The 109,785-nt window shown below is 42.3% G+C and overlaps 2 protein-coding genes across 7 annotated transcripts; one reads left to right on the top strand and one right to left on the bottom strand.

The window, feature by feature from the left end:
* The first annotated feature begins 7,982 nt into the window (after positions 1–7,982).
* LOC139068884 (parapinopsin-like) lies at positions 7,983–11,958 on the top strand. The gene is made up of 4 exons (XM_070549440.1): positions 7,983–8,452; positions 8,570–8,898; positions 9,505–9,747; positions 11,797–11,958. The coding sequence occupies exons 1-4, from the start codon at positions 8,122–8,124 to the stop codon at positions 11,914–11,916; spliced, it is 1,023 nt and encodes a 340-aa protein (XP_070405541.1). The 5' UTR covers positions 7,983–8,121; the 3' UTR covers positions 11,917–11,958.
* Positions 11,959–12,037: 79 nt separating this feature from the next.
* cacna1da (calcium channel, voltage-dependent, L type, alpha 1D subunit, a) lies at positions 12,038–98,031 on the bottom strand. Of its 6 annotated transcripts, XM_070549434.1 has the most exons (48): positions 97,651–98,031; positions 94,835–95,270; positions 93,370–93,475; positions 73,370–73,509; positions 67,955–68,127; positions 64,238–64,390; positions 63,287–63,483; positions 62,499–62,602; positions 61,151–61,320; positions 57,075–57,152; positions 50,402–50,489; positions 50,287–50,313; positions 49,781–49,941; positions 48,595–48,820; positions 48,316–48,523; positions 45,607–45,727; positions 45,391–45,478; positions 45,279–45,312; positions 45,037–45,194; positions 44,827–44,956; positions 42,324–42,383; positions 42,186–42,245; positions 40,328–40,434; positions 39,264–39,351; positions 39,069–39,176; positions 38,928–38,980; positions 38,702–38,848; positions 38,390–38,591; positions 38,010–38,168; positions 36,212–36,322; positions 33,431–33,514; positions 26,361–26,489; positions 26,205–26,270; positions 26,032–26,123; positions 25,793–25,952; positions 25,540–25,667; positions 25,363–25,459; positions 25,166–25,268; positions 24,970–25,071; positions 22,722–22,855; positions 21,865–21,981; positions 21,169–21,560; positions 17,690–17,716; positions 16,416–16,544; positions 16,107–16,246; positions 15,618–15,724; positions 15,154–15,471; positions 12,038–15,067 (listed from the first exon to the last, which is right to left on the bottom strand). In XM_070549434.1, exons 2-48 carry the CDS (start codon positions 95,122–95,124, stop codon positions 14,762–14,764), a joined length of 6,378 nt encoding a protein of 2,125 aa, XP_070405535.1. In that variant the 5' UTR covers positions 95,125–95,270; positions 97,651–98,031; the 3' UTR covers positions 12,038–14,761. The 6 variants fall into 6 exon arrangements, with proteins under 6 accessions (XP_070405535.1, XP_070405536.1, XP_070405539.1 ...); XM_070549435.1 differs by lacking the exon at positions 42,186–42,245; XM_070549438.1 differs by lacking the exon at positions 42,324–42,383.
* Positions 98,032–109,785: the final 11,754 nt, after the last annotated feature.

Raw genomic sequence — 109,785 nt, 5'->3', positions numbered from 1 at the left:
GGCCTCACACCAGCAACTTCCGTGTATTCCCGGGAATGATGCAGCTCATCATGGACCCAGTTTATCCAGTCAGACTGGGGGACGCTGCAAACGCTGTTAGAGAGCTATAATGATGCCAAGGCAGCAGACGGGTTGATGCGGCGAACCCACGCTGGACACCCCCCACCCCCATCCCTAGCCAAGTCGCGCCATCACCTCAACAGGAATCTTGTTTCGACTTGAGGCTTTTATTAGTTTAGTAATTGCATCGTACATCACAGTTGTGAGGGGGCCCGTGGTGCCTGGGCCATGCCGATAAGACACCTGCGAGCTGGATGACGGACAGAGTCATCCCGGCTGTTCTCCGACCGGCGGCCGGCCTGCGCTCACAAACCACTCACACATGATTTAATTAACTAAATAACACTAAATAAACGAAAACACAGCTCTCCATCACTATACTGAAAACAGCCCTCTCTTCTTTCTGGAGCTGCCACAGATAAGGCTGCATCACTAGTCCTGCTGATGTGTCCTTGAGCAAGCCATTGCCTTATGGGGTTTTATGGCCTCAAGCCTGTAATCGACGCACAAAGCTGCAGAGCTTCTTCTTCGATGCGGCAGATATTTAACTACAGGGGAGGTCCAGGAGGCTTAACACTGGACATGAAGCTTGAAATAACTTTTTTTCTGTAGTAAATGGTTTATTTATCCGTTCAACTCTTGTTTCACAACCTGCCAGGTGAGGTCTCTGTCCATGGTGCTGAACCACAATTCACAGGAATAGGTCAAGCTCTGTTTGGATCATGAAAGATGAAGTGGAGGTGGTCAAAGAATACAATTACGTCTGTGTCCACCTGGACATCTGAATGACATGGAGACACAACAGTGAAGCCAACTACAGACACAGTGGACTTCTTGAAGAAACTCAGGGCCTTCAAGGTTCTTGGAACATTGCCTAGTGGGGCAGCAGCATCAGAGCCAGATACCTAAAAAAAAAAAAAACCTCAGCAACCTGATAAAAAAAAGACTGGTTTTGTTATGGGGACCACTGTGGAAACACTGGAGAGGATGGTGCAAAATATAATTCTTAAATTAGGTTATAATTACATTCTGAATCTGTTGCATGAACTCGACCAGTTTGCCCTGTTGGAGTTAGTTATAATCTGAGATGACCTTTGTGTTCAACTGGCACATGTACGTGAGATTAAAAGGACAGTTTGCGACATTTCTGTGAAAGAATAATTAGCTATTTTTCTTTTTAGCTGTTGCTTATAGATCTCTGAACAGCCTCAGTTTGTAGAAACAGAGACCAGTTCTGACCATACAAAGATCAGTCTGACTGCGACCAGTTCAAACTTGTTTTGCTGTCTTAAAACAACTCTCAACAAGTTGAGTTGGCTTTATTTAAAAAAAGTATATATAAACGTCCCATTACATGTTTATTTACAACAAAACATTTTTGGTTGATTTCAATGGAAAATAGCTGCAGCACTAGCTAATGTAGCATTGTGGCTAATCTAGTTAACGTAGCTTATTTCATCATAAATCTGCAAGAATGAAAATGAAATGTGAAATTTAAACTTTATAAAATATAAATTGTTTAGAAATGTTTGAGAATGGAATAGTTCAAAGCAGTCATGGCTAGTGATTTTTTTATTTTTATTTTTTTGTGTGTTGGTTGCATTTATGCAAGCCAGTGTTTCAGATTTGCGAACTACATATCACCACCAGGGATGCCAAATTACCATACGTATGCATCACACAACTTGAACCTGACGAACAGAGTACCAAGGCCACGAGTACTTCCAGCAACGAGTTGTTCCAAAAACATGTTTAATATTCACCATCATATGCACACTGCAACACGTACTTAACAGGAAGAGGCTCATCTAAACAATAGAATCCATGTTTTCTAATTCAACAACACCCAGTTAAAATAAGCTGCTAATGAAAAAGAAAGCAAAGCTAATTTCATGAAGTCAAAAGCAAAAACGCAGTTTTAAATCTGCTTGTTTATGGTCATAATCCATGCTAAGGTAAAAAAAAATGTTTGGTTCATGTAATCCAGGGTCTCAACATCACACTGTTTATGTTTATCTCTGCTTTGCAACGGTAAGTAAACACACGTACAATAATTACTCTATTTGGAGCTTTTTTGATCACATGCAAATTATGTAAAAACAGGAAAGATAAGAAGCATGAAATGAGCTTTAACATCAAGAGGACGTGAACCTCTCTGGTGAGGTTTTCTGGGCACGTCCAACCGGGAGGACACCTTAAGGAAGACCCAGGACACGCTGGAGGGACTACGTCTCTCGGCTGACCAGGGAACACCTAGGGATTCCCCGGAGGAGCTGGCCCAAGTGGCTGGGGGAGGGAAGTCTGGTGCTCCCTGCTTAGGCTTCTGCGCCTGTGACCCGACTTTGGACAAGCAGTAGAAAATGAATGGGTGAATTTTTGAAAAACTTTTGTCCAACATTGTGTAGAAATGTTTGGATCCAAGTTTCACCTGTACATAAAAGTTTAGAATATACCTGTACTCATCATTCCCAGGTATTTGCACAGTGTTTTGATTTACATTTAATTACAAATTAGTTTTTTTTTTATTGTTGTCCAGAAGAGCATTCCTATGAAAGTTCTCATCAAATATCTTCCTGGAAGAAACTACTTTGTTTATCTCTGTTGTGAGTTGCAAACGTCCTAGAAGGAAACGATTACTGCTCCATAAACATCCTGAGGGAAGCAATCCTTCATCATCAGATGGCTGGTTTAATAGTAACAAAATGAGGATAAATGTATTTTACCCTTTTGAAAGACTTCTGATTAGACAGATAATAAATGTATTTTGTAACTAAAGACAAGCTTTCTAATCAGAACCACAGACTTTAATCCTCAGCCTGCTCTCAACCCTTAACACCACTAGAACATTTGTCTTGACTTGATTGAATGTAAACCTCTTAGAAGGTGAAACATTGGACACCTGTCGTCATCCTCTTGAAGACTTTTGCAGACTTAACCTCATCTCATCTCACCTCACTGCCTTGGATCACTTAACTTAGACCTTTTCCAGGATTCAGCCCATGTGGGTTATAATGGACCCACTAAAAATGTGTTTCCATCTGGTCTCAATAATCCTCAGAGCTTAAAAGTGTTATTTTTAGTAGAAGACAGTGTCCCTGAATGTCCGTTGTGTAAGAAGACCTCTGATGAGTAACTCCAGAAATTCCAGCCTGCAGAAGAAGATCTGACAGCAGCCAACAAACAAAACCTTTCAGATGTTTTGTAACAAATGAGAGAGTAACTCCCTCCTAAAACTGATTCTGTAACACAGCTTGTTATGCAATGAGTTACATTTGAATCTGCCTTTTTTCAGTTAATTACTAACACAGTATTATATCTCTGGGCTGACATTGGCTTTTATTGTTATTCTGAAGACTCAAAGGTCTTTCTTCCACTTTATGAGGGTATTTTATTCATTGTTCTTCTGCAAAAACCTGCTGATCGTGGTTTTACCTTTTGACACGTTCTGGGTGACAGTTACATTTATTTGAATCATCTGACAATTGGTTTGTCTATTAAGATGGCAAATGTTAATACACTAGTGTTCAGGTTAAAGCACAGAACAAAGTTGTATCTTTGATCTTGGTGAATCTTCTTAAATTACTCTTGATGTCATTTGGAACTTTATTGATCAAATTATCTGTCAGTTAAATGAGATCAGCTTCTAACACGTGTCTGCCCATGTGTAAAAATTAAAGCCAAATTTTTGTGTCTTCTGATTTTTGTGTCAGAAAAAGATCCGAACACTGATCCAGCAGCAGAATTTAAAGTAAAACATGAAGAAAATACATGAAATTTACATTAAAAAACTGACAATGGAAGCTCAAAAACATCTGTAACCTGACATGATTCTTAAAATATTTTGTCCATCCATCCATCCATCCATTTTCATCCGCTTATCCGGAATTGGGTCACAGGGGCAGTAGCCTAAGTCGAGAGGCCCAGACTTCCCTCTCACCAGCCACTTGGGCCAGCTCCTACGGGAGAATCCCAAGGCCTTCACCTCCTCACGCTTAGACTACTGTAACTCTCTTTTCACGTGTCTGAGCAGAGCCTCCCTGAACCGTCTACAGGTGGTTCAGAATGCCTGTGCTTGACTTCTGACCAAGTCCTCCAAATACACCCACATCACCCCGCTTCTCCTCCAGCTTCACTAGCTGCCAGTCAACTCCAGGATTCATTTCAAGATCCTGGTTCTGGTCTATAGGGCCCTACATGGACAAGCACCCTCTTACATTGGGGATCTTCTTAGTCCCTACACCCCCAGCAGGTCCCTGAGGTCCAGTGATCAAAGCCTACTGGTTGTGCAGCACCAGGCTAAAGACCAAAGGTGACAGATAATTTGCTGCTGTGGCCCCCAGACTCTGGAACTCTCCCCCTGAGCCTGAGATCAGTGGACTCAGTGGTCTCCTTCAAAAAGCAGCTGAAGACTCACTTGTTCAAGCTGGCTTTTGTATGACCTTCTTCACCACTCTCCCTTTATTCTGCTCTCCCCACCTATTCCACCTTCCTCAGGATCCACTGATTTCCCTCTTTCCTATTCACTCTCTCTCTTTCTTAACATTTTTTCTTTTAAATCGCAATAGCTTATTCTTGCTCATTTTAAATATATTTTAAACATTTTCAAAATGCTTTTTTATATTTTTACAATTTATTTTTTATTTTTTGTTTTTGTTTTTGTGAAGCGCCTCGTGATTTTTATCTTGAGAGGTGCTATAGAAATGATATTTTCTTCTTCTTCTTCTTCTTCTTCTTCATTCCCTGGCCAGGTGAGAGACATAGTCCCTCCACCGTGTCCTGGGTCTACCTTTAGGTCTTCTCCCGGTTGGACGTGCCTATAAAACCTCACCAGGGAGGCATCCAGGAGGCATACTGATGCCCGAGCCACCTCAACTGGCTCCTCTCGGATGACCAAGCTTCTCACCCTATCTCTAAGGGAGAGCCCAGCCACTCTTCAGAGAAAACTCATTTCGGCCGCTTGTATCTGCAATCTCGTTCTTTCGGTCACTACCCAAAGCTCATGACCATAGGTGATGGTAGGAACGTAGATTGACCGGTAATTCGAGAGCTTCGCCTTCTGATTCAGCTCTCTCTTCACCACAACAGACCAGTACAATGCCTGCATCACTGCAGATGCAGCACCAATCCACCTATTGATCAGTTTCCCTTACTTGTGAACAAGACCCCGAGATACTTAAACTCCTCCACTTGGGGCAGGACCTCATCTCTGACCCGGAGAAGGCATTCTACCCTTTTCCGAACCAAGACCATGGTCTCAGATTTAGAGGAGCTGATTCTCATCCCAGCTGCTTCACGCTCGGCTGCGAACCGCTCCAGCGAAATCTGAAGATCACGTTCTGATGAAGCCAACAGGACCACATCATCTGCAAAAAGTAGAGACCTGATCCTCAGGCCACCAAAACGGATGGCCTCCACACCTTGGCTGTGCCTAGAAATCCTGTCCATAAAGGTTATGAACAGAATCGGTGACAAAGGACAGCCTTGGCGGAGTCAAACTCTCACTGGGAACGAGCCCGACTTACTGCCGGCAATGCGGACCAAGCTCTGACACCGGTCATACAGGGACCTAACAGCCCGTATCAGAGGGCCTGGTACCCCATACTCCAGGAGTACCCCCCGAGGGATGCAGTCAAACGCTTTCTCCAAGTCCACAAAATACATGTAGACTGGCTGGGCAAATTCCCACGCGCCCTCCAGGAACCCCCTAAGGGTACAGAGCTGGGCCAGTGTTCCACGGCCAGGACGAAAACCACATTGCTCCACCTGAATCTGAGGTTCAACAATCCGACGGACCCTCTTCTCCAGAACCCCTGAATAGACCTTACCAGGAAGGCTCAGGAGTGTGATCCCCCTGTAGTTGGAACACACCCTGCGGTCCCCCTTTTTTAATAAGGGGACCACCACCACCCCGGTCTGCCAGTCCAGTGGGACTGCCCCCGATGTCCACGAGATATTGCAGAGCCGCGTCAGCCAACACAGCCCCACAACACCCAGAGCCTTAAGGAACTCCAGGTGGATCTCTTCCACCCCTGGAGCCTTGCCACAGAGGAGCTTTTAACCACCTCAGTGACCTCAGTACCAGAGATTTGAGAGGCCAACCCAAAGTCCCCAGACTCTGCTTCCTCACTGGAAGACGTGTCGGTGGGATTGAGGAGATCTTCAAAGTATTCTGCCCACCGATCCACAATGTCCTGAGTAGAGGTCAGCAGCACACTGTCCCCACTATAGATTGTGTTGGTAGTGCACGGCATTCCCCCCCCCCCCCCCCTGAGGCGCCGGATGGTGGATCAGAATCTCCTCAAAGCCGTACGGAAGTCTTGCTCCATGGTCTCACCAAACTCCTCCCATGCCCGGGTTTTTGCCTCGATGACCAACCGAGCCGCGTTCCGCTTGGACTGCCGGTACCCGTCAGCTGCCTCTGGAGTCCCACAGGCCAAAAAGACCTGATAGGACTCTTTCTTCAGCTTGACAGCATCTCTAACCGGCGGTGTCCACCAGTGGGTTTGGGGGTTGCCACCACAACAGGCAACGACGATCCTGTGACCACAGCTCCGGTCGGCCGCCTCAACAATGGAGGCATGGAACAGGGTCCATTCAGACTCAATGTCCCCCGCCTCCCCCAGAACATTTTGAAAGTTCTGTCGGAGGTGGGAATTGAAGCTCCTCCTTGAAGCTCAGGAGACTTCCAGATGTTCCCAGCAGACCCTTGCAATACGTTTGGGCCTGCCTGGTCTGATTGGCATCCTCCCCCACCATCTGAGCCAACTCACCACCAGGTAGTGGACAGTTGACAGCTCCGCCCCTCTCTTCACCCGAGTGTCCAAGACATGCGGCTGCAGGTCAGATGAAACAACAACAAAGTTGATCATCGAGCTGCGTCCTAAGGTATCCTGGTGCCAAGAACACATATGGACACCTTTATGTCTGAACATGGTGTTCATTATGGACAATCCATGACTGGCACAGAAGTCCAATAACAAAACACCACTCGAATTCAGATCAGGGGCCGTTCCTCCCACCCACACCTCTCCAGGTTTCATCGTCGGTTCCCATGTGAGCGTTAAAGTCCCCCAGCAGAACGAGGGAGTCACCGGAAGGAGCGCTCTCCAGCACCCCCTCCAAGGTCTCCAAAATGGTGGGCAGTCTGAACTGTAGTTTGGTGCATAAGCACAGACCACAGTCAGAACCCGTCCCCCCACACGTAGGCGGAGGGAGGCTACCCTCTCATTCACTGGGGTAAACCCCAACGTACAGGCACCAAGATGGGGGGCAACTAGTATGCCCACCTCTGCTCAGCGCCTCTCAGTGGGAGCAACTCCAGAGTGGTAGAAAGTCCAACCCCTCTCAAGGAAACTGGTTCCAGAGGCAGAGCCATGTGTTGAGGTGAGTCCGACTACATCTAGTCGGAACCTCTCAACCTCACACACCAACTCAGGCTCCTTCCCCACCAGAGAGGTGACATTCCATGTGCCAAGAGACAGCTTCTGTAGCCGAGGATCAGACAGCCAAAGTCCCCACCCTCGACTACCACCCGTCACACACTGCACCCGGCCCCTTTGGCCCCTCCCACAAGTGGTGAGCCCATGAGAAGTGGTGGAGATGCTGTTCTTGTGAAATATTTTAATATTTTTTATGGGACAGTGATTGATACACACGCAAGTACACACACACACACACATACACACACACATTTTAATTACATGATATGTTTGCCTAAATCTTAGCGATAGCTATGATGCTGGAGCACAGAAAGTTAAAAAATCAGAATTTTTCTACAATTTTACTGAATAGTAACTTAAACAATTTTTCATTTGAGATAAAAATAATTAGAGGAGGTTTGAGGAGTTTTCTGGTCTGATGCCAGCAGAACTCTTGTTTTTTCTTTTATCTGTTTGCAATCAAGCAAATGGATTCTGGATGATCATTTGGAGGAATTACTCTGGTAAATCCAGCTCTTCAGGATTTATACTGAGCATCTAATCTCTGCTCTCTCACTCAGTCTTCGAGATTTTGAATGTGTAGCAGCTCCACCCTGAACTTTTTCTCACCAGCTTTTCCTCTATGCCTTCCTCTGAACTTTTACCAAATGCTTCCTTTTATCTGGCTCCGGGGAAGGAGCCCCCTCTGTCACGTTCCGGTTTCATCCTCCTCTCCATCACCATGGCCCTTTTCACCGCTCCAGCCATCGTGCTCAATGCCACAGTGATCATTGTGTCCCTCATGAACAAGCAGCTGAGACAGCCGCTCAACTACGCTCTGGTGAACATGGCGGTGGCCGATCTGGGCACCGCCATGACTGGGGGGGTGCTGTCTGTGGTCAACAATGCCCTGGGGTACTTCTCCCTGGGCAGAACAGGCTGTGTGATGGAGGGCTTTGCCGTGTCCTTGTGTGGTAAGTGCATCGGTGGAGGTGGATTAGTTCAGTAACAGCTTGTTTTATTGGTTAACTTGTGTAAAAAAGGCACAGCTTTTTTATTTAGCGAAGTGAACACATTACGTTTTTGTGCAGGCATCACCTCTCTGTGCACAGTGGCTCTGATTGCAGTGGAGAGGATGTTTGTGGTATGCAAGCCTCTGGGGCAGATAACGTTCCAAAAGAACCATGCAATTGGAGGAATTGCCTTGTCCTGGCTGTGGTCCTTTACCTGGAACATCCCCCCGCTCTTTGGATGGGGTCGGTATGAGCTGGAGGGCGTTGGGACGTCCTGTGCACCAGACTGGCAGAACAGGGACCCAAACAACGTCTCTTACATCATTGTTTATTTTGCTGTTTGCTTTGCCATTCCTTTCACTCTGATCCTGGTCTCCTATGGCAAACTGATGTGGACGTTACACCAGGTGAGACATTTTCATCACTGATGACTTTAGCTCTGGAACAAAAAAAATGCACTTAATGTTTACACTGCAAAAACTGATTTTCAAGAAAGTAAAACGCTTTGTTTTTAGACATTTTATTTCTTTTTTGTTTTTAAAAAGGAAAACATATACACTGCTGCTAGTAAAAAAGTAGATTTAGTTGGTAATGAATAGATCTACAGCCTTTCTGAAAGCTTTATCTTGCGATTATGGGATGAAAAGTAATGTGTCACTTATTGTTCTTATTTTTAGTTTTTGCTTCTGTTTCAAATTATTTAAAAACACATTTCATCCATTAAATAGGAAAATGAGTAATTGTATTTTACTAAAATAAAGAATCATCAAAACCCTAAAAGTAAAACATGATGAATTTTATTTATTTGGTAATTTAAGCAGAACAATTTCATATATATATATATATATATATATATATATATATATATATATATATATATATATATATATATATATATATGTATGTATATTTAGCTAACAAATTCTAAGACATGTATAAGTTTCATGCCAATAAATCTCCATGGAAACACACTTAGAAGTTCCTTTCACCTTTAATGGTCATTTGTCTCGCAGGTGTCAAAGATGGCCTGTGTGGAAGGAGGAGCCGTGGCTAAAGGGGAAATGAAGGTGGCGTCCATGGTGATTCTGATGGTCCTGGCCTTCCTGGTCAGCTGGCTGCCTTACACTGCCTTGGCCTTGTTTGTGGTGTGCACCCCTGATGTGACGATCCACCCTCTGGTGGGCACAGTACCCGTCTATCTGGCCAAAAGCAGCACCGCCTACAACCCCATCATCTACATCTACCTCAACAAACAGGTGTTGTAACACCACACTCTGATTAATACGTCAGATTTACGTTTTGAGGAGATTAGAAATCTTATCTAATGTCTGGGTTTTGAAGGCATTGAAACAACACCACCTAGTGGTTGTTAAATGTATCAAATGTAACCAGTTTGCTCCAAGTGTTTCTAAGATAGAAAACAAGTGTTTAAACACAAAAATGAAGCCAAAATATCTCAGAGTCAGAATCAACTTTTTTGACAAATATCTATGCTTCAGGACACTGGGCCATTGACATTAAAGCTGATCCTGATTCTGATCTCGTTGTGTCATGTGTTTTATGTGTTTTTTGTTATTTTTATTTAAAACAAGTCCTAAAACCAGCCTTACTTTGTTCTGGCTTTAAGTTGTGGGTTCGGATCAGACATGCTTCTGCTGCTGCTGAGTTTGTTGCACCCACAGGCCGTAGGTTGCCTAACCTGCTAACCGACGTCTGCAGAACCTGAACTTTGCGTCCCTCTTTCATTAACTCTATAGTTACAGCCCATCCTGCACATTGTAGATCGTTTTCCAGATCACCAGCTACTCATTGGTTGAATCACTTAACATTTCCTCAATTTCTACAGAAATAATTTATTAAATTTACATTTTTATTCAGTGATTTGAGATTGATAAACTGGTGGCTGATGTACATTAAAATAAGCTGATTTTCCATCTCGTATCTGCAAAATGAAAATCATCATACAGGGATACTTTTGCAACCTTTTCATACTTTTGAATCATTTTCTTGAGCCAGTATGTGCTAAAATGACCATTTTAAGATTTAATGAAATGCCATTCAGACCCCCACCGCCCTCTGTGGCCAGAATATCACACTTGCAACAGTGTGGCAATGTGTCTGATGGACTTTAGCTGACATGCCTGGCGCTGCAGTCTGCTTCTAGCACGATTCCTGCATGTTTCAGATCATGAACACAGCTGATTTCTTTCATTTAGTGATGAATAACTCCTGTAGAAACTAATGAAGGCTGCAGATACATTTCAGCAGATAGATTATGGTGTTAAAAAGATGAACGCACAGCGAGGAGATACATTTCATTTGGGGTTGAACCACAGAGAAGTTATAATGGACACCAGAGGGTGCTAAAAGCAAGCACTACTGCCAAGCGTGCCTTTAAAGAGCAGGTCCACTGAGAAAGCACTGTTTACTTATTATTTTTGAAAATGATCATTGTCTCTGAGTTTAACATGCAGGCTGACTGTGAAAATGGTCTTCTACCCCTATTTCCTGTATCAACTTCTGATAGAAGATAGATGGGAAAACGTTAGGTTCTGACAGATCTACGTCACACTGTCACTGTCCATGGACTGCTGCATCTTGACTCACGGCAGGGAAGGGTGTCGTTGGATTAGTGTCCAGAAACGTAAGCTAGTAGAAGCTAACAGTTAGCATTAGCAACTCCACCACAGGGCAGAACTCTTTCAGGCTTGGTTTTTTTTTGGGGGGGGGGAGCAAACAGTCAGTGGTAGACTTGTGTTGTTGTTAGCCAGTGACAGGTAAGATATCCAAAAATCAGGAAATGAGACTCCAAATCCTGTCATCTGAAGCTACCTTCTCAGACCTCTACGTCAATCAGGCGCAGCGGGGCTTTTATACCCCAACGACCACTGCAAATGTATTAAAAATATGAGTAGAACTGATCTTTAGTCTCACTGACAGTTGTAGAAACTGGAATTAAGTCTGAAGCCCGTTTCTTGAAAATTGCATTTTGCAAATCTGGCTGAACTTCTTGTTTTGTGAACATTTGGTCTTTGCAGAGGTGCTAAAGCCCTTTGAAACTTTAGTGAGTTGCTAACTTACATGCATCGCTAGAGTTTAAAGACTTGGAACTCTGGACTTTTCATTTTGGATCTGAAATAAAAAGAAATGGGTTAAATCACTTAGAATCAACAGACTCTTATGGTGGTTGGGTCCTCTATGCTGTTAATCCACACTAACATGTTGAAACTCCAAAAATTGTTTGACTGTTTCGCTTTACTGCCTTGATTTCTTCATCATTTTCTGAACATTTCTTTTTCCTACAGTTCCGTAAATACGCCGTGCCCTTCCTGCTGTGTGGCAGACAGCCGTGGGAGGATGAAGACGCTTCGGATGCAACAACCACCGTGGAGTCTATCGCTCCAAACAAAGTGTCACCAAGCTGAAACACTCAAACTTTTCTGTCTGAAACACGAAAACTAAACCTTTGAATTGTCTCTTTTGTGAGTACAAAGTTATCAAAGTATGTAAAAGCCCCAAAACGTGTTTTTAAAAGAACCAAAACAGTTTTTCAGCAAGAGTTCGTTTAATGATGATCGTTAGAAAACAAAATATCAAATTAAGTCAAGGCCAACATAAAAAGAAATACAAAAAAATGATACAAAATCTAAAGGTTTAAATATGTATTAAAGCATTTGCTACTAAGAGAAATGATGTTTGCTGAATAAAAACATCGAGGAGCAAATATCAAGACTTTTCAAGTAGAGAACGCGGGTCTTCCCATATGTTTGTACATATGTTACATTATTGTTTATTTTATTACAGCTTTCTCAACACTTATTGTAATAGTAATAAGAATCAGAACAAGATGAAGAAACAAATAGAAACTTTTGAGTGAGCATGTTTCCCTGTAAACTGGTACTTCATCACTTCATTTTTTACTTGCTAAACAGAAAAAAAGGTGCACCTTTAAAGTTTTTTATAATCTTTTGATCCCAGCATTGAGAGGTGAGGTTTAAATGACAGATATAGATTTCACTAAAACTATACGCACAATCACAAAAAGTACAAAAATCGTCTCACCTTAATACACAAATCTTTAGAAAAAAGAAGAAACCAAAAGCACTAAACATTTACTTGTGCAATGACAAACAGCTATGTGCTAATATTTATTGGTATATTCTTAACCAAATAATTTTCTCTTCTATTATCAGGAATCCCTGACATGAGGTAAGAGTCAATTATTTTTAAATCTTTAGTTTAAAACATTGTTTTTTTTCCAAAGTGTTTACAAAATAATGCATATCTTCAGTTCATCAGTACTGGAATTGCTACAAATAGTATAATGTGCCGTTTTTAAGTGTGTCGGTCCTTTTAAGTGACAGTCATCAACAAAAGGACTGAAACGCATTTAATTATTATTTTAACTCACAAACATTTCAAAGAGCCCTTTCAGTGTGCACACAAAGTGGAAAACCTACGTTTTCACGACAGTATTCAGTGTTTGGAGTCGGAGTACGTTGAATTAAACCTTAAATAATCTCTGTGGTGATACCTGGAAAAGCTCACCTCTGTTCAGTCAGTCCTGTAGCTCTATGCGATGATGCGGGAGTGATGTCAGAGGAGAACAAATGATGGTTTCCTTATTGGTTTCCTTCTTTTGAATCCAACATTGTGTCTCCATCTTTCAAGCTTCAGAGGAAATAAAGAGTCCAGCTTTGAGCCAAACTGTGCGAACACACGTGTCGAGACGATATGTCGTCACAGCTGCCTACAGAGGTATGTTGAACGCAAGAAGCAGGCAGGCTGAGAGAGGAGGAGGGTGAAGGGAGGGTACTACGTATTGCTTTGCCTCTCTCAGGATGTGCATGTGTCTCCAGCTGCCACAAACACTCTCAACCCTCACACACACATGCACACAAACACACTATATGAAGGCTAAAATGTGACTGCAAAGTACAGAGGTTCAACCGACGCCCAAACCAGCAAAGAGAGTGTCATGGAATAATCCCAGCACGAGCCTCAGGAAACTCCGACTCATCCCATTTTTCTACTCTTCAGCAGCAAAGGCATTTCAGTAGGGGCTGGACAAAATCAAGCGAAACGGGTTCCACTCAGACAGCGAAAGCAGCAATGTTGATGCATTTTAAGTACTTTTGCACAACTTACACAAAATATGCCAATTTATTTAGTTATTTACCAGATCTGTGTAATGTTGGAACACTGGAAACATTTTTATTTTCTTGCTAAAATAGTCCCTTTTTTTGTTTTTAGCATTTAACTTCCTTTGCATTTGTTGTGCAGACGTGTCACAAAAGCAGGACCTCTAAAACGTTTTCACAGGCAAAAGGAAAGAGTGCATCCAAGCAATGAATCAGATAACAGGCCTCAGAGTCTGCTTTGAGAGGGAGTAACGCCGGTTCATATTGCTGATCCTTTAACCCTCTGGAGGCAGGCGTTGCAGATGTGCAACAGTTAAAACCTACCTGCCTGATTACTCCACATACGTATTTCACGAGCATTTTTTGAATCATACATAATTACAAAATATAGAAGATCTCTTTACAAAGTTTCTCTGGTTATATGATACAATTTACAGCATATCAATGAGGAAATACTGATCTAAAGTTTGAAAATAACCTGCCTGCTAGTGCATTTACCCCCAACAGCTTGTGTTGCTTCAAAAGTACACATCTCAAGTGATGTTAGAAAGAGGACAGGGATTTCCTGCATAATCTGGTTTGACTACTGGTGCTCCTCGTGTTTTTGCCTAAAACAACCTGTTGTCCTAATAACGAAGACATCCTTTATGCTTTCTAAATACTACTCTGGATGATACTCTCTATGCTTGCATTGAAAACTTGCGTGATATGCCGAACATTAATAAAGTGACAGAGGCAACGACATCAAACATCTGATTGTCATCACCTTTAGAGACCCCCGCCTCTTACAGGATCTCACACCATAGCCAGCTGGTCCGTCTCTTTCACCGGCATCAGTGTTCTGCCCTCTGATTGGCTGGATGGTACCTCCAGGTCGGGACGCTTTGAAGGAGAATCACATCAGAAAGGGTGGTAGCTGGCTCTGTGCTGTGACCTCCTCTGCTGGCAGGTGGAGAGCATTTCAAAGAGCAGCACTACTGTGGTCAGGTCTTTCTTCTAGATTTTTATTTATATGCCTTTCCTTCTTTTTAAAAAAGGCACTTCTTTTGGTCAGAGCCAACAGATGCATTGCTTTTTGTAAATTTTCATGATTGTTTTCTACCATAGCTGCGAATTCCTTCAGCCGCCGCTATAAAGTCGTAATGCATATCATCTCATCTGCCAGGTCCTCCTCGTAACGACCTCTAGGTCCTGTCTCTGGCTCCTCGTCGCTGTAGCCCGCTCCGCTGTCCTGGAGCTCGTAGTCTTTTGGAGTTAAAAATGGAAACACGTTGACCCCGTTGATGCCAGGGGCCATCCCTTCGCTCAGGAGGTGGCTGGCTGCGCTCTCCATCTCATCTATTGTCATCTCACAAGCGTCAGCTATCTCGTGCTTTGTGGCAGCGACAAACTTGGGATCCTTGGCGAATCTCCCAAGACCCTCGGATATCAAAACCTGCAGGACGGCATGCGAGGAGGGAAGAACATGTTACTGTAGGTCTCTAAAAGCTCCCATGTGACAGCAAACCTCCTGAAACTCACCGCTTCTACAAGGCTGGTCGCGCTGCCTCTCTTCTGGTGGTACTGGTTGTGGTACTCAGGTGGAACCTGCAGGTGGATAGGTGAGTACGTCCTCTGGGAGAACTCGGGGTCGTCGGTGTACCAGGAACTCTTGCGCACAGACACTTGGCTCCCAACTACACTGTCCCTGTGAGGGTGCTCCACTCGGATGAGAGGGGTGTAGTATGGAGTCTGGTCTTTACTGGCCGGGGTGGCGGGAGGTGTGGCCCAGGAGCGGGTGGAGCGGGTCGGGGATAGGCAGTGGGCTCTGCTGGAGTCCAGGCCTGCTACAGCCATAACCTGAGAGAACCAGAAACATAAACACAGCTCTAATCCAAAACATAATCATTTCATTTACTGTCCATTCATTTCAACAAAATTGTGTCAGAACAAGTCGTACCAATGTTCTATGAGTCTTAAACGTGTGATTAGAGACGACGACTCACCTGATGCTGCATAAGGTGCAGCGGTAGAGCAGTACGCTGATGTGGAAGCTCATCCTGGCTACTTTGTCGGCGCAAACACTCAAAGTTAAAGGACGGTCGTCTGTGACCTGAACCAGACAAAAGTGGACCGGGCAGAGAAAAGTCATGAAAGTCAAATTAATGTTTAAAAAGTTTCACACCACTTCATCTACTGTAGTTTCTGCTGACTTTATAGCAAGTATTCACAATTTGTTTGGACTAATACTTATTTTAATAACTTTATTTCATTGGTCTCTTCGCAAATTAGGTTGGACATTTGGCGCCACCTGCTGTTCATTGCAGAAAATACAAAATATAAAATTATTGGTTTCTACTGTATATGTTTTAATTGCCACTTTTCTAAAATTTTTGGTTTAATTTCACCTTAAGTTTGGGATGAAAACATTCTCACAGTTCTCCTCTAACACACTGCTATTAGATTAAACTCAGTGATAGATCCAGTTTGCAGACCTTGAGGTGTTGCAGGAAGCAGCCTTCTCTTTGGTGACCTCCGTGGGTCTCGGTAAAGAGGCTGCTCATCGTCGTCATAGTAACTGTCAGGGTGATGGTATCCTTTGGGAGTCTCGTACTCTGTGTCGCTGTTCTGATACCTGCAGTTCAGATCAAATAAAAAAGGTTGGTTAGAAAACTGTAGAAACACAATTTTGTTTCCAACTCTTTTAACTGCTTTCCTTTACAAACAGAAACATGAAGCGTCTGTAAACATTTTATAATCAGAACACAACAACGTAAAAGCGAGACAACAAAACAGAGTACTACCTGTCCCCTGACAGCATACTGTCATCCTCGTAAAACTCCTCTCCACTGTAATATTCCCCGGATAATCTGTCCTCGTCAAACTCCTCCTCTCTGCGGATGGTGGGGTGATGGCCGTCTCCTCTGTGAGACCTGAGGGACAACCAGGGGTCACAGTTCACACCGCTGCGTCTCAGAGGGATCACTGAAGAGCCATGCACTGCCATGCAGACACAAGCCTCCAGGGAGCAGCGACGCAGGCGAGACTAATTTTAAGAGTTTGATGTGGATTAAAACTCAAATAGTTTATGAATTATTAAAGTGTAGAGGACTGCAGTGAAGGGGAACCTGAGGTAATTTTTTAACAAATAACATGGTTCATGTAAATTCAAGCATTGTTGAACCAGCTCGTTGGAACAAGTGCTTCAGTTTGACTCATGCATTAAAGCAGAGCTGCTCTCAGCATCGTGGGTCATCCAACGCCAACATGCCCGTTCTCCCACTTCATAAAACAATTCAATAATCTGCTTAAATCTGTTCTGATTGACTTCTGCTTTAGGTATCCAATAACCAATCATCCCACTGATCAAGTCACACTTTCTACTAAACACTCATTGAATATTTACAAATCCTGAGATTTAATGTTTTATTTTTATTTATTTTTTTACTGATCAGTTGTTGCCATTTAATAAATCAAAATAAAACAACTAAATACAGAGACTGGAAAATTAGTTTGCAGTAATTCTGCCGACAAACGAGATTTATTGGCACGAAGAACTTTAACAAATATTGTAAAAGAGGAATGTGGCTACATTTTGCAGATTATATGCCAGATTTACTTTTGAAGCAGGACAAAGATCCTCTTTTGTTATAAAACACATTCATACCTAGCTGTTGTATTAATTGCTGCAGCAATTGTATTAATCTGTAAGATTAATAAAAAATAAATAAGTTTTGCTTTGAGTGCAAAACAAAAGTTTAGGAGTCAAACGTTAAGGCTCTACCTTCAATTAAGCTCCAATAAATAAATAAATAAAAGGAACCGGGAGAACTGGGTGTCTGAATGGGACAACTCATATGCTGGTCTTTCACATTCATCCATCTTTTTAAATAACCGACACAACTGCAGTGTAACAGAAGCAGACAAGGACCAGACTACAGACTGCTCAGCCTGACGTAGGTTATGTGGATCTCAGGAGGGATGCAGCCATTTGTCAGCCAAACAGTGTTTCTAAATAACAACAAACAAAAGCGGGCCGTCTATTGCTGCTGGAACCAGACCTAGAGAGACAACATACCTAACATACGCCTCATAGTAGCGCCTTCTGTCCAAGAGAGCAGAGGAGTTAATGAGAGAAAGCATTTGGGTTAAGAAGGAGAAACATAAAGAACGTGGAGGAGAAAATATGCACATGTGTGTGTAAGGAAGATTAAAGCATGATGAGATGAGTGCTCAGGCGCTACATCAGTGTATCGTTCAGATTAAAGTCATTATTTAATCTTGAAAAGGCAGACATCCTTTCCCAAACTGATTGAGCATAAAAAAGAAAACTGTTCTAGCAGTGGAGCAGAAAGAGCTGTGCAGATAAGAAGTCACAAAATGAGCATTATCCTGATCACTTATGAAATTAAACGCCAGAATGAAAGCAGGTTTGTGATTCATTATAGAGCAGAGGGCTTAGAAAAGAGCTGATTACATTCTCTCTTTTGGGAAATACGTTGTGCAGCAAATTAAGTCTTTTCATTGCATTTAATGTTTTTGAGCTATAGAACGGTTATGAGGGAATTTGCTTTCCCACCATCAGGGGAATACTGCGATTATTCAAGTTTTTAAACTGGCAGAAAACTCTGCAACAACTCTTTTGCTTGTGATCACCACTGGCAACTGCAATTTAGGGCTAGGTGTGAAAAAGAGCCACAAACGAAAAACAAGAACTGGAAGGGGAAGACTCAGAGGACAGATCGGTCTGCTTTGTGTTGGACACATTTTAAAGAGCAAGTCACCCCCAAATCAACTATTTTTTTTCTGATAAACTATATAAATGTGTGTCTAATCGTGCTGCAGACACGTGTAGTCAGTAGTTTTGCACTTTAGTGCATTTTAGTTAAAAATTGAATTTTCTGCCTAAAACTGTCAGTGTTGTGCCGTTGTCAGGTAAAAACTCTGCATTACATTTGAAGCTAAATCTGCCATTGCTATTGGCTAAGAGGTACCCTAGAACGTTAGCTGGAACCATATGATGTCACAATGTCGTTGTGAGCCTGTGTGTGTGTGTGTGTGTGTGTGTGTGTGTGTGTGTGTGTGTGTGTGTGTGTGTGTGTGTGTGTGTGTGTGTGTGTGTGTGTGTGTGTGTGTGTGTGTGTGTGTGTATTTGTTAGCGGCTCCGCCCTCTCGGTCTGCTAGGCAACAGCATTTGTTGCATTTTTCAAACAGGAAGTGGGAGTAGAGTAATACTCTGGTGGGGGGTGACTTGCTCTTTAAGTAGATCACATCATTGCAGACATCTAAGTAGCTTCTTTTTTTAGTGAAGCAAATGCTGAATAGAGATAGTTTTAGAACCCTTTTTTCACTGTTAGCATTGTTAGCTCAGCGTTAGCCTCTATCCTTCTGTACATACATCTTAGAGTGAAACAAAACTATGCAGAGGCTTCTTAGGGGTACCAGAAATAACTTCTGGGTTGCTTCTTTTACTGGCTTCCATTCTGTCCACAAGGCTGCTGCTCTTCACCAGACAGGGTTGAATTACACATGCAGATGTATAACTAGGCAGCAGGCTCTCAAACAATTGGCTCTAAAACCAGGAAGTATAGAGGTGCCTAAGTCTCTTCCCTTTCCAATCGGCTCATGGGTCCCCGCAAGAACGAAAATCACACTCGACCACACGTGTTGTACTTCAATTTAAATGAAAAGTAATGATATGTATTTCAACCACGCCAGTCACGTACTTTGAACATTTTCAGCTAGAAAAAGTTTTTAATTAGCATAACTACAAATCAGACGTCGCATATATGACATCACCACTTTATCTCCTCTCCCCTAGCATAGCTGCTACTAACCAAATGGCCAGATTTATGGTGGTTCTTTCCTCCTGCAGGAAGGAATTGAAATTTGCTGAACTTACAGCCATTTTTCCTCTGATTTTCTCTGTGTCTGGTTTGATAATGTCACTTTGGTGATGCACAGTTGTAGTCCTAGACTTATTTTCACACAAAACCTAAAATAACATTTCCACCGTTCGAAAATAAGCACGTTCTTGGCTTCAAAATGCGTCTTTAACCTTCACGGATATCATAAGTGAAATCCATGGCACATAACAAATGGAATTAGAAAATAGAGATTTTAGCCCCGTTGACTTGCATTAATTTTTTTCGTTCTTCTGGAGACCCCTGGTCGGAAGTAGATGGGCATGATTTATGCTCCCTATAGAATATGTCTGTTTGCAGCCTTTTAACAAGACAAAAACTGACAACTCCCCAGCCAGCTGAGAAGGAAACCTGTTTTAATGTAACCTTCCTTCCAACATGGTCACGACATTAGACTGTTTTGTGATTATTTGCCCATAAAAGTCTTACTTATTGCACCTTTAATGACTGTGGGCATGAGAGAAGCCTTCAGTTTATTCAGAGGATCAACAAACTCTTATGTCTGGAGCCATCACTTCACAATATGTCAATTGAGAACCCTTACTGAATTAAGAAAGCTCCTACTAAAAACCAGGGGCGCCTCCAGAAAAAATTGATAGGGGTGGCCAGATGAGGCCAAAGAAATATTTGGGGTGGCACACCAAATTGGCACTTGTGGTAACAGTGGGAGAGTTTAGCCAGTGGTGATGTACTGCATTGCTTCATTTTTATTTAAAAAACTGTATACATCCAAAACATTTAACTTAAATTTTACAAACACAAACATTTCAGAAAAATACATTTCAGTTATTTAAAATTTTACTTTTAAATGTATTTTTTTTAGATTAATTTACCTGCTGCTGTGTTCACAAAAAACTAGGAGATAAAAACCTTTTTAAATGGTGTGCAGCAGAAACATACTGTGTGTATATTTTAAATTCTGATTATTTCTTTACACATTAATAGTATTATTTTTTTGTTTTTTTACAATTATGTCTTGAAAAAACAAGATCAATTTATGGTTTGACTGAACATTAATATGATTTATTAACACTGGCTTTTCTTGGGGGTGGGGGGGCAGCAATTTTCTAGGGGCCCCATTGGGGGTGCCATTGTTAAAAACATCCCAATAAATGTCGCTAAAAGGCAGGGGTGGGGAATCTAGGTTCCTCAGGGGCCGCCATCCAACATGATTTATTTGTTTCCTTGCTTCAACACACCTGGTTTAAATCAGCAGGTGACTAACAGGCTTCTGCAGAGCTTCATGAGCTGCTGAACAGGTGAATCAACCACTGAATCTGGAGTGTGGAAACAGGAAAACAACCAAAACATGCCAGATATCACCCCTCAAGGACCAGGGTTCCCCACCCCTGCTAAGGACTGCCAACAGCCAACATACCCCTATTCCAAGTTTGAGTATTTTCAGATTGAACAAATGTATTAGACGTTCTATCCTAGGGCTATCTATTTTGCATATGTACATTTACTTAAGCTGAAATCTACATGGACCTACTGATGAAAAAAAAATCACGATCACCTCATATTCATATTATTTGGCAAACTACATGAATGAGACGTCATGCAACAAAACATACTAAGAGACAGACAATTCAACCATGGTAACATGAGATGTTTATGGAGTGAAGTGGGATACCTTTGACCCTGAGGCGTCCGTGGTTTGTGGTAGTCGTAATAGGAGCTGTGTAAACCTGGGTATCCGTTGGGAGGTGCGTGCTCGTAGTAGCAGTGATGCCCCCCATTGGGCAGACTGGACACATTGGCGTTGTTCAGGTTGATGTTGGTGGATTTGGGCGACTTGCCATAGGAGTTGTTGTGGTGACGGTGATGATGATGATGGTGGTGGTGATGGTGGTTGGCGTGGGACATCGCGTTGGCTCGAGACAGGCGCCCCACCGGCTGCTCCATGTGAGCGTAGTGAGGCGGGGGCTGTACCTGAAGGGGGCGCTGTGTGGTGTTGGTTTGATGCCCGTCGGACCGCCGGTGACCGCCGTTCATGAGGTGGTTCCCAAAGAGTCCGCCGTTCCGCTGGGGAGGAATGTTCACAGTAAAACCTCAAGAGCTTCACTAAACACAACAGCACCCGTTCTACTGATGTTAAGTCTGAGGGCTGTTTTGGAAATTATAAGAGCAAAAATAAGTTCAAAAGCTGGTTTTTATGGTATGGTATGTGAGCAGAATGAGGGAATCGTTCAGTTTGGTAAAACTGAACTGGAAGAAAAAACAAAACCTCAAACACTGTACATGCTGTTCACAAATGTTTCATTTTCTGATGAAAACACCCACTTCTGCCCCACAAACATTTCCCTTCGTGTGAATTCAAATCAGTTACCCTATAAATTTCCTCGTCTTCCACGGGAATAAAGTCTACTAGATCGTCATCTTGCAGATCGCATGATATCGCTCGGCGAATTTCGGGCCCAATATCATGGAGTGTGCGAAGGCCAGCCTGTAACCATGACAACAAGAGGGCTAAAGCGCTGCAGCTAGAACCTTCATCTCAAAGCTCAGTGCACAGTCAAAAACCACCACACACACTAAAACACCCGGCATACACAGAACGGATGGACTGAAGGAGATGAGAAAACAGAGACAAATGTGTGCTCTTCCGTTTACTGGAGCAGAAACCAAAGTTTCACCAGACTTATCCTTTATTTCCAGACAGAATACTTTTGTACTAAAGCATAACTATGCAGAAACTTGCTGGAGTTTACTTTCTCAGATGTACAGTATACTGCATCATATATGAGGACATACTGTAGCCATTTAATGCACATCTTATTGGAACAAAAATGGCCACAAGCTGTGTGAGTGTAATGAGATGTGGGTTGTTGTGGACAGAAAACACACGAGATGATGGCTGGAGACAATGACACATGTGTAACATCATCACCAGAAGACATTTGGAGACACAGTGGAGACAGTAACAGATTCGTACTGAACACTAACATCATGAACGTCCTGCTGAGTTATAAATTATAACATTAACACACCAGATGATATCTGAGTAAGGAGAACAAAGACAGGATTACAACACTCCTCTCTCTCTCTCTCTCACACACACACACACACACACACACACACACACACACACACACACACACACACACACACACACACACACACACACACACACACACACACACACACACACACACACACATTTCTCTCTGATGCTTGTTTACTCACCTGTAAGGCGATGGTCGTGCTGTTCTGGGAAGGGTGCGCCCCCACCAGGCCCTCCTCTTTACGTTTCTTGAATTTCCTAAAGTAGTCCTGTATCAGGAAGGTGGCATAGAACTTCCCCACGGTTACCTCATCATCTGAGTGAACAGACCACACAAATGCTTCCTGGGTCAGCAGCTAGCACACAGCTAACAGGGAGGGAGAAGGAGAGGCCGTTCTCCTCCCACGTCCTCTTCTTTCAAAAATGAAGGAATAAACGATACTCTGTCAACTCAAATGGTATCAATATATAATATATATATATATATTTGGTGTACATACGGAGATTTAGGTCATCTCTGATGAAAAATGAGAGCAAATGCTCATCCATAACAGCAATCAGTATATAAATATGTCTGTATTTGAAAAGCTTTTAGAGGTAAAAGTGTTTATTGGTGAGTGTTATTTTAATAATGACATTTAACGATTATAAAGTTGACTTTTGTGGTTTAATGTTTTTAACATTTTTCAAGAAATGTATATTGACACTTTTCACCTGCAGTACCCATTTCTTACCCCAGGGGGCAGACGAGACGTTCATGATGAAACGCTCTGAGACGTTTAAAGAGGTAGCATTAATAGAAACCTTAGAACAAGAACAAGGTGTATCAGATAAGGATAAACGGTGAGGGCTTCTATCTTCATTAGAAGAGAACATTCAAACTTCTAAAGTCTGCTGCAGCAGAGAATGGCAGCAGACAGCAGGACTTGGAGTTTTATTTCCTGATATTTGGACACCTTGCCTTGGATTGGACAACAGCAATGCAACTCTACCACTGACTCTCCACAAAAAAACACAAGCGTGGATGAGTTTCTGCCGTGTGGTTGAGTTGTTATTTCAAATGGTTAGCTTCTGCTAGCCGAGACATTCTAGGCTGTTTTCTGGTTGCTAAACCAACAACAGCCTTCCCCATCATGATCCAGTATGGGGGAGTCCAAGCAACCGCTTGACGTACATTTGCCAGGCCTTTCAAATCTAAGTGTTTCACCGCTTATTTCCTATCAGAAGATAATGCAGGAGACTATTTTCATGTTCGCCTGCATGAAAAACTCAGAGTGACTGATTCTGATCAGAAATAATTGTTAAAAATGTTTTATCAGTAAACCACACCTATAAATAATGAAGAATAAGATCAAGTTGTCTCTACTTTTGGCACATGCAAACATGCAGATCTACATTTAGAATCGCACATTTTGGTCAACATGTGCAGTAATTCCATACCTGTCAGTTCTTGCTCCACTCTAAAGTGTGCCTCCATTTGTTAATATCTACTGTGTTTGTTTGCAATTGCGAAAGAATCATTCTGAAGCAGGAGCCTGAGTCACTTTGAACAAGGACGCTGGGGACAGAGATCGGACAGAGAGGCAACACTAGTTCCATGCCACCACCCTAAAACAGAACTGCTTCAGAATATTCTGAAGTTCTTCAGAGTTTTTGGACACAGAGACACATGTGAGGAGACTAAGCTGTAAAAGCTCAAGCCATGAGAAGAAACAAGAAAGTTAGACAACAGCATGAGGAAGAGAGACAGCAGCGAGAGGAGATATTAGTGAGAGAAAGGAAGAGAGACAAAGCATGCACTCGCTGTTTCTTACAAGGCCATGCAAGCCCAAAGCCCAGCAGATAAGTCAGTGGTCTCCATCAGCGTCCGGGAGGAAGGAGTGTGGACAAAATACACACAGATAAAAAAGGATGCCCTGTGTGTGTGTGTGTGTGTGTGTGTGTGTGTGTGTGTGTGTGTGTGTGTGTGTGTGTGTGTGTGTGTGTGTGTGTGTGTGTGTGTGTGTGTGTTCTTGTACATATTACATACTGAGGACCATTTTGAACATTTTCCCCACAAAGTGAGGACATTTTTTGGGTCCTCACTTTTTTTTAGAAGCTTACCAGAAGCTTACTATACCAGTTACAGGTATGGTGTAAATTAAGTTTTAGTTAAGGTTAGGGTCAGGAATAGATCAGCATTGGTTATGGTTAGGGTTGGGGTATGGGTTAGGCATGGTGAAATCACATAAATGAATGGAAGTCAATGGAGGGTCCTCACTATGATAGAACGACATACGTGCGTGTGTGTGTGTGTGTGTGTGTGTGTGTGTGTGTGTGTGTGTGTGTGTGTGTGTGTGTGTGTGTGTGTGTGTGTGTGTGTCTCTGCAGGCAACTCGACACTGCTGAATCAGGTCAAAAGTGTGTCAAAGAGAAGGTGGTTCCACTAACCACCAGCAGGAGGCACCACTTGATCTAGAAGTTTCATGCTGGTTCTCTTCCAGATTTTTTTGATGACAGCCCGCAGCTCTTCGTTGGCCTGCTCCAGATTACCTGCAAGCCAGATAAACACACATAAACACGGCTGAAATCTGGTCAGGTTTTTCAAAGAATACAACAAAGATATGTCAGGAGGTTTGCCGTATACCTTCTGTTTTGATCTTCAGAGCAGTGCGCACCAGAGCAAACAGAGTGGCATTAAACATGACAGTCCCATCACTGTTCAGAGGCATGTTCATGGCTACCAGCCTCTGTGAAACAAACACAGTTACAGGGCTTTGACGCGACTTACTATCAGGATTTTTGCACTCAACGTATGAAGTTATCAGAATAAGAGGAGGAAACCTTGCAGGCTACTCTGTGAGGACACAGTTTGCCAAAACCAAGAGGAGGCTGAATGCGACGGAGGAGTGTCACAACATCGAGATGCTTAATTCTGCCTCTAAACAAGAGAAACAACAGGTTAAGTTTTCTGACAGAGTCAAAGAAGCTCAAATAGACAAACGTAAATAAATCACATACTTTGCCTCAGGATCATACTCTGACCAAATTCTCTTGAACTCATCAAGATGATGAGGACCAAGAATGGACCAATCACGTGTCAGATAATCAAAGTTGTCCATAATGACGGCCACAAACAGATTGATGATCTAAAACAGAGTTTGAGTTACTTTGCATGAGTTGTTTTGTCGGCACTTGTAATCAGAAAGCTGCAGAAGCCAAAATCAAGCACAGTTAAATACAAGTAGGATGAAAACAGGTTTTATTCAGATACCAAGAAAGCACAGAGCATGTAGAAGGTGATGAAGTAAATTATTGCGAATCCACTGCCACAGGTCATCTCCTCCCCAGGATTGTAGTCTGACTCTGGGTCACACAGCTTCCCTGGCATACAGGCCAACATTATCTCCTGCCACGCCTCACCTGTGGCACACCTGGACAGCATTTACACCAATCAATCACAGAAAGTTTAAATTTAATGACATTTTCTGGTTCTCTTTGATAGGAACTGACCTAAAGAGAAGAAGTACAGCCTGGGGGAACGTCTGGAAGTTGTTGTTTCTGTTTATCTGGGTACCATCAACCATGGCAATTTTTCCAAACACCTGAAACGGACGCTCAGATCTCAGCCTTCTGAGCAAAACTTAGCAGATAAAAAAACAAGTCTGACACGTTCAGTTACCAACCTGCATGCCAATGACGGCATAGATAAAGAACAGCATGGCTATCAGAAGAGCAACATATGGCAAAGCCTGGGGTCAAAAACAGATACTGACATTATTAATATGCAGTACTTTTATTCACCTTCCAGCCAACAATCATTTCCTTCAACTGCACCTTACCTGGAAGGACTTAATGAAGGTCCAGAGCAAGGTGCGAATTCCCTCTCCTCTGCTGAGGAGCTTGACCAGCCGCATCACTCGAAACAAACGGAAGAAGGTGATGGAGATGCGAGCGCTGTCCTCCGTGTTCTGAGAAGAAATATCCCTGAGTCAGGTCTGTCTGATGAGTAGCAGCACATTGGACATGGAGCACCTGGCTGTGCTTTGTGGGATGAATCACAACCAAAAACAGAAACATATGGGCCAAAAACATCTCTTAAATACTCAGATTACTGTCATATGTAACTTTAAAAGCTTGTTTTCAAATTTGACAACTGAAGTCTGTTTTTCAAATGTTCAAAACAATTTTTTTTGCCAATTTCCAAACTAAATTGTAGTTTCCCGCGCGTGCAGATGTGGCTGATATGTTTCTGCTGGCCGGCGCTCAAAGCACTTCCACATTCCCCGTCTCTGTACAGACCTACAGAGGAGGAAGCAAGGAGGCAAGCATGCTGGAGAAAACCTTTGCCATACTTGACTGGAAACTGGATTCAAGCATGGCACCCTCAATCCAGAGTCACTGCATGCGGAGTCACAGTGGGACCGACCCGATCGGGTCGGCCAGGAGGTTCACAGGTCAGAGCTGGGTGATCTGATCCCAGGGGTCATCCATCAGAAGGGAGGCAGAGACCATGTAGCAGTGTCAACAGTACAAACGTGAGGAACAGCTCAAAAACCGCTCCCACTCAGCAGGATACTAGCGTCACGTTTGAGCGACACAGACTTCCTCCAAAAAACTCCAAATATCAAAGAGAATGAAGAGCAAATATTCTGAGGAAATATGCAAATGAGCAAACTGAGACGTGAGGTATAGAAGATGTAAATGGTTCTGAAATCAGCAACAGATCATAGAAGGTGGAGAAGACAACATAAAGGCAAATCCAAACATGGCATGGCCCTAACAGGGGAGGGGGGGAGGGGGGGGGGGGCAGAGCATCTTACCCCCATCTCATCCACCTGAGGAGTCTCCGTTGGCTTTAAGATCAAAGACCTGGATTAATGACTTGTACAGAGCCAGCAGGTCTCACACAGAATAGATTCAGACACATGTAACGCCAGCAAACGGCATTCAGGACGCAAACAGAACATGATCACTACTTGTCTCACTGATGCCACAAAAAACATCATCCTTAGTATAAAGACAGACATTTATTTACCAGTTTCTATGCAAACAAACATGATTTTAACAACAGATGAAGGAAATACCGACTACCACAAAACAGGTTCACAGCTTAACATTGTTGTACTCTACTTAAGAAGATAGTTCTGACCAGGGTTCTGTGGAAAAATGAATATCTTACCTGTTGTAGAATACTCTTTAAACAGCCTCAGGTTGGAGAAGTAAATATTAGCTTTGATGAGACGGACAAGCTAACGGCTAGTCAGAGTGGATTGCAGCTGCAGTTAAGTAACTCCGGTCTTAAAATGTCCCAATTGTTTATGAGCTTCTAGCAGAAAGGGCTGCTAGCTGCACAGGCAGTGGTCGGCCATATTGGATGTACACACATCACCAGGTTTTGGTGGAACAGAAAATCCTTCCCCACCCATCCTCATTTTGAGGGATACCCAGTTACATGTGTACCGGATCATTAATATTCATGATATGTGATCACCTTTGATTGGCTAAGAGCAGCATAACTCTTCCACCGCCTTTGCTTGCTCTTCTTTCTTGGGTTTAGAATGTAACGTTTATGTGTTATCTCCACAAATAACACAAGTCCGAACTTGTTCCGCCGTGTTGCAGGCTTGCTAATGCTAACGGTTAGCCTTTACTAGCAGAGATGCTGTCTCATAGCCCCTCAATTTAACACCACTTTCTGGAATGGCAATCCAAGCTTGGTGAGTCCATACATGCTAATTTACAGTGTGGCGTAAATCTCCGTGGCTTTTTCTGAATACAACAAAGGAGTGTCACAACACCCCCGTTCATTTTCTATCGGTGGCTAATGCAGGAACTGGGGTAGAAGACTATTTCCATGGTCTGCATGCATGTGTAGCTCAGAGTGACCAATCCTTTTTCAAAAAGGACAACTGTTATATGTTTGTCAGTGAACCTCACATTTACTACGGTCGGTGTGTTGACTGACAACGTCATGTTGATCTAGTTATTTGAGTTATGCAGCACCTCAGGGCAGGGATGACATAATTTTATCAATTAATTTTGGTTTGACTGTGATTGGTCATTACCTTGTTTGTCTCATCAGAACAAAAATACATACTATGCAACTTTTTAGTATTTTTAAATAATTTTCCTGAACCAGTATGTGGTAAAATGACCCCTTGCAGGGTTAATTAAATATCACTAAGATCCCTATTGCCCTCTGTAACCGGAAGACCGCATTTGCAACTTCTGCATGCCGATCCGGTCTGTTGGACCTAAAATTAGAGCGGACATACCTGGCCCTGCAGCCAGCTTCCAGCACATTTCCTGCATGTTTTAGATCATGAAAACAGCTAATTTGTTTGACTGACTGATTAACCGCTCCTGTAGACACTAATGAAGGCTGGGGAGACATTTCACCTGTTGGATTAAGGTGATAAAAAGTTGAACGCATAGCGAGGAGATGCATTTTGCTTTTGGTTTTACTAAACGTAAACAAGGGGGTGCTAAAAGCAAGCCGAAACTGCCTAGTCTCCTTTTAATCTCTAGTTCTCCAACCTCAGGTGAGATTCTCATAACGGGTAGGATGTTAAGTCCTCATAGCCTTTCCACAGAAACCCACCTCAAAAGATCTGAACCATCCCTTTAACAGGACACTAGACAGACAACATTAATATCTTATTTAACAAGACTGACACACAACTTTATCACTCCCCCAGTGTGGTGGCGATTACTAACGAGGATAAATGAACTTCATGGTGAGAATGTTTTTGGTAAACAAAGTTGATGTGTTTTCTCACAGACAAAAGAAGTGTGGAATGATGTGATAAGAGCATAATCTGTCATAAACAGCCTGAACTCCTGCATCCTGAAAGCTTATGTTACTGCTAAAAGGCTTAAAAGCATGATCTTAGTGGACAAGTTAGTTATGTTGCCAACAGAACAGCTGTACCTGTATGATGCTGAAAACCATTTTGGCCCAAAGAGCTTGAGTGTGTCAAACAAACTCATAATATATACAGTTGCTCACGCAGACTCACACCCACTCACAATACTCTTTTGTGATTGATGGGCATTGTTCACAACCAGCAAGTATTTTATCACATAAAAAAATGAATGCTTTAAAAACCAGTCATACTGGTGCGATTAAACTGAAAATGAGTTTCAAATGAAAGAAAAAACTTAAATAGATGCTGAAAAGAGAAATATTGTAAAGCTCAGAGCTGAAAAACACACAAATAAATAAAATTCCCGACAGAAATGGCTTCATTCCGCCCTCTCAGCCTAACAAACCATCAGTATGAGGTGCAAAACAAGCAGAGATGATTTCAAATAAAAAGTACAGTTAGCTTGAGGAGGTTCTTTAGGTAATCCTGGTCACAGCCTCGATGGAGCATGCATTCTGCATCGCCACATTGCTGCAAAAGCACTGCACGCACGCGCAAAACGGGAATGACGTGGAGCCATTGGTGACCTCATAGCACAGCAGCAAACCATGCAAACCAGTAGTGTCCTGCAATATAATCGCTACAGCAGGGCGCTCTCACAGTCTGGTGCAAAGAGAGATATAGATAACACAGAGGGGAAAAAGGGACAGCAGAGTGGAAGAGGAGGAGGTCAGAACATCAAAACAGGACAAGAGGGAGAGATAGAGAGGAATAAAAAGAAGAAGAAAAGTAAATGAAGTTGCTGTCATGCACCTGACTGGAGTCTACACACCTGCACTACACATGTGCTCCACTCTGAGCTTTAAGAGCTCACTACAGGAAGACAAAACAAAACAGACGGTCACTCACAGAGACACAAACACAAGATCATCAAAGAACCTCAGACTCAGCTGAATTTAATTCACCTTCAGTGACTGATCTCATCAAATATACTTTAAATCTTACCTGATTACTGTGACATCTTACAGGTGAAATAATGTTTACTCCTGATATAAAAACATGGCTGAAACTAAATTTAAAGTTACTGTTGCTTGAAAAGATGTAGATTTAGTTGATGGTGACTATATGACCTCATTTGTTTCTAGATTATTTATACTATATTTGCTTTATGCAAAGCGGCAGTGTTCTGCACAACTTTAAACATATATTGTAAAATATGGATGCCTTTGTTCTAGAATTAGCACCGATTTGCTCTGAAAAGCAAGTAAAAACGTAGAATTGTCTGGGCTGTCCTATGTTCTATTTTTCTTGACTTTGTGACTTATAGGAATCAGCATAAACCTTAGCAGTAGCAAAATGTTTTGCTCTGCAGGTCGGTCTAGTCACGCTCCATTGTAGCCTCAGCAGGAATACTATTGGCTCGGCTAAGTTTAGTTAAAGTTAAAGTCCCCTTAGTCATCACACACTGGTGAAATCTCCACATTCGACTCATCACCGTGGGGAGCGGCAAGCTGCAGCCACGGCTGCACTTGGGAACAATTTGGTGGTCGGGCCACACTGCAGACTCTTCCCGGTGGCCTGATGACCCCCCCCCCCCCCCCCCCCCCATTGGAAGCTATGTGCGGAGACAGTTAGAAAGACAACTTTAGATTCCGCCACACAACTGAGCTCTGTCATGGCCAGACTACATACTATACAAAAAGGAAATGGAAACAAATCTTTCAAAGACCAATTTTTTCTTAATTCTGAAAGAGTTTATTTTTTGTGTTGATTCTTGAAATGAAAGTAGAAACAAAAAAAAACGTAAACATCTGAGTCTATTCTTTCCGAAAATGTCCTTTTCTCTCTTGTATTCATAGATTTTTACTTTTTTCTTTTCATGAACTCATAAACTTCTTTGGCATTTTGCAGCTCAACAAGAAAAATGAGGGAAATGAGTATTTTGGATTGAATCCTTAAAGCTGTGCAGAACCTCCAAGCTCAGAGCTCCAGGGCCATTCTGTCTGGAGGAGTAAAATAAGCCAAAAAGCAAAAGGAAAAACTCCACAAGGCTCTATGGAAAACACTAACCGGAGGGGTATAGGCCGGGTGGCCCATTGTCATCTGTGAGAGGCGGACATGGAAAGGATGTTAGGGAATGAGATGACTGCCCAACATTCCAGCATGCATTTAGAGAGTTTAGTGAAACTCATGCCTGGAAGACAGTTACTGACAATGAACAAGCGGACGCATGACGGATCAGCTGTTGTGGTTAAATGAACACAAACAAAATGGTGCTCATGCAACATAAAACAGAACTAAACATCATAAACATTGTTTCTAAAAGACACACACACACACACACACACACACACACCCCTACAAACTAAACTTTACACATGTAAAACACACACATGCATTGAACATTGAATAACCAAAAACACACCACAATTGTAACTCCAAACACAGTTAGTGCTTGTTAACACACTCATGCAGACACAATTTGAGGCACAACACTAAAAATGTTAACAATACTCCAGAAAAACAGCACTGCAGCTCAGACATGAGAGCACACCGAGTTAAGAAAAGAAGGATCCAGGTGAGGAGGTAGTCGCCTCGACAACATGAAAAACAATTCATCTGTTTTATTCCACAGATAATCTATCTCTTAGAATTCCCCATGAACTTTAACTGATCAAACCAGAAAGTTGTAGTAGTTCTAGTGTTTGTTTTCAAGAGCAGCTCTATGGGAAATATTTTACAATCTTAAAAGTTTAACTCTTTTCTCTTGTATTTAAACTTTTGACTTCTGTCCCAATCATCTATCTTCATCCTAATCTATTAATTATTTTGGGGGTAATTACAAGCTCTGAATCATCTGTAGAGGGGTTCCAAAGATAAAGTTGATTTCAACAACAGGTTACACACAAGCAACATTTCTTAGTTCATTTGAATACTTGCCTCTACAAGTTTCTATGGGAACAAAATGAACAAGAGTAAAGAATTAGACAGCATCGTAAAAAGGCTGGTTCTGAACCTAACGCTGGACTCAGATGGCAAAGCAGTGTGAGCCACTCCTGTTTAAGACACCGTGTTGGTCAAAACTAAAACAATCCATAGGTGCATTATACATTATCACAAGGATAAATAAACATGTGCAGAAAGCAATATGCTAACAAGGGTCAGATTAATTCTGTTTTTGCAGCAAAATTTGAATAAAAGAGTCAAACTGAAACTTTAAACGAAAGCCAATGGCGTGTTGCAAATCAATGATACATATGAAGAGTTAATTTGCAAAAACTGCAACTCCTTAAAGGTGTGGATCACTCATTTAATCAACAGATTTATAGTGGTCTCTAGTAGCAATGTCTCTAGTAAGTCATACTCAGGGGGGGAAATGTACTGGTGCACCATTTCCAGTAACTAGCAGTGACCCACTTCACAGCTCAGCTTCAGGCGGCAGGATTTGGAGTCTTATTTCCTGACATTTGAACATCTCACCCCAGGTTGAGTAACAGCAATGCAATTCTACAACTAACTTACAACATGGATGTTTTATCTCCACAAAAAACACAAGCCTGGAGGAGATTTTGCTTTGTGGTGAAGTTGCTAATGCTAACGGTTAGCTTAAACTAGTCGGGACGTTCGCTGCTCATTCTTGAACAGTAAACCCACAACAGCCTTCCCTGTCGTGAGTAAAGGTGGATGAGTCCATGAAGGTTCAGTGACAGTGTGACATAGATCTGTGAGGCTTTTCTAATCCTAGAGTTTAACCGTCTATTTTCTATTAGAAGCTAATGCAGGAGATAGGTGTAGGAGACTATTTTCATGTTCAGCCTTCATGAAAAACTCAGAGTGACCGATTATAATCAGAAATAATCGTTAAAAAATGGGTTTTGAGTGAACCACACCTTTAAAGTTCCTATAATTTTTTTCAGGTTAAAATGAAGTGGAAGCTACCATAACAACGTATTCAAATACAAATGGGTAACCCTCACCCTCGCCATGTGGCTTTCCTGTAGAGGTTCAGTTTAACCAGAGAGACACAGGAAACGTGTACTTACGTTCACTTCAGTGATAGCAATATCCACGACGCTACCAACAACTATTAAGGCATCAAATGTGTTCCAAGCATCAGCAAAATAGTGCTGTTAACATGCAAGGGTCAAAAAGGGGGAGGTGAAATGAGGAAGGAGGTGACGGAGAGTCAGAAAGGTGACCAGAGAGGAGTGGAGAAAGGAGAGAGGAGAGGATAAGGTTAGGATGGCAGGAGCAGGGGAGGAGAAAAAGAAATAGAAGTATTAGGAAAGATCCGGTCAAAGGTCATAAATCAGCACCCTGCCATTAAAAACAGCTGAAAAAAAGTGTCCAGAAGAGGAGGAAGTCAGAGAGCAGTGACGTTGATTCCAAATTACTTACATCAATCTCACTGAGAACAATGTCTACTATGCTGCCAATCACTACCAGGGCATCGAACACATTCCAGGCATCCCCAAAATATCCCTGAGCGAGGTTGATTGGGTTGAGTGTAACATCAGAGAAAAAAACAGTGATTTGCTCTTTACACTGAAACATTAATGCATCCTTCAAAACACACAGGAACCCCTGATGGCACCTCCAGGCTGACTACAGTGATTTACTGGCACAAGTAAACACACTGCCATCAGGAAATTAACAAAACTTGAGAAATCTTTTGTAAACACTGCAAACCACACTTCTTCTCTTACAAGCATCCTGTCTTTCTTTGCAACACAGAGCTGTTGGTCGAGGAGGCAGTAAGAATGAGAGGAAATGGAAAAAAAAGAAACCACTTAACATTCTCTCTCTACTGGTAATAACATTTTACTTTCTTTAATATGGAATTTACTACTAGTTCACCTGTTGAATTATATGAGATAAAGACAATAAAGTTTATTTCTTAGTAAATAGAATATTTACTAAGGCATAATATTTACTAAGAAATCACAATGTAGCAAATTAAATACTACTTGGTATATATTTTGTGTGTGTAGGGGGTGTCTGTGTGTGTGGACACATGAGTGTGTGCGTGTGTGTGTGCTCTGTCTTCTCGATCCCCAGTAAGTCGTGAAGGATGGCTGCTTGTACTGAGTCAGCATCCTCTGAAGGTTTCTTCCTCTTAAAAGGGAGTTTTCCTCTCTACTGTCGCTACATTCTTGCTTAATATGAGGATTGCTGTAAAGACTCTGACACTAATCAGTGACTTGATGCAATTTGCTGGGTGCCTTATTTTGGAAATGTTTAATTGATTGGCATAATGAACTGAACTGTATCGGAGCATTTACTTTATTAAGTATCTTAAAAAGAATCTTGTCATTATTTGATGCAATATAAATAAACTGAATTCAACTAAATTTAATTAAATTTTGCTGTGTTGAACATAATTATGGCCTTCAGTCTTTGAAAAGTGGACATATCCACCATCAGAAGACCAAAAGGTTGTGGCTCTTTTTGTAGTCTGAGACATCGAATAATTATGACTCACTGGTAGCAACTAATTCAGACGTTCATGATGTGCCAGTATAACTATCATCTAGTTTTATTTTTTGATTTAGTTATCTATTCTGCAGTGAGAGCAGCCTGCTTTAAAGCACTAACCAGAGAGCTACAGTCTGGTTGCACCTAAAATAATAGCATTTCTCAAAATGTTAAATCAGTACTTTTAATATTATCCCCATTGTTACAGGTGCTGTCTTTTCATCCTGGAAGCCTGCTTTCTTAAGTTCCAGCACCATGGCTAGTGCCGCTCCACTGCTTCTAACAATCAGCACCATGGATAGCGGCAGGCCTGGTTTGAGCCTCCTACCTTCTTAATTCCTCCTGTAGCAAGCAGACCTTCTCAGTTTAACTTGGTTATTTAAGTAAAATGTGTAACTAGTGGATTTCCACACATCATTCCACATTAATGTATTTCACGTGCAGCTGTGGAGCCACATGTGTCTTCATTTAAACACATTTCAGCTAAATTCCATTAAATGGTACAACTCTGCCACTTGGTGTTTAAATTGGTAACTGTTGCTTTTTTGATTCACTTCTGAAAAAAAAAACTTTTGAATTTCACTCTTCTGTTTTTGAAATAAAAAAGTCATGGCGGAGCGCAGAAACAGCCGGCATATGTATATGCATGAGATCCACAAGGCACTTTGCACTGATGGGCGTGGTGAGGGCAGGATGTGACTAAAAAGCAGCTGAGAACCTTTCTAGATAGTTTCTGATGTCTCATGTATCAAACATTGCGTAGAATCCTTACTAAAACCGTACTTATGCTCAGCAAAAAAAAAATGTACTTACGCCAAGTAGGTTTGTGATCTATCAAACATGGAGTACGCACAGCTGCACGCAATCTCCGCTTCATAAATCAGAAACTATCTAGAAAGGTTCTCAGCTGCTTTTTAGTCACATCCCGCCCTCACCACGCCCACTTACTGCCATAAACAGTCAATGCAAAGTGCCTTGTGGATCTCATGCATATACATAAGCCGGCTGTTGCAGCGCTCCACCGTGACGATGGTGTTGCTCCAGGTGTTTTATGTTTTGTCATGATAGTATTTTACCTTGACAGTTACCTTCAGGACTTATCTTGCAAATCATTTTGTGCAGTGCCACTTCCTGCCTTACAGAACTTCCTTTTGAATAAACACAGTTTATTTATAACATCTACCACACGCCAGTATTCCTGATGTTAACCCCCCCCCCCCCCCCCCCCGTCTTTCCATTGTACTGGGCCGCAATGTGTATGAATAATGTGTTTGTAAGTCTGGTGGGTGCGTTTGAAAGTCTGGTGGGTGCTTTTCTAGTTTGTTTTGTTTATCATTTGTGTGACTCACCCTTGGTTTGAAAGCGATGAGTTTAAGAAACATTTCCACAGTGAAGACAGCAGTAAAGACCATGTTGAGAATGTCCATTACGTAGTTAAAAAGTGCTGATTGGCCGTAATGCTGCAGAGGGAAAAGGGATTAAATGTCTTAAAACTTATAGCTGACCACAGGAAACACCATAGCTGAATTGTGCATAATAATAACAACAACAACAACAACAACAATAATAATAATAATAATATAATAACACATTATTTTGGATGCTCCAATTTTGATCACATTGAAAATCAGGTCTGATCACATGATTTTCAACAAATCGGAATCGGCTGGAAAAGATTGGATTTAACCACCTAAAACAACAAACATTAATTTTTAAATTCATCCCAAGAAGAAGATTTTTAAATGGAAAAACAATGGCTTAGTTTTAAATTCAACAAGCTCCTCTACTGTAGTTCCTCACTATAATGTTGTTCACTCTTCGCGGCTTCACTGTTTCACAGATTTTTTTCAGTCAATAAGTAAAAAGTGACAACGATAATTGTAATTAACTCATTCACTGCCATTGACGACTAAAGTCATCATTTGCATTTTTTTACTGTGTGGCCGTCAAAACAAGCCCCTGCACCATAAGAACAAACATCCCAGCTCAAAAGCGGATCATCATCCATGTACGTCACACGTCACATGATAAGTAAACAGAAAATCCAAGTGTTAGGAGATCTTTTTGGGCCGCTGCTGTAAAAAAAAGTGAGGCACGAACCAGAAATCTTCTGCCGATCACAATTCGACAACGGATTATGAAAGAACAAATAGCGCTCGAAACACGCAGATTCTTCCTGATGTAAAAGGTGAGTCTCCTCTTTTGTTTTGTTAGTTTTGGTGCCGACATCATCAAAGAGCGCAACGTTCTGTAACTCTTAAAAAACAGTAAAAACGCTTAAAAACGCTGGTAGCGAAGAGCTTTTCTGATCAGGAAACGGCTGGCAGTGAATAAGTTAATGAAAATCTAATCAGAAAATAGAAACCAAAAAAAAAAGAACCAATCAGCAAAAGGGGTAGGTGAGACTAGATGAGAAAAGAACCAATCAGAGTCCCGATCCATTTGGTCTGTTTGAACAAGCTAGTGGGAACCACATATGGTGGAAATAGTTGAACACTTTTATGTCTAAAATGAGAAAATGTCAGCAGCTGGGAAGAAAAGCATTAGATGTGTCCATGTGAAAAGTCTAAGCTTGGTGAGTACACATCCAGGGCCTCTCCTGGTTTTAAAAGTTGCAGTGGTAGCAGTGCAGGGGCAGGAGAGGAGTGGAATGTTGGACCCGAACCGAATGCACAGAGTTGTTTTATTGTTTTCGTGTTGCTGCTAAGGCCGTAATATAATCAGCGTTCGGTGTTCCAGAGGTGTTTTTGTCAGGAAAAGCATTCAGGCAGCCTAAAAAAAACATTCAGGCAGCTTATTTTGGTAACTAGTTATGGGAAAACAAATAAAAACACCTGAAAACAGTTCTTACCTTTAGAATTGTGATAGCTTTTTTTTACAGCACAGTGTTAAAGCAAGAGAGGAAAATGTTCATGCCTGTCTGAGAAAAGTGCATAAAGTGTGTAGCGAGGGGTTTTACAGCTTTAAAACATCCAGAGCAATTGTAAGAAGGAAGCTGGCTACTTTGTGGATTTCACCTTTTGTGAGTTATTTTTAGATTGTAACCCCCGCGATGAACGAGAGACCACTGTACATCATTCTTTGTGCCACAGACAAAAACGCTGTACAGTCCCACAATTTAAGGTGGATGATTTCAGGTGATCTTACCTGAACGGCCAGGCAGAGTGTGTTGAGCATGATGAGCACAAACATGATGTACTCAAAGCCAGTGGAGTTGACCACATACCAGAACTTGTACTGGTATGGGTTTTTAGGGATGTACCTCCTCAGTGGACGGGCTTTAAGGGCGTACTCCACACACTGACGCTGAACAGAATCAGACAAGGCAGGTTTGGTTTACATCTGCCGTTAGAAGTGCAATAGCTGTAGTCAGCGTTGAGACTGCAAAATGTGACACTTCTAATGTGCAACGACACAAAATCAAGAAAGTTTTAATGTTGACCATTGTTGCATAGTAGGAGTAAAAGTTAGCATGGTCTAGGTGTTTATAGGGAACAGCTTACTGTACTCTAATAAAAGATTTTCACCTGGTTCTTATCAAGTTCACAGTTTTTGTACTCTTTCTCTCCTTGCTCCTGAAACGTGACAATGACGAAACCTACAAAGATGTTCATCATGAAGAAAGCAATGATGATGATGTAGATGATGAAGAAGATGGAGATCTCCACGCGGTAGTTGTAAATGGGACCCAGATTCTCTCTGTTGGAGTCGATGGCTTTGTACAGTAACCTAAACAAACACATGAACAAGAGCAGGATCTGAGAGCCTCGACCTGGAGAGGCAGAGGTATTCATGAGACATTTAACTTCTTGTTCTCTGAGAGGAAGAATGATTCTTACGCAGGCCAGCCTTCAAATGTGGACACAGTGAACAGAGCCATCATGGCCATGAGGACGTTGTCAAAGTTAAAGTCGCTGTTGTGCCACAACCGTCTGTGGACTGTTGGCTGGTTCACGTCTCCATCCTTATACAGGATGTAGGTACCCCTGCAGGAAGAAGGATGAGTTCAACTCTGGACCATCAACCCCATCAGAATGACAAATGCAAACAAACTTTGACACTAACTTGCACTCTTCTGGGCTGGACTTGGCTTCATCTGTGCAGCGATAAAATTTTCCCTATGAAAGAAACAAGAAATGCATCAAGAATATGATTCTTTCCTAGAAGTTCAGTCTTTATGAGTTTTTGAAGCTCATTCCAGCTGACCTTGAATAGCTGCACACCTATACAAGCAAACATGAACTGGAGCAGCGTGGTGACGATCATGATGTTGCCAATAGTTCTGATTGCCACGAAGACGCACTGAACAACATGCTGTTAGAAAGAAAAGTGAAAGAATTAACATGTTGATTTTTGCTTTCCAATAGCTTACAGACATTAAAATGTTTTTTAAGTTCCTACTTTAAGGCCTTTGGCCCTGTTGATGGCCCTCAGGGGTCGAAGCACTCTGAGGACTCGAAGGATCTTCACCACAGAGATAGCTGAAGACCTGAGCATTGTAAACAAATAAGTGTAGTAAGAAGTACACAAAGGCACTTCGTCAAAAGATTTCACCTCCAAGAAGGCAAATATTATATATATAATGACCAAAAGATCCTGGTAAACTTTTCTCTCTGTTTTCTGATGGTTATTAAAGCAACACCCAAGACTGGAAGCTATTGCTATCTAACAGGCTTCAGTGGATCTGCTGCCATCTGCTGACCAGAAACTGCACTCAACAGTTTTGTGGTTCGGGTAAGTTCACTTGTCTACCTGCTTTACGGTAATTGCTCTTCGCAGTGCCGGTAGCTTACATAAAGGCTAGCAGCTAGCATTTTCAGTCTGTGATGACTTGTCGTGATTTGATGCTTTATAAGATAAAAATTACAAGATAAAATAAATGAATAAATAAAATCACAGACACGGTCATAAAATCACAGGCCAAAGGCCAAATCATAGAAATGTAAATCTCTGTTTTTTTTTTATTTATTTTTTTGACTGAGATTTCAAAGAGGCAAGAGATGGAGCCTGTCTAACCAACAATGGAAGAGCATTTCAAAGTGTGGGGGCATCACACTCCCCCGCTCCCCCCGTGCTTTTTATCTCATCTGGAGCGTGGAGAGCAGTAGAAGATCAGTGGACCTCAGTGCTCACCCAGGGACATAAGGAGCAAGAAGCTTGGAGAGATGCAGCAGTCCCAGGCTGCTGAGAGCTTTAAACGTGAAAATGCAAACCTTAAAACGAACACTAAAAACAACGGGACACCAGTGAAGCTGAATTTTATACAATAGAGCAGAAAAAGAGTAAAAAGCAACAAAATTTCAAAGAAATCTATAAAAAGCCTTAACAATGCTAGTAGAATGAGCCGATTTAATTATTAAACAGTGCTTAGGAAACAACCTGTAAAAAATGAGGAGTAGCTAAAAGCTTTTGCATGCTCAGCCTGTAAAGACTGTATAAACTGAGACAGATTCTTAGGTACTCACTGAATACCAAAGGAGACGAGGGAAACTCCCACCACCAACAGGTCAAGGAGGTTAAAGTAATTCCTGCAGAAAGCTCCTTTGTGGAGAAAAGCTCCATATGTTGTCATCTGATGGGAAGAGCAGAAGGTGTCAATGCTACAAAATATATATTTAGTCAGATATATCTAAACTATGTGTCATTTAAAAAAAAATTATTTAAAGCCAGAATTAAGGACTCTATCTTGATTTCAAACACACGCCCACACATCTTCACACTCTTTTAGATCACTCTGATTTGGGGTGACGGTCTCAAAGCAGTGAAACAGGAAACTAATCAAATCTACTGTCGTCACCCCCACGGCCCTTAGCTACATGAATGCAGTAGTAAGTCATTTTTTTCACAATCCACTATGGGAAGAGGCAATAAAACATGCATTTTGTTGCCTTAAGTTCAGGGATACTTAAGACCTTTTGGAAGCCTAGCTATAGTGATTGGAAACAAGAAATGTCCTTACTGTCACATTCATGTGGACCGTCGTCTTAAAGCACATTCTGTTATGTTCTTTATTAACTCAGAACCAAAGGGAGGAAGCTCCCAATTTAAAGACCAAGTTCACTTGTTTTATTAACACGTTTGCAGTGGTCATTAGTATAAATGAATGCATTTTGATTTGATCTTTAAGAGAAAAAAAGCTCTGGCGCTCCTGTTTCAGGAACTCAATGTCAGGCAGATGGAGTTGAGCATCAGACAGATGGATTTGGAGTCTTACTTCCTGATATTACATCTTGCCTCTGATTGGCTAACATTGCTGCAACTCTACCACTGACTCTGCCTCCACACATAACTCAAGCCTGGAGTTCTGCCATGTGGTGGAGTTCCTAGTGCTAACAGTTAGCTTCTACTAGCCAAGACACACTCTGCCCTCTGCTGGACGCTAAACCAACAACAGCCTTCCCCGGTGAGAGCCAAGATGGGTGAGTCCATGAATGCAAATTTGACATCATGACGTGCAATTGACTTATTTAATCCGAGCGTTTAGCCTGCATGTTAAGCTAAAAAACAGTTTCTCAGTGAACTTGGCCTTAAATACTCAGCAGGAAGAGAAAGAAAAAAACAGCCAAGATAACTTTTCTTTTAACTAATAAAAGCAGAATGCTTGTTTTTCCTAGTGCAAGTAAATGTGAAGCCCTGCAGAGAGACACAAGCAGAAGGTTGCTCAATAGGAGCGCTAATAGCCAACTTCTTAAGGTAATTTTGCAAACAGCTGCAGAGGCGACTCCACATTTACATGCAGTCATTCAGGGAAAGCAGACTGAACCGTGCTCTGTGGGAACATGGTTGGTTTTGCCCCCTCTTTTATGGATAATCTGAAGAGCAGTCAGTACAGGAGGCATGGTGGTTAGCTTTGACTGGAGCTGACTTCAAACTTTAAACACAAACCCTGACCTCAAACTCAACTTCAGCCAATGCCTCAAAAATGTCAAAAAATAAATAAAATAAAATAATAATAATAACAGCTCATTAAATGTTGTTGCATCACACAAAAAAGGGTTGCATCAAGTTTTTTTCCCACATCTCCATCAGCAAATGGTTACTAAAATGATGTTACACCCAAGTGAGTATAATGTTATGTCGATGTGATGTTTCCTTCCCCCACAAGTTTTAATTCTCTATTTACAAATGTAATTCTAGCAAATCTTCAGTTTTTTCGTTTAAAAAAGAGACTTTAAAAGTCCAATAATTATTTTTAAAAGAGGTGCCATGAAGAAAAAAAAGTGAATAAGAGAAAGGAAACAAACAAGCTAGGTTGTACTGATCGGCAGGAGACACACAAGGAGAGAATGCAGCAAGGCTCTCGTTGTCTTTTTAAGGGGTTACCTTCAACACGATCTCAAATGTAAACATACTAGTGAAGACATAATCTGCATAGCCTAGGACCTGGAAGGCAACGAGACGTTTGGAGTGTTACTGGGGTGAGGTTAGTGACAGCACAGACAGGGGGCACAGGCCATTTACCTTCAACACGATCTCAACAGTAAAGATAGCGGTGAAAGCATAGTCAAAGTAACCAAGTATCTGCAAAAAGCAACGTACATGTTTAACAAAGACAGTGCAGCTTTAGACATTAGTTCTAAACAAGAAAGCAAGAAAGAAAGAAAAAGAATAATTTCTAGCACTTTTTAGGAGTGAGGGAGTTAATTCTGAACACAAACATGGTGTATTTAGCGTAGCGTTGCATGAAAAAAGTAAAACACTAGAAATGTTTAATAAAAAAAGACTGCACTGGTTTTTTCGCGAATTTTAGCTCACATTTTCTAACTGCATGCAAAATAAATGAAATAAAGAGAGTTACTCAGCTCAGTTACCTCTTTCTGCAAAAGAACGATTAGTAAAAGCATGCAGATGAAATAAAAACACTTAAAACACTTGATACACATTGGTTTTTCATTTATGAGCAGTATCTTTGGACAAAATTAACTCAAAGAATTTAAAATTCTTACTTTGTTTTACCTTAAAATCTTTCTAGAAAGAGCTGGGAACAGATTTCATCTTCTATAATACAGGGGTTTCTCTGGATAGGATATTTTAATTTTAAGTCAAAAAAGACATAAAAGTATTTGAATGAAAACATAAGTGAAAATAATACGAGTGTGTGATTAAATGTCAGCTGTTAGTTCCTAAAAATGTTAGTTTGAAGAATTTTTCTTTTTGCAATATTACAGTTAATTTCTCCATTCTATCCTTTACATACATGTCAATTATATCTTAACTCAGACTTGCTGTTAGCTCATCAGTCTTGTGTCAAATATAAGCTCAATTTCTCTGAACCGAGGCTGTTCAGGGAGAAATCTACAAATGGTAAGAATAATTACTCTTAATTTTGGTCATAACCACAGTTCTACATGGCTGAAATATTCCTTTATAGTTAAATTCTCATTTTAAATAAAAACAAAACCGTAAAATGATGCTAAATTGATAATCTGTAATGACTGAGCTGATAATGCTGCTTAATTCTAACAATACATTCAATGAAATATTTTTATTATATGCTTTCCTTATTTTTTTTCTGTCATTAATAAATAAAATAAAGTTGTCAAAATTACAAAGTTGGCCTGATGTTACCTCAGCTAAATCCAAATCTTTCTAAACACCCTTTCATTAAAATTTGAAGCAGAAATCTGGTGGTTTTTTATTTATTTATTTTGTTTGTTTGTTTTTATCAGAAGGCAAAAACAGTATGTGTTTTGCACTCATGGACAGAGATGGGGAGGGGGGGGGGGGCCTTGTCCCCTCACTTTTTCCAAAGTCATTTTTCCCCTGCATTTTTTACCATCCAAAAACAATATTATGCTATCTTAACTCATTCACTGCCAGCCGTTTCCCAGTCAGAAAAGTCCCTGACTTCCAGCGTTTTTGAGTGTTTTTACTGTTTTTTGAAGAGCCACAGAAGATTGTGCTCTATGATCGTGTAAACACCAAATCTTTCTAGCGTTATCCGTTCAATCATAATCCATTGTCAAACAGTGAGCTGAAGAAGCTTTTCCGGTTTGTGCCTCGCCTTTTTCACAGCAGCGGCCCAAAACGATCTCATAGTTCATGGATTTTCTGCTTTCTGATCACGTGACGTGTGACATAAGTGGATGAAGATCAGCTTTAGAGATGTGATGTTAATTCTCACGGTGCGGGGGCTTGTTACGTCGCCCGCCCTGTAAAAGTCATCAGTGCCAGTGAATGAGCTACATAGACACTGGCTGAGCACTAGGACCAAGCGGAAAACAACTGCTTGTGTTGAAGACTGTTTTCCATTAGAACCGTCCATAAGCTAGCGTGTGATTGGCAGTTCCTGTCACCTGTGTGCTAGACCGTTCCGCATTGCTGACATGCCTCTAGGCCGAGGTTTTATACATGTTTTTTGTATACTTACTGTAAAGACCCCCTTCCCCCCTCGTCCTCATGCCAGTTGTGTCCCCCCCACTTCTAAAGTCAAAACTATGTCCATGATTGCACCTGTTTTTCGTAAAAAAAAAAAATATATATACATATATATATATATATATATATATATATATATATATATATATATATATGTGTGTGTGTGTGTGTGTGTGTGCGTGTGTGCGTGCGTGTGTGTGTGTGTGTGTGTTTTATACAGTATACATGTGTATCTATTGTAAGGACTTTATTTACCATGAGAAATGTTACCATCATCTGATTGACTTCTGTACATAAGCTGGTGTCTAAGGCTATTGGCGAATGCTGTAGCACTCAATTGATATTGTATTGGGCTCTACGGGACTCGGGCAGGCTAAGCAATAAAGAAAATTTGATGTGTTACCTACACAATATAAGGGTAAAACTATCACTTTTACAGATTTCTAAAAAAGAATTCTCCTAGGTTTTGAAAGGTGGAAAAAACACCAGATTGCTGCTTTAAAGAATCAATTCACCAAATGTTTCTACTCGACCCAGTTCACTTTGCTTCACCTAATTCCATTTTCAATGGAAGTGTTTTACTTACAATGTTGCGGGCGGAGAAGTTTCGGATTGGGTCCTCAGCAGCGAGAGAGACGGAGCTGAGCATGATGAAGACGAGGATGAGGTTGGTGAATATGTGGTGGTTGATGAGTCTGTGACAAAACACTCGCACCCTGGAGGAAGAAGGACATTTAATCTCAGTGTGACACGAGACACAAACTGTCAGTGTTAGCTCAAGTTAAATGTGTCTTACGGGTTTGTGTTACTGAAGACGAAGAAGGCACTTCCCTCTGGGATTGGAATGATCTTTTCCTTCTTTACCAGGTCAGCAATGGCTGGCCGAGGCCCCGATGGAACTTCTGGGTCTTCCTCATCTGCCACGTTGTCGTCAATGTCCTCTTCCTCCTCCTCCTTACAACACAGCAGAGTGTATGAATTCATGTCACACTGTTTAAATAAAGTTTGTTTTTAGGATGGAAATAAATGAAGTGATACCTTGTCATTTTTGTCGTCATCATCTATTTTGTCCCTGTAAGCAGCAGATACAAGTCAGTGAATCACAGATAGATTTAGCTTCACAGTTGGGAGACACAGAAAGACTTGTTACCCTTTTTTGTCTCCATCATCCGTGTTGAGAGACTCTGCGTCTGCCAAGTTGTCCACGGCAATAGCCAAGAAGACATTCAGGAGGATGTCTGAGCAAGTGTTCATTAAAGATCATCAAAATATCACATATTTGAAGATGATTTATCCACTAATTACTCATTTATTAAAAGCAGATGCTATTTAGAGGCTCTAGGTGTGTCAGAATGAGTGAGGATACAGTTACCGCAGATGAAAAGAATGATGAAGTAAAAACAAACAACCATCCCAGAGGAGGAAGGGCCTCCGTACGCCATGATCCCATCATACATCACAGCATTCCAGTCTTCTCCAGTCAGGATCTATAAGGGTCATAACAAAAGACCAGACGATGGTGGATAATGAATCAAAGCACAAGGCAGAAAGAGAAGACGTCTGTAAATGAATGTTTTCAGCAACCCTGCATCCAAATAACATGTCAAAATCACATTGTTCTTTATTTTGTGTTTACTGATTTAAACTGTCATTTTAATTTCATGATATTTTGTTGTTTTGCTTTTATGATGAATTTTATAACTCTGTGATTTGTGATGGTGATTTTTCTTTCTTTGATTAAAGCTAAATGAACTTTACTTTATTACTTTATTTTCTCACAACTTCAAACCGTAGTCTGTAAAGAAGCGTTTCTCTTTCATTTAGCATTTAAATGTGCATGAAGCAAGAGTGACATCTGGTGGTCAGGTTTGGGTACTACAATCCTTGAATCACAACAAAAGAGTCGGCTCTCAGCCACTCCCACTCTGCCATTGCTGGTTGCCAGTTGTGAAACAGTGTCAGAAGACTAGATCAGGGATGTCCAAACTTTTCAAGACAAGGGCCTCAAAAATACATTTTTTAAATAATGCAAACATCATTTTATATTTTTCACTTTTTTCTGCTTAAACTTGATGTATTAAAAATTTTTTTAACATAAAATATTAAAATATATGGATTTATATCCACAGCCTCCTGGAGAGACTTAATTCCACAATTCTGAAAACACTAATGAAGGCAACGCAAAATTACTCTGAGAGCCGCAAACAGCCCCCCAGACCGCATTTTAGACAAACCTACTCTAGATGATGAGTGAAGACGAGCCATACGCAGTAAGTTGAAAAGTACATTAGCATATTTCACTGTGTGGCAGTGCACACAAGTGGAGGGGCCACGGGGATAGATTATAAATCATCCACCGGCTGATTACAAAGGAAAATGCTGCAAGAGACAGAGAGGAGACTGAAAGCAGACAGTGAAGCATCTGAGTCCTGCTGTGACTGAGGAGGATCACGAGTGCTTAGAGTGCTGAAAGCATAATAAAGAGTTGGTATACTCCAAGCTGTGTAATCTGGGTGGTGTGGGTGAACCCCAGCTGGTTATCACTATACTTTTATATAAAGTTAGCGAGGTTTTTTAAGAGCAGACTTTCTTTTTCCTCAACATTAGCATTGTTAGTGCAATGTTAGCTCAACATTAGCCACTAGCCTTCTTTACCCAATATTAGAGTAAAACAAAAGGATCTTGTGGCTTCTTAGAGGTACCAGAAATAACTTCTAGGTCGCTCCTTTTACTTGATAACATTTTTTACACAATGTTGCTTTTCTTTGTTGGCTGGTGTAAAATTACAAATTCCCCTGCAGTGTATGAGTTGAAGACTTGGCAACCCTGTAGGTTCACATGTGACTGGTTCTGGAACCAGGCATATTGGGGGCGGGACTGGTTGTAAACAATTACTTTGTGGCCTTTTAAAGCCCCATTCCTGTACTTTGCGGATTTATGCTTTCTGTCTCCCTCTCCAGGCTTGCTGTGTAACGTCACTGTCAATCAATCAATCAACCAACCAATCAATCAATCAATCAATCAATCAATCAATCAATCAAATCTTCGTGTCACGCATAAGAAGCATGTTTACTGGCTTTTTTCCAACTCGCATGCCCAAACAAACACATTAAGCAGTGTTTCTGCATTGAATAAAGTTTTTATCAGGAGTGTAAACAACTTCATGCCCGACAAAACACAATAACCCCGATGAAATCATTTATTACTTACCTATCCGTTAGCAGCGCAGCTAGGTCAGAGTCTGTATAGTACATGACGTTCTTTCGAGAAGAGCTCTCCAGCGAGGAAAAGCTGGCCCAATGTTAGCTCTGGTCTATTCACTTGCTCTATCGCGTTCGCTATCTTTTCCTAGATTCCTCTCCTGAGGGATTTCTTGCTTTCTTTGGTAGATCTGCCATTGCTCAAGTCTCTAAACTGCGGGTCTACCACAAACATATATACGTAGACACCCCGTGGACTAGCACTGCCATTGTTGCTGGCCGCCATTTTAGATGGGTCTCCATTTGCCCCCAGTGCATTACTTTCCACTAAGGAAGATGCTACCCAACCAAAAAAAAAAAAAAAACACACACACATTTCATCTAAAGTTTTCACAAAATCAGGCACAAGTTGCTCACTATGAATTGATGTTGGACTTTTCAACAGTTTCAGCTTTGGAGAGTGAGACCCATCCGTAAAGCAATACGCAGTCAGTACTTCTGGTGGTGGACCGTGGGTCAAAAACTGTATAGTGCAGTAAACAGTCGTGGGACCCCATAACACTATCACAGCTCCAAAAATGAACATAATAGATGATAGTATGCCACCAGAACATTTAAAAAATACATTATTTAAAGTATAAAAGTTGCAGATTGGGGTTTTAAAAGAAGAAAAATGGACAACCCTACCAGCTGAGCAGGAAATCCGTTTCAGTGTAACTTTCCTTCCAACTCGACTGAGACATTAGACTGTTATGAGATTATTTCACTGTAAAATTCTTACTTATTGGACCTTTAACATGCTGTTCATATCTGTCACTCAGATGGACGTGGCAGAGATGAGCTGGACTTTAAAGGAAGAAGCTAATCGTAAATACCTGAAACACAGTGAGAAGGGCTTGGGGAAAGTTGTCAAAGGTACTCCTCTTTGTCTGAGTTTCATCAAAGTTAAACTTTCCCCCGAACACCTGCATGCCCAGCAGGGAGAAGATGATGATGAAGAGGAAGAGCAGCAGCAGCAGGGAAGCGATGGACTTCATAGAGTTGAGCAGTGATGCCACTAGGTTACTCAGGGACTGCCAGTGCCTAAAAGGATCCAGGAAGATGAGACACACATAAACTACACAAAGTAACACACGGTGGGATGATAAGCTCACCGTGTGACCTTGAAGATCCTCAGCAGCCGGACGCAGCGGAACACAGAAATCCCAAGGGGAGACATAATTTCCAGCTCGACCAGAATAGTTTCCGTGATTCCTCCACACACAACGAAGCAGTCGAAGCGGTTGAAGAGGGAAACAAAATAGGCCTGTAGCCCAAGACTGTACATCTTGACCAGCATTTCAGAGGTGAACATAGCGAGCAGCACCTTGTTAGCCACGTCTGACAGGTCAGGAAAAGAGATTCAAAAAGAAAATGAAATGTGAAATGAAAAAGATTTGACAACAGAAAATAATATCTTTACAAATATATGTGAACATGACTTAAAAAAACACAAAAAAATATTAGAAGAGCGTATGCTGTTAAAAAAATTGAAAGGTTGTTTTTGGACATATTTCAAATAAAATCAAAGCTTTATTTATAAAGCGCCTTCTGCAACCCGTCGGGAAGTCCAAGGCGCTGTTTTCAATACATGTTTAGTGGTCTTTAGCATAAATAAATGTCCTGTGAGTTGATCTTTGTGGGGAAAAAACTTTGTTCTCTCGTTCCAGGAGCTAGAAGTGAGCCACAGCAGAGGTGAGCAGAAGATGGCAGGATTTGGGAGTCTCATTTTCTGATATTCAGATATCTCACCTCTGATTGGCTAACATCAACGCATCTCTATCACTGACTTCTAATGCTTTACAATATTGATGTTTCATCTCCACAAATAACACAAGCCTAAAGGAGTTCTGCTGTGTGGTGGAGTTGCTAATGCTAATGGTTGACTTCTACTAGGTAAAATGTTCTCTGCTGTTTCCTGGACACTAAACCGTTGTGAGTCAAGAAGGGTGAGTCCACCAATGCTAAAATGACATTATAATATTCTAATCTGAGCATTTCCCCTTTATTTTCCATCAGCTGATTATTGTCATGTCATGTTCAGCCTGCATGTTAACTCAGAGTGATAAAATAAAATAAATAAATAAATAAAACACAAGTAAAAATCGAATCCTTAAGCCGACTTTAATATCTAACTTTTGTTCTGCAAAACAGTGAATATTTGATGTCAGAGGATCATAACACAACTGCTGAATTTCATGAAAAATAATCGTCAGATATCCCAACTAAGCTTCAACAAATAAAAGTTCTCACTTTTTCCATCTAACACACTGAGCACACAATCATTCAAATAGGTCGTACCCTGCACTTGTGTTAACCACAAAGGTTGGTTGTAATGCTCTGATGATATGGTGAGTGTGTTGAGGAACACCAGGATGATGACCAGCCAGTAAAACGGCACCGACTTGACTGCCAAACGGCACTTCCTGCGGCAGAATCTGTTCCAGCGGCGCCAGCGCCGACTGCAAGGATGGCAATGTCAGCATGAGTAATCATGGTGGTAGAAAGAGAATAAAAAGTTTTAAATAAACTCCCAATGCTACTGTTAATACTCTCTTCAGCAGAGCCGCATGGATCTACTTTGCAAGTACCAGTGTATATCAAACGAGCTAAAACCACTGCGTAAGGCTTTCTCTAAAAATACTTTATGGTACATGCTGACCTTAAGAAAGTTGTGAATTTATCACCCCAAGGAAAGGCTCCTTATAGATAAAGTAAAGCGAAAGCCAAGCACACAAAAAGCTGTAGTTTTCTCCTGCAGGAGCACAGCTCACAACAAAAAACAGCATTTACACAAAAGTACTCACCTGAACTTTGACTTTGAGATTTTTTGACTGGGAGAAAGAAAGAAGGAGTATACGTGTTTGCAGCTGATCGTAAACTGTAGAAAGTGAATGCTATTAATAACTCTGAGAGCCTCACCACAGAGGTCCACAGCACGGCGTCTTTGCATCCTCCTCGTTCTGATTTTCAGTGTTCACAGATTCCGTTTCACTGGCGGGAACACTCGCTGAGGCAAATAAAGCAAAACGTTTAGAAAAACATAAAAAGCAAGCACTGATGCAGAGCTTTGATTCCAACAAGACTGACGTCCTTCGGTGATGAGAACTGAAATGTAGGAATATTCGTCTCGTCTCGTCTTCCTCCGCTTATCCGGGTCCGGGTCGCGGGGGCAGCATCCCAACTAGGGAGCTCCAGGCCGTCCTCTCCCCGGCCTTGTCCACCAGCTCCTCCGGCAGGACCCCAAGGCGTTCCCGGACCAGATTGGAGATGTAACCTCTCCAACGTGTCCTGGGTCGACCCGGGGGCCTTCTGCCGGCAGGACATGCCCGAAACACCTCCCCGGGGAGGCGTCCAGGAGGCATCCTGACCAGATGCCCAAACCACCTCAACTGGCTCCTTTCGATCCGGAGGAGCAGCGGTTCTACTCCGAGTCCCTCCCGAATGTCCGAGCTCCTCACCCTATCTCTAAGGCTGAGCCCGGCCACCCTACGGAGGAAACTCATTTCGGCCGCTTGTATCCGCGATCTCGTTCTTTCGGTCATTACCCAAAGCTCATGACCATAGGTGAGGATTGGGACGTAGATCGACCGGTAAATCGAGAGCCTGGCTTTCTGGCTCAGCTCCCTCTTCCCCACGACAGATCGGCTCAGCGTCCGCATCACTGCAGACGCCGAACCAATCCGCCTGTCGATCTCCCGATCCCTCCTACCCTCACTCGTGAACAAGACCCCGAGATACTTAAACTCCTCCACTTGAGGTAGGACCTCTCCCCCGACCCGGAGGTGGCAAGCCACCCTTTTCCGGTCGAGAACCATGGTCTCAGATTTGGAGGTGCTGATCCTCATCCCAGCCGCTTCACATTCGGCCGCGAACCTACCCAGCAAGAGCTGAAGGTCAGAGCTGGATGAAGCTAGGAGGACCACATCATCCGCAAAAAGCAGAGACGAGATTCTCCTGCCACCAAACTCGACACACTCCACACCACGGCTGCGTCTAGAAATTCTGTCCATAAAAGTGATGAACAGAACCGGTGACAAAGGGCAGCCCTGGCGGAGTCCAACCCTCACTGGGAACAGGTCCGACTTACTACCGGCTATGCGGACCAAACTCACGCTCCTCTGGTAAAGGGACTGAATGGCCCTTAACAGAAAGCCACCCACCCCATACTCCTGGAGCGTCCCCCACAGGGTGCCCCTGGGGACACGGTCATAAGCCTTCTCCAAATCCACAAAACACATGTGGATTGGTTGGGCAAACTCCCATGCCCCCTCCATCACCCTTGCAAGGGTATAGAGCTGGTCCACAGTTCCACGGCCAGGACGAAAACCACATTGCTCCTCCTCTATCTGAGATTCAACTATCGATCGGACCCTCCTCTCCAGTACCTTGGCGTAGACCTTTCCAGGGAGGCTGAGGAGTGTGATCCCCCTATAGTTGGAACACACCCTCAGGTCACCCTTCTTAAAGATGGGGACCACCACCCCGGTCTGCCACTCCCTAGGAACTGCCCCCGATGACCACGCAATGTTGTAGAGACGTGTCAACCATGACAGCCCTACAACATCCATAGCCTTGAGATACCCAGGACGAACCTCATCCGCCCCCGGGGCTCCGCCGCTGTGTAGTTGTTTGACTACCTCAGCAACTTCTGCCCCCGAGATCGGACAGTCCATCCCCAGGCCTCCCAGCTCTGGTTCCTCCTCGGAATGCGCATTGGTGGGATTGAGGAGCTCCTCAAAGTATTCCTTCCACCGTCCGACTATAGCCTCAGTTGACGTCAGCAGCTCCCCATCCCCACTGTAAACAGTGTGAGCGAGTTGCTGCCTTCCTCTCCTGAGGCGCCGGACAGTTTGCCAGAACCTCTTTGGAGCCGATCGATAGTCTTTCTCCATGGCCTCACCAAACTCCTCCCACGCCCGAGATTTTGCCTCGGCAACTGCCACTGCTGCACCCCGCTTGGCTATCCGGTACCTGTCTGCTGCCTCCGGAGACCCACAGACCAGCCACGCCCTGTAGGCCTCCTTCTTCAGCCTGACGGCTCCCCGAACCTCTGGTGTCCACCAGCGGGTACGGGGGTTGCCACCACGACTGGCACCGGCCACCTTACGGCCACAGCTAGCAACAGCCGCCTCGACAATCGCAGAGTGGAACAAGGCCCACTCGGACTCAATGTCCCCCACTGCTCTCGGGACGTGGTCAAAGCTCTGCCGGAGGTGGGAGTTGAAGACCGTCTTGACAGGTTCTTCTGCCAGGCGTTCCCAGCAGACCCTCACTATGCGTTTGGGTCTGCCAGGTCTACGCGGCATGTTCCCTTGCCATCTGATCCAACTCACCACCAGGTGGTGATCAGTTGACAGCTCCGCCCCTCTCTTCACTCGGGTGTCCAAAACATACGGCCGCAGGTCAGATGATACGACTACAAAATCTATCATCGACCTGTGACCTAGGCTGCCCTGGTACCAAGTGTACCGGTGGGCATCCTTATGTTCGAACATGGTGTTCGTTATGGCCAAACTGCGGCTTGCACAGAAGTCCAATAACAAAACACCGCTCGAGTTCAGATTAGGTGGGCCGTTCCTCCCAATCACACCCCTCCAGGTCAAGCTGTCATTGCCCACGTGAGCATTGAAGTCCCCCAGCAGGACAATGGAGTCCCCTGATGGAGCACTATCTAGCACTCGTCCCAGGGACTCCAAAAAGGGTGGGTACTCTGAACTGATATTTGGCCCATAAGCACAAACAACAGTCAGGACCCGTTCCCCGACCCGAAGGCGCAAGGAAGCTACCCTCTTGTCCCCCGGGGTAAACCCCAACACACAGGCAGAGAGTCTCGGAGCTAACAAAAAGCCAACCCCAGCCCTCCGCCTCTCACCCGGAGCAACTCCAGCAAAGTAGAGTGTCCAACCCCTCTCCAGGTCTCGGGTTCCAGAGCCAATGCAATGTGTCGAGGTGAGTCCGACTATATCTAGCCGGTACCGCTCAACCTCTGCCACAAGCTCCGGCTCCTTCCCCGCAGCGAGGTGACGTTCCATGTCCCAAAAACTAGTTTTCTTGTCCGGGGATTGGACCGCCAAGGCTCCCGCCTTGGTCTGCCACCCGATTCGCATTGCACCGGACCCTTCATGTTCCTCCTGCGGGTGGTGGGTCCACAGTTGGACGAGCCCATGTATCCGGTTCGGGCTGGGCCCGGCCGGGCCCCATGGGCGAAAGCCCGGCCACCAGGCGCTCGCTCACGGGCCCCAACCCCAGGCCTGGCTCCAGGGTGGGACCCCGGTAACCCTCCGGGCCGGGTACTCCGACTCTTCATTTTAACCGCCATGAAAGATCCTTCGAACCGTTCTTTGTCTCACCCTTCACCTAAGACCAATTTGTCATGGGAGACCCTACCAGGGGCACTAAGTGCCCCAGACAACATAGCTCCTAGGATCATTAGGGCACTCAAACTCCTCCACCACGATAAGGTGACGGTTCAAGGAATATTTTCTGTTACTATTTGAAAGCGATCTTTATGATAATCCTTCACTTGTTAATTTTTTGGGGAAAATGATCTGATTGGTTATTCTACAATCTAGACCATCATTTGCCAAAGCAAAATTATTTTTGCTTTGCACGTTGGTCTAGGAATGCTTCATTGGAACCTTAGTCAGGATTGTGGCTGACCAATCAGATGGTGTTTAATCAGAAAAGTTATGAATTGTTTTATGTTTTTCATGTTTTATGAAGTTCTTCCGTGATGTAATGGCGGACTGCTGCAGCGGTCCAATCGCAGCGCTCTATTGGTTTTGTGGCCCAATCACAGCGCTCTATCAGCCAGGTGGACGGGATGTTACTGCAAACCAAGATGGCAAGTCGGCGACTGCTCATCTAAAACAGCTTTGGCTTCAACTTTGGACTATTTTGATTTGGGTCAAGAGAAGACAGAGACACTTAAGTCTATTTAGAAAAAGATTTATTTGCATCTTCTTTGACGGAGTATAATGAAAGGCCTCCTTCACTGACATCTGTAGCGGTGAGTATGCTGCATTTTTTACTATCCGACAGCAGGTGGGGACAGTTTGAAAGACAACAGTAGACCCCATCCCACAACTGACAGCGGTTAATGGATCGTGGCCAGACTATATATTCACAAAGGAAGACTTGCCAGGCTACTGATTGGTAAATGTTTCATATTAAACATCTGAAAACAGCATGTTGCATTCCTGTTTCCCTTACAAAGGGTGGCAGCACAGAGATTTCTTCCCATTTCTGTGCCTGAGCTGAGGTAGGGAAGAAACAGGAAATCAGACAACAGGTAAATAATTTTGACTGAATCAAACATCGATGGAAAAAGTAGAAAAAATGCAAACCTGCAGGATGTGGGATTAATTCTAGTGAGTTTTGATGTTAATTTTAATTTCAAGAGGATAAAAAAATCATGCTTGTGTTTGAAAGGCTGCCCTCAAAGCACTACTTTGGTAGGACTGGCTGTGCAGACACATAGTGATTAGCTGCATGAAACGTCTCAGCTTTTAAATTCATGTGAGTGAGCATCCCTCCGCTTAACTTATGTAGTCGTGTCGGCTTTGACTCCCGAGCTGTCAGGCAGTTCTGAAAATAGTGCTGACTGCTGGAGTAGTGATCTGGGTTTAGCCCTGTTTCCTAGATTCATACTTAGCTGCTGCTTTTAAACTGGGGCACAGGAAGTTAAGCATGTGTGGCTGCCACCAAACACGGCTGTATTTCTAAACAAGGGCTATTTAGCAGGTTTAACATAAAGGTTTCATATTTTTAGAAACGGTCCTTCAGAAGCTGAAAACTATAAACCAATATGAACAAATTAAACACAACATGTAAAAGAAAAGATGACGTAACTCGTTTGGCTAGACAGACACACACACACACACACACACACACACACACACACACACACTGTTACGGTTTTAAATCTGAGCCATGAAAGGCAAGTGAAAAATAAACAATTCTGCTGATCTTTTTCCAGGAGGCTTTTGGAAGCATCTAGAAAGTGTTTAATCAGCACTGCGACTCACGTAGAACATATGAAGTGGTCACCAGGATTTATTAGTTCTGGCTCCAATTGTTGAGAACAACATAAACCACGAGAGATAGGCCAGCTGTGAGTGAATGGAGCTGCACATGTGGCTGCATGAGTGGTCCCAGCTCACTTTATACACACACTTACCTCCTCATCCAGAGAGTCTTAGACATAGACACTGAAAAAGATTATTCTGTATCTAAAGCCTGGTTCATACGGTTGGATAATCATGATGATGTAAAAAATATTTCCAACTGAATGGGGTGTGTTACGAGCACTCTGGTACGCTCGGAATGACATCAGGACTGCTGTGATCATACATTCTTGCTTTCCAACATGTTGGATTTTCTTAGTCTGATTTTTCGGGACAAACAAACGTGGTATCTGTTAAATGTGACGTTTAGCAATTCAGAAAGCAAGATGATGAAAGCGTGCAGCACGCTCCTCCTCTGCCATGCTAGTTTACTTCAAAGTCACGTTTTATCTCACGAGATTTCCTGAGAGGGATGTCCGGTTCGTGAGTACTATCTTTGCAGAGTCACTACACACCACACATTGTAGGAATAAAACTGGTGGATGTGAGTTCTTATCAACACATTTGCAGTCTCTCAAAGTTTGAAAATTAGCTGACTATTTAAAAATCCTGCAGTGTGCGCTGGCTTTAGTGATCGTTTCTGGACTTAATTCCAGTTTTCTACAACTGTCAGTAAGATTGAAGGTCAACTTTACTCATATTTTGAATCCATTTGCAGTGGTCTATAGTAGGAATCAATGCCTTGTAAGTCTTCTCTGGGGAAAACTGTACCTGTTTGAGGACATAGAATTCAGCTGGAGGAAAAAGTGTCAGAAGACGACAGAATTTGGTATCTTATTTCCTGATATTTGGACATGTGAATGGACCTCTGATTGGATAGCATCAATGCGTCCCAACCACTGACTGTTCACTTTGCAATGTTGATGTTTTATCTTCACAAATAACACTAGCCTGGAGGAGTTCTGCTGTGTGATGGAGTTGCTAATGCTAATATTAGCTTCTGCTAGACATGACACACTCTGCTTTGTCCTGGTACTAAGTCAACACTAGCCTTCCCCGCCACGAGCCAAAATGGGTGAGTCCATGAATGTTAATGTTAAATGGTTTCTCAGTGAACTTGCTCTTTAAAGATGAGCTTGTTTTCGAGGGTGTATGAGTGCCAGGAAAAAGAAAAAAAACTTTTTGGGACGTAAAAACCTCATAACTGATCAATTCAGAGTCTAAAGAGAACATAGAAAATGTCCAAGTTTCATGAACAGTTTATTTCTAGTTGAGAAAAATGGATGGTCACATTTTCTACCTTTTATTTTCAACACCAAATGTGTCATTTGCCATTCAGAGCTCAGTATTACAGTTATCTCTGGATATCTGATTTATTTAGTTTTATTTTTTAAAATAAATTCCCTGGTCTTTTCTTTGACTAAATAAAAAAATATTATTTATTCTATCAAGTTGCATCAAAACAACACACACACACAAAGACCAGACCAACTAAAGCTGGAGGGGAAAAAAAACACAGGATTTACCATGAGTGTCGGACGACTGGCTGAACCAACCAAACATTCCCTGCTTCTTCTTCCCAGTGAGGTCAGCCAGAGTCACCCCTTCATGTGCATGCAAGTCCATGCATTCAGACACAACGGCACAGCAGAGGGAACATGGGGGGGGGAGAATGGGCTGCTATCAAAATGGGTCAGAGCAGACAGGCACCACAGGACAACAGTATTCAAAACATCAATATTTAACAACGACAAGAGCAGCAGGAGTCACATAGGCTGCAGACACTGAGGGGGTAGAAGAACGACATGGAGAGCTGTTAATCACAGGAAGCATCTGGAGGTGACGAGGACCTGCACTGACATGTGAACATGTTAGCTTGTGTACTCTCAGCTGACACTAAAATAAGCCATAAATGGATATTTAAGTAGAAACACTATGGGCTTGGTGCTGTTAACATTAAGCTCACATTAAGGTAATAATCTAACACTGCTGATGACGGTTGAAGAAGACAACAAGGAAATGACAGACGGGAGCAGAAACAGCTGACAGACACATAAGATACAGGAAACAGTGAGCAGACAGGGTGAAAGAGAGCCAACATTAAAACTACGATGCAGGTTGTACGGTGTCATGTGTGAAGCTTATATAAAGAGGATGTAGATTAAGAGGTTTTTTTCTACTGCTCATGTCACAAGATTTTTTTTCCTGTGGTGCTTAGAGCATCCTCAGTGAGAGGCTAACACAGAGATGAAGCTGGTTTCAGATTCCAGCATGTGTCACATGTTTACACTGACTGCTGTAAAATTTTAGAGCACACTTCAAAGCATGCCAGTGTGTGCATGAGTGATGACACCGTTGTACACAACTGTACACACATTTAGATAAAAATAAAAGAAATAATACTTTAAGTGTTTCTGGATTCTTAATTTTCACCATAATGCAAAAAGAAAGTTTGAAATATTTTTATTTGAACTTACGTTAAATGCAAGATTCGGTTGTACATATGGGAGGTATCAGACAAAGAGCAACACGTGTTCCCTCGCCCGAACGTGGGTCACCAGGGCCCCCCTCTGGAGCCAGGCCTGGAGGTGGGGCAAGTTGGTGAGTGCCTGGTGGCCGGGCTTTCACCCATGGAGCCAGGCCAGGCACAGCCCGAAGAGGAAACGTGGGTCCCCCTTCCAATGGGCTCCCTACTTATGGGAGGGGCCAAAAGGGTCGGGTGCAGTGTGTGACGGGTGGTAGTCGAGGGCGGGGACCTTGGCGGTCTGATCCTCTGCTACAGAAGCTGGCTTTTGGCACATGGAATGTCACCTCTCTGGTGGGGAAGGAGCCTGAGTTGGTGTGTGAGGTTGAGAGGTTCCGATTAGATATAGTTGGACTCACCTCAACGCATGGCTCTGGCTCTGGCTCTGGAACCAGTTTCCTGGAGAGGGGTTGGACTTTCTACCACTCTGGAGTTGCTCCCACTGAGAGAAGCCAAGCAGGGGTGGGCATACTAGTTGCCCCCCCATCTTGGTGCCTGTACGTTGGGGTTTACCCCAGTGAATGAGAGGGTAGCCTCCCTCTGCCTACGTGTGGGGGGACGGGTTCTGACTGTGGTCTGTGCTTATGCACCAAACTACAGTTCAGACTACCCACCCTTTTTGGAGACCTTGGAGGGGGTGCTGGAAAGCGCTCCTTCCAGTGACTCCCTCGTTCTGCTGGGGGACTTTAATGCTCACATGGGCAACGACAGTGAGACCTGGAGAGGTGTGGTTGGGAGGAACGGCGCCCCGATCTGAATTCGAGTGGTGTTTTGTTATTGGACTTCTGTGCCAGTCATGGATTGTCCATAATGATCACCATGTTCAGACATTAAAGGTGTCCATATGTGCTCTTGGCACCAGTATACCTTAGGCCGCAGCTCGATGATCGACTTTGTTGTTGTTTCATCTGACCTGTGGCCGCATGCCTTGGACACTCGGGTGAAGAGAGGGGCGGAGCTGTCAACTAACCACTACCTGGTGGTGAGTTGGCTCAGATGGTGGGGGAGGATGCCGGTCAGACCAGGCAGGCCCAAACGCATTGTGAGGTTCTGCTGGGAGTCTGGCAGAGTCTCCTGTCAGAAAGAGCTTCAAATCCCACCTCCGACAGAACTTCCAAAATGTTCTGGGGGAGGCGGGGAACATTAAGTCTGAATGGACCCTGTTCCGTGCCTCCATTGTTGAGGCAGCCGACCAGAGCTGTGGTCGCAGGATTGTCGGTGCCTGTCATGGTGGCAACCCCCGAACCCGCTGGTGGACACCGGCGGTTAGGGATGCTGTCAAGCCGAAGAAAGAGTCCTATCAGGTCTTTTTGGCCTGTGGGACTACAGAGGCATCTGACGGGTACCGGCAGTCCAAGCAGAACACGACTCGGGTGGTCGCCAAGGCAAAAACCCGGGTATAGGAGGAGTTCAGTGAGACCATGGAGCAAGACTTCTAAATGGCTTCGAGGAGATTCTGGTCCACCATCCGGCGCCTCGGGGGGGGGGGGGGGGGGGGGGGGCAGTGCACTACCAACACTATCTATAGTGGGGACAGTGTGCTGCTGACCTCTACTCAGGATGTTGTGGATCGGTGGGCAGAATACTTCGAAGATCTCCTCAATTCCACCGACACGTCTTCCAGTGAGGAAGCAGAGTCTGGGGACTTTGGGTTGGCCTCTCAAATCTCTGGTACTGAGGTCACTGAGGTGGTTAAAAAGCTCCTCTGTGGCAAGGCTCCAGGGGTGGATGAGATCCACCCGGAGTTCCTTAAGGCTCTGGATGTTGTAGGGCTGTGTTGGCTGATGCGGCTCTGCAATATCTTGTGGACATTGGGGGCAGTCCCACTGGACTGGCAGACTGGGGTGGTTCCCTTATTTAAAAAGGGGGACCGCAGGGTGTGTTCCAACTACAGGGGGATCACACTCCTGAGCCTTCCTGGTAAGGTCTATTCATGGGTTCTGGAGAGGAGGGTCCGTCGGATTGTTGAACCTCAGATTCAGGAGGAGCAATGTGGTTTTTTTCTTGGCCATGGAACACTGGACCAGCTCTGTACCCTTAGGGGGTTCCTGGAATGTCCGTGCGAATTTGCCCAACCAGCCTACATGTGTTTTGTGGATTTGGAGAAGGTGTTTGACCGCGTCCCTCAGGGGGCACTTGTGGGGGGTACTTAGGGAGTATGGGATACCAGGCCCTCTGATACGGGCTGTTAGGTCCCTGTATGACCGGTGTCAGAGCTTGGTCCGCATTGCCGGCAGTAAGTCGGACTCATTCCCAGTGAGAGTTTGACTCCACCAAGGCTGCCCTTTGTCACCGATTCTATTCATAACCTTTATGGACAGGATTTCTAGGTGCAGCCAAGGTGTGGAGGGCATCCGTTTTGGTGGCCTGAGGATCAGGTCTCTGCTTTTTGCAGATGATGTGGTCCTGTTGGCTTCATCAGAACATGATCTTCAGCTTTCGCTGGAGCGGTTCACAGCCGAGTGTGAAGCAGCTAGGATGAGAATCAGCTCCTCTAAATCTGAGACCATTTTCTTGGTTTGGAAAAGGGTAGAATGCCTTCTCCGGGTAAGGGATGAGGTCCTGCCCCAAGTGGAGGAGTTTAAGTATCTCGGGGTCTTGTTCACGAGTGAGGGAAAACTGGAGCATGAGATCGATAGGTGGATTGGTGCTGCATCTGCAGTGATGCGGGCGTTGTACCGGTCTGTCGTGGTGAAGAGAGAGCTGAGTCAGAAGGTGAAGCTCTCGATTTACCGGTCGATCTACGTTTCTACCCTCACCTATGGTCATGAGCTTTGGGTAGTGACCGAAAGAACGAGGTCACGGATACACGCGGCCAAAATGAGTTTTCTCCGAAGAGTGGCTGGGCTCTCCCTTAGAGATAGGGTGAGAAGCTCAGTCATTTGGGATGGTATTTTTGCAGCTCTTTAACCATCTTTACTTTGACTATTTGTTTTAGTTTAAATGCTCTGGTGCACTGAGCTCTCTTTTTCACCGTCAACATACCAAAAAGCTTTTAAAGCAACAATGAACACTCCTGTAAAACTTCCTCCACAAGAACTTCTTGTGATGGTCATCAAGGCAAGAGAAGGTGCTTACGGTTGCGCTTGCCCCCCTCTTCAGCCTCATCCTCATTGTCGGGATCGATGTCCTCCGCCTGAGTGATCCAGTCCAGGTAGCCCTTCAGGTCTTCCTCCAGCTGCTGCTTCTCACGCAGCTTCTGGAAGTCTCCACGAGCTTTGGCCTTCTCTCTCTCCTTGGAAAACTCTCTGAAGTCAAAGTGGCAATTAGGGACTAAAATGAAAACACACTGTTGGCCACTAACACACACATGTGACGGAATAATCACAGCAAGCGAGATGCACACTTTATCACACAAAAGGAAAACCTGTCAGTGTGTACTTAAATCTTCTCTAATAATGTTTTGCATGTGCATGACCTCCTGTCTCATTTGTTAAAGATGCATATTGGAGTCTTGTGAATTTGTCGTGTGTTTTTCTGAAACCTAACCCCTGGAGGGACATGCACATCTATATGAGACAAGCCCAGCAGTACAGTGCAATTTCCTTCAGGTGAAAGTCCCTTTCTTGCAAAAACAGTAATTTAGGCAGACAGATGGTTTCATGGAGAGTTGCAACATTAGCATGAAATTTTCATTTATAAGTTATATAAGATGAAGGCTGTTTCTAACACTGAACACCACAGCAATGACATTTTTACATATTTTAAGGTAATAAAATAAAGTGTGACACAAAAATAGACACTCTAGTAAAAGTGAAATGAAAAATCTGCACAGAAGCGTCACTAAAACAGAATCTTAACCTAAGAAAATCTACAACTACAACTCTCCTGTTGATCAGTACTGTAATACCTCTGACTCTACGGAGCTGGGAAGTTAACTGTTGGTGAGAGCTTATGAACACAGAGCGAGTGAAGGGCGAGACATAAGATTAATTTTTATCTCCGGCAGTTGGGAGGGTTTGGGACAGGATGGGAAAAGAAACACTCAAGTTGCAGTTGGTGTAAAAAAAGATGTAAGAATTGAACACCAACTGAAGTCAAAATGGGAAAAAACTGAAATTTGTCTACTATTTGTCAGCATCAGTGTGCCACATGGAAAAAATCTGCAGCAAAAGCACATACTGATTTATAGGCTACCACTACATCCCAAACATAGAAACACACTTTTCACACTGCAGATCAAATTCACTGCACAAGTATCCTCTTACCCACTCAGCACACCTAACACAAGGTTTAACACGAAAAAGGAACCCAGTATAATCAGGCTGACAAAGTAAATCCACGGAGTTTCAAATCCGATTGCATCATTGACCTACGGGAGCCAAAAACATCAAATTACCAGACACATAGAAAGTGGAAGGACAGAGAACCTACTGCCTGTGACCAAACAGGAAGTCTCTGTCCTTACAGAGAAGGAGGTTCTTACCCACTCAACACACCCAAAACCAGGTTAAGAACGAAAAAGGAGCCGAAGATCACAAGACTGACAAAGTAGACCCACGGAAGCTCAAAGCCCATAGCGTCATTCATCTGAAGGTGCAAGGATTCGAGGAAAGAGAGAAGAGAAATGAGGGGAAAAAGAGGAAGAAAGAGTGAAACGAGATAAGATAGGAATTTCAGAAAACATAGCATGTGTGACAAAAATGTTCCAGATGCCTGCAACAACTCTGTGACTATTTGAGAGGAAATTTGTCCTGACAATTTAGCAAAAATGTTCTAAAGTCCTGTAACATTAAAGCAAGGTCATACAATTCATGCCAGGACCTGCACAAACATTTAGAAAACTCCCTAACACATTCCATTTATAATTTGTTATCAATGGTGACACCAGTGGTGCTGAAAAGAGAGATGGATCAATAAAACCAGCTGTTACTAAGCTGTGCGGATGAAGCTGGTTGGGGAACTTTTATACTATATCATATTTATATATTGTATATGTATATTGTGTAAAATTTGAAACAAAACTAATTTTTTGAGATGATGAATGGTGCTATGACAGTAGTATTAGATTAATATGAACGAGTCATTAAAGAGGTCAATCATGTCTGAGTGGCAAGGGCTGCCTGAAGAAATGATCAGCAGTTTCATCATCACATTGTCAGCCACATTACTTTTGTGTGTCTGATTTGAGGACACATTGAGGCTGAAGGCATGTGTCAGTCACACGTTTACTGGACTGGGTGGTCAGAGGGGAAGAGCCAACAGGAGACTCACCCAGTATAGCACGTCCGTCCAGCCCTCCATGGTGATGCACTGGAACACTGTCAGCATGGCAAACAGAAAGTTGTCAAAGTTGGTGATGCCCCCATTGGGACCATGCCAGCCTTCTCTGCACTCGGTGCCGTTGATGGGGCACTGGCGCCCGTGTCCTGAGATCGCACATGGAGCTGGTTCTTCTTCTCCTATCAGTTCTATGAAAGAAAAGAGAAACAATCAGCCTGAATATGGAATTAACTCATCTAGTTAATATGAAAGTTGTTTGAAATGGTGAATATAAAAACATTAGTTTAAAACATTAATAAATGCTGTAAATTGAGTCAAAAATTATTATCCTGTGCATTAAGAGTTTTTCTTCAACATAAATGGACCTAAAGCAAAGTGTTGTTAGATAACTGGGTCTGTTTTAATTTCACTTGAGATAAAAATATGGAGGAGTATTGCATCACCAGGTATGTCAGCTCATTTTTTTCAAAGTCCAACAAAGCTCCTGCCACTCTGAAGTTACAAATGTGGCATCCTGGCCACAGAGGGTGGTGGGGGTCTGCGTGACATTTCATAAACCGTGTAAAACAGGGCTATTCTATTCCAAATCCACAGCCAGCCGAAGCACTTAACACATAAACCGTCCTCATTATGTCAAGCACTGGTAATAAATTCTGATTAATGAAATAAATAATTAGAACATCAAATATGTAAGAGTTTTCTTTAAAATAAAGACTTTTTCATTTGAAAGGGTAAAAGTATAATAAGTAATAATAAGTAATAAGTAAAATTCTCCCGTATGTAAAACTTTGTCATGTATAAATAAATGATTACGTTAACTTCACTTGCTGCATTGTTCAGGGAAAAAATATGCAGATTTTCTAATGTTAAAACATCTTCATAAACATAGTGACTAGAAGACCGATTTGCTTTGAGGTGTAAAAGAAAGCTGAGAGCACTTACCTGAGCCCACTGTGTAGCAGGTTGCATGCATTTTACCAATGAAAAGCTCCAGGCCGATAATGGCATAGATGATGATGACAAACAAGACAAGGAGGGCAATGTGCAGCAGAGGAACCATGGCTTTAATGATGGAGTTCAACACCACCTGTAAACCTAAGCAAAATGAAAAATGAACTCACTAAAAGTCTAGTTCGTTGTGGCTGAATGAGAATTAGTAAATAAAAAAGAAAATTAAAAACAGCTCTATTAGCTCCTTCTTCTTGAGTGAACAAAAATATTAACTCAAGACACCAAATAGAAACCGTGTCCCCTTTTTGAGCGAGTAAATGTACTGAACAGAGGTCTCATTTATCAAACATTGCATAGAATCCTTACTAAAACCGTACTTAAAGGGACTTTACGGAGTTTTGAATTTTTATGCTCGCGATTGCCCCCTCAGGCCAAAAGCACAGCGGCAGCTTCAATAGTAGGCTCGTGCACGAGGCACGCATGCTGTATGTGCACACTCCTTAATGAAAATAACAGCTGAGACAGTCCCGTGTGTGTGTGTGTGTGTGTGTGTGTGTGTGTGTGTGGCCCGGGGGACAGAGGACAGTAGAACGCGCAGCTAATTAATTAAATAATTTGGTTCTGTACCTTTCTCTTCAGCACAGCCGACAAAGGTTTAAGATGGGTCAGTCCTCCTGCATGCTCAGATCATTCCCTTCCCTTGCTTGAAAAATTGTTCCAAAATGAGAGTTGAACCCACATCTTTGTTATCTGTTAATTCAATGCCATTCGGCGAGTCTCAAATAAAAATTTGGGCATCTTACTGTAAAAAAATATATACCATGAATGCAAAAAAGAAACTCTAAATCAACTATGTACACATCCAGAATGGAACCCAGGTCTACTGCACAAGAGTCAAACATCTTACTAGGTGAGCTAAAGCGCCAGTGATGTCCGTTGTATCTGTAACATTTATATCCTTGATGACAGCTGAAGCAACGTTCAAAGAACGGTTCGGAGCAAAAATGGCTATTTTGTTGCTAATTTGCAGGAAATATCTAGAAGAAAGTTATACGGAAAGTAGCTAAGGGTCTTCAGAAATGTAGCTAGCTTTGTTACTAGGCGTTAGGAACAGCGACAAAGTGGCATTGCCTCTCTGCTGCTAAAGCTACTGATAACAAATGCTACGGGCTATGCCTGAGCGTGAACGTACATGAAGCAGCCTGCTCGACCCGAGCAGCTCTCTTTTTCTGTGATTTTACAGAAAAACAGGCAATCACAGTAAAAATGCCAGGGCTCATTCTACAGGACCAGGGCATTGCAGGAGAATGTATGAAGAAGAAATGTACATGTTTTAGCTGTCAAGCTTCCATAATGCCCCTTTAAGCTCAGCAAAAAAAATAATGTACTTATGCCAAGCAGGTTTGTGATCTATCAAACATGGAGTACGCACAGCTGCACGCAATCTCCGCTTCATAAATCGGAGAATAACGAGAATGTTTCTCAGCTGCATTTTAGTCACATCCCGCCTCCACCACGCCCACTTACTGCCATAAATAGTCAATGCAAAGTGCCTTGTGGATCTCATGCATATACATAAGCCGGCTGTTGCAGCGCTCCGCCAATGACATGGCGACCGTAGATCAAGGCAGATCAAGGAAGCGCAATTTCACAGACGCAGAAATTGAGGAACCTGTGGGTGAGGTGGAGAAATGAAAGGAAGTGATTTTGCAAAACAAATAAGAGAAAATCCAGGAAAGAGTGGTATATCGTTGCTAAAGCCATCAATGTTGTGAATTCTTCAGAGAGATCTGTGGCAGATATTAAAAAATGGTCCAATCAGGATTCGATCCCTAGACTCTCAGGTGAAAGTCACATGCACTAACCAGTCGCCCAAATGCAGATCTCCCCTGTTCAACTAGCCAGGGCGCATGATCAATCGGGCCACAGTGACAGGACACACACTGTCACAGACGCACTATTCACCATGCAGACATTCTGTCTCAAACTGTCCCCCTGCTGATAATCTGCATTCCGTATTCTGCGCTTCAGGCTGCGTGTGTGTGTGTGTGTGTGTGTGTGTGTGTGTGTGTGTGTGTGTGTGTGTGTGTGTGTGTGTGTGTGTGTGTGTGTGTGTGTGTGTGTGTGTGTGCGCGCATGTGTGTGAGTGCGCGCATGTGTGTGTACGTGTGGGGGGTTTTGTTCTGTGAGAAAACGAAGCAGTACAAGTGAAAATGCTGCAGGATTTCATAATTTATCCTTCTCAGCAGCAGCACTGCAGGTGTTCTCCATGTACAAAATGTGCGTAAGTCAGGTCCTTAGTCAACTTAAAGTTGCACACATTTTTCCGCTAAGTTTTTTTTTTCATAAATCCCAAAGTTTGCGTGGAAAAACGCTTACACTGTTTTCTAACCCCGTTTTGTGCGTAAACAAGCTTGATAAATGAGGCCCCAGACCATTACATTTTGTTTGTGTACTTATAGAACAATGAGGATATGCCACCTTGTGGGGGCTGGAGGACTTGACATCTTCACTCAACAGTAACTTTACAGAAGCAGCAGCAAAATGTATAGCTTTATTTTATAAAAGGCATTAACAATTAGGAGTGTTAAGCACCAGTTTGATCACGATACGATATTATATTGATACAGTTAGATTGTGATTCGATGTTTACCGATAACTCCAAGTTTAGAATCTACAGATAAATAGGAAAGAATTTTATTAGTGATTGAACACAATAATTTCCCAGGCAAGAGACAATTTCTTCACTGATGGTAGAAAACCTTAAAGGGTGAGTCACACCATGGGTGGAGACTTACTTCCCCCACATTTCCTGTTAGGAAACGGTGCCTAAAGGAGGCGTCGCCTAGTGGACCAAGAGAGCAGCACTGGGGCAGTGATTGACAGCCCCCCCCCCCCCCCCCCATGAGTCAGAAGACTCATTTACACATTTTTAAAAGTGACTTAATGCTGCATTATGTAGAAATGAAGTAAACATGATATCCTGTGGTAAAATGTGGGTACTGCAACCACTTCAAACAACTCTGGAGCTTTTTGCCGGCCGTCGTCAAATTACAATTGTCTGGCAACCCCACACTCACGAATGGTAAACAGTAGTTACGTCCCTCCTTTTGCTTTGAAAGGAGAAAAACTGACTATATGTTTCAGTATAATCTTCCTTCCAACATGACTGAAAACATTAGACTCTTGTGGGATTTTCTCACTGTTAAATTCTCACTATATTCTCACACACTGCACCTTTAATTAAAAGATAATTCATGTTTAAATGTTTTGTCCCTTGAGGCACATCCTTCTGTCCTACCTCAGCCTGGATCAACCTTCAATCCTCTTTCTAAAAAAAGCATTCAAACAGCAAGTTTTCCTCGTGTTATTGAGATGAAACTGTAGGAATGAAAGCTGCAGTTGGGATCCAGTGTGGACTGAATGGGTGGCAACAATTGGAAAATGCCAGAATGCTGTGGGGAACGGCTCGCTGCGAGATATTGAAAAAAAAAAGAACTTTGAACTAGTTCCTTTTTGCAACTGGGAACTTCATTTAAATGGTTTTATTATGAACTAAAAAGGTAAACGAATTCATTTTAAAACTAATTTTCCCAACACTTGAGAAAAGAAAGAGTTAATACCACCAAAAAAAATACATTAGTAACAAGTTCTACCCTTCATTCTGTAAGTGCATTTAAGTGAAGGTGAAAAGTTCAGAACACTTACTGGGTACTCCTGAGACTAGCCGCAGGGGTCGCAGCACACGGAAGGCTCGAAGGGCTTTAACGTCAAATCCACCGGGCTTCCCTCCATGGCCATGCGCCGTTGGTTGGTGGGTGGCTTCCTCGCCGTCTCCCTTATCTTCTTTGGTCAGAAATTCTAAGACAACACTGAAGAGCCTATAAGAAAGAAAATAGTTTAGTGTGGTTAGGAAAGCATGTGCACTGGATTTTAACTGAATCCAAATATAAACTGACAACTGATTTTCTTATGTATTATTAATGTCTAAATATAGAATAGAATAGAATAGAATAGAATAGAATAGTCTTTAAAGTCTTCATACCCAGAGGAACAAAAATTATGTTTTTATTAATAATTTCAGAGTTCAGTTCTGCAATGTTCAAGACAAACACAAAGATACACAACCATGCATGTAAACGCTCACACACACAGTCAGAATCCACTGATTGTGCTTTTGGACTGCGGCAGGAAACCAAATAATCAGTAGAAAATTAAGCAAAAGTTTGAAAAAAATAAGTTTGCATAGCTGCAAACCAATCAGGTGACAGTGCATCCAACATTTAATTCAGTTATTCGTACCAAAATATTCAGTCTAGAAACAAAATCAAAGTAAAACATATGTGGTTCAGTCAGATTAAGTATATACATTTTCAAGCTGTGGCTCAGCGCTAACAATGAATCCGACTCATTCAATTACTCCAAAACTATTTATCAGATCTGACTTTAATAATTTATCTATGTTAATTAACATAATTTAAAAATAGGCACCAAAAGACCACAAGTGTGCTGAGTAGAATTTATGTTGCATAATAAATAATATGTGAGTGTTATTAGGTTCAGAATTGTAATAATAGTAATAATAAAACTCAGTTATGCTTTCTGTATGATTCACCTCCTCACAAAAATATCCTGTTCCTTCTTATTACCAGAACTTAATTAGCTAAAGATTCCAGGAATTAGACTGCACCTTACCTAACAGCTCTTGTCTTAACAGAAACAAATGACTTTGTGATTTTTGACTAAATTTCTACATAAAGATTTACCCTAAAATGTGCTTCGTACTCTCAGTGTGTAGGAATCTCTCACCATGAAAAAGGAATCTTCATTACAGTCAGTTAGACATTCCTCACCAAGCCAGGAGGGGAAATCATCTCGACTCATCACATCAAAGCTGTGCTCTAAAAAGAGTGAATGAAGCTGCCAATAGGTGCTGGAAGGAGTTCTGATGGCCTTTCAGCACAGTTTGCTCTGCACTTCTACTCCACTGAGTTACAGCCATAGGACCGCCCATCTGCCACTGGGGTTTCACTACTCATCCAGTCCGACAAATACCCCATATCGACAAGTTTTAACTCAACATTCCTCTGAGGAATCAGGAATTCAGCAGGTCAGTCAGATTGAGCAAACGTCTTTACAGAGTTGCTCTGATTACTATTCAGCTGGGAAAGTCTCCTCCAAGATATTTTTCTTCACATAATTCCAACACCATCAAGCATGCCGATACAAGTAGATAAGGTTTAGTTAAAGTGTGAGTTAGGGTGGAGACCTATTTCAACCAGACTTCCTGTAAGAAAAATACTTGGAAAAAAGGTGTTGCCTGGAGGACCGAGAAAGCGGCACTGAGGTAATGATTGGCAGCACCCGCCTTAACCCACCCACGTGCACTCTTGGAGATTATCAGTTGGAAAAAAGAGTCGTTAAAATGCATACGCGCACTCGTGCGTGCACACAACCACACACATAGAGCAGACTCACCGCTCAGGAAAAGAGCAGACACGGAAACTGACTGCAGGAAGGAGGATTTCCTGTTCACTTCCTTCATTACACAAAAGGGAAGGAGGACGTTTTACTTAAGGAGGCGAGCGGCTCCGAGCGCCAACGCATCATATCAGCAGGAGGGTGGTTGAGCCAGGCGGAGGTGCGGCGAGACTCAGCGGGAGTCCAGTGCTGTGCAGCCACATAGTGCTGCACAGACAACGTCACCCTGCCAGCGCTACGGCAATCAGCTGTGGCGGATTCTAAATCAATGTTTTAACCTGAGGACGCAGATGTAATTACAGTTTGGGGCTGAAATTTTAAAGCAATTTGCACTACACTGCCACACCAATGATTACACATGTCTACAGCACTATTAGACACTCATCTGTACAGGTTATCAGCAAAAATAGTTAATTTGGGTGTTACTCGCTCTTTAAGATTTTAAAAACATAGCTTTTGACGACATAAATAAACAAGATTCATGGCCACTGACCAACTATCTAGCCAGTTACCTTTTAGGCTCTGATCACTTAAAGGTAAAACTGGAAAGATAAGAAAGAGGGTAAAAGTCCATTTATTTCAGTAATTCAACTTAGACTGATAGACCATCTAAAGGCTCAGGAACCCTTTGCAGGTGTTTTGGGTTCATTAACTGATCAGAGTGTGACACTTTGAGTCTAGAGCGTTTTAGAGCCTCTAGAGCCACATTTTGAATGGGGGGGGGGGGGGGGGGGGTTCATTGGCTGTAAGCCATAATAATTGCAATCATAACAAATAAAGGCTTGAAATACCTGGCATTGCATGGATGAGTCTCTCTCATGCATTATTTTCTCTTTTTGATTTGAATTACTGAAACAAAGGAACTTTAATCATATTCCAATTTTTCAAGTTTCACTTGTAATGAATCACGCAATAATTTGGGAAAAATAAACAAGACATTGTGTTTGTACAGGTGCCACCAGTGTGTTTGTATTGAGGTTACTTAGAGGTTGAGTAAACATTTTAGATTTGGACAAATTGTCTTTCAAACTTTTTCAAAGTACTTTTTTTTATTGGATGACATGTTAAAGAGACAATGTGTAGTTTTTACCTGTAATCTCTGGAAATATCCATCAAAATTTTGTTGAAAATGAATAAAATCATGTTCAGTTGTTGAAAAATATTGGCGGCTTCATAACAAATAGCCATAAAAAGTACACAGGGTCAGGGACTATCATCTTTGGGGGACGCCATATGTTTTCTTCTGGCCGACTCGGGATCCTGTGCCTGTTGATGACATCAAACTAGATGACTGGCTGGATGAACGACTTACGGAAGTTGCGTTACCACGTTCAAAAACATTTAGGCAGTAAGAAATATGAATTTAATAACAAAACTGCTAAAGTTTTTCCAAAACCTATGTAGAAGAACAGAATTGAAAAAGAGATGCAATACATTTTGGCTGAGCGGTATTGCCGTAGTATGATGACGTCACTGGCAGGAGCTGAACCCCGGGCAAATCTGGAAAGTACAGCGCCAGAAAACTACAAACGGAATTGCATTCTCTGGATGGACTTCACTGAAGTACCATCAAAGTCTGAGAAGTCATACTGAAGTTGCATGCTTTCTTCTCCACAGGTAACAACATTTACCGTAAATTACGGTCCGTAATGTTTTTTTTTAAACTAGCGACTAACCCTAACCCTGGTGATAAATCAGATCCCTGACTTACCATAACTTTAAAAGGTGGATGTATCGACATACGTATCAGGTTTCACTGAAGCATTTAATGGTGTACAACATCTCACACTCCTACCATTTACAATCAGTCGTAGGATAATAATAAACATTTATGCCATGTACATATGTAGACGCGTGTTTATGAAACAAATTATTGTCCCTCTTCCACATAGGGGAAAAAATGATTTCACAAATCTCCACTTTTGTTTGAGTTTTTGAAAGAATTGTTTTAGGTGTTGTCTGTCTTTACTGTCTTGTGGATGACAGGCCAAACCACAGGAAATTATCTTAACACCCCGCTACATGTGTACAGGGTCTGCTGTACCATATATACACACTATACTTCCACACAGAGCCTTGTCTAAAAGTGGACTGCAGCTCTGCCGTCAGATCTTAGATGCATAATCTCAGTTTTTCATTTCAGTGATTTAACAGTAACAGTCACTCTTCCTAGCAGGGGCGGCAGCCTTCTTTGCATCCGACTGGATGACAGATCAACCCTGCATGCGGCACACAGACGGAGATCTGACCCAGCTACCCATTCAACTGTGTGTACTAAAGGCAAAATACAGGCAGGAAAAGGAGGATTGAAGGAAGAAAGAAGAGGAGAGGGAAAAAAGAAAAGGAGGGATGAAGATGAAGATGATAAGAGGAGAACGTGCAGGAGGAAGGATTGAGGGCAGAGTGAGGTGGGGAGTTACACGGCATGAACCATCCAACACTGAATAAGAGGGAGTAAATTTGGCCATTTTGTCTTTCATGATAGAATTTGTATGTTTTATTTAGATTAGCTAGAATCAAAGCTTCATTTTGAGCTGCTTGCATGAGAACAGAGAGTAAGCTTTTTGTTTGAAGTCCTGATCCAAGGTTACTCTTCTCTGAGCTGCTTTTGTAGATTATTAAAGATGCAGGCAGCAGACATGTCCAATCAGATCATAGACTTACTACCAACACATTTTAATTTGATCTGAATAGTTACAAAAACCTTAGATCTATATTTATAGAGCCAGGACCACTTCAGGTCTCATACTTCAGTGAAAAAGAAGAACTGTGAATAAACCTACTTGTAGAGTGCCAATAAATGTACTTTTAGTCAATTAAAAACGTCTAATGTAAATTTGGTACATTTTAGAATAGTCCAAATTATATAAAGCACAAAAATGTACTCATAACATGTATATATCCAAATATGTAATAAATTAAACTGTAGGACTTTTTGTCTTTTCACTGAGTGTGCTTCTCTCTCTTTAACTAGCTTGGATTACTATGAAGGTAAGTCAGTAACTATTCCACACTCATGTAGAAGTTATGAGAGAAGAAGGCTTTAGCCATTGCCTCCTTATATTGTGAACATAGCTTGTTTTTGAGATTTTTCTTGTGTGTTTAGTCTTCCTAAAAAACATATTTTTGCATTTTGTAAAGAGCCTTGGGGGGTTCTTTAAATAAATGCTGTTTACCTTTTATCGTTGCAGTAGAAATGCTTTTCTGTGTATTTTTTATGATTGTGTATGCTAATCACTTTTAAGTTAAGATATATTTTGCGCCTTACGTGAATTATGGTGACAACAAGGACCGAGCCAACAGGACGACAGAGTGTGAGTGAAGAAGTTTTTAAAAATGGAGGCATGGTGAGTCACTCCAGCGGTGGAAAAGCTCTGATTTATTCTCTCTGTCTTTTCTGGGTCACATACTGTGGGTGTATGAGGGGCGCTATTAGCACTTGGCCACTTGGAGCAGAGGCTTAAGCAACTTTAACATCTCCTCATACTAATACTGCTCAGTGTCACATTGAGAAAAGGGCACAAATCCCAATAGAAAACTAAAAATAGCTAAACCTTTTGACCCCCACATGTGAAAACTTTATTTAATTTAGAGCTTTGTACAGCAGCGCATCTACGACGATGACAGATGGCGAGAACTTACCCGATAACCACGATGACAAAATCCAGCATGTTCCAGCCGTTTCTCACGTATGCGTTCTGGTGCATCACCAAACCATAAGCAATGATCTTCAGGAAGGTCTCAATCGTGAAAATGATGAGGAAGGCATATTCAACTGTTTCCTGCAGACAAAGAAGAAAAATCGGTGAATATAGAGAAAAGTCATAAAAGGATAATCCCAACAGGGGCATGTAGTGGTTTGGGTGAGCAACACACAGAGCATTAAGGAAACACACAGGAAATGACTGTTTTCCAGCCCAGCACGGTGGAGAAATAAACTCAGTGAAGCAAAGATAGAACTTTTTTTTTCTTTGGTAACAATAACAGAAATAAGTCCAGAATCAAACTGAAACACTGTGAGCTCAATTAATAGGTTTGACACATAATCCAATTTTTAAACTGCTATAACACCTAATTTATTTATTTATTATTATTATTATTGTTTCATTCATATTTTACAAAGACTATGTAAATCTTCTAATGTCTCGTGTGGTAAACAAACCACAGAAACATAATAAATCAGTTCATCAAAACAATGAAACCAGCTCTAAAGGTAAACAGGAGCAGAGGTTAAAACCACAACAAACACACTGAATGAAATGGGTTGGATAATTAGTGCCTTTTAGGGGATTATGTATGCGGAGAGACATGATGTAACTCTTCTCGTTTCAAAGGCAGAGGCAACGCAGGAACATTGAGGACGACTGGAAGGGAAGCTGTAAACAGTGTGTGTGTGTGTGTGTCAGTGTGTGTGTGTTTAACAGAAAAACTGTAACTAAACACACCAAAGGTAACTCGCTTTTTTAGGATGGTCCTGAAACTTCCCTTAAGCTCAGAGAAAGAATCTTATTTATCTAAAGTTTAACCTTTAACCCGTGGGATACAATGCAGGTAAATGGCTATGCATTTATTATCACATACATAAAAACCTCTTTACCCTGAGGAAGTCTTAGCTCTGTGGACACAATAAATGCAGAAGCTCTGTGGGCCGCCGGGGTCTTTTTTCAGCCGTTAACTGCCGCTTGTGAGAAGCACTTAGCCCAGAATAAATGGCATGGGTCTCTTTGTTACTGAAAGAAAAGGCTGAGTTAAGCTCAGGGCCGCTGATATGTGTGACAGAGCTTTCTCGAGCCACAAGGAGCAAAGAGAGCAGCGTGTTTCATGTGAGGAAGGAGGCAAAGTGGCAGAGAGACGAGTGAATAATTTTAGAGGAAATAAACAAAAAGAACAGATGGTAAACTGCTGCTGCGGTTATCTGCTGGTGGAAAACAAAACAATAAAAGTATTAGTGAGTGTTTTATGGCAGCCAAAACTATGTCATGATGTGTTCCCATTGTGAGATAATTTCTGTTTGAAATTTAAACTGCTTTTTTCCAACAAACAAATCATGGTTGAGAATAGAAGTGGTATACATTAGTCAAAATAGACCATAATGCATCACAACCTGAACTAAAGTCCGCAGCAGAAAATATATTTGTTTCCCAGACTTTTGTAATGTAAAGTGGCTCATCTCCTCCTCTACTTTAGGTGTAGGACTTGAGATTTTTTTTTTAATTTATAACTTATTTAGAAGAAGAAGAAACAATATTTTATCTATCGACTCTCAGAACAATAAATACATAAAAATTTGCACTTCTCAAAAAATATCTACAGTTTATTTTCAGTTATTTTACTTCGACTGCGGAGGCTTCACCGGAACACGCGTCTGGTAGAAAGGCCCGCTGAGAAACGAAGCTTTAATACAGAAACACCAGGCTGTCTTTCCCACTCTAAACAGTGCTCTAGTATCGTTGCTGCACACTGTTACCATCGAGAGAATTTCAAGGCGGTGAGAAGAGTTGTTGATATATTTAAAGTTCTTTGTGTTAAAGCTCTAGGAGATGTTTAGACCAGTAGAGACTCTCAGTAGCCTAACAGAGTCACTGTGACAAGCAAACAAAAAGAAGGAATGAGGAGGATTTGATAAAACTTCTGATTTTCTAAAGTTTAACAACAAGTGCTTTGTTTTAAAACAAAATGTATAAAGACATAATTTGTCAGATTCCACTTACACTTGTTGTCTGTAGATACGTTCACTAGAATAAAACACTGACTCTGGTCCTTCTTTAACCCCAGAAGTCACAGGCCCAACTGGCCCTGCCATGCTACAGGCACAACGCTGCTCCTCACACAGCAAATCAGTTCACCATCTGATGCTGCTAAACCACTGAGCCGTGTGCGCTCATACATAACCCACTATATGACATAGCCAGGCAGACCGCAGCGATGTGAACACATTAGGGTCTGAGCTGCTCATCAGCTCAAGCTTCTATTTCTCTGGATTCCACACAATCCATCGATGGCATTTACTTTAAGTGTTACAAAATATAGAAAAAACATTTTAAAACTCTACTACAACTTAAAATAGTTGCTCAATTAATCACATTTTGATTTTACCATGAGAAAATACCTTACTAAAGATTTGTGTTTAGTGAAACTGCTGACAGAACATGGTAACTGTACAGTCACACAGAGTTTAAAATCCTAATTCAGCTGTTTAAAAAAAAGTACAGTTAAATAATAAATGTTTTTAGCTTAACTTAGGAACGGCCTGCAGAACTTGAGGAAACTAGCAATTAAAAAATTAACTGAAACTATACATTTTGCAAATTGTCCCTCACATCTATAGCAGCTGAAAATTTTAGATTTAAAAAGGAGTTAGGTGATGAAAGAGGATTAACTGAATATCTGAAGCATCAACACACGTTTTGATTCACGTCGACATTCATGCCACAATAAAATAACAAAGCTGCTATGAACACTGCTGACCAGGGCTGGGCGATATGGCCTAAAATAAATATCACAATATATTGAGGATTTCACCTTGATAACAATAAATGGACGATAACTACAGGTATGCACAGAAATTAAAGTAGTCCACTAGATGGGGCTGTCACATGTATTACGTTAAATCACATTTTTAAGTGACTCAATGTGGTACAGCTTCTTAAAGGGACATGAGCGTTGCCAATCTACACATATCTTTTCATTTTTTTATTATCACATTTATTGACATGGGAATAACTATATCGATAAGAGTCAGAAATTTTGATAAAGATACATTTTTGATTTATTTCCTAGCCCTACTGCTGACAGAACTCCTGTTTTTAGTTTCTTTTGCAACATCTGTATTTTATGTTTCTAATATTAATACATTCTGTGCAACGAAGAAATTGTAAATTATACGAAGCTGTTTTAAATCAGCTCCTTTGAAAAAAGCAGCAATAAAAACTAGCATGATGAATTATTTGTCCAACTTGACTTCACACCTCCTGCAGTGAGTCTCTCTCTCTCTCTCTCTCTCTCTCTCTCTCTCTCTCTCTCTCTCTCTCTCTCTCTCTCTCTCTCTCTCTCTCTCTCTCTCTCTCGCACACACACAATAATATGTTGCTGTTAAAGCTACACATTGAGCATGCACCCTGTGGAGTAAAAATGTATTTCACAGTCACTGAAGACAGCTTCACAGTTTGTCTTTACACAAAAGCTGCCACAAACACGGTCTGAGAGGCTGCTGCTCCAAGTTCTTCAACTTAATTAAAGAATAAGCAACTTAAAGGGATATGTTTGCCATTTTAAAGCGTTTATGTGTAAAAATTATAAATATTGTCATCTCACTTATTTTAAAATATGGTACAAAATACAAAACAGATTTTTGTAAATATTGGAAACTGTAGCTTAATGAGTTGGCAGTAATCAGTTTTGTTCTTGTTTATGCTCAAACTGAATGTCTGTATTTTTTTCTTATCTCAATCAGTTGACATTCACTATCACCATGTTGAAAAAGTAAAGTCATCATCTTATAGAAACTGATCGTATCAGTTTAACATCCTAAAAATGCGGTTTGCTTGTTTAATCAATACATTTGCGGCTGTCTCTAGGAGGAATGGATGCCTTGCAAGTCACTCTGTGTGGGAAAGGGGGGATGATCTGCAACACTGATGTTATATCTCCACAAATAACGCAAGCCTGGAGGAGTTCTGCTGTGTTGTAGAGTTGCTAATGCTAGCCGTTAGTTTCTATTATTTGAACTGTTCTCGGCTGTTGCCTGGACGCTAGAACAACAACAAGCTTCCTCGTCACACGTCAAGATGTGTGAGTTCATGAATGTTAAGTGACAGTGTGACATACAGTAGACCTGTCAAGCTTTCATCGTCTTATTTTCTATCAGAAGCTTATGCAGGAGATAGGTGTAGGAGACTATTTTCATGTTTAGCCTGCATTAAAAACTCAGAGTGACCCATTATAATCAGAAATAATCAATAAAAAACTATTCCACGCCTTTATTGAGACACTTGATTATTTTACTGAAATGCATTATTCTAATTCAGTCATTAGAAATAACAAGGTTTAACAAAATGACAATGTTTAAAGCCAAGGAAAAAATAGTAATGCAAATCTAAGGAAAGTGAACTAAATAGAAAAAATCAGGTCAAACACCCAAAGCAATCAAAAATTGAGCAGACATTGTTATACATGTATGTCAGACTGAGACCGGTCAGGCTCAAACTCTCCAGTGCTGGTGTTCTGTAAGACATCAATGCTTTGTACACCCAGCGCTGGCACGGGAATGAATGTGAACATAATTTCACAACATCCAACCAAACAGTGGGACTAAAGGGGCGAATATTATCTGACTCCCTGACATAAAACTATATAAACGCTGTTGAAAACATGACCAACACACTCCACATGAACACAGTTCACCGGATATGATGTTCTAGTGACTGATTGTTACTATCATACATTTGTGTGTCTGAACATCTGAGCGTGTGGCTGCGAGCCCAGAGTGGCGTGAGTCAGAGTGACATCATGCATGTATGATATCTTTGTGCAACCAGATGCTGAAATGCAGAAAAAATATAAGTAAAAACACAAATGTCAGTGCAGGCAATGAGTGAGCCACACACACACTAACACACACAGGCACACACACATAGATTTTATAAACAAATGTTCCAGAAATCATAATATTTATTCACACAAGCAGATGACATGCATCACTTCTTGAAGACCATCTCTTTTCTCAGCGCTCTCCATTTTTGTTTGCGTCCCTTGTCTCTACAGATCAGTCAGGACCATCCAGCGGAGCAGCAGCGTGAGAGCAGCCAGCGTTTGGTGCTTCTCACAGCAGCTTCACAGTCAGACCGCTGCAGTAGCAGGGAAGCCGTCTGATTCAACTTTGCGTTACGTTCACCACAACGTTAGACACCCCGGGGTATTTTATTTCATGTTTATTAACAACGCAACGCATTGACATCACATAGCAAAGCCACATTCAGCTTTTTTGTGTTTGGGGGAAGGATATACCGGTGCACCGTTTTACAGACCTAAACGTTGCCAACATCACAGCTGAGCTTCAGAGGGAATGTTTAGGAGTCTTATTTCCTGACATTTGGACATCTCGCCTCGGCTTGGAAAACGCGACTCTACCAATTACTTCCAACATGGATGTTTTATCTCCACAAATAACACAAGCCTGGAGGAGTTCTGATGTGTGGTGAAGTTGCTAACGCTAACGGTTATCTTGAACTAGTCGAGATGTCCTCTGCTGTCTCCCAGACAACTTGTGAAGTAGAAAGTTGCCCTGTTTAGTGAGCAAACGCTTTTCTCAGAGCATGTAGCTACGTGTAGCTAGACAGCTAACAAACCACTAGCAAAAACAAGAATCTTCACCCAAGGCTTGATTTTCTCATCTGAAGCTTTTGATACATGTTTTATCACCTGCAGTATACAGAAAAAGTACAAACACATTACTAACTAATACACACATCTTAGCGTCACACTTAGGGAGAATGAGATTCAGCTCATGTTGGAGACCAAATAAACATAGCACTTTTTGCTGTTACTAACTTAAATTGTCATTTTGCACAGAAAATGTTTAAAATGTAGGCATGCATGATAGGAGATGTGTGATGTTGGTATTGGTTTCCATCGGCAGCGGATATTAATAGTCAGACAATATTTTTATCTCAGAAATGAGTAAAAACAAAAAAATAAAATAAAAATCTCCTGTATTGTGGAGGTGTGACTTAGCAGGGGGACCTGAATAAAGGGGGTTGGTCCTTGTAATCGTGTTTCTCCAAAATGGAGCTTGGTTAAACATGTCATGAGCCGGGGTGAGTACTCCTCTCATTTTCCACCTCTGAGCTGTGTGTTGCAGGAGAGGGAGGTTTCCAGCTGCATCTCGTTGGCAATCAGCAGGTCCGGCTACATAAGGAGGAAGGAGAACACACCTTGACGCCGAATGATTACTACAGCTTGGTAGTTTCTAGCTTCCTAGTGATTTTTGGATTATTGTGAACTTTGGATTTTGTGATTACCCGTCTCCAGGTTTTTGGAACGTCTCTGATTCTGCGACTCCTCAGGATTACTCACCCGTGCTTCATAGGATTTCTGGACGCAGCTCTCCACCGTTCTCCATTCCTCCTTACTGGCCCGATCACCTGCCCTCCTCATGCTCCCCCTCCTGGACCCCTCTCTTCGATACACCCCGGCTCTCATCCTGCCCTCCCTCATCCTGGTACTTCCCCATCTCCCAGTAAGTCTTTTCTCTGCACCCACCAAGTTAAGACTTACCTCCCTGGACTCACCTGTATCTGCTCTCCCCTTCTCAGACGCTGCGCTCCCGTTTCTCGATCCCCACTGGACTTACTAGTGCACCTTCAGTTCCCATTATAAAATAAATATTAGTTTGTTTTTTACCTTCAATCCGTGAGTTGTTGTGATTCTGCATGTCTTGGGTTAGACGTATTCCCCAGACCGTGACAAAACAGCTTTTACCAGGAACACCTACCTTACTTTTAACTTGTTAAATAGATGATACGTTATGGATTTGAACTTCAACTAAAAACAAAATATCCCTTTTCACTTCTAAAGGAATAGCTCGGAGTGTTTCCGATGTTTGGTAGTTCTCAACAGTCTACCTTCCTTGTAACTGAATGAGCTCAGAGCATTATCAGTTTGTGATGGTGGAACAAATTCCCAGTTTAACACTAGTTCATGTAACTACTTGGCGTTGTGAGTGACTTTAAGTTAATAATACATCTACTTCAGGTTTAAAATCTGTAATATTAACTAAATGTGGACATTTTTGTGCATACCATTAATAATTGGCTGCTGCAGCCACTTGTTGTTGATGTAGACCCTATAAAGACTTTCTTTGAAAAGTAACATCTGTTAAGCGACTCATGGGATAATTGCTAAAGGACACACGCGCACGCACGCACGCACACACACACACACACACACACACACACACACACACACACACACACACACACACACACACACACACACACAAATGCACTTTTCATCTTTTCAGCAGCAGGTGACAAAAATGTGTGTCAGTTGTATTAACACACTGTAGTTTTCTGCTCTTGTGGCTGCACATTCACTCACACAATCATCTCTTTACACTGCTGCTCCCCTCAGTAGCACACACTCATGCTAATGCACTCTCACTATTGCACACACATGCAGAAATCCACGTTCAAGATAACGAGCAGGGACAGTGCTAGTGTGAGCTGCAAATGAGCAGTTACGTTAAGTGACTAAACACATTTGTCTATCATCATCTCCACAGGACTCCCCGGTCCAGACGTTGATGTTTGTGCCAGCCAACACACACACACACACATGCACACACATGCACAGAGAGCCAACTGTTTCCTCACACATGTACACATTTACACTCCGTTTTGTACTTTTGCTTCCTCAGAGCTGATTTGAGCCACACACTATCCACATGCAGATGAGTAAACAGGACCAGCAGGTTCAAATACTTTTAAATCTTACTTTTATTGTTTTTTTCTACACAGGACTGTAGGAACAGTGGCAGACCAGCAGTCATATTTAACCTATTATTGGTACCTCGTAGCCTGGCAAGCCGTTCTATTTATGTGAATAAAAAGTCTAACCACGACCCAAAGGGTGTGCTCAGTCGTGGGCCAGAGTTTACGATTACCTTTCAAACTGTCTCTGCATGCTATTGGACAACTAACAATGTGACGTACTCCCCCTATGGATGACAGTGAACGGGGCGGTTCACCATATACTGTTTAAGAAGCAAATACCTCCTTTTTCTAAATAAAGAACTTAGTACCTCTATCTGCTCAGAGAAATACCCAAGTCTAAATACTCCAAAGCTGTTGACAAGCTGTCGTGCTGTCGCATCATCTCGCCCACCAGACCTTTAGAGCGAGGTGACTGGCAATGCACGGGACTGTTCGGTCCTCAGCATCTTCCTCTCCACCCAGCCAAACATACCTCCAGCATCCTTTGACCAACTGCCTCCCTGTCACACCTCCCTGTCACTGCTCTAAATACTTTACTTTTCATCTTGTTCATGAAATCTACTGCTGCTCTATCATTGTCATCAACCACATTAAAACAAGCTGGTGTACCATTCACCTCCCCCCGTCTGTCTTTAGCAGTCAGGTAAAGACGCAGCTGGAGAGACTAAACACAAACAAGGCTGCAGGAACAGATGGTGACAGACCCAAGTACAGAGACCAGTGCAGACCAGCTACGTGGGATTCTGCAGCACCTCTTCAAACTTAGTTTGACCCAGGAGCAGGTGTGTTTAGCATCAGAGGTTTAGGGGTGCTGATCAAACAGGGGAGATGTGCTGTATTTTTGTTATACTTCATATATATTTTGACCTATTGTATGGTTTTATATATTACTAATGTGTTAAAAATCACCACAAACAGTAAAAATAAATGGATGATTAAATGAATGTCAAACTTTATGGGTGCTAGGGAGGAATTCAGGGGTGCTTCAGCACCCCCCAAAACAGGCTAGAAACGCCCATGCCCAGGAGAACATGTCGGTGCTTTGGAATGCATCCTGCTTCGTTCCACTGCGTGAAAAATCTCATCCGTTTGTCCTTAATGACTATAAATCTTCTGCCCTACCATCACACACACATTGAAAGTCCTCAAGAATAAGCAATGAAAATATTAGAAGACCTTCTGCAGGTTGTGTGGTTGCTTATCATTGTGGGGTTGGAATTAAAGGCGTCATCACAAACCCACAGTCATGTGGACTAGGTAGGCAACATTGCATGTATCGTGTTCTTTGATTTCTCCAGCATTAGATAAAATCCAGTCTGATGTAAAAGTTATCACTGAGATTACTGCAGGTGTTGGGTGTGCCCTTAGCCACGTTGCAATCACAGTCCCCTAGCTATAAGAGCTCTAGTTCAGGTGTCTACCAGGTAGGATTTCCTGTGTGAAGTCTGAATGTTTCCTGTGTTTTGTCAGGGTTTTCTTCTGCCAACGACTGGTGATGCTAAATTTATCTTAGGTGTGAGTGTATGCTTGTGTCTCTGTGTTGACTCTGTGATGGACTGACAACCTGTCCAGGCTGTGCCTTGCCTCTCACATGATGACAGCTGGGATACGCACCAGTTCCCCCAACCTCCGCCTTCCTTTACAGGGCAAAGCAGCTCTAGAAAATGGATGGATGGACATCTTGGGTGTTGTTTGACAGCAGCCACCCTCAATGGCTTGTTGTCACAAGGAAGTGTTTGATGACAGCCATGACTTCAGGTCAAATGTATCACATTAATATAGCTGTTCAAATGAGTTTAAATCAGAAATTATTTCCTTTGGGATTATTATTGCTCTTTTTGATAATACAGATCACACAAATCTCATCCGTAAACAGAATAATAAACATGAATGGATTCTTCTCAGCATTGGCTTTTTTTAAATCCGTGAGTTGTTGTGATTAGGGCTGCAACAAACGATTATTTGGATAATCGATTAATCGGATGGGGTCTCGACACGATTAATCGATTAATCGGATTACATGGGGAAATTTTTAAAAACTGCTAGGGAAACGTTATTTCTCTCCTTCCTTCACTTTATTTAACACAACATTATTAGAAAACAGTTCAATAGCAGAAAAACAACATGCCATCACCTAAATTGTCTTATAAGGTGTATAGACAGAGACCCTAAGCTACATCTATCTGTGACCTAAAATGCTTGGTCCAAGTTAAACAGCTTAAGGGCAATTCTCATCTGTTTTGTTTGATCTCATCTGTTGACATTTATTTTAAATGTAATTAAACATAGGCTGTGAATTAATCAAAATTGATCACTATTTCCAAAAATGACTGAAAAAATACCAAATAAAACAAAAGTAAATGAATGCCATCCTCCTTGCGATGATGCCCTGGGGAACTGCCATCAAGTCACATCAAGAAATGCTGCTGATCATTCCAATGATCCCAAATAGACTCACATTAGGCCACATGAAAGCAACTGAACCCAAAAATATATTAACCAGTATATAACTGCACTCTCACACAACACGCCTGCAGCAACAGTTAGGACTCCTCCCTCCCTTTTAAAAGCGTTTTTGCTTCCGAGGACATTGTGGTTGTAAAACCACATGCTAGTAGTCTGGCCCCGGTGTGATCAACCAGTTTCTGCGGGAATGTGACGGCGGAACCAGGGCCAGATTAACACTTTGTTGTACCCTGGGCAACAATATTCAAGGGCTCCATCATCACGACCCAAGGATCACCATAATGTGGTCACATACAGAATATTTTACTGTAATATGCAGTAAATATACTCAATACTTGAATGCCTGACAACACGTAACCCGCCCAGAGTAACCTTTGACCCACCTCGTGTGGACTGACCAATGAGGAGAGGGTCTTAACTTGAGGCCCTCTCTTCATTGGTCAGTCTGCATGAGACTGACTCTCAACTGACGTTCAGAGTCATAGGCAGCGAAGCGTCTCTGTGCAGCGCAAAAGCCCGGACAGTTTGTTTAATGTAGGGTGATCATATTCACATTTCCAAACAAGAGGACAGGGGATCTGTGCCTATGACGTCACACTATGGCAACGCCACACAATCCATGTTGGGACCCATTTTTTTGTAAGAACTAAAATTAATGTCAGATTCTGCCAATAAAAGGGCTCTAAAACAATTCATATGTAAATATTTTGCATATTTAATGCAAAATCTCATTTTTATGCTTTAGTGCTGCAACAAGGTTTTATTAATAATAAATTATTATACCTTTTGTTTTACTACAGCATCGGTAAGCTTCCTGTGCACAGATTATTAAGGACGCTTGTTTCAGCTGTGAGATTAGACGATAGGATCAATGAAAAAATAAGTTGTCACACACTCCATGGAAACTTTCAGAGAATCCACAAATAGTGGCTTTGAGATGGTTTTGTTACTTTTAGCAAGTTTAGAAAAGAAGCAGATGAGACAGCATGTCTGATAATTTAGTTTTTCATCTGATATATTAGAACATGTCAGTAATGTCTGAGGGGCTTTTACAAACACTGTATAACTAACACTCCTGGAGAGGGTATGAATTACACAGAGGCTTCTGGGGAGCCCAGTTATGGGGGGGGGGGGGGGGGGGGGGGGACATTTTGCCTTGGCCCCCAAAATGTCTTTGCAACGGCCCTGGGTGTGTGACTGAGTTTTGAAGGTGATCTGAATTGTATCAGATGTATAACTATGACATGTGTATAACTTATTGTTTTTTACTGGTAAAAACGTGTAGTGGAGGTAAATCTACCTACATTTTACTTTGTTTTCTTGTTTTTATTTAACTATTTTCCTGTCCTGTCTGTCTCTCATCTTCCTGCATCTCCTCTTAATTCTCCAGAAAATCTGTTGCCTGGATTCTTACTTTTTCACCTCATCAGTTACTTTTGAGCAGATCAAAGAGATCTCCTGACCGCAAAGCGGAGAGCGCGTTTTCGATGCTGCGTGAGGTGAAATCACCACAGCACAGGTGATGAGCTCCGCAGCAGAGCGCTTCAGGCACAAATAAGACAGAAAATAGAGAACATGTGCAGACAAGAACGATCGTGTGCTAATTATAGTTTTTTGGTTGCGCCACTTTGAGAATGGACCGTGCGCTGGAAGCAGCTGCCTGGATTGCTGTGCAACAATGCGGAACCGGTTCGCAGCAGCGCAAGTCTGCAGGCTCTCCCTCGCGCTGATCTGCCGGTACCGGCTCTCCCTCGCGCTGATCTGCGGCTCTCCCTCGCGCTGATCTGACTTGCTCTGGTCTGCGCGCAACAGCGGGCGGGAAGGGGGGGGGGGCTTTTGGAAGAGGTGTGCGACACAACGAATCGATGACGCAATTCGTTGCCAACGCTTTTAGTAATCAATTTTCATCGAATTCATCGATTCGTTGTTGCAGCCCTAGTTGTGATTGCTATGACACAAATAATAAATTGAGATAAATCTGAGCTATTATTGTCAGTTTAATATGTTTATTATAAGGTACACTAAAGTATCCAAAAACAGTGATGTACTGCTAAACTTCTGAGAATTTAGTCAACTATAAAAACTGAAATCTGAGTGTGCTTCCTGTAAACACTTCTTCTGCTGCCATTCCTTTTTTATCTTTGTTCACAGTAACACCTGCTGTTAAGAAAATATACTGCAGGAAGGGTAACTTTTCTGTGCAATTACATTGCACCTGAAATGAATCAGAGTCCAACTCTCACTGGAAACAAGCCCAACTTACTGCTGGCAATGCATAGCCTGGGCTGCCAGACTCCTCCTTCTGCACAAAGAAAGGGTCTGGGAACTCTCCTATTCAAATAATCCCACCCCGTGAGAATTCTAACTGAGCCAATCAGCACTGAGCAGCGTGTGTCGCTCGCCATAACGCCGAGTTTGTCATAAACATGGTGAGTGAAGCAGAGTTTGCTGGGGCTCTTTCCTCTGGTCTAAATGACTTGGACACGTCTTTAAAACAACAAGTAGAAGCACTAAAAGCGTTTCTTCTAAAGAAAGATGTTTGCGCCGTTGCCAAATGCCTTTTTTTACTACAACTAAAAAACTACAGCGTCGTGCGGTACAGTCGGCATTTCTGTCTTTTTTCTGATTAGTTATTTTTGAGCTGCCTAGTCCCCTCCCTCAAATACCTCTCCACTGTGATTTACCAGACTCTTTCTCTGTGCAGAATTAAACGGAAGACGAGTCTGGCAGGCCAGGCTAGGCAATACGGACCAAGCTCTGACACCGGTCATAGGGACCTAAAAGCCCGTATCACAGGGCCTGGTACCTCACACTCCCAGAGTACCCCGAGGGATGCGGACGAACTTCAAATCCACAAAACACATGTAGATTGTTTGGGCGAACTCCCACACACCCTCCAGGACCCTCCTAAGGATATAGAGCTGGTACGGCGTTCCACGGCCAGGAAGAAAACCACATTGCTCCTCCTGAATCTGAGGGTCAACAATCTGACGGATCAGAGTGACCAATCATATTTAAAAAAAACTGAGTAAAAATGGTTTCTCAGTGAACTTGGTCTTTAAACAACAGATCACTTTCCTTTTAAATATCAAGATAGAACAGTTTAGTCAATGATCTGTCTGTTAAAATAGAAAACAAATTACAAGACTGATAACTGACTTGAATGCATCTATTTTTAACAGGGCTTGTTCATCTTAATGGAGGAAGATCAATAACAGCCCAACACATTCAACTAGATGTATTAAATATATGCCTTTCCCTAGGATTAAATATTAAAAGTGAAGGAAACTGTTTAACTATAATGGCCAAGAATGAAACAAACATATTAAGCCAGGAGGCCGCCTGTCTGCTTTCCATAAAATAAGCTTGTCTTTGATTAGCCTCGGTTATGTTTTTCTATCATGGATTCATAAAATAACATCTGCTAAAACCTATTAGTATTCAAAATGCTGGCATAGTGGAGTGTAAATGTAAAACCGATTCAAACAAAGAGCCTGTGGCTGCTGATGAGATGACCTCTATGCTCATCTGAGAATCATTTCAATCTTTACGTAGAATAAACAGCTCTGCAGCACAAGAGTTATGCAACAACAGTGACATGAAGCTCCAACACCACCTGATATCAGACGCAATCGGCTGCATGCTGCTTTCTGAGGGATAAGATGCATGAATCACCCTCGCCAGGAAAAGGTCACTCGTGGTTTGTCTCAGCCACCTTCAGCAGGAGCTGCCTGGGGTGTTCGGTGTCAGATAGAAAAGACAGAGATGACCTTAAAGCAAAAGCAGGAGTGTTGCAGGTTAATTTGTCTGTCTGTCTGAAAAGGTGAGGTTCGAGGAGACAAATGCACAATGCAGTTTGTGCTACGTTTTGCTTTTGCTGGGGAAATATTTAAAGAAAAAAAGAGCGGTGTGAGAAAAAACATGTCTAAAATATGATGTGACTTTTTTTTTTCTTTCTGTGGCATTGCACATGAGCACGTATGCATTAGAGCTTCATCCTGTTACTCACTTGTGCCTCCTGGTGGTAGCAAGACCCCAATCTTTTGCCCTCTGTTCTGCCTGGGGAGGAAATTGCTTTCTATTTATAATGAGCTGCTGCATTTAACCAAGCCTCACTAACAAGCCAGGCAGAGTCAGCCTATTAAAGCCTCCATGAGTGTGCAGCAATGTGATGCTAAAGCCGCTCTGCAGCACCTCGACACTCAGCGTAGACCCAACTACTATTTACCTCGCGACATAAAAATATCCAATTCATGTTGGTCTACAAATCCACAGCTTCAGACATCAGCGTAATGCAGTTTTTAGTTTCTTGTGCATTGAAACTTACATGACACTTTATCGCTGCACACTTCAGTAGCTCTGTGATATAATTTGATCCTTGCTTTACACATTAAGCCATTCAGCTCTCCAACTCAGGTTTCATAGTCCTCAGTCCTCCTGCGTGACTGCAGAACACAGTAGTGTAAAATAACAGTCTTCACAGCAGCCGTACCTGCTGGTTTGAAAAACCAACTCAGTATTTTCTCTCTCAGCTCTGTCTGTGGTTATACGGCTCCTAAAAGCAACTAAGACCAAGCTGACACGCGAGCACTATGAATAACTCCATTGCTCAGCCTCATCTGCAAAGGGAAAGATTACTTTATTCACCTTGTGGTTGGTGTTATTGTGTTGACACTACTGAGTTAAACCAATGCAATGTAACACTATCTAAGACACCAAAAGACAAACAATTGAACTCAAAGTGATACCATGTGTTTAGCATTAATTACAGAAGAGCGTACAAGGCTGTTTTCCAGCTATAGGAGTTTGTAAGAAGTGCTATTAATCAATTTGTATGTGCTCATTATGGTATTATTCATCTTAATGTAAAGGATAAGATATTTCACAAGAGGTACTGTGAAAAAGTCATGATAATTAATATCTTAGCTGTTGTTGATAGCACACAGAGCAACCTCAGCGAGAAGAAACAAAGATCTGTTTAGGACACATTTAAGAGCGAAGAGCAGGTGTGAACTTAGGTGCAAAAAGCAAAGAGGATTACTGTTAAAGGCAAAAAAAGGACACCAAAGCCTCTAAAGTATGGAGCCCCCAAAGGGACACAAGAGAAGAAAAATACATGGTGTCTCAGTCACGCGAAATACTAGAATTAAGTATTGTATACTAGCCACCGTCCGCACTACTTTCCAAAATAATCGGCTTCGGCCATTAAAATGATAACATCTCTATTTGTAGCTACTTTTGAAAGCTCCAATCTTAAAGCACTCATTCACTTGTTATTTCAATACATTTGATGGGGTCTCTAGTTTAAATGAATACTCACCGCTACAGATGCAAATACATCTTTTTCCTAAATGAAGAACTTAAGAACCTCTATCTGCTTTTGACTCAATGAAAAGCCCAAAGTCTAAATAGTTCAAAGTTGATGCCAAAGCCAAATCAAAAGAGCTGATGCCATCTTGTCCCAACAAACCAATAGAATGCTGTGATTGGTCCACTAAATCAAGAGATCTGTGTGATTGGCCAGCCACTACACTATCTGTTGAGGTTCCAATGGAGCATGCCTAGACTGACGCAGAGACAAATCATTTTGCTTTGCCAAGTGTCAGTCTAGATTTCTAGGCTAAAGTTTCACGTGACATTGTTTTGATTGGGATTGGATTGTGATAGCAGCAATCCACTTTAGTCTAACCCCACTCCACTCATGTCTGAACAGGGATCCTCTCTATATCTCCTAACTGAGGTCACTCACAGAGCTAACTTCTCCAGGTTAAATATGAATTATTCATAACCTTTCCACACAACCTCATTTCTAAAGAACTGAAGTATTTATGCTTTATGAAGCATGCACACAGCATCAATGAGCTTCAGTTAATTAATACAGTTCATTAACATATGCTGTTGTTTGGAATAAATCTAAACCTGGATTATTAAAATTAAGAATCAAACCAACACATCAGTGACATAAGAGCCTCACAAGAGGGCATTGCTTATAAAGGTGCTTACATTTATAGTTCTTTGCACCAGGTTGCATGGTTAATAAGCTTTAGGGAATGTGTTTGGCTATAATTAAGTGAATATTAAAACTACAGGCAACAAAAATGTAAACGCAGCACCTTTGTTTCTGCTCCGTTTTTTCATGAGATGGACTTAAATATCTAAAATTCATTCCAGATACCATATATTACCATTTCTCTCAAACATTGTTCACAAATCAATCTAAATGTGTGATAGTGAGCACCTGTGCTTTGCTGAGATAATCTATCCCACCTCACAGGTGTGCCACATCAAGATGCTGATCCAACATCATGAGTAGTGCACAGGCGTACCTTATACTGCCCACAATAATAGGCCACCCTGGAATGTGCAGTTTTTTTTTTTTTTTTTTTTTTTTTTTTTTGCTTTATTGGGGGTCTGGGGACTCAGAACCGGTCAGTATCTGGTGTGACCACCATTTGCCTCATGCAGTGCAACACATCTTCTTCGCATCGGGTTTATCAGATTGTCAGTTGTAGCCTGTGGAATGTTGGTCCACTCCTCTTAAACGGCTGTGCGAAGTTGTTGTATATTAGTGGGAACTGGTACACGCTGTCGTATATGCCGGTCAAGCACATCCCAAACATGCTCAATGGGTGACATGGTCAGTGGGTATGCTGGCCATGCAAGAACTGGGACATTTTCAGCTTCCAAGAACTGTGTACAGATCCTTGCAACATGGAGCCGTGCATTATCGTGCTTAAACATGAGGTGATGTTCATGGATGTACGGCACAACAATGGGCCTCAGGATCTCAACATGCCCTACAGGTTATACATTGTAAGTCGCTTCGGATAAAAGCATCTGCCAAATAAATAAACATAAACATAAAACATAAATCATTTCATCACGGAATCTCTGTGCATTCAAAATGCCATCAATAAAATGCACCTGTGTTATTCGTCCATAATGCCTGCCCATATCATAACCCCACCACCACCATGGGCCACTTGACCCATAACATTGACATCAGCAAAGCGCTCACCCACACGACGCCACACACGCTGTCGGCCATCTGCCCTGAACAATGTAAACCGAGATTCATCCATGAAGAGAACACCTCTCCAACGTGCCAGACGCCATCAAATGTGAGCATTTGCCCAATCAAGTCTGTTACGGCGACGAGCTGGAGTCAGGTCAAGACCCCGATGAGGATGACGAGCATGCATTTGAGCTTCCCTGGGACGGTTTCTGACCGTTTGTGCAGAAATAGTTTGGTTACGTAAACCAATTGTTTCAGCAGCTGTCTGGGTGGCTGGTCTCAGATGATCTTTGAGGTGAACCTGCTGGATGTGGAGGTCCTGGGCTGGTGTGGTTACACGTCGTCTGCGGTTGTGAGACCGGTTGGATGTACTGCCATATTCTCTGAAACGCCTTTGGAGACGGCTTATGGTGGAGAAATGAACATTCAATGCACAAGCAACAGATCTGGTTGACATTCCTGCTGTCAGCATGCCAATTGCACGCTCTCTCAATGCTTGTGGCATCTGTGGCATTTTGCTGTGAGACAAAACTGCACAATCCAGGGTGGCCTTTTATTGTGGGCAGTATACCTGTGCATGATGTCGGATCAGCATCTTGATGTGGCACACCTGTGAGGTGGGATGGATTATCTCAGCAAAGCAGAAGTGCTCACTATCACACATGTAGACTGATTTGTGAACAGCGTTTGAGAGAAATGGTAATATTGTGTATCTGGAATGAATTTTAGATATTTAAGTCCACCTCATGAAAAATCAGAGCAGAAACAAAGGTGTTGTGTTTATATTTTTGTTGAGTGTATTTTAAATCTTTTCCAGTAACATCTTCAGATACAGTAAAGTAAATTATAAAATAAATACTCAAATAGAAATAGAAATATTCTAATAAAAATACTGAAATTTATGCAAATACACTCTGAAAGTATCACACAAGTGCAGCAAGTCAACTGAGGTTTCTCAAGTGAAAACTCGGCACCAAACTCCTCAAAACGTAACAAAAACATTTTACTGAACAAATCAAAATGATCCATTTATTATCTTGTGAATTAAAGAATAAACCAAACCTGACACACAATGAGTATATGACTATATCAGACAGTGTAAAGTCCCACATGGCCCAGTTTGCTCCCTGATACACCAATGCTGTATAGACAGACACCCAGATGTCACCCTCCAGGAGGTCACACTGTGAAGCAGAACACCTTACCCCACTAAAGTACAACGAACACATCTTTAACCAAAGCTGTGGAGCGTTCATCAATGCAACATGCATGAGACAGAGGTAACCCTCCCGTCTGGCTCTTAAATGTGGCTATCAAAGTCATTCAAACATCTGCAGTACATGCCCCTCATTCATTTTTGAACACCACAGCTTAGTTTTGCTCTTGTACGCACCACAGTCCGAGTATTTGTCTGGCTGGCTTTTTGAGAGCGCACTTCTCCTCAGCTTTGGAGGATTGCTTACAACACTAAATCACCCATAATTCATCATGCAGACATGAACGCACAAGGTACACAGAGTGGTGCAATGACGAGAAAAGTCTAAAAATAGAAAGCTTAAAAAACTGTGCAGGAGAACTGTGACATGATAAAGCACCAATTCAAAGTGTTTCTTTTTGTAGGCACAACAAATCTGCAGAATTATGCTGCAGCCTGAATGCACAGACTGTTTGTGGAGTCAGACTTTATCTTTAACTAGGTGATTTATTCAAGTTTGACAAACTAAAACAGGAATAGTTTTATTGTCTAAAAAACAAGACAATGTTTTCTTCTGTTTCTTTTCTCCTCATTAAAAAACTGCAAAAAAATTAACAGCTATTGTCTGTTTTATAAAAATGATGAAACTGAGCATTTTAAATGTGTTGCATAAGCTAAAATAGAAAGAAACAATGTAGCTAATCTGTAGGAATGGGTGATTCCATTTTTTAAGCATTTATTGTGATCAAATATAATAAACATCACATACATGATAAAAGATTTGTATTCAACACCATTTTTATTGTAAACTTATCTATCTAAAAACAATGCATCTCACTATAAAACAAGCTAATTTGCTATAACATATCTCATGGCATAGATAGTCCCAACAACAAGAATAACTCTGTCAAATCTATTTTGGAGATAGTAAACATAAAAAAGAAACAGTCTGATATTGTCAGAAAAAGTCAAATTAAATCAAAAAACATCTGTGGTGCCTACTCACAATACCTAATTATACTGGTACTTAGATGTGAAATCCATTTTACTTTGATTACTGCAAGATGACAGGTTATTGTGTGATACACTCAAGAAATATGGTGCAAAAGTTTGTTTAGTTCAGTAAATCCATTTAAAATGTGAGACTAATATCTGAGACAGACTCATTACATGCAAAGGCAGATCTTTCAATCCTTTATTTGTTATAATTGTGATGATCATGGCTTACAGCTGATGAAAACCCCACTTCCAAAATCTCAGACAATTAGAATATATCAGCTAATGAATCCAAAACAACGGCAAACCTTCTTGAGCCTTTAGATGGTCTCTCAGTCTAAAGTTGAATTTAAATAAATTGATTTTGCCACCATATTCTACTTTTGTGCAGTATATTGCCCTTTCCTGCTAATCTGCATAAGGAACAACTCTGCACTGAAAGACACCGATCAGTTAAAGTCAGAAACTGGTCACTCACCAAGTCGTGGTTTATGGAGTTGGAGTCATCTTCAGGAAATGGGACGTAGACAGCTAAGGCCATGCAGTTGGCAAAAATTGCGATTAATATAAAGATATCAAATGGCCTGAGGAAACACGTTAAGGAAATCAGAACAGAGAAAGGGAAACACAGAAACAAAACACTCTTTGGAAAATTAAACTAGCTGAGAGTAAGTGGCCTGTATGTGCATAGTGCCTTATTAGGGTTCTACAATGCCCCAAGGCCCTTCACAACACAATCAGTCATCTACTCATTCACACGCTGATGATGATGAGCTACAAAGGCAGCCACAGCTGCCCTGTGGCGCACTGACGGAAGCGAGACTGTCGAGCGCAGGCGCCACCGGTCCCTCCGACCACCACCAGCAGGTACAGCGGGTTGTTTTGCTCAAAGACATGGCAGCAGCATTCTCTGGTGGAAGCCGGGATCGAACCTACAACCTTCTGATTACTGAACAAGCCACTCTACCTCCTGAGGTACTGCTGCCCTAAAAATGGTTGACTAACAAGTCTAACACGGGAGTTTGAACTACTCTTAAAATGTAGATGAATCCAAAGAGAATCAAGCATATCCATGATGCTGTACACATTCAATTTCACATTGAACTGAGGGCAGAAAACACATTACTTTATTCATAAAAAGTCATAGTTTTCAACTTAAATCTATCTTGAATAAAGGCAGCACTAGCTTTCACTGCAGCATCACATCTAAACTTGGAATCCCGTTTAAAAATGACTATTTAATGACTGTTTAACTGTCAAAGAGAAGCTATGAGTGTCGAGCGCTATGCTGTGCTGTTTGTTGTCCTCACAGCACAAACTAGGACACCTGATACAACAGCTGCATTTGCTAAAGTGCACTTGTTCTAAACCCCAAGAGACATCTATTTTTTTCCAACTAAAACAAACCAAATCAAAGAATTAATTTGATATGCATCTCTGCCGTTCAAATAAGGGCAAACTCCTTCGAAGTGTTGGATGGCTTTAGCGGCCGCACCTTCTGTTTGAACAACAAACCCAACGACAGCACGTTTTAGCTGCAGATCTCTGCTGCGGTATCTCAGGAATCAGGACGTGGTGACTTTCACTTTGTCTTTCTGGAAAAAGCACCATTCTCCTCCACTTGCAGGAACAGATTTCTCACTAATGTTACCAAAAGAAATGTGAAACTTTAAAAACAATCCATGCATTCCAGCATTTTTCCCAAAAGGCCTTTATCTGCAAGTTTTTACAACTTCGGAATGAAATATTCAAGATTCCATCATAACATACACAGAATACTGATACTGATTAGTCTGTAACTAAAGTAGCCTGGACCGGACTTATACGAATCTATCATTTAGACAATACTCACAATGCACTAAGAAATACAGATGATTTCATCTGACTGTACTAGACTGGAACATCTCTGAGCTGAATCATCAGCATCCACAACAGAAGGATACTTCCACTCCACCAGGCTGATGCAGGCCCTGCGTAAGGGGTTGTTGAGGTTGAGGCAGAACAAAGCCCTCGGAGGCCTGCTGTTGGCATTACTCCCTTGCTTCTTGCTTTTGGCATATTGCTGCCGTTTCTTCTGAGCCAAAGCACCTACCGGGATGGTGGTGGACGCCGGGGCAGGTGGGGTGGAGGAGGGAGGCGGTGCAGTCGGAGCCGGGGCGGGGGCAGGTGTGGAGGTGGGAGGAGCTTCTGGAGCCTTGGGGGTTGGTTCTGGGGCAGGCCCGTTGGTGCTCATGGTGCGAGAGTGGCTCTTGGAGGAGCATCCAGCAGCATGGATCTGCCAGGATGGACAAGGAGGCAAAAGAAGGGCAGAGTAGTCTGACCAATTAGCAGGCACGTCACCAGGGCGAGAGGCTCCGACACTGCTGGCATAATTTGCCCCTGAAAGAGAAACGGGTGAGAGGTGAACACATTAAATGTTAAAGCTGCAGTGGGAAATCTGCAAAACAAGCTAACTTAACCCTTAAGAGCCCATGTCATTTTAAAATAGAAAACAGGAATTTATACATCAGAATTTAGAAATAAATGAAATAAAATAAAAAATATATAATTTTTGATACATGTATTAATAGGATGTTACTTGGAGTTGTCAAACTTGAATATGTGACTCAAGAAGCAATTTTACAGATGACTGAAATGGGCTGACACCAGTGTCACCACGGGTCCTTAAAGTGACAGTGTGTATTATCCCTGGCAATAGCAAGCAGTATTTTTGTGTTCAAGTAAGACAACAGATGGCCATTAGGGTCAAAAATATCTAGGAGTGCAACCTCCAGCCAAATGACAAGCACATCAGACTCCCTTATATCACTGGAACGAGTGAAGAGGTAAATGTGTAAAACAGCAACATTTATGAATGTCAAAAATGTTGTAATCATTTGTTACAAGTCAGTAAATTTGGTCCTCATGGGCTCTTGTAGAAGGAAACATGACATCTAATATGGCGTTGCCCAAAACATAAGACACACTCCCATGTATTTTAGACCCAATTTTTTTTGTTTGTTATATGTTTACAAAGCCATCAATATTTTTCATTAACTGGGCATCATTAAATTTATTTTGAACAACATTTCGATGGATATTTCTAGAGATTAAAGTATGACAAAAGAGTCAAAAGATCATTCTCAAAATATGTTTAAGTCATTTTGGAAGGAAGGTTATACTGAAACATGTTTCATATGCAGCCGGCAAAAAGTTCTAGAGTTGTTTAAAATGGTTGCAGTAACCAAAATATACCACAGGATGTCATTTTACTTCATTTCGACATAATGCACCTTTAACGGTAAATGCTGCACATTGTCTCATTAGGGGTTAAAAAATGCTTATCATGCCAACATTCTAGCTATAAATATATTGTGGAGATTTAAAGAAAAATGAATGAATGAATGAATGAATGCATGAATGAATGAAGTGGTTTCCTCACTCAGCCAACAACACTGCTCTATCCAAAACCAGCGATTGGACCATGGTTAATCATTCTGATCTACTGCTGATAGCATCTTCAATTTTTCTACCACACCGAATTAAACAAAATAATTCTCCTGAATACTGAAGGTTATGTGAAGCTCTGGTAAAAAAAAGGATGCATTTCCCTGCTGGCTGTGGTTTTGTGGATATCTAGAAAACAGAAGAGTGAACATGAAACAAAGTCAAAGATGGGAAAGGACTGATTTACAAACGCTGTTTGTTCTGACCTACAATTGATGCTTATAACAAAATAAAATCTTACATTATAGGAGGAGCCTGTGTCGTACAAAACAAATCATACAGATGAAAGTGGTGGATATTTGAAAAATAAACTATTCGTTTCCCAATAAACCATTCTAAGCATGATGGTTTTCGTTGGCCAAAAATGTGAAATACATCCCAGAAGAAACATGGCAGCTGCTTTGGCTTTGATGCTTTCTGGAGAATCAGCCAGAGTTGGAGCACAAGGAGAAACGTAAATGAAGCAGATGCTTTGTGCATCTAGAGCACAAACACACACAACGCGGGTCAGAAGCTGAGAACTGCCACTCTCAGCTGCGTAAAGTCCTTGAACTGCAAACAGGCCCCGCATAAGAAAGGAGCCGAAAAGGTCACATTGCAGCGGCTCCGAGAAGAATGTCATCTTCTTAATATTGTTGCCTTAAAAAATCTGACACGAGTGCTGCAGTGAAGGCATGACTGTGAAAACACGCGTTTACATCTTTGTGTAGCCAAGGCTACTTCAGGCTCAACATGGGGGGGGGGGGGGGGGGGGGGGGGGCAATCGCGTTTTGAACGATAAAAATCTTTAATTCGTTTAACGGCTGCGTGGAGATTATCGGTGATGGAAATTAGCTCTGACATCCCCACGAGCGGTTCGCGACAAACCAACCCCTCACAGGGCGTCCTTATGTTTCTCCTTGGACACCACCAAGGTAAGACGTGGTCCTACCCCCCACCCCCACCCCCCATTGATGACGGGTTGACTGACTCCAGGCGCTGAGAGTGAAAACTGAGCAACAAACAGCTGGAAACCTGATTACAGCAGAGCTAACACACTCCACATGACCAACGTGGTCTCGTTTAGCTGCTGTTTTTTCACACCAAATCACAAATTCCTCCCCGGAATTCACACAGACATAAAAAGCAGTGTCGACGTGAAAGTGAGCCTTTAATAATTGTTAACGTGCCGAACAGGCGTCCTGACTGATGGAGAGGTAACGCTGCCATGCTAAAAGAGGCTAACTTCAGATTTTATTTTTGTGGAGCAGCAGAACCCGAACCGAGCTCGTACCTGTTCTCTGAAGACCTCACGGTTCCGCCGCGGTCCTCTCCGCTCCGTAACGCGGTTCCGGGGCTTTAGAGAGGGCGAGAAACGCGGGTCCGGGGTCGCAAACGGTGGATTTAAAATTCATTAGCTCCCCGAAACCAAAAGCGGGAGACGCGTCGAGAGGCTGGGGTGTTAATTAGGCTCTCCTTCCATCCATGGTGGCTGAGTGGAGAGCTGGAGACAGAGGAGACAAGCCAGCATCTCTGCCCGCTGCCTGCTTATCGTCACGGCGCCAGTGAACACTGAAACGATCCTTCATCAGACAGCAACGCTCTCCTCCTCCTCCTCCTCGTCCTCTTCCTCCTCCTGAGCGCGCTCCCCTGTGTCTGCACAGGTCAAGCAGGTGCATGTCCAGCGCTAACCTGCCTGTGGTTGGTTAATAAATGCGCACAGAATCATACAAAAGACTTCTATTTAGTTTTTTGATCTTCATAATGAACCTGAAGGCTCCTTGTTGCTTCAGTCAAAGTTAGTTGTTCAGAACAGCTCTCCAAATAGTGTGACAGACGTAAAGAAGGAAAATAATCTAAAACAAAACTGAGCCAACCCCCCATCTTCCCCTGGGTAAAGTGGTGCCGTTTGCAGTGCTTCCCAAATTGGGGTCCGTGAACCCCAAGGGTTCCAACAGTTTTTTCAGTGCTCAGGTTGTGAGGTTACCAAAATAATATTTGTAAAACTTTCAGTAAGAAAGTCAAGATAACACACCCAACCAAAACTCTGTGAGAACCACAATTATTCTCTTTTAATAGTGTGCATGCGGATAGGAGTTTGGGTTGGGGGGGCCCTGGCTGGTCTTGGACACAGGAATGGCGGTCCTTGTGGAAGAAGGTTGGGAACACTGGTCTAAGGAGTAATGCTAGGAACAATGGACCAAATACAGCACCTTTGTTAATAGGACACTGTGTAACGTCCAGCAATGATCATTTTTAAGGTACAGTTTGACCATTCAACATCTGGTCAAAAAGGAGACACGAGACTGCATGTGTCCCCTTTGAATCAGCCTGCCTTCATCCCACCAGCTGGAGCTCAGAGCCTGCAGCTCTGAACACAGATAACAAAATGTCAACAATAATGTTCTCTCCTCAAGGTCCATTCTTTCAGGATTCTTCATGCCTCCATATAAGGAACACTCGCAGCCGGATTTCCTAAATCAGATATGAACTTCTACAACTTATAAGCTAAATAACCATTAAATAAACTTTTGTTTATTTCTACTTTTAATAATTATAATATAATGAAATGCTTTCATTAATCTGTGCTCAATGATTGAAGTTTGAAATGAATGTTAGGTTATGATTACAGTGATTGAAATATGTTTCAGCATGTTTATATGACAAGGTCATCACCATTTGCAATCACAAAAGAAAAAGTTAAGTTAAGTTAAACTCATGACACATAAATAGTCTGGCCCAGATCAGAGCCTCCAGTATGAAATAAGGTGCGTGTTTCTGAGACTCTTGGTAATATTCCTCAAACTTGTCAACCTCTTGTTGGCTACACAAATTAAAACATGAGAACAATAAAACCAGATTACTCTGGTGATTCCTCAGTTCTAGAGAAAGCTTCAGACTGGCCATCTGACGCAAAGCCCTCTTTAAGCCATCAAAGCTTTTGACACGTTGTCAAAATCTTTTTTGCACCTGCAAAGCTGATACCGCAATAGTTCCTGCAGAACAAGCTGATATTGTTTAGACTCCTTAAGAGTCCCAGACATGCAGTTCCATCCATCTGTTGTAACCCGGAGACAACTCTAAGACCTGTTTAGTGGGGCCGCAGTTTCTTCTACGGACCTCGGTGCCTGGAAGTCAGAGGACTTCAACATTCCAGATCTATCACGAGGGTCTTCGAGTGGGTATGTAGACACGACAGATAGCGTCTGATGTGTTTTGATAATAATCAACTTCATAGCTTAGCGCAACCCAAATTCTTTTACATCCAGAACTCGGCTCTCCTAGATCCGGAATTTCTGACTGACATCGCATTCACACACAGGTTCATACATCACATCTAGTTCCATCCATCACAGTAAATGTTAGTTAACTTGTCATATTTTAATTGTTGGTAAAATAAATTCTTACTATTATAAACCTGACTCTTTTCTGAATCAAAACGAAGTGTGTACAATCCCCTAATAAATAAAGAATCCTAGAATCTTCTGATTAAACACCGTAAAGACCAAGCAGGGTTGATATTCTATATTTAGATAGAGTATCACAGCTTATTGGTCATAAGTAGAGGTGATATATGTGTTGAGCTCTTAAAGCACTTTAATTTACCAAACCCTACAACTGTCTCCAGTTTTATGAGGACGAAATGCATCCAAGGCCATGGATCTGGACAAGGATGTTTTTTGATTTCTAAGGTGGTGAAGAGGAGGTGTTGACTTTTCAATATTACACTTGATTTTAGAATGCATGGCCAACAGACATCATTTCAGTAAAGTCAGTCCATCATGCATTTGTGTTAGGAGCGAGTCTGTATGTCTAAATCTTTGTGTTTTGTTCATGAGTGATCAAAACATCAAATCATAAAAAAATTGCATCTCACAATTACATCTAATAACAAATAATGCTACATGAACTGAAAAACAGGTTAAGAGAAGCTCCATATTTATAATTAATAGCTTTGCACCTAATGACATTGTCTTGGTTAGATAAGTCTCATATTGCCCAAAAATGATTGTGTTTAGAGAAGTAAATGAGCCTGGGCTCAGGGGCCTTGGGTAGACCTTGGCTCCTCTGCTGTTCCATCACAGGGGAGGGGGGGTGTCCAGGAGGGGGAGGACCCAACCTTACCTGGATGTCCTATGTCTTATATATTCTGGAAGTTGTGCAAATGCAGAGATGGGAGTAGATATTCTGCTGGGGTGGGGCTGGGTTGGTGCCCTCAGAGTCCGTGAGGCTGTGATGCTGCTGCTTTGGGCCCTGGCAAGATGGGCTGGGAGGCATTTTGGCAACCGAGGTGCCTATTGGGGCTGGGGGGGGGGGGGGGGGGGGTCTGGCTCCCTGGAGGGTGTAAGTCCAACCAGCCATTCCTCCCATCCCCACACATTGTTCTCCCCCTGCTCCCTCACATCATCACACAAACATGCACATAGGGCCTTGGGGGGTGGACAAGGCAGGGGTTGCGGGTATTGACCCCATTTCCGCATTCCTGTGGAAACCTGCCCCCCAATTTTATTTGCACCTTAAACACTTATACCAACGACATTCCACGCAAACACACACTTAGGGCCTTGGGAGTGAGCACATTCAACGGCAGTTGACAGGGGGATTTTTCAGCCTCATCCCGAGTGCCGGTGCCCTCTTCCAATGTTAAACTGCACTTAGACACTGAGGGCTGTGGGTGCAAGTGGGGTTGTGTGGTGGCATCAGCTAGCGTAGGCCAGACGATGCCCGCACAGCCCGCTCACCACAGCCATGGAATACACCTCAACAGCACACACTAATACTATATTGGAGCAGGCAGAGGGAGATTAGGGGTCATAGCACACATCTGTTGTCACTTGGCTTCCTAGGGCTGGAGGCTAGGAGGGAGATCTGGCTGTCTGGTTGGGGTCTGGGGTGGTGGGTTGCTTTGCTCAGCTATTGGCGGGGGAGCCTGCTCATCAGCACCCCAGCAGAAAGGATCCAACTCTGGGAACCGGTAATGGTTGTACCCCATGTGTAGCAGTACGGGGACCAGAGTGAATAGGGTGTGTATGGGGAGTATGAGTGGGTGTTCGGCGTGCATTTTTGTAAGTCTTTAGTTGTATGTGCATGTGTGAGCATGCGGGAGGGAGTGTGTGACTGTGTCTGTGTATGACTGTATATGTCAGGTGGGGCCTTTGACTCCTCCCCTTCTCCTGGGACTTATTTTGATGCTATACATCTTCGTCTCCCCTCCCCCTGCCACACCTGGTGTGGAGTGTGGTGCCTTGGTCTGCCTGAGTGTTTGTGGCTCCCGGGTCAGGGAGTTTAAGAATTTTTGGCGTCTGCCTGATCAGTCCCGGTGGCTGCCTGGTGGGATCTGTGTCCCTGGGCTCTGCTGGGTCCCCGGCGGGGGTGGTCGCCCCTGGGTCTCGGGTTGCTGGGTCCCGGGCTCGGCCGGCTGGGGGGTAGAAGGCTGCGGGCGGGCCTGTGGGCTTGCCGCTGATATCTTCTGGAACTCTGCCAACTCTGATCTATTGGACGATCCTATAGAGGAACCTTACATATACATGCGTGTGTACGCACACAGATGCTCACATGGTGCTGTCATAAGTATGGACTTGGGCACGTTCAACACGTCTTAAGGCTGTGGTTGGCACTAAATGCACTACAAGGTTGCTCCTGTTGTATTGTTGTGTGTCCCTTTTCTGCAGGTCTAGAAGCAGACTCTTGTTCATCATTTATTGTTTATTTTTGTGCCCCCCCCTACCCCCTACCCCCCACCCCCCACCCCCACCCCCTTACACACACACTTTTTGTCTCTTCCCTTCTCTTTCACCTCTGTCTCCATGTCCGGTCGAAATTACAAAGCATTCCAAAAACAATAACAATAAAAAAATTTGTATCAGGTGGAGCATTAAAAGCAGATGCTTTAATGCTCCACCTGAGAGTAAAATCTGCAAGGCTTGTCACCAGCATTCAGACATTAATTCTGTTTGCTTCACAGCCAGACAGGACACGGGGAAAAATAAATAAATAAATAAATAAATAAAAGAGAAGTAAATGAGATGTGTTTGATGCAAGTGAATCAAATCTTGTTATTTTTTATTAATGTGCTATGACTTTTTCTTTTGTCCTTTAATGTTCACCTCAAAAGTGTCCTTTCTCTCTGAGGTAATGCTCATAATGACAAAGTAAAACAACACCTCTTCTCTCTCTCACTGTAACTCACTAGTCTCTCGTGTTACAGACGCTGTTTTTAGGCACATGGACTATGTGACTGGATGCCTTTAGTCATGCTGTATCACATGGTAAATGACCTGTATTTATATAGCACCTTCCTAGTGTTCTACAACCCCCCAAAGCGCTTCACAACACAATCTGTCATTCACCCATTCACACGCTGGTGATGATGAGCTACGATGTACCCACAGCTGCCCTGCGTACTGACAGAGTCTAGGCCTGCCATACACTAATATTGGACACATGTGCAGATATGTGCATGTTTGCACCATGCATGCAAATTGACAGAACTATTACAGGTAATGCAATATGTTCAGACGTTCACTCGGAGACATGAGAAAACTTGTAAAGGTAATGGAGAGCAAAGCCTTGTTAAAAGAAAGGATCACAGGTAACAGAGTTCACAGAAATGCTACGTTCGATGAGTATCTTTGGTCACAGTTGGGGTTTTGAACCTGGCTTAAAATAGTTATAAACGTGAGCAGGAAGCCTGAACAGTGGAGGATTTTCTAAACAAAATTCAAGTTTTTAAAACGCAGACAGTCTAGATGTACCTTAGAATCAGCCCTGACCTTTTTAGCTTTGGTCTGGCTGGGCCCATTGCACATTGATAGCAGTTTAGCAGAAGTCTAACAGTATTATCACAGTCATACTGAACAAGTTATTAAAGGGATAAGGAAGCAGAACCTTTGATTCAGTTCTCTGTCCTTGGTCTCCACCGAGTCACTGCTGTGAGTGTTGAGGCTCCTACCTGCTTGACGTGAAACTGCTCATCCCACCTGACAGCAACAGTAAGCAGAAAACACTCATCCTCTCTACTGGTGGTGGGTGAGCTGTTCTCTGAGAGGTGAAGAGTGAGTGGACCAGGAGGCTGAGACGAGTCTCACCGTATCACCTTACCTGTCTGCCTGCATGGGATAATGGTTTCTTCTAGAACCGGCTTGAATTATTTACTCGTGGTTAGGCTGATTATTATGTGTGTATCCTGGTGTGAGGGCAAGGTTTATTTGCTCATCAGAAAACAAGTGTGATGATGTTCTTGATCTGATTCCTCTGCGGATGTTAGCCCCTGACACATGGTGGAAATATAGCAGTTAGCTATAGCTCACCAGGAACAGCACCAATCTGCCTGCAAGTGTTTTATGGTGAGTCTGAGTATAAATTTACAGTCTCTGGTCCTCAGGAGAAAACTGCAATGCAGGTTGAAATCACTGACAGTGGAGTGGAAACACACTCAGAGGGTGCAGAGGCTCCCCGGGGGCCCGGGCTGCCACATGGCTTGGTGCTGCAGTTTGTCCCCACGTTTCTGCTCCACTTGACTGATCAAAAATTAACCTTATTCAGATGTGTTGATGATTTAAGCCCCAAATTAATTTTAGAAGCAGAGAAACAATCATAAATATTATTTTAATTGTATCGTTTTGCAGATAAGCATCAACACACGTCTTTGTGCAGCTAACATGGACATCTGCTGTTTTTTACAAATTGTTCGTCCTTTAGTTTCACCCCCACCCCCACTTCCTTCATGTTCTCCAGTCTTTCCTTTGTCCGATTGTATTAAATCTACATCGGCTGTTCACTTGTCCTCATAAATCCACAAATATCTCTTCTTTTGTTATTTACTCTCCAATTAATTCAATCTTTTGATTTTCTCAGTCTCTGCCATCTTTCTCCCAGAAATATGTTCTGGGTTTGAAATTTCAAGCTTTGTAATGACCAAATGTAACTTCACACTGAGATCTGAGCATGCTTAATATGAAACCTGTTTTTTGTGCAGTACATATGTGTGCATGGATGCAACAATCTGTGCTTTTGCATGTTTATGAGAGCTGTGTTTATGCGCGTGTGTGAAGGAGTGTGTTGGTGGAGTTGCTTGAAGGAGAGCAGTAGTGATGGAGCCTGAAAGCCCTGCAGCGCAGCTGTTCTCCCAGTGCATCGTCAACTTCACTGCTGAGGCCACAACGCACGCTCAAACTCGACCCAGCCTCTCCTCTCCCGCCGTTCTTTCTCCATCCGCTCCCTCTGCTGATCACAAACTATCATTTTACGTCTTAAAAATAGTTAATGTCAACCTTTCTGACCTCCATCTCTCTACTTTTATTGTTTCGTCTTTTATGCAAATGTTTCTGGCAACATGAGCGACAGTTGCACATTTGTATTCATTGGTCTGTTGTTCAGTGGGTGTGGCCTCTGATTTGACTGACAGCCATCAAAAAGAAGGCCAAGCAGCATGTCATCATGGTGACTGAGGAATGATTGGAGGAAATGGGCTGATAAGAGCAGAGTGGAAGAGGCTTGGGCCCCGAGGAGTAACTGGCATTAAAGCAGCGTGCTGAGATTCAAGGCGTGAGAGAGTCTGGCCACGTGAATCAGAGGAAATTCGCTTCTGTGTGAAGAAAATGCAAGCATGTTTGCATGCACATATGTGGATCTGTATTTGTGCTAATTTATGACATCACATTAGTCATTCAAGGCCAACAGCGCTGTGAATGTGTGGGTTTTTTCCTCACCTGAGCTCTGCACTGTGTCGGCACATTATGGCATTGTTTCAAAAGTGGTGGCTTTGCTCCTCTTTCAACCACAGAAATTAAAAATAGAAACATCCATGCTTTCTGAATATACTTTCCCTTCAGGAAGTGTGCAGCTGTGGGTGTCAGACATTGGCCGAACATGGTCACGTGTCATCGTTGTCCTGGCCTGTGATTGGCTGGCACCTGTGGGGCTCTGTGAAGAGTAGCTTTTCTGACAGGGCCCAGGAGCCCGGAGGAGTTGCTGGAAACTGGTAGAAGGACAATGTCGATGGATGTGGGCGGCTCTAGAGATGGCATCATCCAGACTGGGAAAGTAGAGGTGCTGGATTGTGACCTTCCAGCTGCAACAAAGGTCAGGAGCAAATAGAGAGATGAAGAGGATGACGTGGATGAGGGACAAAGGATTCTCAGCAATGATGGTCAATCACAATCATGCAAGTTCCAGTTTTCAGTCACTGGGAACAAATATTGGCCACCTTTTCACTTCTCACCAATTTGTATACATAATTTCCCCCCCTAATTTCCAGAATATAATATAATAATTTTAATATTTTATTCCCGTTATTAACTGGCACGAGGTTCTAGGATGGTAACCTTGCTGTTGCTGAAGCATTTATTGTATTTTCCAGTTTTCTTCCTGGAATATTGAGGAGATGGCGCCCTCTGGTGGTTCCAACTAACATCAAAATTTAAGATAGTGAGAGACAGGAAAAATAAGGAAGGTAGAATCCGTTGTGACAAAATTCCCATTGTGTGAAGAATGACCAGGAAGCATTCTTTAATCCAACAAAAAATTCAAATGGAAAATTATCTGCATGATAAAATTCATACAGAAGTGCAGATGTTTTGCCTCATCTCTTCATTCTATGCCTCCAAGCATCTTTTTGTAATCTTTGATTGATCGATAGTTTTTCAGGTTTTCTGATTTTATTTGACATTTTACTTTGGCTTTTGTTGCCTTACTCCTTTCATTTTCAGTTTAGTTTTTAGCCTGAATCAGGACACAATGGTGTGTGTGTAAAATGAGGAAAGTGGACAAGAGGAGAACAAAGACACATGTGTTAGACTTAAAAAAAAATCTGTCTACAATATCTGAGAGTCACATATTCAAGTTCAGCCTTATTTATATAGCCTAACCCTAACCCTTTCACATGGCCAACAGGTTAAAACATCATAAAATCACTAGCAGTGTGAATGAAGGCCAAGAAGTAAAAGTGGGATTTCAGTCGACTCCTAAAAACTGTCGAGTGAGGGAACCTGTTGAACGTGTGATTAACACATCATGGTCCACAGTGTCAAATGCTGCTGTCAGGTCTAAAAGTAGAAAAGGCAATACATCTCCAGAGTTGGTGGCCATTAAAAAAGCTGACACTGGATCTGAGAAATGCATTTAGCTGACCATTTAAATATTTTGCTAACAGATCTGTAAAAATCACAGTTTGATGAATAAAATCCATTTTTATGTCAAATAGTGTCACGTTGGCCTTTTGCTTTCAAATCTTTGTATGGCCTTGCTCCAGATTACCTCTCTGAGCTATTGGTTTTTTACTCCCCTGCATGGTCTGTTAGATCAGCTGATAGGATGCTCCTGGAAGTCTCAAAAACAAAACACAAGCTCAGAGGTGACAGAGCTTTCTCTGTAGTGGCCCCTAGGCTCTGGAGTATGCTGGCATTGAGCACTGGGTTGGCCTCTTCACTGTCTGGTTTTAAATCTCTTTTGAAAGTCTATTTTTATGATTTGGCTTTTAACTCAGCATGAGAGTCTTTTTTAGTATTTTAGTCTTAGTTCTTAAGCTTTAGTTTTCATGCATTTTTATGGTGTATTGTTTTTTTAATGTTTTAATTTCTGTGAAGCACTGGTCGGTTTTATGCTGTTGCAAGGCACTATACAAATAAAGCTGTGTTGACTTGTATGATTTTTTCAGCAAACAGTTGGAACAAATAGTTTCTTTGTGAGAGATTGCTTGTACAAAGTCTAAAATGTAAAAATGTTTAATCAAGTATTGACTAAAACCAATTGAAAAAACTTTTCCTGGCTAGTGTGTTTTACCATATAGAAAATACCCACTAATTAATGTATCAGCAATATAAATACAGTCAAATGCAATGCTCATTAATTAATGTATGAAAGAAAGAAAGAAAGAAAGAAAGAAAGAAAGAAAGAAAGAAAGAAAGAAAGAAAGAAAGAAAGAAAGAAAGAAAGAAAGAAAGAAAGAAAGAAAGAAAGAAAGAAAATGTATGAAAATTTGCACAAAAGGTTAAGGATAGACTTTAACCTAGATTTAGAGCCAGTAAAAACAGAGGAGTCATGGTTGTTCGACAGGTTGAGGACCACTAGGAAAACCTTCTTTCACCTCTGGTTATCCTTGAGATCTGATATGTGTCTCAAAGCTCTGGCTGGCTGAAGGGTGGTGGAGGGTTAAGGTTAGAGAGGTGTAAACTGGATTCGTGCGATGTTCTCACACTTGTGCTTTACTTTCAGAAGTTGAGCTCCTTCATTTTGACAAGCTTTTATCTTCTTTAATGATTGACTGAGACCTCCAAATAAATGATAAAAAGACCTGCTCTTGTATTGTCCCTTTCTGAGTCAGAGGACTCTAAAGTGCTTTACTCCACAGTCCCAAACTGGAGGTAAGAATGTAAGAATTCTACAGTGAAATCATCACGAAACAGTCGGATGTTTCAATCATGTAAGCAAGGTTATACTTGTCACAACTCCTGAGTTCCTGAGCTCATTTAAAAGCAAATCAACTTATCCTGGTTCAGGACACTGGACAGCACCCTCCAGCTCTTGCCCTTCTATACTGTTCAGAGGATCAGCACCACTCTCCAAGAGTACAGACGCTGTCGTCCTCCTCTCCTCCCTATCTTATCCCAAGGCTCTTTGTCTGTCTCTGGGTGTACGGCGCTTCTGCATTTTTTCTGGAAAACTGGAAATTGAAATTACTAAAATGGACCTGGTCAGTTGGTCTCTCAGTTGACAAAATTTTTTCATCGATGAGAACGGGAGAAGGGGCTCCCAGGTGCCCCTCTGGGACAGAGCCAGTTGGGCATATCATGGACTCCTGGAAACAGTGGAACATGGTCTGCCTGTCTCAGCTGTCTGTAGAGGATTCTGAAGACGTCTGGATATTCTTGGTGCTGGTGTCAGTTTTCCTGCTCTTTGTACTGGGAGGTTACCTGGCTTACTGGAAAATTAACGAGCTGCCAGGGAATATTGGCTCACTCCCGGGGCTCAGAGATGGATTACACTGCGCTGTAAACACCCAGACTCATATAATTGTCGAGATGAGTCGTAAGCTTGGAACTTTTGCTGAGATTCAGACTCTGGCACAGATTCCATCAAGGAGAAAGTTGACGGGTCAGTGCGGATTGGAATGGATTAATTACGCCATTATTGGATTCAGAGGGGTTGAGGACCAACGGAGCTTTAAGACAGAGAGGAAATTATCTCTGTCTGGCCCCAAAACAATTTCTTATCTGAATTTGGTGCCCTTGAGCCTGTGAGGCTGAAGCAAATACTCCCCCCTCAGAAGAAATTTGGAACGCTGCCGTCGCCATGGCAACTCTGTCTCCCTATCCCAGCCTGGGCGGGACTGCGACCAGAGAAGGCCGCTGAATCATTCCAGGAGTCACTGTGCTCTCTAAATCCTCCAACCTCCCCCCGTCCAAACGGAGGTGACGAGCGCCGCTTATCGTGGCCGCATGCACTGACGTGCGGCGAGTCCCCAATCCTACCTCCCCACCTAGTGGACACTTATGTTGTTTGATGTCTGAAGTCTGTTGCATCTCTGTCTGAGGTGTTTTTTTTTTTGCATAGCAAAGCTGCCCTTCCTCTGGAGGGTAACTCTGAAGTGCCTTTTTTTCCTCCACCTGACTCAATCCTCATGTAAACCCTCTGATCTCTATTAAGGTAGTTCGACTCGGGTTGTGAATGACCACAGTCACCAATTCTTGTCATGTGGCTATGCCTATGTATGCCTGATCTCAGAATTGTGTGTACTGAAACTCTAATTTCCTCCTGGGATTAATAAATTATCTTTGATTTGAATTTGAATTGAATTGAATTGAAAAGGAGGAGGCCGACATAAACGAGAGAGGAGAGAACAATAGAGGGTGACGTCAAAGATGACAGAAAGAATAGAAAGAAGGAGCACTGGGAGATTAAAGTAAACCAGTTCCAAGGGACAAAGAGAAGGGGAAGACTTCCTTATCCACCACCTTCAACCGGCCACTGACGAAACCTGAGCAGCCGGGAGAGGATCACATGGAGCCATTGAGAAAAAGACAGTGTGAGATGCTGGCTCTGTGCTGAGCCGTAGTTGTGGGACTGATTCTTTAGCATTCTTTTAGGATTCGTTTACAAAGTTGGACCTTGACCTTTTTGTTGAATTTGCCATTTCAGAGTTTATTTATTTTACAGAGACACATTTTGTTAGTAAAATCCTGAAAGATAATACCTAGTCCTCTACTTTGCTCCGACTACATTTGTGTTGCCCCTCCTGGTAATTCCCAGGCGAAGGAGGGGTGTAACAATACTGAAACAAATTTCATTTTCAGCCAGCTGGGTGTTTGTCTGTTTTTCTCATTTAGAAAAAATTGAAAAGGGGAGTTGGTGTTTAAACGGTGCGAGTGTGTAAGATCCTTAGTGCGCTAACGCAGCAGTTCTAGAGTTTAGCAAGTTGCTGTGTTTGTTA

This window comes from Nothobranchius furzeri, chromosome 3 (genome assembly GCF_043380555.1).
Source record: "Nothobranchius furzeri strain GRZ-AD chromosome 3, NfurGRZ-RIMD1, whole genome shotgun sequence".
Classification (NCBI taxonomy): domain Eukaryota; kingdom Metazoa; phylum Chordata; class Actinopteri; order Cyprinodontiformes; family Nothobranchiidae; genus Nothobranchius; species Nothobranchius furzeri.
The sequence above is the reverse complement of the archived record's forward strand: the minus strand, read 5'-3'. Positions and strand labels throughout refer to the sequence as shown.

Excerpts from the sequence above, each read along its gene's own strand:
- cacna1da (XM_070549434.1), bottom strand. The coding sequence starts at position 95,124 with ATGAGCACCAACGGGCCTGCCCCAGAACCAACCCCCAAGGCTCCAGAA. Across the intron at positions 45,195-45,278 it reads ATGACGACAAAAATGACAAG|GAGGAGGAGGAAGAGGACAT; the intron begins GTATCACTTCAT and ends CTGTGTTGTAAG. Across the intron at positions 36,323-38,009 it reads CACTCTGCCTGGCCGTTCAG|CATTACGGCCAATCAGCACT; the intron begins GTAAGATCACCT and ends TTCCCTCTGCAG.
- LOC139068884 (XM_070549440.1), top strand. The coding sequence starts at position 8,122 with ATGCCTTCCTCTGAACTTTTACCAAATGCTTCCTTTTATCTGGCTCCG. Across the intron at positions 8,453-8,569 it reads CTTTGCCGTGTCCTTGTGTG|GCATCACCTCTCTGTGCACA; the intron begins GTAAGTGCATCG and ends GTTTTTGTGCAG. Across the intron at positions 8,899-9,504 it reads TGATGTGGACGTTACACCAG|GTGTCAAAGATGGCCTGTGT; the intron begins GTGAGACATTTT and ends TTTGTCTCGCAG.